Source organism: Vanacampus margaritifer, chromosome 19 (genome assembly GCF_051991255.1).
Source record: "Vanacampus margaritifer isolate UIUO_Vmar chromosome 19, RoL_Vmar_1.0, whole genome shotgun sequence".
In the NCBI taxonomy this organism is placed as follows: Eukaryota; Metazoa; Chordata; class Actinopteri; order Syngnathiformes; family Syngnathidae; genus Vanacampus; species Vanacampus margaritifer.
This window is the reverse complement of record NC_135450.1, coordinates 6,105,579-6,227,503: the sequence shown is the minus strand read 5'-3', so window position 1 is coordinate 6,227,503 and position 121,925 is coordinate 6,105,579. Positions and strand designations below refer to the sequence as shown.

The following is a 121,925-nucleotide window of genomic DNA, read 5'->3' as shown; positions in this document are numbered from 1 at the left end:
ATGCAGATTTTGTGCATTAATGTAGTATATACTATAGATAAGATGCAAAGTAATTTGTTTTTCGAAGAAGCAGTTAAAAAAAAAGAAATGCAGACTTTGACCAAGGTCAGAAGTGGGTAGAGCAGCCACAAATTGTAATCAAGTAAGAGTACTGTTACTTTAGCATAATATGACTCAAGTAAAAGTAAAAAGAACTCCTGCAAATAATTATTTCAGCAAGAGTAAAAAAAAACTACTTTTTATGAGTAAACAGTGAGTATATTATTAAATAATGCATGAACTTTACAACAAAAGACAAAAAAATTATTATTATTTTTTTGAATTATTTTTTTTGTGTGCACAAGAGAATTTGCCTATCCCATGAATATATATATACAGTATATATATACATATATATTCTCTAGATGTATATGAATATCTATATCTATCTATCTATCTATCTATCTATCTATCTATCTATCTATCTATCTATCTATCTATCTATCTATCTATCTATCTATCTATCTATCTATCTATCTATCTATCTATCTAAAATAACATATGCTGCAACAAATTCAACCACGATAAATTATCTTAAATTAACTGTTGTTAAATAACACAATAGACAGATTACTATTTATATAATGGGCACTATTTTCATGCCCATTGGGTTGAGTTTTTTGTGCCATTGTGCGATGGAACGCAGCCGACTGGCGACCAATCGAAGCGGCTCCCCTCGTTCCCATTAAAATCAGGGAGGTGGAAGATCACATTGGATGATGTATTTCACCAAGCGTTAACCGATTGGTTGGTGTCTATTTCATTACTCAAAAGCAACTTGAGTTTGGTCAACTTACATCTTTATCTCCAGTGCTGCGCATACATTGCAGATTATTTATTTATTTATTTTTATTTTTGTTTCTCTTCAATGCGCACAACTAGGGGTTAAACCAATTAGCCGATGATTTGACTTAACAACGCTGGTTCATTGTTAAAACTTGAAATCAACTAATTGCTAATTACATGTTGTTAACATTTCATTTTCCAATTCATAGTGGCTTTCCGATTAGCCCATCAGTTGCCGTACCCTGACTATAATTGTGACTCTGCGGTGTCTGGTTGAAAAGGTGACAAAGTTGGAATACATGTGCCAACATGTGTTCATATTTAGATTTTTAAGTATGGAACTTTCAGTAACTTCAACATATTAGCTAAGGGACAGGAAGTGCAACTGCCTCACGCTATTTCCACATGCTAGTCCCTAACACACTGGCCACTAGCCAGTTGCTAGTGGACGTCATAGCTAACAATATACTTCTGCGTCTTCTGGTGATGCATCAAACTTGTTTGTTTCTTTAAAACAGCATCACTCTAACGGGAATATCATGAAAAAAAAAAGAGTTAGGTCAAAGTAATAACAAATGCCATTAGTGGAGACTTTATAACATAATCCAGACGCACAGTCACCCAGCCTCCCTCATTTCCCGGCTGGCCATGATCCCCAGAGGGAAGGCTACATCCTAAGCTAACCTGGCCCACACTAGCCAAAGTTGTTACACCCACGGTGTGAAGATGTTACAAATCCTCGCATCCATAACATCAGCTCAAATACATTTAGTACAAGGCAGCGTCCGTTGAAGTTGAGTAGCAACTGAACATGGAACACGGTGCAAAGCAAGAGAAGAAGAAGACAGAGAAGCCATGCTAACCACTCTTAGAATCAAGAGAAGATAAGTGTCTAAGTGGTACACTTTATTGGTCTTGCTGGAAAATGAACAGGGGAGAGCAACTAGCTACAAATGCTAAATTAGTATGAATATGGATGATTAGCTAATCAGTAAGTACGCACACTGCGCCTGCCCATAAACTGGAAATGGCTAGACGCTAACACAGTAAGTCAGTTGTTGCTCTTTCCTAAAAATATAGTTGTGTTTTATATTAATTCATATTTACATTTTTTTATTATTTTAGATTTTTTTTTTAATAATCTTTGATTTCCTCAAGATTTACATTTGGCAATGTTTTGCTTCATTTATGTTCCTGTTAACACAAAAAATAAGCAGTTTTATGTTTAGCATTTTGTTTTCTTACTGTAACAAAGGCCTTAAAACAAACACCAAACTGTAATTTTTGGCATACTTTTACACCCCTAATGACTCCTCTACAACAGTACCTAAAACTGTATACACACACAAATGAAAACATATCCAATTAATTTGTAGGAATACAACTCAAAGAATCTTCAAATTCTGCCATTTTGGCGTGTCAATTTTTGCAAAAGTGGTGGACTACCGCTGACCTCCAGTAGCACAGCTACTTGGAAGCTGAGAGAAAAAAATCCCCCAAACTTTCCCTCAGCACAAATCTGTCCCCCTGCTGCCAGGATAATGGGCTTGTCAGGCTTCCTATGATTCGCACTCTGCTGCGGATCCACTGGAGCTGACTGACGGGCCCGGCCGCCGCCGTCGCCTGACTGGCCCGTGCGCAGTGGTGGCCATGTGTGCTCCGAAATTACTTTTCCAGGGTAGAACAGAGGGCAGTGTTACATAGACAAGGCATAGTGGAGAGATGGCGATGGAAAGTGGGGGAAGAGGTGGGGGGGTTCCTTGGGATGCTTTCGCCAGATGTGTACAGTAGCGGTTGGCCAGGCGCACATCTGCAAACGTTTGAACTTACTTAGGGGAATTCCTCTCTCACTGTTTCTCTTTGTTAGACTGGATCCTCAGCGCGGGACAATGAGCTGCTTGACTGCCTCCCTCTGCTCGTCCTTTCAAATTTTCCCCTTTGTGTCACGAGCTGTTTCCCCACACAGACAAACAGGCCGATCTAGTTAGCGGCTTGAGCGGCGACAGATTTTTGGGTTTGGAGAAAATCAAAGGGAAGATTAAAACGTCAGCTTGTTCATAACTACTCTGAACTAGTTACAAACATTACAAGTACATAATGATTAATTAATTCTCCAAACAACTTCTCTCTCCTGTTCAGAATTTCCCACTCTAAAGTTTTTGAAAAACAGTAACACGATTTAAAAGGTGCCAAGCGGGTTAAATTTAGCGAAACGACTAAAAATATCGATTGTTTTGTTTCTCCGTGGGGTGGGCAAAGACGAACAAAAGCAGGGGGTTTCCTCTCTTACAGGATGTTGGGAGATTTCCTCATTGCAGAATTCCAAGATTTGGGACAATGGGCCTCATTCACTAATCTGAGTTTGGGAAAGTTTTCTTAAATTTGTCTGAATTCCTCAAGTCCAAGTTGGAATTCTTACATCTTTCCTCATTAATTGTAAGCATCTCGGAGTTGTAAGGACAAGAAAATAAAATCACGACATTCAGTAACTCTTAGTAATAAAAAATAAAATAAAATAAAAATAAATATATATATATAAATTTGATCCATGCTTCCATTGTTGGAAGTGTGAGAAAAATGCAGTCCCAAAATTCTGAGGGTATGAGATGATCTCACACTCTATCTGTCACCATCACAGGCACCGTAGGCCCCATAAAGTAAAGACGAGGCGATTAATTTTTTAAAATCTTAATTAATCGCATGACTTCAATAGTTAACTCACAATTAAATCAAAAATTTTATATCTGTTCTAAATTTACAATAAAATATTTTTCCCTAAGTTTTCATACTCTTGTTAACATAATAGTGGGGAAAAAATGTTAAACTAATATAAATATGGCTGCATCTTTTAGTCATTGATACAATAATTTCATATTAAGTTATACAATTGAGTTAAAATTAAACAGATGTACTGTACTGTAAAAAATTAGTGTGATATTGACAATTGTTGAGGTAATTTTCTGCAACAAGATGGTATAATTGCATTTGTAACACATTGGTGACAGATCAGTGCTAATCTCGTCTTTTACATGAAGTAACTTGTGAAATTCTACACATTTTTAAAATTGTAAAGTACAATTTAAACCCCAGTCTCCACAAATATATGCATTATTATTAAATTTATACTGCTAAATTTTGACTTGGACATGTCTGCTGCGTTGCAACTGGAATTCTCCCAGTACAGGCTTTCCAAGTAAGGGGTGGTCATTAATCGTGCGTTAAAAAAATTAGTGGCGTTAAGAAAACTTTAAATTAACTCAAAATTAACACACTAATTTTGACACCCCTAGTAAAGACAGTTGAGACAGTCGCAAAACGTGACATTTCCTACGGAACACCCAAAAAACAGTTGGGTCAAAAATAACCCAAAATTGGGTCAACCCAACTTTTTTTTTAGGGTTTTAGCCCCCAAAGTTGGGTCAAATTAAATGAATAACCAACTAATCAAAGGTTGTTTTGGGTTGTTTTGTGAGTTATTCATTGGACCCAACTTTTTGGGTTCAATGAATAACCCAATTGAATTGGGTCAAAAATGAACCAACCCAACTTTTTGAGGTATTTAGCATCAAATGTTAGGTTAAATTAAATAAAGAAAAACACTATATATATGTAAACTAACTACAAACTTTTTTTTAAAATAAAGTAAAAATGTATGAAAGTTTTTTTCTTGATATTTTCTTCTGTCTTTAATTCTCATATGTGTTAGTTAAAAATGTCACACACAAAAAAAGTGGTGCTAAACATGAAAAACTTTTTTTTTTATCTGCAAAAAAGTTATTTAAATATATATATTTTTATTTGGCTTGGGTCAAATAAATCTATTTGATTTATATTAAATTGAAAATTATGCTTTCAACCTAATCATGAATATAACGACAAAAAATAAAAAATTAAGCTGTAACAAATTACAGCAGGAGTATTTTGTGATATTTGTGATATTTTTGTGACCAACAGACAACAATAAGATTTTTTTGGCCCAAGGGTGGGATATGACTTATTTCCTATTTCCTTGTTCGCACCTCTTGCTTTTCATGTGAGAGGTGGTCGGCTATTTCAGGAGGAAAGTACCCAAAGTGTCTGGACCACAATGTGCATTACCATACCTGCCCCGCACCCAGGCACATGATTGTGAAGGGGATGTTTCTCCACAGTTCTCCTGTGACCGGCAGTTACATAAGTCCATCTGAAAAAGGAAACAGGCCTCCACCCTGCGAGTCACAAAATGAGCTGACCAGCCATGCTTCGTCAAACGGAGAATTGCAAAAAAATAATTTTCACCTGCAAAATCAGTCGGATTGTATATTTTCTGTTAAGTCAGCCTGATGGGCTTTCCTTTGTGGAAGCCTTTCTTCATGTTCTCTCCAGCCTTGCGTGGGTTTTCTGCTGGTTATGCGACTTCCTCCCACGTTCAAAAACATGCACGCTAGGTTCATTAAAGGCAATTGTTCATAAGTGTGAATGTTTGTCATGTGCCCTGCGATTGGCTGGCTGTACCTCGCTTCTTGCCAAAAGTCAGCTGGAATAGCCTCTAGCTCATGACCATGATGAGAATAAATGATACGGACAATTGATTGATTGATCAATTTTTGCTATTATAACAAATTCCAACCTGATATAATGAATTTTGACAATTTGAACGTTATAATCAAATTGCTTTATTTTGTTCAACAATACACTTACATAGGAGCGTTTTACAAAAACATACATTTTGCTAGAATACCTTTTTAATGTAGGTTCTCATAGTCAACATTTTCACTACCATTGTTGCAGCCACCTGCAACATGCAAAGTGGCAGCTGAAAGCAATAACTGCTCGGGAAATTCCACAACACAATGCATTTTTTTTTTATGTCTTCACCTTCCAAAATAGGCTTTTGTGAACTATTTTTTTTATTCTCAAATGAGTAGTAGAACTAGTAGTAAACTAGTTGTAACCATAATAGAAGGTAAGTAAAGCACAAGTGACATGGCAGTCCTGAGGGATGCAGTTAAAAATAAAAAAAATGACTCATTTTCAAAACACCATTGTTGCAAACACTAAAAGCCTAAACTACACACTTCTTGTTTATTGCAGGGTATTCTGAAATTGATCCCTCTTTATATTTTTTTTTTGCAACAAATTCAGAGTAACCACCAAATTCAGAGGTGGCAAATCCAGGTCCAGAAAGTAAAAACCCTGCCACAGTTTGGCTTTAGCCCCTGATGGTAGACGAGCACCATGGGACCTAGGTAAGGAGCTAGCTAGCTAGCACCTGAAAGTAAAAACCCTGCCACAATTTGGCTTTAGCCCCTGATGCTAGCTAGCAATCTAGCTAGCATCAGCTCCCATGGTGCTCGTTTACCTGCTAGTGAGCGAGCTAGCTAGCTAGCACCTGAAGGTAAAAACCCTGCCACAATTTGGCTTTAGCCCCTGATGCAAGCTAGCTAGCTAGCTCCCTAGCAGGTAAACAAGCACCATGGGTGCTAAACGAGCACAGTGGGAGCGAGCTAGGGAACTAGCTAGCTAGCACCTGGGGCTAAAGTCAAACTGTGGCAGGGTTTTTACTTTCTGGACCTGGATTTGCCACCGCTGGCGATTAAGCAAATAATCAACACTTAAGACGGGTCAATTTCATGTAAAGAGAACAAACACAAATGAGGCCTGATAAATAACAAAGATTTGGGGGAGAAAAAAATAATAACTAGCTAACCAGTGTTAGATATTATTAACATTTAAATTCTTTATTTCATATATTAACCATTGTTATACATTATTAACATTTTAATTCTTTATATTAACCATGTCGAAATGTTTTGTAGATGTGAGGTAGTGTTGAACTCAGTATAATTTGACCTTAAGCTGGAACATATTGTTTGGTCTAAAAAAATTCCTTCTCAGTGTTCTGTGCGAAAACACATTTAGTCCTTGAGAACAGAATCTGCTTCGAACACACACACACCCCTGACTCTGTTTGCGCCATCGCTCACGGAAAAGTACCCAGAGAGTATGTTTTGTCTACAAATGAAAGAGAGGCGGTCTGTTTAACTATAAGAAGCCATCTTCCCCGCGGAAGAGACACATTCGGCACTCTGAAATTCCACCTGTTACGTGATGTTTGGAGTCTGTCACGATGTCCAGAGATCTCTGTTTTTTAAATAAATCATCTTGCAAAGGTGTTTTTTCTTACATCAAAAATCTGTCTTCATATTTTTGGAACACACAAAAGAGGACAAATAAATTTAACCTCTTCACCAGCTAGCACCTAAAGCCAAACCATGGCAGGGTTTTTACTTTCTGGACTTGGATTTGCCACCTCTTCACAGGCCAGATTGGACCCCCAATGGGGCCCCACGGGCCGTATGTTTGACACCACTGTTTTAAACTGTAGCACCCACAAAGGATGCAAAGACTGGGGGGGGGGGGTGATACAGGAGACCAGGCAGTGTTGGAAATCCCCTTTCCTCAGCAGGTCTACCACATGTTGGGCCCCATGGAGGCTCACATCAAAGGGACTGCTGCTGTCCGTATATATTCCCTTCTTGGGTCTTTCTTTATGGCTCACTTTCCTTTTGTCTACCACTCCTCCAACCCCTCTTGCTATTTTTATTCAGGTATGTGCCTCATATGCCACAATGGAGGTGTGGTGGATTTTTGCTTTGGGTTGTGAGCCAGAATCAGAGTTTTGAGCTTCAATAACGCAGCAGCTTGAGTGACTAAAGAGAGAGAAAGAAAAAAACATTCTCCCTTTTGTGTTCTAAATTTCTATGTAATTTCTATTTAATATTTAAGTTTGACCTGCTGTGTAGGGCAGATGCCCCAAGTTGTGGGGCATAGTGAGCCTTTTTTGGTGTTTGGCTTTGAGATACAAATGATGGTCGCTCATGAATTCTGCCTAGCAACTCGGGGCACCAAAAAAGGTTGACTTGACCAAGAAAAAGGAAGCAAAACATTTTTGTTAATCTACGTTGTTCTGAAAAAGGAAGAACAAAAAACATCAACGGTGTCGTTGCGCCTTCTAGATGTTTAAGGAATAACCGCTTAGACTATTTCTTTTAACGTGTTAATATAATTTGAAAGTAAGCAAACACAGCTCGCTAGCTAGATAGCTAGATAGATAGATTGAGGCCTGATGTACTGTATATGACATCATATACATATACATTTACAAAATATGCAGTTTTGGAAACACTACACTCAAAAGAGCTACTGTATGGAAATTATTCTTCAAGGAACTATGTTGTGCAAATAGTGAGTGCTGTATTACAGGCAATAATAAACAATGTAAGTTCTGGTAAGGTGGGTGTCGGCATGTAATTATAACATTTGCTACTGGAATCCCACAAAAATGGCAGGTATGCTTACAGCAGCTGACGACTGGAGGACGCCATATATGCAAGCAAATACGCCCTTATATGCAAATACGTGCTTGGCGCTATTGGTAATGGGAACACAGGCAAGCAGGTTACCTGAGGTAAGTGGAGGTGTTCACTATTAGGAAGCAAAAGTTGCATTGATAATATATGGGCCAAATACATAGGCCATTTTCAAATTTGATCAATAACAGAAATTTCATACCTCATGGAATTTGCTATTGAAAATTAATTATTTTGGGCTTATATGAGTATGTGAATTATTGACAGTTATTCAAAAAGTAACAACTGTTTGTAATATTTTTCAAACTTTTAATGGCAAAATAACGACTAAATATGCCTCACTGCCTCAGTTGCTACACAATAATCCATATTCCACTGTCTATATTTGATCTCAATTTATTGTGTGTTGGACAATTGTGTCCTCTAGCGGACATATTGAGAACTGCATGTGACATTAGTGTACACGAAAGTCAGTTTAACGGAACAAAAATATCTATTGCAAAGTGGTAGCGTGATGACTAAGCATCGATGTTGCATGACTTTGCGTGTGCAGATTGTCAGTGGGTGGTACACTGGTACTGTCTGTCTGTCAGTGATGGCATTTGAGATGCCTGCCAAATGCGGCCTTGCTGCATTATGGGTCGATTTAACACACTCAGAGTACTGTGCAGATGGGCTGTCACTTCATGGCACCACCACAACGACCCGCGGCAAAAGGAAATTGCTTTCACACAGATGATTTTGCAATTATTGAATTATCCGTCCAGCCACTTTCTATAATGCTAATTCCTGTTCAGGATTTCAGGCATCTGGAGAAGATCCTAGTTGATATCGGACATAAGATAGACAACCTTTCACACGGTCACTTAGTGGAATGATGGAACCTGAATCTATAATGCTTCAGGCAGCAGCAGACAACACAAAAACGTATGCAAGTCAAACTCCAAGCATGAGATTGTTTTTATTATTAACAATTTATTCCTGTGTTCTGAAAATAATATGAAATGGCCAAATAAGATACCTTAGCAGTAAAACAAAGACCAGGCCAATAAAACCTGGACTTTTAATGTTTTGTTTTTTAAAAAACATTTAAAATGTTATGCAAATAACTTTGATTTTATAAATAACAAATTCAGAGACATTTTGCAATTCGGTCATTGTATTTTCAGCTGTAAATACATGTACTTTTTTTTGTTTTTTATTACAAAAAAGTAACTAAAATGTTCATCACAGGTCATCACACAAACCTTGTGTAACAATTTGAACCCAGCCACTATTCAAGTAAGCAAAAGTAATAGAACACTTCACCAAATTGTTGCATTCTTCTTCCGAAATGCGTTTCCAGGTCTTTGCTGCAGCCTCTTTCAGTTCTTGTTGATGGGGGTTTATTTATCCCTTCAGTTTCTTAAAGTAGGAGTCACGCTTAAACATGCCCTGACAATATGTTATATGTGACCTCACTAGTCTAAACATGACATTCTGATTAATATTACATTTGTGGAATATGAGTTATGAAGAAAAATCCAGCCATTTTGCTACTTGCTGTCGACTGAAGATGAGATCAATGTTGTTCAGGTGTCAGGTAACAACCAATCCCAGCACAGCTTCAAAAAGCAGGTGAGACCTGAGTAACATTGATGTCATCTTCAGTTGACAGCAAGTGGCAAAATGGCCGCCCCCCTGAAATGGATAAAAACAGCTGGCTTTTGTTGCTAACTCATATTCCACTAACACAATATTAACCAGAATACCCTATTTAGACTAGTGGGGCTGTATAGAACATATTGTCCAAAAAAAAAAAAGGGGTTGACTTCCCTTTTAAGGAGGTAAAATGCATGCTCTATTGGGTTATGGTCTGGTGATTGGCCAGTATAAGTCCCTTTTTTATTGCCAGACCAAATGGTTTTGTAGACTTCAGAATTCATTCTGTTGCTACCATCACGAGTTGCATTGTGGACTAGTGAGCGTTCAAGTAGCATCTATGCAGCAATCAATCTAAAAAATAATTAAAAATAATACACATCAATCTAAAAGCAACACCTGAGCAACTAGAAACACATATCAGCCATCAGCCAGATGTTTTAATACTTTTGCTTACTTGAAAAATGGGTGGGTTTGAACAAAAGGTGTTCTGTCCTGAGTTGTTTAACACGTTTATATGTAAATACCATGAAATAAAAAATGAAATCCTAAACATGTGTCTCACGGTCATCTTTTGGTCTGAAAACAAAATGTCTTCAGCATATTTAAAAAAAAAAAAAAAAGTCTGGTCCGTTACAGGCACATGGGGAGGAACATTTGACATTTGCTGCTAACTGATTATTGTTGCGTCACAATCAGGACCTTGTTGAGCACCCACAAATGGATTTGTGATTGCATATTGTTTATTGGCCTTGAGGACAAGAAATGCACAAATATCAATTTGTGTGTCACTGATGTGCCCAAAAATGTTGCCATAACTCATTATTTCCCTATCCTGGGTTCGATCGAAGTCTCAGGGGTTCAGCGGAGGTCAGTAGTCGACTTGTGACTGTGATGGTACATCGTGTGATTTCATTATCGTAATCCCTACATACTAAATATGCCGAGCAAAAAAAAGAAAATGGTCGGACGAATATGTGCAATATGAATTCACATGTATAACAGACGTATGGTGTTCCACAGGGTTCAATTCCAGGGCTTCTGCTGTTTTCATTGTTAATCATAAAAACATTTTAGGCAATCATAGCCAGAAGACCGACGTCTCCAGAAAAGGCACAAGAATAAGAATTAGATAAATAAGAAGTTGAGAAAGTGAAAAATGTTAGTCCTTGTTGAATACAGCATTTAAACATTAAATCACTAAAACTTTACAAATACACGTATCAATCACTGCCATTGACGGCTATAGACATCAAAAATTCATTTGAACTATTTCTATTAGTTTCACATTTTTTTCCACATTTGTTAACAAGAGTATGAAAATCTAGAAAAAAAATGTATTGTACATTTAGAACAGATATAAAATTTGTGATTAATCTTGAGTTAACTAGTTAAGTTATGTGATTAATTACAATTAAAAATTTGAATCGCCAAAAGTGGAAAAATATGTGAAACTAATAGAAATAGTTTAAATGAATTTTTGACATCTATAGCCATCAATGACAGTGAATGAGTTAAGTAAGAATAAAAAAAATGGGAGAAAACATCTCACATTCAGTTGTTATAAAAAGAAAAGAAAATGACTTGTTTTCCTTTGGCCCACTTGTGCATGTCATACATAACGCTCATGTTTAGCAATGAAAGTGTCAATTTCAAGTGGATATTTGTAGGGATGGTTAGGTTGCTGTGACAATAGCAGGGACTACCACCGTGTCTGAAGGTGGCAGACTTTCATTTCGGATCTTGTAATTCACGTCAGGCGCTGCGGCAGGAAGTTCTATCTTGGTGACCGGATCGCCTCCCTCCGGAAAATGCGACTGGTCAAAGGAACGTTCGGCCTCTTCCGACAGTCGGTTTTCCTCCTTCTCCTCCTCCTTCTGAGGAGACGAGAGAACATGAAAGCTATTAAAAGTGCTGGGACAAAGGAATGCCCTTGCCAAACTGACCTCTTTCTTCATTTTGTAGTATTCATCAATGGCGTACTGATATTTGGCTGATGTTATGCCAAAGAGGGAGGCCATCCTCTCTCCCAGGTAATCGCATGCTGGAAGACAGCAGTGAGGGAATTAGAACCCACTAGCAAGACACATTATTTCCCCTATCAAATTGTACATTGTAATTGCTACACTCAATTTTCAAAGGGACAACAAAAATACTCACTGCTGGCAATATGACTTCCATATTAACTCATTCACTGCCATTGACGGCTATAGACGTAAAAAATTCATTTGAACTATTTATATTAGTTTCACATATTTTTCCACTTTTGGCGGTTCAAATTTTTAATTGTAATTAATCACATAACTTAACTAGTTAACTCAAGATTAATCACAAATTTTATATCTGTTCTAAATGTACAATACATTTTTTCTAGGTTTTCATACTCTTGTTAACAAATGAGTTTTTTTCCACTTTTGTTAACAAGAGTATGAAAACCTTTTTTTTTTTTAATTGTACATTAGAACAGATACAATTTGTAATTAATTGTGAGTTAACTATTGAAGTCATGCGATTAATTACAATTAAAACATTTAATCGTCTGACACCTCTAATTTTTAATAATCGATGATTTTTTTTTAAATTAATCACATGACTTAACTAGTTAACTCAAGATTAATCACAAATTTTACATGTTCTAAATGTACAATACATTTTTTTTTTTAGGTTTTCATACACTTGTTAACAAAAGTGAAAAAAAAAAACCTAATAGAAATACTTCAAATGAATTTTTTGACGTCTATAGCCGTCAATGGCAGCGAATGAGTTAAACAACAAAAGCAAACAAGGATCACGGGAAACAAACCTGATATGGTTGATGTTGCAGCTTTCCACATGTGAAACCAGAAATACGGACCCCAAGTCATCTTTGACTGCAGTACAAATGACATACAGTATGTAAATGTAAAATAAATTCCTTGTGAATGTGTCATCACAACATTATGGTCGGCAAATTGCTTCCAAAACACAGGGAACTTATTATTAAAAGGCATCAGTCATAAGAAGGTTACATAATAATTTCCAAGGAATAAAGTATAAGTAAGGTAAGTGAGTTTTGTCATTTTTTTTCAGCAAAACTGATGTCACTGAAAAGATGATCATCGTCGTGTTTAGTGGAGACAATATGGCACACAAGTGACAATACCAAGAAGTGGACGACATGAAAAAACAACAACAGCAAAACAACCACGGAGAGAATGAGGCAAGTCTACAGCAACATTTCCCGTATTTTTCATACAAAATGTCTACAACTCTATATGTCTGTTTTCTGAGTTTGGTCATGTGACACTCGCAAGCTGACCTGTGATTGGTCGTTACCTGAGCAACTGTGATGGATTTTGCTGCTTAATTCATATTCCACAAACGCAATATTAATCACAATACCGTGTTTAGAGTAGTGGGGGCGCATTGAAGATACTCTTAAGAACATTTTAAACTAGACTTTCCCGTTAAAAGTTCATAGTAAAGTGGAAAATGTTGTGAAATGATCCACCTTTGTCTGATTTTTATTTTAAGCAACAATATGGAAGAAATATTAATAAAATTGGGATTTTTTAATAGGTTTTAGGTGAACTAATGAATACACGCACGCACACACGAACATACTCACCCACATACAAAAAAAAAAAAGAGAGCAATGATGATGACATGTCAAATCGGTAAAATTACCGAATGAACAATACTGAGCTCTCCAGAGAAAAAAGGGAGAAAAGAAGAAAAAAAATAAATATTAATAACATTTTTAAGGGGTCATTCACACAACAATTTAGGGCTGTGCAATTATTACAATTTCTATTAATGCACTCCACAATTACAAAATCAGCATAATTGTAAAAAAAAGATGAATACTAATTTTGAGTTGTTTAAATGTATACATTTGCACCTTTTTGTTGAATTTACATAACTCATTTAATAAAATGTGTTTCATCCAAAAGGAACTTGCACAATTATAGTGTTTCAAAGAATTTTGTCGTAATCATTTTTACGTTTAAACATTTTCTTGTTTTGTACCAAAAAGAGAGAGAGAAAAAAAGATCGTCTTAATCGTGATTTCAATTATTACCAAAAATAATCGTGATTAATATTTTCTTCATAATGGAGCAGCGCTAACACCAATGTGTCATTTCATTGTTTACGTGACATCACCTTTAAGGGCCTGTTATGGTTGCATGTCAACAATGAAAATGGCTGTTTGTGTTTATAAGCAGCCTCGCTCAGCCTCACCGCATCAACCGAGGGTGACAGCAGGTCCTTCCTCTCGGGCTCCTTGTCTTCGTCTTCCTCTTCCTCCTCCTCCTCATCGGTACTGTACTCCTCCATCGTCTCCCCACTGGAGAAATGGATGATCCTTCGAGGGGTCTTCTCCCTGCGGTGCTCTCTCTCCGTGTCGGCCAGTTCCACGTGTTCAAAATCCCTGGTCGACTTTGGGCTCTGATTCTGAGAAGACAACGTAAACACTTTATGACGCGCGCGCGCACACAAAAAAAAAAGGACAGCTAATCGCCGGTGTCACGTGATTGCAAACGCAGTAGATTGACAACCACGGGAAATATGGAAGGAAGGACATTGTTGACAGACCCATTGCACGTCCACACTCTGACCCACGGACACGTTGACCTTCGTTAAATACAACGGAACATCGCCCATTTTGGCGGTGTTGTTGTCGGGTGAGAATGCTTGGGACATCTCTCCTCCGCTCCGCCGACTGGACCGGAAGTGCCGCACACGACGTACAGTACGTAACATCCACTTGCACTTGCACTTGCACTTGCTTACTTGACAATGAGGTTGTACCTGGAGTCTAGTAATCAGCACGTAGTATGCAGTATGTACTGGTGCACAATATAAAGTATTTAACATAGATGACTCATCTATAATACAACACAGCAGCGTCAATGTTAATACAGATTGAAAGCTATTAATGTGTACTTTATGATGGCTCTCAATTGAGGTATGACGTCACATAACGAATGAAAATAGTCTATGACCTTGTGCTCTTAGTTTATTGGCTGCCAGACATGTCCATCTCTTCAAAGCAGTGTTTCGTTTCGTTTAGTTCGGCCAAATATTTCATTAAAAAAAAAAAGTTTTACTGTATACACAACACACACATTGTATTATTATGCTGTATTGTAAATATAAAAAAATAAATCAAATAATATAACAAATTGAAGTATGATATGAAATTAAAGTATATGTTTCGTATAATAATACGATTATTAATAATAATACTAATTTTAAAAATGTCCATACAACCCATAGCTAAGCCTAAAAATGGTTATTTGTATTTTTTTTTGTACCGATATCTGTATTGGTACTTGCCTCTTGTTGCCGTTTTATGATCAGGAACTAGCAACTAGCTATTAGAAAAAATAGAAAATTGACATTAATTTCATGCAAATTTTAAGAAAAATGTAATATTTGGATATATAGGTCTTTCTTTAAAATCATTTGCCTTTTTTTTTTTAAATTTCTGTATCAAAATACTGGTAGCAATTTGAAAAAAATAAGTGATATTGAACATCCCTCATTTTTATTCTTTGAGTTTATTATGTATCAAACACACTCATTTTGATATTTCTTATATTTAATTTATTGTATTTGTTACATCAAAATTGTATAATAAAACCTTGCACTAAAAATAAGATAATTTAAAAGAATAAAAAAAAGGAAAACAGTAAAGATATTTGCAGCATCATGCAATCTGTACCCCAATAGCTCGTAATACTAATATTTGTTTATTTGGACGACAGTCATGGAAAGCTATATGGCACCCCTTTTTTTTTTTTAACAAAAAATGTATGTTTATTATTGTTATTATTGTTTTATCAATAAAGTATTCACATTGCCACCAAATGTTCAACTATAATTTACATTGAAGTCCCTGTTGTGTACATTTCACCAACACAAGATGTCAGTACAGTTCCATCCAATGCTGAATGCACCCCTTCTCATTGCCTGCATGGGCACAGTGAGTGATCAGGATCTCCATTGTGATGTTAACTATTCAACAACACAAGTGGAAAGGAAAGCCATATGCTTAGACAGTTTAAAAATCAATCAACCAATTCACTCTGGAGGGCAAAATACTATCAGACATGCAGCCTCATTATATAGAATTTATGCATAAAAATTGTAAGTCAGCCCCCGGAGCTCTGCCCGAGGTATACTTTTGATGTTTTTAATAGCATGTTTTTGTGGGAAATACATCCAGTGCATGTTGTGCAAGCTTCAAAATGCTCTCTATTGCAGTAGTTGTTAATTGTATTCATGCAGAATTTATGGCCTCATTTATTCCCCTAGTTTGCACGAATTTAGTTGAATCCGAAATGGGTTCTCGTTTGTCAATCGTCCATGAGTTGTTTTCCATTAACAACTGACAACGGTATTTAAGGAGGCCATTAAGCAAAGCAGTCATAATTGCTTTTGTCAGCTACTTATTTGACAAAACTGCATTGATCTTGAATTGTCAAAAATAACAGCGGTCCTTTAGAAATCTAAATGCTTTGCGTCTTCGGAATCAGTTGGTAGCAATAAATGTTTTCAGTTTGTAGCTTGTATTAAATGCATGTCCACAGACACTATTTGTAAACACAAAGCACTTGTCCCTAAAGAGCACTTTGGAAGAGCAAGGAAATAGAAGTAGTTAGAATTTGGCAGTTATTGATCACTTGCCCGCCCTATAAAAATACGGTCCCAGAAGTACATGGAAGGTTTAAGAGAATTACAGCTGCCAAAACAATAAGTAAGTCAAGTTTATTACAAGCTTTGTAGGTGATCGTATTTTTTGATTGGATTCTAACATTAAAATCTGCTTACCAGGTTTTACTTGAATTACTGAGAGAATTACTTCCATCAGGTCAACCCGGGGGAGCTATTGGATTGTGACGATCAATTTTGATTGGGTCTTTCTGGTTTATTGATGGAGGGCCAAAAGGAAGAGGATTGACCTTCCGGGCCGGCAAATGTGTAGGTAGTTTGTTCTAAAAACAGAGGTGGCAAAGCCAGGTCCAGAAAGTAAAAACCCTGCCACAGTTTGGCTTTAACCCCTGGTGCTAGCTAGCTAGCTAGCTAGCTAGCAGGTAAACGAGCACCATGGGAGCTAGCTGGGGAGCTAGCTAGCTAGCACCTGAAAGTAAAAACCCTGCCACAATTTGGCTGTAGCTCCTGATGCTAGCTAGCTAGCTAGCTCCCTAGCATAGTAAACGAGCACCATGGGAGCTAGCTGGCTAGCTAGCACCTTGGGCTATAGCCAAACTGTGGCAGGGTTTTTACTTTCTGGACCTGGATTTGCCATCGCTGTCTAAAAACACCAACAGAGAGCGAAAGCAAGCATGTTTCAATAATAAGACAAGCTAGTAAGTAAGAATAATTGTGAAATCAGTTGTTTTATAATGACTGAAAGGATGAGAGTATTCAAGTGTCAAATACAAGACCGGCAAATTGCAGAAATTATGTGTACATGGGCGATTACATGTGTTTCCATTATCCTTGCTTCATGCCTTTAAGAACATGTTCCAGGATTTAAATAATGCAGCCACTCTTTGGTATATGCCCCCCTTCCAGCATTCTCCCTTTTTCTCCCTGCAGTCAATGTGAATCATTCCTTTTACTGGCCCATTGCTTCCAGATTGTTATAGGTCTATGGCTCCACTCATACATTTCACTGAGGCTATAGAAGAGTTCTCACTTCTCTGCAAAATCTGCAAAACACAAGAACAGAAAAGTAAGGGTGCCTGACGGGCTGAGTCAACAAATACATCTTAAATACATTTATTTACTCAACTTCAGAGTGTAGCGGTTGTATATTAGGGGTAAGGTATTTATTAACACAGAGGCTTTTATTTGTACAAATTTGTGGGCTCTTTCTGTTGGCCAACAAAGCAGAGCCTAAAGGCTGGCAACAAACCTTCTAGTATTTTCCACAGTTAAAGTTCCAAGTGAACTAAATGACGATAAAAAGTGCATGTATCAACCATGGAAAGACTAGTCCAGTGTCATCCCAGTCCTGCTGTATATTCAATAAGTGTCAGATTTCTGCGCAGGAGTCTGAATACATATACATGTCAAAATGTTGTTTTTAATGTGCAAAATAAGGCGTATATGAATTTAACACACATGCATACAACATATATATACAGTGGTTCCTTGAGACTTTAATTCGTTCCATGACCATGTAACTTGAATAACTTGCATATAAAGTCATCGTTCCCCATTGAAATGAATGGAAATGCCATCAATCTGTGACAAAAGTATTTATAAAACCATACTATAATGATAAGAATTTAATATTTTTTGTCTCTCTGCATCAGATGAATAATAATTGAATGGCTCCTCATCCTTACATGAGCATACTTACATGGACGTCTGTACAGTATAGATGTCCGCTCCCTACAGAAGATAAAGAATACATGACTGTGAATTGTTGTTGACGATGAAATGCACTCTAGTTGGATGCGTCATCCGTGCAGCAATAATACAAAAACACTGTAATAGCATTGAAGGGATAATTGACTCATTTAGCCATTTTCAGCAGTAACAAGTTAACATTTTACCTATAATTAATTTGATAACTTAATTATTTTTCATGGTCAATGTATAGGTACTCAGAGCTCAGGTAACGACCAATCACGGCTCACCTGTTTTCTGGGCTTGTTCATGTGACGTTCGCAGACTGAGCCATGATTGGTCATTACCTGAGCCCTGAGTCCACGTGATGTAATTTTCAGTTGACAGCGAGTGACAAAATGTGTTTTTAAAGGTATTAATTGTACATGAAAAATAATGGAGTTATCATATTAATTGTAGACAAAATATTAACATCTTACTGCTAAAAATGGTTAAATGAGTCAAGAATCCCTTTTAATCACACTCATCACACAACCAAATAAACATTAAAAAAAGATGTAATAATGATTAGACGGTTTAAAAAAGGCCACTGCTTTGGGAAAAAAAGCTGCTCCCGTACCTGCTAGTCCTTGCTTTGAGATACTTCACTGAGACCAGTAGTTGAAAAAGTGAGATGGCAGGGTGAGAACAACTTGTGATATTTAAATTAATTAGTTAATGTTATAGTGGACATCTAAATTTGCATTTTCCATTATGTTAGCATTAGCACTAAGTTGGCTGAATAACTAAAAAGCAAAGCTGTGTGTTTGTTTTACGTACACAATGTTTATGTTTAGTTTGACGGTAAACATCAACTGGCAATAAAAAGCTTAAAGTCTCTTTTTCAGAGGATTGTTCATTTTTTTGGTATTATTATTATTATTATTATTTTTTATTTTTTTTCCTGTATTATTATTATTAAGTGTAGCTTATTGTGAAAATTACTGCCACCATAAAGAGCTCATAATTGAAGTTTCTGCTCGTAAGTCAAAGCAAAAAAAATTGGTTAAATGGAAAACTCACAAGTCAGGCCACATTTTATGTGCCCAGTTTTTTTTCTCTTCTTATTCTCTTCTGTGCTTGGACACAAGACTATTTGTCATCTTTTTGTTAAATTCTCTGACGTAATCCGAATGTCTGGGTTGTTGTGCTTTCTATTCTTTCTTTAGCTCAAAACATGTCACACTCAATGAGTTTGTGAGTGCTGATGTTACTTGTCAGGGTTGATCTCCTCTTAACTACTGGAACATTATTCATGACAATTCAAACTCATCAAAGACTGAAATGAGGGTCGCCTTTGGACATTGAAAATGAACATTGCAATGACTGTGTCCCGAAATGGAAAATTCTCATTAACTGCGACACATTTTTCAGTCTTTTCGAACGCTAAAGGTGTTCTCATTTCTTTAGTTTTTTTTGTGATATGCAGAAGGAGCCTTAATTGGCAGATTGCACAAGTTAAAGGTTATCTTGTCATCTAATTATTTTGAAGTTAGCTCAATGTGTTGGTCACAAATACCTCCCCAGGGTCACTTTTACATTTTCCGGCTGATTAATTAGAAAAGCGCAAAGTAATCAAAAGCTGCATGTTGTTAAAGACTAAAAGGGTGCACATAAAATTAGCATACATCACCAAATTGTAGTTTATATAGTCTTTTCGGAATCACACGTGAAAAGAATGCAAAACAGCTACGTGCTATTGTGTTTTCATGGAATGTAGCTTCATTTGAAAATGTAATTCACCCCCCAAAATCCGGAATGAACTTAGCCCTGGAATGCCCACGCTATTGCTAATTCCTTCTCAAATGCAGAACATAGTTATAGAAACATATGACCTTGTGTCATGGAGGAATTCTAATTTGCAATACTGTGTAGAATTTTCCATATGAGTAAAAACATGACGTTATTGTTGTATGAATAAAAAAAAAAATCATTTTGCTTTATCTCATAATCTAAAAAAAATACAATGCTTCATTGTCAAAGGCCAGCATTAAAGATGGATGGCAGACAACATTGGCTCCGAGCCATTGCTGTCACTCCCGCAGGTGGTCACCTCGTTGCCGCTACATACAGTAAACTCTTGCACACTGACAGCATAGCCGACACGACTCGCACAACAAGATGCAAACACAACCTTCGCACTCTCATGCCACATGTCCTATTTCGCACCCTGTCATGCAGCTGTCAAGACATGGATGTATAACATGCTATTTTGGAGCTCGATAACTCAACTCCGGCAGTAATGCTCATTAACAACGGCAACAGAATATTCCACCATGCCAGCAATAAAGATGTAGGAATGTGTTGATTTTAATCTAGCTTGCAGTAATAAGATAAAGTTGAGTGCACAACGTTGCGGTGACGGTGAGAGGGTGTCATTGGAAGAGTTGTGACGGTGTAACATAAATCAGACAATTCGTTTTTTAAATATATTTTTCAATAAATACTAGATGCATGCTGTTCGATCCCTGTAAAACCGGTGTCAGAGTTTGGTCCGGATTGCTGTCAGTAAGTCCGATTGATTTCCAATTAGGGTTGGACTCAGTCATGGCTGCCCTTTGTTAGCGATTCTGAGCATACACTGTCAAGGGTTGCATTGCTGTAATGTGTTTCCCATATTACAAATCTGATCGTAAAATTAATTCTACCAAGATCTTGCAAATGTTGGTTTTGAAGAATGGCCATTTTGATAGATCGATTGATATGCGATTTAATTTAGTCTTATTTCTATTGATCTCACTACTCACATCGCACCATTGTTGAAAATATTCAGGTGATCAATTATTTTATTTTATTTTGATAAGGATCCAATTCCAGCACTGTGAAAGCTGAACCATGCAAAGGGAAAAATTGTTTTGCTCTAACAATCCTCAAACACTTTGTCATTGATAAACTCAACTGTAGTATTTTTTTTTTTAAAACTCAGAGTTAAACATTTAGGCAATATTAACATTTCTAGTGTTAATAAAAGCAACTCATGTTGAGCGTTAAAACATAGACGAGATTTTACACTAGACACTTAAGTGTAAAATCATTACTGACCAGTGTTGGCTAATATTACCATCGGAGTTGTTTTAACTCCATGTGAGTGTGAAAAAAACACACACTTTCAAGTGTTGTTTTAACTATATTTAGTCCAGACCAATAAAGGCACATTTGAAGTGTTAAATTTAACACTGTAGGTGTTGAATTAACAGCCGATTTTGCTGTGTATTAATGACAAGTTCTACATCCAGAAGACACGATCTTGGCCATTCATTGACATTTACATTCCGACTACAACCAAAGTCCAAATTTGGAATCCGAATGAGCCATGCTCAGAGCTTTCATAAGAGAAGGAATCTGGTTTGAGCTGGTGCCATAAGATGATTGCTTGTCATTAAGTCACTGGTGGTCATACATTGAAACATGAATGTTCTGGCAGTTGCTGAATCTTAAGTGGTGGATACAGAGGACAATCTTGGACTGGGCTACTGTCTAGAAAAAGAGTCTCTGCCCAATGGTTAAACCTTTCAGGAGAAAGAAATTATTTTCACAAAGTACAATAGAGCAGCAGGATAAGAACAATTTAGCTTAAATTGTTGCAATGTAGCACAGGGGGAATAAAGTGGCATCATCTTAGCAGGGAAAACAATTTCAAACATGAATTCACAAGCTATTTAGGTATCAGCTTTGAAAACTTACTTTTAGCCTTCCGGATGATTTTGCGAGCAAGCAGTCAGGGCAGAATGGGAAACGGAAAATGGCATTGAATTACATAGTCTTGTATGAAGTAGCCTACCTATAAGCAATACTTGGGTAAAAATATGTAAACAGAAAATTCTGATAGAGCTTTAAGTCACATTGTAGACCACAGTATTTTGTTATTTCTGACCGTTTCAAATGGCTCTTGGTGCATTATTGAGTCTCACAAATGTGAATAAACCCCTCACATAAAAAATAAATAAAAATCTTTACCTTTCCATAGGGCTACACTGAAATTGCTAAACCTCAAATGAGTACACCCCAAATAAAAATGTCAAAATTTCAGGGGCCCCTTTCACCCAGATTTGATCTGGGCTGGTTGTCAGTTTGTCCGTCCCCTCATAAGCCATAAATAATGACAGGTCAACATATTTCTTTATATTTATTTTTTTTGCATATAATTACAAGTAAAACATTCCCATTTTTGGATTATTTGATTGCAAATAAATAAATACATTCTTAACAAAAATGAGTGCAAAATGTTTGCACCCAATCGTAACAGCCAAAGGAACACATTTCAGAATATCACTTAAGTGGTTGTAAGTGTGCCGCCCAGTGGACAAAATGATCAACAACAGTTAATTGTAGAGATAAAAAAGGCCAGATGGACCCCCATGACGGCACCTGGGCTCTATGTTTGACACCCCTGCGCTAACACACTCATTCTTGTCACTGGATGTTCAATATGGAACGTCATGGCAAAAAAGTAGGAGGATCTGAAAAAAATTATTGTTTTACATAAAGCTGCATTTACAATTTAAATTCTAATATTTGCTCAACTTCTTCCAGAAGAAACACATCAAACTATGCCTTTTTGGAAATTTGAAACAATATTGACTGTTCCAGTAACATGATCCAGAAGGGATTTGTATGTTACATTTACAGTCTATGTAATGAAGTGTATGACAAAGACTTGTTCTGACGGGTTGTTCTTAATAGTTTCTTAGCTGTAACACTTGTTGAAAAAAACAAAACAAAGTAATTAAAGTGCAACATCAGTTACACAGATTTTGGATATACTCAGAATACATGAGTGGCGCACTGATTGCTCAAAGACAAAGTAAAGGGAATAAGGCAATGTAATTAAACCAAAATGAGACATTTGTAATCAAACTGATGTGAGAGCCAAACATCTGCGGAATGCCGAGCCTGACAAACAAACACATCACTTCAGCAGGGCCTTTTTATCCTGTTTGTGATTGGTGATGTGTCTGACAAATGGAGTGCTGTCAACAGATGTATTGAGGTGTTAAAGCTTTTTACGATGATTCTTCATGATGATAGTAGGACAAACACTGCGGAGCTCAAAGTGAGCTTGACATTTAGCAAATAAATGCCTCAGACTTGATCAAGGCAACAAACATCTGAAGCGAAATCAAGCCTTGTTTAAAATGCTCTTTTCATTCTTTCTTTTCTTAGTTTTTATTCTGCATTAGGATTTTGTGTTGATCCATTTCTGTCAGTCATAATATTCACCTTGTAAGGAATAACTCAAAACACTCATAACTTCCATAGCTGCGTAATAATCTCCATGACAAAGTGATACTGATGTGTTGTTAATGTTTCTCAGCTAGTTTTCATTGGTTGTTGTTTGGCTACTTACTTTTCAGAGTATGTTATTTTTTTTGTATTTAATTCAGTGGTCTTCAACCTTACAGATAGCTGGACTAGACTCGCTCGACTTGGCATTTAGCTGACTCCCAAGTCAACTCTATATTCATAGAATTTTCTTTCGATGGAACCCAGGGGCAGCAGATACAATGAAAACACCAGAGGCCCCAGAATTGAACCCTGTGGAACACCATACGTTCTGCTATACACGTGAATTCATATTGCACACATTCGTCCCACCACTTTCCTTTTTTGCTCGACATAGTTAGTATGAAAGGATTACAATACTAAAGAAATCACACGACGTACCATCACAACAGGCACAAGTCGACTACTGAGCGCACCAAATTGCCTGCAGCGTAGATACGCCAAGTAATGTAGCGTGGCCAAACAGGGCGTATAACGAAATCTTTGAGTCAGGTGTGTGTCTTGACCTCTGCCGAACCCTTGAGACTGACTCACTGAACCCCTGGGATTAAATCGAGCCCAGGTTAAGAACCACTGATTAAATTCATAACATATGTCTTCCTTACCTGATGAAGGGTATTTGAAAGTTCAGTTGCTTCCAAGTACACTTCACTAACACCGGATTGCAACAAAATAAAAATCAGATGTTAATTAAAACGGCATCTTTTCATCTACATGCTGTGATTTAAAGTGTGGTTAAATGTTAAGTAGGTGTATCAAACAGTAGTGCATTCTAACTTTTGTATTCAGTCAAACATCAATTTGCTCCCACGCCGCTTCGTTGTCCTTCGCCACCGTAGGAGTGTTGTCTTTTTTACTGAATATGTTTTCATAGTTGCTATAACTTGCCATTTTTCCTCTGTTGCCATGGTGATTTGACATATTGAGGCTCCATTGATGATGTATTTTTGTTGTGGTCGTGTTTATGCCTAGCTTAACGTGAACATACTATAAATTAATTGAACTAATTAATTCAGCTGGTCTGGAAACAAATATTCAAAGTTTTGCATTTTAGAGGAAGTCCACTCAGATTTCAGGTTTAAGCCCGTATCCCACTGAACATTTGTCACGCTAGCGAATGTTGATTTCACGTCAGAGTTCGTTCAAGGTTGCAGCATTTCCTAAATGTTCTCTAAACAGTCTTAATTGTTCTCTAGCAGTCTTAATGTTTTTTCTTGTCGCAAGGAAATGTTGAACATGTGACCAGAAAAACACATTAAGAGTGTTTAGAGAACCATTAAGGCTGTTTAGAGAATGTTTAGGTACATTTAGGAACATTGCGACCTTGAATAAACCCTGACGTGAAATCAACATTTACTAACGTCGCGAACTTTTGCCCCTCAGTGGGATACGGGCTTTAGGTAGACTAAAGCTCATATCTCACTGAGGCACAAGTATTTGCGTTCTTAGTGGATGTTTTTTCCCGCCAGGGTTCCTAAAAGGTTGCAAACTGTTTTTCTTGTTGCAGTTTTTCTTATCGTAAATTTCTTTATGATAAGAACAGCTGTGTGCCACGAGCAAAAACTCATTGGGAACATATTTGCAACATTTTGCATCCACCTTCCATGCGCAAACACATGACAACTTTTGCTGCTCAGTGAGATATGGATTTTTCTGGAATAACAGCAATAACGTCATCCATATGTAAAACGAAACTTTCATTCCCGTTTTAATAGCACCTTATGTAAAGCAAACCCAGGGTAGCAGTTGTTCTGTTTTCGTTTTATAACCAAGCAGGCAACGCGATTGAAAATATATATTTTTTTCACAGTCTTTGTCTTTTTCGCTAAGGTCTCTAACATGCCTGCATTATTTCACATTCACTTCGGCATACTGTTGATGAAAACCCTTTCTGATTTAGCTCCTTCATAAGAATAACAAGCTCTTACATATCAGCAATGGGGACTTGTTTATCCACTGGTTTGCAACCCTTCCTTTGACCGTCTCCACCTCCAACTTTGAAACATCAATATTAGGAGACAAGCTTGTTAGATAAAGACACACGATTCATGTCACATATATTTAACAGTACATCACACATGCAATCAATACATTCAGACACACCTTGAATAGGGTAAATGGTAGAAAATATTTAGATGGATCCATCCATCCATTTTTTAACCGCGTTTCCTCACAAGGGTCACTGGAGCCTATCCCAGCTGGCTTCGGGCAGTAGGCGGGGTACACCCTGAACTGGTTGCCAGCCAATCGCAGGGCACAAAGAGACGAACAACCATACTCACAATCACACCTAAGGACAATTTGGAGTGCTCAATTAACCTGCCATGCATGTCTTTGGAATGTGGGAGGAAACCGGAGTACCCGGAGAAAACCCACGCAGGCACGGGGAGAACATGCAAACTCCACCCAGGAAGGCCAAAGCCCGGACTCGATCTCACTTCCTCTGCTCTGGGAGGCAGACATGCTAACCAGTCAGCCACCGTGCCGTATTTAGATGGATATTAATGATAATTCAAACATGAACAAAAAAATCATGACATATACAGAACTTTTCAACTGACACTTTGGGTGCAATTTGGGCTATAATGTATGGCTGTTGTATTCATAGATTTAGCAATTTACAGCATATCCTATTAACCTTTCAATTGTAGTGAAAAAAAAGTGAAAAAGCTAAAAGCACAGCTGTATAACAAACAAAACGAAAAAACAAATGCAGAAGGTGAACTCTGGTACCTTCTAATTCTAAAACAACATCCTCTGGAGCTGTGGTAGACGTTGACATCTCTACTGGACTTAAACCAAACAACACAGGGTTATGGTCAGGATACAAACAAAGACCACACAGGTCAAGGGCCCCAAATAGGGGTCAAAGAACAATTTCTGCCACTAGCAAACCACAGCCGTGCTGTTAGTTGTCATCTTTTTTTTTTTTATATCCTGCTCTTGTGATTGATGGATAGTGGATATTTATGTTTGTAACGCCCGTGTCAGCCTGTGGTCGTCTCTCTGCGTACGTGTTCCAAAACGAACGTGTGGGCACGTTGTGTTACTCTGGAGGCAGGATGCTGTTCCCACATCCTTCTCTGCCTATAATTAGCCGTCCCGATAAAACAGCAGTTTGCTGGCGCTGGCAGAATCAAACCGTGATGAGCAGGCAGCTCTCGGCAGACGCCAGGTGGCCGTCCTTGAGATGAGAGCCGGGCTATAAGCAGCACACATCTGGAGGGCATCTAATGAGTAAGGTGATCGCGATACTCTGTGATGCTAATTGTGCTTTCAAAAATCACAAGAAGTACACCAGCTAATGGTTTGATGTACTGACTTTTTGATGTTCAAGGGGATTTAGATGAGAGTTATTTTGCTCTTTAAGCGTCACACCATTTGAAGGTACTTTTGCTACGACTTGGTTTTTAATTATGGAGAAAAGAGCTGGTTAATTTATCACATTTTTGGCATACATGCTTGATTTTTTGTGGGTCTGCCGGTAGTTCTCAACCTGGGGATTTTCGTCATGTAAGGAGACAAAAGTGACTAGTCTAGACTGTGGAGTCTAATACTGCAGTATCTGGATTGTAACAAGCCGCAACAACTGGGCTAGCTAACGTTAGCATCTATGCGGAAATGACATCAGTTTGAGATGAACTTTGGACAGCCTTACGTAGAGTATCGGCTGGTTAAAGAGCTGGTTAATTTATCACATTTTTGCCGTACATGCTTGATTTTTTTGTGGGTCTGCCGTAGTTCTCAACCTGGGGATTTTCGTCATGTAAGGAGACAAAAGTGACTAGTCTAGACCTTGGAGTCTAATACTGCAGTATCTGGATTGTAACAAGCCGTAACAACTGGGCTAGCTTACGTTAGCATCTACGCGGAAATGACATCAGTTTGAGATGAACTTTGGACAGCCTTACGTAGAGTATCGGCTGGTTAAAGAGCTGGTTAATTTATCACATTTTTGCCGTACATGCTTGATTTTTTGTGGGTCTGCCGGTAGTTCTCAACCTGGGGATTTTCGTCATGTAAGGAGACAAAAGTGACTAGTCTAGACTGTGGAGTCTAATACTGCAGTATCTGGATTGTAACAAGCCGCAACAACTGGGATAGCTAACGTTAGCATCTATGCGGAAATGACATCAGTTTGAGATCAACTTTGGACAGTCTTGGCTTGCTTGTAACACTATAAATTCAGTACAATGTAAAAGTAAGTGAAAACACAGTTCATTGTGATGAAATAACAGTGTGTTTGATTATAAATATTTGTATAGAATCCTAGCTTTTTTTGTATGCAGTATTATGGCCTTGCTTGCATGAAGCAGTACTCGTGATTTTTTATTTTTTATAGATTTGTTTTTAACTTGTTTTTTAGTTCTATTATCAACAATAGTTTCTTAAAAAAAAATACAAACTCATTTTGCACTTGAATTTGTGCTAAAAGTACACTTTGGTAAAACGTTAGACATGCCTACATTTTCTAAAGGTAATAGTTTACCAATCCGTGGGACGGTTTAATAAAATTTATGTCATGGCAAGGACACACATGGTCAAACATGGTTTCACAGGGTTCTGCACTAAGAACTCTGTATTCTGTACTCTTTTCTTCTTTATTGTTGGAAAAACCATTGATCTAAAGAATCCGTTTTGTGTTCATCACCTTACCGCTCTCATACCTCTTATATTCTGTCCGCTCCAATAATTCTGCAGTCCCTCAATGACAGCGTATGACTCTGCTATTAGAACTTGCCAGCTTTTAGTTCTCACCTTTCTGAGTGCCACCTACCTCAGAGACCTGCAGAGGTGAGGACCATTTCGGTAAAAGCGGGTCACCTGAAAAAGAATCTGCACAGATTGTATCCCTTGATTACATTTTGTACGTGTATATAAATGTCAAGTTACCCATGAGCAAAGCTCCAGGGTCACCATGTTCTGGGATATGTTTTGCCGACATAGTGACAGTGGAGGATGTAACCCAGAAATACGAAACAAGGGACTTAAAGGAGACAAGTACCTTTGAAAAAAAAAGTTCCCAAGTCTTTTAATAAAAATGACGCCTGTGATATGCCGTTGTCAAAATACCCCAATGATGAAGAATTAACGACACATGATATTTCTTGTCTTGTTGAAATGAGCCTGTTTATGAGGCCCTTCTCAAAGTAAGTGACAGTATACCCCGCCCCATATACTTCCGGGCCAATGGCCAGTGTGACTGTCCAACACAATATGATTAGAATGGACTTGCCAAAGTAGAGCCCAAGGAGTGGGAAATAAAGAAAAACAACAAAAAACGAGTGCCTGTAAAAAGAATGAAAGCCTCAATGTAAGTGATAGATACTTTGTGTCCTCTTTAATTGTGACACTGCAATGTAACCAATAAATCTATCTGAAATGGAATCAAAGCTTTAGGGATAAAAATACAGCTCTTGATTTGGTACAGAGATTTTAAATATTTTCTGAAATATTTTAAACCTTCGAAAAATGTATTACTTCAGTGATAACTGCACTCTCACTGTGTACAGAAGCCTTCAGCTGAAATTTGACGTGCACAATTTTTGGGTTTGTGTAACGGAAGCTTTTGTGGAATCGCTCACTGTTAACTGTCATTAGAGAGGCTGAAATTCACTCAGACTTGGAAATCCTGTCAATTTTTTCAACTCACAGTGGAAAAGAAGTTATAATTGGCCGTCAGACGATTGTAATGGCCATCATGTCAGCTCTTCACAATAGGCGGATTCTCTTCCTCTTGTGTCCTCTTGACGATCCCTCACAAATACACTGTTGTGTCTCTTAACAAAGCAACGAATAAATACACATAAAGACATGAGCGAGAAGCTGAGATGTTGACAGACAAAGAAGAAGGATGAATCAGATAAAATGGGAGCTTTCCATCAATTTCTGTAGTTAAGGTTTAGGTCACGTCGGTACAGTGCAGTTTGGAATAATTAACCCTAATCCAACTTGGTTTTAGGTTATGCGTGAGTCAGTTTTTATTGATAGATTGACATCTGCCATTGACGGCTATCGACGTCCAAAGATCGATTTTTACTGGGCTGGCAGTGAATGAGTTACCATTTTCACGATTCCTGAAGGTCCCCCCGGAGGACCCGGGGATACCCCCAGGGGGCCGTACCGGACTCCCTCGTACCTGGGGGAGGCTCCATTGCCCCCCGGGTGAATTTTGAACATTTTCCCGGTTCCTGGAGGACTTCCAGGAAATGGCTCCAGGGGCCTAGGGCCTTTCCAACGGTGTATGGCTTGTGCTTTGGAGATAGAGGGCCGACAGTTTGCCAAATGTTATGCCAGAGGACGCAGTCTTTTTTCCCAGGAACGCTCCGCGAAGTCCGGGTATACTTTTTTGATTTTTACTTGGCTGGCATTGAATGAGAACTGTATATGTACTGTATATATTTATTTTTGTATTTATTTTCACATTAATTTCATAATAATTCATAAAATTTAGTTAAAAAGAAGTACTGTAAAAATCGAGTGTGTTATTGATTTGTGTTGAGGTCATTTTTCTGCCACTAGATGGCATAATTGTATTTATAAGACGTTGGTGAGAGCTCAGTTCATTTTCTTTTCATATTAAGAGCTCTCTAATCTTTAACACGAACTAACTTCTGCACACTTTTAAAATTGTAAACTATAACTTGGCCCCAGTCTCCACAAATATTTGTATTATTATTACATTTATTTCTGCTACATTTTTACATGGACACGTCTGCTGCATTGTGGCTGGAATTCCCCCAGTACAGGCTTTCCAAGTAAGGGGCGCATTAATCCTGCGCTAAAAATATTAGAGGTATTTTGACACCCCTAGTATATATATATTTTTTGCCCCCCAACCCCCCATTTCTATTTATGTTTTTGTATTTAATTTTTTTATGATATTTCTATATCCATTTTTCTTTTTACTTTTATCTTTTATTTTTTTATTTTGTCATTTTTGGGTTGTATCCGTTTTTATTTGCACTTTTATTATTATTATTTTTTCCATATCTATTCACGTTTAATGTTGAAAATCACATGCATATTTTTTGTAAGCTAATCAGTGTACCTAGTTTAGCAAGCTATTTGTCTGGGAAAGAGCAAAAGACTGCATTGAAGTTCATTAAAAGCTTGATTAGCACCCTCACAAGCCAAAAATCTTTCCTCGACTCATCTCATTACTTGATTCATCGACTTTGATAAGGGGCTAATTCGCAAATTGTTTCAGCTCAGAGTGACAGAAAATCATGAATCACCCAACAGGCGATACTGACAGTTTCTTAATGTAATGCTCAAAATGTCGGTGTCAAAGTGTACCAATTTAATATTTTTGATATTTGACAACCAGGTGTCATGTTAATGTTCCCTTATATATCACCTCACTTCATCTTTGAGGAATCCAAGGTACCTTAAAAAATTATGGCTAGTTAACCTAGTTTAGTCAACGTTGATATCGCTGACTAGTCTGGTACCTCATCGTCCATGTAGCACTTGCATCATTGCTAACATTCTTGTTTGAGTTATGTGCAATTCTTGTCCAAAAACATCTTTTCACAGAGATTGAATTTGTTTACTTTCTGACCAGGAAAATTTAATTTCAACTACTTGTATACAAATAGTTGGGTGTCTATTGCCGCCATTTTTTGTGTGCATTCAAGATGCCTTCACAACTTAACTCATTTGCTCCCAAAAACGTATAAATATGTTCTATTTTAAATGTTTTAAGTGTCCCAAAGATGTTTTTATGGTTTTTTTTTTTTATGCTAGAGCATACAGAAGGCTTTGGTGCAGCCTCTGAACTGCAGAGAATGGTTGAGGTAATGATAGTCATTGCAAAAAACGGTCAGCAGGTGGCAGCAGAGCAAAAGAGATCAACCAGGGCCATGTTGAAAAAAAGCTCATTAACCAACAGTTCTAAACAGATTTGGGAATAATAATGAAACTTAGCTATATTCTAATGCTAATTGCTGCAAAATGGAAACAGAAATATACTTATTTACCTGAAGAAAGAAGAGACTCTAATCTTTCTTTTGGTAGGTTCCATGTTTTTATAGCAATAGAACACAATATTCTGTGGGTCTTGCAAAATCAGTCGAAATCCAGTAAAACAGGAGTTAAGGGTGTTGCTTCAGTGAAAATGGCTGCAAGTGAATGACTTAAGAACGGGCCAACACCTCCCGCGCCATTCGGCACGTTAATATTTTTTCTTTTTCTATGTTTTATTATCATGAAATGTCAAAATCGAAATCACAATAAAATTTTTATTAATTGCCCAGCCCCACCCTGCAGTTCATTGAATGCATCTTATTTAACGGTCAGCGTCCATTTACAGTGTATTACTTATTAAAATTTTTTTAGATGAAACTCTCACTCTGACCTTCCAGTCATTTACGCTCTTCATCTGTCAAGTAAAGTCAAGCAATTATCATTTTAGTGACTTACCATCTACGTAAGATGCTGTCATGCCCCTCTTAATGTGTGTTCAATGATGATTAATTGAATGGCAAGCTAATAAAATTCCCTTCATCCTACGGAGGCTCATTCAGCACCCACCACTAATTTCTGCGAGGTGACAATGTGTGCGCAATGAGTGGCGAACAATCGAATTAAAGCAATAATCACAAATGTGCCGAGAAAAAATGTCCAATAGTCGACTATTTAGTTTAACCCCTGAATAACACTGTAAAAAGTTACTAGATTCGTAGCTCGTCATTTGCAAAACAGTATTCAGCATTAGAAGGGAAAATCCAAAAGTCGAAAGCACTGAGTAATTAATGATTGCTTTGCCATAACACCCTAGGATTGTCTTTTATCATCATGCTTTGCAAGAGGCGGAGTAAGTAGTAGTTCATTTGCATGAGACAAAACCGCTCCTAAAATGGAGTAATTTCAACCACGGTGGTACAAGAAGATGTTAGACATTCCGTTGTTCTTTGTGTGATTTGACTAAAGACCGTCCAAGACCTTTTATTAAAACATTTGGGTATTGTTTTTGAAAATGCATTTTATTTCCTTCAACAAATTTCCATTTAGATTTGTGTTTACCACGGAGGCACAAAAATAAATTAAACCTACTTATGACTTTAGCATTCCAGAACAAATAAATTGCGTTTTTCACATTTTTAGAACTAATCAAACGCGTTAGTTTAACCACACAAGTAATCAGACTACAGTTACTCATAACAGTCCCTAAACATTACAATATTTGCTTCTACTTGCAATTAACATTAGTAAATAAGAGAGAGTGGGAAAAAAAATCCGGTTGACGTCAAAACATTGGAAAGAAAATATTAAATATGTCATTTAAATAACAAATGTATGGACTGAAATTGTCAAAATGTAAACAAACCTAAGAATATAAAAGAAGGATACTTGAAAACATCAGACACATGTCGCATATATGGGCAAAAAAAAAAAACTGAATTGGGCTGCAGTGTGAACATAGCATAGATATTTTTCTTTTATTACACACTTTCACCCATCCATTTTGTTAGACCAGTTATCAATTATACTTCATCTATCACTATTATTTTTTTGCCAATTATAAACTCATCTTTCCCTTGTATGTAAATTAATTTGAGTATGTTGATAATTTTATTTATGATGTACAGCCTGGGATTATTTATTTACCGGACCAAATATCAGTTCCAACATTTATGTTTGGAAAAAAATGCATCTTGATACAAATATGAATCGGAGGCAGTGATCTCACACCATAGAGTAAAAATATTCAATATTATACCACATGCTATATAGTTAAAGGTCCTCATTACAAGTTGACTTTACCAGCTATGGTTGCAAATTTTTCATTTCCTTTTTAAAATCTCAAAATCATGATTAAATACATTAATCCCTGATTAAAAAAAAAAAAAGTAACTTAAACTTGAGTAACTCACTACTCCACACAGATGGTAATATTGTAAAGAAACGTATTACTTTCAAATGCAAGTAACTAGTAATATGAAATATGTTACATTTTGGAAGTAACTTGCCCAACACTGGTTGTCAGTATCTGATGAATGTAACAATTAAAGTAACTTGTTATCTAACATAGTTACTTTTTAAAGCAAGTAATCAGTAAAATAACTAATAAATGTGGCAACTTTGTAAACAGCTGAGTGTTTATGACTGGCATGTGCCAAACAAGTAAATGTGGACTGTGGCCAGAATAAGAATCAGGTCATTTGTTTTGTTCTTCCAGTGATTTATTCGACAATCTGCTTTGTGCACTTGTGTCTGTTTTCCACAAAACAGTGGAGCCATTCTTATAAAAAAAAGAAATGCAATGCTATGAGTCTTCACGTGCATCCAATAATCAGTCATATGTAATGTGGGGGCAAATTGCCAATTCTGCTTCAGTCGATAAACATTGTTTTTGGCATGGATTCTCTGCTGTTTCTTTTTCAACAAGCTTCCCACCTGGTAATTCTACCTTCATGAAATACTTTATGATAAGTCTCAAATGTTTGATTTACTATGACAAGTGGTGTGGAAATGAAAACCAGACAATCATTTTACTTCTGTAGTATGTCCTGAATCACAGTTTATGTCCTATGCTTGTCTCTTTATGTCTCAGTTGGTGATTCATAGTGTTCCATCTATTCTCTCTGTAAACATCTCGTTTGGTGCAAAAAAAAAAGCAGTAAAAACATACTGTATCATATTCATTTGCTGTGGAATAAAAAACGTATTTCCTCTCAGTGTGTGCTTAATTTTAAAGGTCTAAAAATCCATTCCGTATGTCAATGTCTCATTCAGTGGCATGAAAGCTGTGATTGAAGTTTCATTAGCCGAGTGAATAAGTCACACTTTCTTACCTGTCGATGTAGCACCATAATTACTTGAATAAATTCCATTTCGTTGACATGAGCCGCCAAAGGCTATTTAGAACAACTCAAAGTGAAACATTTGCAATGGCAAGAACAAATATGTCAGTGAATTACTTTAGGGTAATTTAATAATTAGTTTGACTTAGACTCAGTGACAAATCAAATCTATTTTTAGACATTATGCATCAGTGGAAAATACAGAATGAAAAATACTATTTAAAAAATAAATAAATATTTATTTGAAGTAGAATGAAGAATAAGATGTATTCATAATTTTTGACAAAAATGTTTGTCAACTCAAGATAATTGAAAAAGCTTTTTTGAAATAATGAAAATGTTAAATTTTGTGAATATTATAATATAATATAATAAGTCACTTCCTTTACTTTTTAATTTTTCTGGTGCATTTGTAGATTCCTAACAGCTTGCAGCTGGTATGACGTAAGTGGATGGTTTAAAAATTGTTCTAAAAGAAGATCCTGGAGGTTAAAGTAAGTTATTTTAAACTGGAGATGTCAAAGTGATTGTGTTTATTTTGAGTTAATTTAACGGCACTAATTTTTATTAATGTGTGCCACCAATGTTTTACAAATGCAATTATGCCATCTAGTGGCAGAAACATTACCTCAACACAAATCAATATCACTCTTTTTTTTGTTTTTGTTTTTTTACAGTACAGTACATCTTTTTAAATTTTAACTCAATTTTAGGAATTATTTTGAAATTACTGTATCAATGACTAAAAGAGGCAGCCATTTTTCTATGAGTTTATTCCCCCCCCCCCCCACTTATGTTAACAAGAGTATGTGAAATTTGGAGCAAAAAAATGTATTGTACAATAAGAACAGATAACATTTGTGATTAATTGTGAGTTAACTATTGAAGTCATGTGATTAATTACGATTATTATTATTTTTATCACCTGACACCCCTATTTTAAACCTGCAGCTGAATAACATGTGATTAAGGACCGCCCCCTACTTGGAAAGCCTGTACGAACGAGCTGTCACTAATGTCTTACAAATGCAACTATGCCATCTAGTGGCAGAAAAATTACCTCAACACAAATCAATATCACACTTGTTCAGTACAGCATTTCTTTTTTATTTGAACTCAGTTTTCCACTGCAAAAGTATGAAAACTTACGGGAAAAAGTATTTTATTGTACATTTAGAGCAGATAAAATTTGTGATGAATTAAAAACCAAAGAAACTAGTGCAAAATGGCTGAGAAAAGAATAGAAAGTTACTGTAGATAGTTCCAAAGTCGGGCTTGATGATAGTTTAAGTGACTAAAAACTAAAGCACATGACCACATTCTTTTTCATTTACTGTTTTGTTTTCCCCAATATATTCTTGCCATATGTTCCGTAGAGCGATTTTTAACAGCGAGTGTGAGTGTCTTTTATGTGTGGTTCCCAAGGGGTGTGACAAACTTGTAGCCCTCTGACCTTCACTTAGAATGAGGACTTTCCATCTCAGGACAACTTGCCCTTGGAAGCGCTTTGCTGTCACTTAAACAGCTAATGACTTCCATTCCCTCGGCGCAGGGAAATTACGGGGCCTAATACAGCAAAGTGGCCCGGCTTTTGGTGTTTTAGGGATAACAGATTGTTTCCAAAGTAGTGCAAGGGAGCACACTTATTGCGGGGATGCCTCATCAATCATCATTTAATGGCCCTTAAATGGGTGTGCGCCTCCCTCAGGGGGTTTAGATTAAACCGCCAAACATATAAGGGCAAGACTACTGTATGTTTCTCGCACAATTTGGGAAGACCAAGAAAGGAAAAAGAATTATTGGCCAAAACGACCATGTTCTATCTCAGGAATTCATGCCTTCAGGTAGACGTTAGAATGTACCCTAAAGGAAAACCAATTGGTATTCAAAGTCCTTTATTCCCTCTGCTATTAAGCTTCCAAACTCATTTTAAATGATTGTCATTCAATTTACTGAATTATTTTTTCGGCTGTTTTATTGTTCTTATTTTGTCTTGTTCTTATTACAGTGGAACCTCAGAGTTTGAACGTCTCGGAACTCGTACAAATCGGACTTCAACCAAAAAAATCGGAGTAAAAAAATGCCTCGGAGTTTGAACTCATTTTGGGAGTTCGAACCCCCAAGCAAAGCAAGCTAAGCCGAACGTACCTTGAAAACGGGTAGCCGAGTGAAGCCGAGTGAAGCCGAGCGAAGCCGAGCGAAGCCGAGCAATGCCGAGCAATGCCGAGCAATGCCGAGCAATGCCGAGCAATGCCGAGCAATGCCGAGCAATGCCGAGCAATGCCGAGCAATGCCGAGCAATGCCGAATGCTCACGTTGCGGTATTTGAGACGATGCACTGCTCATTTCCAGTCAGTTCGTGAATACTCCCGGAGGTGCTCCATACTCGCAAGTGCATTTGGATTTTTCCAAGACAATTTTCTTCGCTATGGGCTCAAAGAAAGATAACAGTGCCAGTGGCAGCAAAGAAAAACATACAGTGCTACAAACCACAGTGGAATTAGGAAGGAGATTATCGCGCCGTTGTCACTACCGTGACTACTTGTGTAAATACTGGCACGAGGACCCCCCTTAGCGGTTCAACAAAGCGCCTGACGTTAAACAACGCATGCAAGAACCGCTTAGTAGTCTAACAATATACCCAATGTAAAATACACAAACTCAGCAGTGAACTAAAGTAAGCATTAACATAGAATTTATCATCCATTGATGCCATCACACCACAACAAAAAATGTAAAGTATTTTTATTGTTTAAATACTGCACTGTACTGCAAATGTAAAAAACATAAAGAAAAATTAAAATAGGAATTTTGTGTTTTTGGAGCTTGGGAACGGATTAATTGCATTTACATTATTTCCTATGGGAAAAAATGTTTCGGAGGTTGAACAATTCGGACTTTGAACACTTCGGAAGAACGGATTATGTTCAAGGACTGATTGTTGATGGGTGTGCAGACTGGGAAGCTGCAAATAATTGCCCCACGTGGAATAAATAGTTGTCTGAATCTGAATCTAGTAGCAGTTTCTTAAGCAAGTCTGGGATTGTATTTAAATCAACCATAGCAATTTGATGGAATAGTGTTGATGATGTGCACACGTGTCATAATCTCCATAAAACGCAGTCAGGAATAACAAATTTGTCTCGTTTAGAGCAGGCACAGTTTGGTACTAGTGCTGTCACAATCTAATATTTATAGAATTGATTAATCTATTGATTATTTTTCCTGATTACTGTTTATTGACTAGTGATTGGTGTTTATTTCATACTTTGGATATCTATAGTGATTAAAAAAGGGGGAATGAGGTTATACTCTGTTATCGGTTCGGTCATTGTTTTCCAGAGCAAAAACAGATGATTGCAAAAGTCTTATTTTGATAAAAAAAAGAAAGAAAAGATAATCATTCCTCTTTTATGAAGGATGACTGAAATCAGTGAACAATTACTGCTGATATAAATCAGATGAGTTGGACAATTTTAAATTAAAAAATGGCTCCAAACGATTACTCAAATTTTTATTTCACTTAAAGCCATTTTCACTGAAGCAAGCCCTTTTGTTCCCAACTGGTTTACTGGATTTTGGTTCACAGAATATTGTGTTCAATTGCTATAAAAACATGGAACCTACCAAAAGAAAGATTAGAGTTTCTTCTTTCATCAGGAAAAAAAGTACATTTGTCTCTGTTTCCGTTTTGTAGCAATTAGCATTAGAATATAGCAAAGTTTAATCATTATTCACAAACCTGTTGAAAACACTTGCCCTAGTTGATTTCTTATACTCTGCTGCCACCTGCTGGCCGTTTTTTGTAATAACTACCATTGCTTTAAGCGACCTCTTCAGATCAGAGGCTGCATCAAAGCCTTCTGTATGCTGTAGCATAAAAAACAACAACATAAAAAACGTATTTATATTTACGTATTTATTTATTTTAACTCATTCAAACTCCAAAAACTTATTTATACGTTTTTGGGTTTGAATGAGTTAAAATAGTTGTCCATTAACTCATTCACTGCCATTGACGGTTATAGATGTAAAAAAATATTTTGTATTATTTCTATTAGTTTAACATTTTCCCCACTTTTATTAACAAGAGTATGAAATCCTAGAAAAAAATATTGTACATTTAGAACAGATATAACATTTGAGAGTTAACTATTGAAGTCATGCGATTAATTGCAATAAAAAATTTTAGAGAAAAAAAAAGAGAAAAGATTACAAAAAAATTAGGGCTGTCAGGCGATTACATTTTTTAATCGTAATTAATTGCATGACTTTACTAGTTAACTCACGATTAATCACAAATTTTATATCCGTTCTAAATGTACAATAAAAAAATTCTAGATTTTGATACTCTTGTTAACAAAAGTGGGAAAAAATGTCAAACTAATAGAAATAGCTAAAATGAATTTTTGACATCTATAACCGTCAATGGCAGCGAATGAGTTAATTTGATAATCAAATACTTGTCGATTAATCGACTAATTTTGACAGCTCTATTGCGTACAAGTGATACTGGCGATGAAATGACCCTCATTTAATTGTGAGTTCTTAACATTGTAAGATATATTGAAAAAACAAACAAACAAGGCCAAGACCTGGAAAAACAGTGACACCCACAAGCGGCCTTATCAAGGTGAGCGCAATGCACCTGTGCCGTCAGAGTTGACAAAGGCCAATGGAAGGCAGCTATCTTAGTAGATCACGCTCAACTTGTTCGAGTAAACACACAATTTTGCGCCTGCTATTTAGAATCTTAATGAATAGGGCTCTAACTGTTTACAAGCTAGCACTAAGTAGTCCACACCACTTGACTGACTCATAATAAATGTGACAGACCGCCAAGTTTGACTATTTTCCAATGCTTGCCCTTTTCCAAACAGTTTCTGTCAGCTATTCCCCAGACAGATTTTGAAACAATCTATTTTGTGATACAAACCATCTGTTGTGTCAGGTTTGCTAAATGCTCCACGGTATTACCAACCAGCTCCTGACATTGATGACCATGTGAGAGTGAGCCAAAACGTTGTGAGATGAAGACAAAAAAAAATAATGGAAAATTGATCTTCATATATAATGTTTACTCAGTAGCAGCATATACATTTGAAAACAATTCCTATCAGGTTATTTGTGTGTTAAAAAAAATAAATAAAAAAATAACAAGCTTTTTTTATTGGACAATAATCATCATTCTCAATTTGAATGAAAGTTATGTTGACCTTGCAATCATTTGGACCCACCTTTGAATGCTAAAAGGCTACGTCAGTAATGACCAATTTGTGTAATGACTGTGTAATTGCAGTTCCATTTTCTCTTTCACCTTCCAAAAGACCAATTTTCCGCCATTTATTGTATGTTTGTTTTGTATTTTACACTTCCACAGTTAAATGGTTCGAGCCCATTACCCACTTATCTTCATTTGAAAAAAATAAAGCCAGATTTATAAAATTTGGTTATATTCAACCTCCTCGATACAAAGCTGGAACGGTAATAATTTCCAGCAAAAGATTTATTTTTTAAGTGACAGCTTGATGTGTGCCTCTGAATACACAAGGAGCGATTAAAGATGGGAAAAAAGAATGCAACACATTTTTTCTCTCACTATTGTCATTCATGTGCTGCGTTTCATCACCCTCCTAAAGGCACCTTCTCCAACTTGTCAACTGAACTTTTTTGAGAGTAAAAAAAAAAGAAGAAAAATCTTTCTCCCCCTCCCCACTTCAATTTGTACTGCCACTGGCAATTTTATAGAGGAATGAGTTCTTTTATGAACCTAAAAAGCAATCATCTTTTCATTTGTTTTGAAATTCTCAGCAACCTCCAAAAGCTGTTCATGTGGGGTTTATATCCTAATGGGCTGTTCATGCAGACATTGTTATAGACATGTGCTGGCAGTTTTGTTATTGCATTTTAGTTTTGTCAAATTGATTAAATGACCTGGTATCAAGCACACGTTGTCGATTATTTACCGCAGTAATGATGAATGAGGTTAGTCAGGTTGGTGCATCAGGTCAGCACATTCAGGGCCACAGTGCGCAAGAAAATAAAAAGTCAAGTAATATGATGATGTAGTCTTTTATGATTCTAAAATTACTTAGAGTATACATTTGTTTTGCCTCAAGACATGATCCAATTACAGCTTATGTGGGTTGGGTATTCTCTACAACAGTGTTTTGCATTTATCCAATTAAGCCTTGGAAATATAATGTAGTGTTTTTACAGGTTATGACTATGTGGTCAATAGTTGTTATGACCTTGTGAGTCTTGAGTGTGTGTTGTCATGGCTACATGGTCTCGAGACCAACCACTATTTTTTTATTTTTTAATCGTAATTAATCACGACTTCATCAGTCTCATCCAATTTTATGTGTTCTAAATGTACAATATATATTTTTTCTCCCCCCAAGTTTTCATACTCTTGTTAACATAAGTGGAAAAAAATGTTAAACTCATAGAAAAATGGCTGCATCTTTTAGTCATTGATACAGTAAGTTCAAATAATTCCTAAAATTTAGTTAAAATTTAAAAAGATGTACTGTACTGTAAAAAACAAGTGTGATATTGATTTGTGTTGAGGTAATGTTTCTGCCACTAGATGGCGTAATTGCATTTGTAAGACATTGGTGACAGATCAGTGCATTTTTTCGTACAGGCTTTTTTTAAGGGGCGGTCATTAATCACACATTAATGAAATTAGTGTCGTTAAATTAACTAAAAAAAAACACACCAACTTTGACACCCCGAGTTTAAAATAACTTACTTTAACCTCTGGGCTGAGCTGCTAGGAACTACAAATAGATCAAATTAAAAACATGTACTGTACTGTAAAAATCAAGTGGGATATTGATTTGTGTTGAGCTAATGTTTCTGCCACTAGATGGCATAATTGCATTTGTAAGACATTGGTGACAGTTCAGTGCATTTTTTCGTATTTTTCATACTCAAAGTGGGTACAAATGACAAACTGATAGAAATATGGCTGTATCTTTTAGTCATTGACACATTAATTTCACAATAATTCATCAAATTGACTTCAAATGAAAAATATGTGCTGTAAAAAACGAGTGTGACATTGATTTGTGTTGGTCATTTTTCTGCCACTAGATGGCATAATTGCATTTGTAAGACATTGGTGACAGCTGAGTGCATTTTTCGTTTCATATTAACAGCTAACTAAATTTTAACATCAAGTAACTTAAAATACAACTTGACCCCAGTCTCCGAAAATATATGCATTATTATTAAATTTATTACTGCTAAATTTTGACGTGGACATGTCTGCTGCGTTGCGACTGGAATTCCCCAGCTTTCCAAATGTGGTCATTAATTGCACATCAAAAAATTAGTGGCGTTAAAGGAACTTTAAATTAACTTTGTCACGTTGGCTGTGGTTTTGGACCAAAGTGTGGGGAGGCAGAGCGAGGAGGCCGAGATGCAAGTCCAAAACAAAAGGGTTTTATTAATTAAACAAAACAAGGTGGTGCACAACATGTCGACAGGAAACAGCAAAAACAACAAAGACCTAAATCAAAGCAAACTCAAGTGGCATGACGAGGACCTAGCAAGACATGGGTGAAATGACAAAACTTGGAAACAACAACTGACCGACCCAGACTGGACAAACACAACAGACTAAATACACCAACACTAATGAGACACCTGGGGAACACAATAGGCTGAGGGCACCGATTGGTCAGACACACTGGGAAGGGAAGAAACACAGGTGGACGTGATCAGACATAACGAGACAAGGGGAGGAATCAGGAACACATGACAAACACCAACCACAGACAAAAATGACAAACACACCCATAATAAACAAAATTTAACCCCTAAAAACGAAACATAACAAACTCAAAATTAACACACTCATTTTGACACTCCTAAACAGTCTGTATTGACTGAAAGATTTTTTATTAGTGGTGTGTGATCCGATACCAAGTAAATACAGGGCTAGTATCGCCGATACCGATATCGATACATTTTGAAAAATTATGGTATGTAATTATTTTTTTAACTAAAGGTAGCTGTATCATTAAATTGCTTATTCACAGTCAATTTTCAACCTTCAAGTGTTTTTGTGTTGTTTCCTTATAAAACAAAGCACAAAATTAGGACAAAGTTTGTTGATTTATTGATGTTATGAGATGCTAAGTCACATGACGGCACACGATCGAAACACAGGAGGGGAGGAGGGAGAGTCTGACATGCCTGTTATCTGTTTGACCAAACTACAACATTGCATAAAAGATGCAAACTAAAACTAAACTACTAGATCAATATTAAACTTCCAGTATCGATCCAATATTGATACCGACTTGGTATCAATTATATTGATATTTGGATCGATCCGCCCGCCACTATTTTTTTATTGTCAAATATTGCCAATTTCTTTATGGGAGCTCAATGGAGGGCAAGTGCAATGGTGGCCCCTCATTACGCATTTGAAGAGCCCCTTCAGGTTAAAGTTGCCCACGCCTGCGGGTCACATGGAAAAGTAAACTACTAGTTTGATTAATTTGATTTCCCAGCCTCCTTCGCTTCCGGCTGTTTTACTGGATTTTGATTGATTTTGCAAGGCCCACAGAATATTGTGTTCTATTGCAATGAAAACATGGTCAAAGAAAAGATTCGAGTCTCTTCTTTCATCAGGACAAAAAAATTATAATTCTATCTGTTTCCGTTTTGTAGCAATTAGCATTATAATATAGCTAAGTTTCACCATTATTCACAAATCTGTTTAAAAGAATGGCAAAACCAGCTTTTTGCAACATGGCCCTTGTTGATCTCTCATACTCTGTTGTCACCCGCTGGCCATTTTTGTAATAACTACCATGGCATTAAGCGTTGTTATTTTTTTTCAGTTCAGAGGCTGCATCAAAGCTTGTTGCTCTAGCATAAAAAAACCCCAACAAAAAACACACGTATAAATACGTTTTTGGGACCATGCAATATTTGGGAGCAAATTGTGGGGAGCCAATGAGGTAACTGACCAGTGTTCATGTGTATAGATTTATTATAAAGTAAACACTTCTGAGTTCCGAATTATAGACTGATCTTTGTGCAATGAATTATTTATTTTCCTTCAGCCACCACCATATGCTTCAGGCTCTGTGCCGTTCCTATTTCGTAATTGAGATCAAAATGGGATGAGAAGCTAATGTGTCGAAGTCATTTGAACCGTCTGAGTTGGTCTCATTCTCCCCAAAAAAAGGAGAAAGGCCTCAACTGTTGGCAGAAAATTGTCCTTCTCTAATCTCTCCATTGCTGTGACTCCTAAACACTTCTGTTCCTTTATTTTTAACAGCATGAGGGAGGAAACGGGTTGAATGTAAACTGACTGTCGTGCTCGCTCTCTTATTTTCTTTTTCCCCACAACCCGCCTCGACAAATAATAGAATGCGCTGGCAATCTCACAGACAGACAAGGAGAGGAAAGTGGGCCACTGCCAACCCAAGGCTATGCAAATGCACCCGTAGCCAACTGAGTTTAGGAATCTAATAATCACACCGCTTTTCCATCCAATCTTTGACTCTCCCTTCCGCTCTTCATTTCTCATCCCATACTTCCATTTTCCTCCTAGTGCTGTTACTGGCACCGCCATCTGGTCCCGATACCCCAGAGATGGACTCGGCTCCGGTTTGCAATCAGGCGAGGGCTTAGAGTGGAAGCCTGGCACCATGGCAGCTGATTCCACAATAATATATGCCGCGCTGTTGCGGCTCATTTTGCTTCTGATGGGCACCGTGACCACTCAAGCATGTGCTGGCAATTAAGTGCTGTGTTAAGTAAAAACTGCAATTTGCAAGGCAAGCATGAAGGTGCACTTTAGTAGAACAAAGCGAACCGAGGCGGAGGAGTGATGAAAACGGTGTCTCGTGAAGAAATATTCGGTGAGAAAGATTGGATTTGATCTTAAATTGCAAATGAACTCATGTCAATGCAAATTTTGAAAGGTGTTATAAAGTGAATGCATGTGGGAATAATTCATTAATTCGTTCACTCGCAGCCATTTTCACTGAAGCAACCCCCTTCGCTCCCTGCTGTTTAACTGGATTTTTACTGATTTTGCAAAGCCCACAGAATATTGTGTTCTATTGCTATAAGAGCATGGAATGACCAAGAGAAAAATTTGAGTCTCTTCTTTTATCAGGAAAAAAGTATATTTGTAGCTGTTTCCATTTAGCAGTAATTAGCATTAGAATATAGCTAGGTTTCATCATTATTCACAAATCTATTGAAAACACTGGGGAAATTGGCTTTTTTGCATCATGGCCCTGGTTGATCTCTTATACTCTGCTGCCACCTGCTGCCCGCCCTAATCCTCTTGCGTATGGAATACATCATTTTGTCTCCCAAAGTAAAATCAAGGTCACAGGAGCTTCCAACAGCACAGCGCCTTTTGGTGTGTCCGTTTTTTTGGCATTGATCCAGAATGAGTCAGTGACATTATGGCCTTAAAGCCAACTCCACATCACTTCATTAGCTACCAGTCAAACTAACAGCCTTTGAGTAACTTTGTCAATGAAATGATCATTTGTCTGTCTTTCACATGAGTGGTGTTTTTAGTTACCCGATTCCGTTTAATATCATTGGCAAACTTAAACAAATTAGAAAGACCTCACAGTATGGTGCCCATACGAAGTGCATATTGAGTGCCAAGAATAACAAATTGCTTGTGATGACTCAAGCTGGTGATAAAAAAAATCAGGCTTCCAAATGTTAGTGGTATGGCTTCAAGATCCAAGATTCCAAAGCAAGAGCCTTAGAAAAATAAAAAGCATGAGCCAAAGTATGCATAAGCATACTGTATATTTAGAGCACTGTAATATTAGTGGTTATGAGACTTGGCAGACAAATGTGTTATCTGTATGCTCGCTGCGCATTGCAGCGCTGCATGATGAAACGTTCATTACTGGTAAATGTAACTTTGCAAGATAAGTGAAAATTTGTTTTACGTTGATGACTCCTTATCAATGTCAGCCCTGTGTTGAATTGCGACCTCTGCGACGACCCCACTCCCAAACAGTGTTTTCCGCTAGCAATCAATGTCTATCTCTCCTAACACGCTTTAAAACGGTGCCTCCACAAGGGGGTGCTAATTCTCTGTATAAACGCCACTGTTCATTAAGTCATGACTATATGCCAGGAGTCTGCAACCTGCGGCTCTGGAGCCACATGTGGCTCTTTAGTCCCTCTCCTGTGGCTCCCTGTGAATTTAAAAAAATAAATGAATGAATGAATGAAAGAATGAATAAATAAATAAATAAATAAATAAATACATTTATATATTCTTTGAATATTTATTTTCATCATGTAGAAGAATTTTTATTTATTTTTTCTTAAACATGTCCAAAAAGTCACCATAAAATGCCCAAAAAGGAAGAGGAAAAGCAGAAAATTACAAAATATCTTTAGAATTGCATTAAAAAAAGTCAGAAATTTTTTTTTTTATAAAAAGGCAAAAAAGAAAATGTACAAGAAATTTATTAAAGTGTAATTAAAGTGTCCAAAAACAAAATAAATCCCAAAAATTATCATAAAATGTCTGCTAAATTGCCAAAAATGTCAGAAAATTGGTAGCAAAAAAGGCAGAAACAAATATAAAAAAAAATAGCCATAAAATGTTTGAAAGAGGAAGAAGGGAGGCATAAAATCCCATATGTTGAAAAATGTCAGAAATTTGACAGAAAGACAGAAATGTCTGAAAAAAATATATGAAAAAACTAAGTATGAAAAATGTTATAAATAAATGAAAATATTCAAATAGTATTTTTTTTTTTAAACGGAAGACGAAAGGTAGAAGAAAATGCCAGAAATCACTGCTCATGATGCACAATATTTCAAAGAAAGTGGTAAAATTTTCAAACCGCCCATTAGCAGAATAAACATTTGCTTGGAAACTTGGAAAATGTTTATTTAATTCACGATTAATTTTTTAGATTTCATCGTATTAAATCTGCAATCTAACTTTGGCTGTGGCATTTATTTTCCTTCCATCGTCTGTAATTAAAGTGTCCAAAAACAAAAGAAGTCCTGAAAATTATCATAAAATTGCCAAAAATGTCTGAAAATTGGTAGCAAAAAGGCAGACTTTTTTTCTTCTTAAAAAAATAGCCATTAAATGTCCGAAAGAAGAAGAAGGGAGGCATAAAATTACCATATGTCCCTAAAATTGCCAAAATTGTCAGAAATTTGACAGAAAGGCAGAAATGTCTAAATGTATGAAAAATGAAGTCTGAAAAAACTAATTTAAATACAAAAATGGAAGACAAAAAGTAGAAGAAAATGATTTGGATGCTGCATATTACTGGCTGAAATATTATAGACTAACACGAAACACACTATTTCGTTCATCACAACGTTCAAATGGTTTGTGGTTCTGGCAAGATTTTTTTGTCATTTATTTGGCCTAAAATGGCTCTCTTGACAGTAAAGGTTGCTGACCCCTGCTCTATGCCATACAAAACCATTTCAGGTAGCAAATCTCCTTTGCAATGTGGCCCTGTGGGGCCGCACACATCGCCCATGCCAGAAACCGTCACTGCTCATGAGGCACATTACTTCAAAGAAAGTGGTTGAGTTTTCATTATAAGAATAAACATTTGCAACTTGCAAAAGGTTTATTTAATTTTTTTTATTTAATCATATTAAAGCTACGATCTAACTTTGGCCGTGGCATTTATTTTCCTTCCCATCGTCTGTTCCATCTGATTCAATAAAGCTACAGAGTGTGAGAAACAGCGTGCACACTCTGGCTACGGGGCTCATTTTCAGTGGTTCTTTTTACTGGCCTTTATACCACACAGATACAAATGTGTGGACTTTGCTCTTGAAAAGTTTGCAACTTTAGAATTCACCCGCAAGGTTAGCTAATGTAATATCTTAATCACCAATGCGGCATTTTATATTCCACAGACCATGGCTACAATATGAATTATTAATAAATGTGACACTAATCGTCAGTATAAAAACTGGTGCCTTATTTACATGTACCCGAAAAGAATTTGGCTCATAATTTAGAATTAAGTCAGTTATTATCCACTTATGTCGATTTTGGAGCTTCTGAATGATCCAAAGGCTGACTTGACAGTCACAAGAAGGTGCCATGCATGCTATGTCACCTATGACAAAACTCAATTCAACTCCGTGATAAATGGAGAGTTTCTGGGAATGCTGTCCAGAGTTTCAAATTTAAAATTACGCACGATGGGCACAAACTGCTCATCCAACTGCCACACACTCTGGATGTGTTAAGTCATCTAAAACATGGCTTTAAATACAGTGGTGTAAAGTTTCATCTGAACTTCTGGCTTTTATTTTGTGTTAATGTATGCTGTTGTCATGTCTTCTGGTGAAGAGGCCCATTTCTCAAGTGTCATATGTTAATTGTAACTTATAAATGAGTTCATATTTGCTAAAAGATAAGTTAGTTTAGTAGTGTATTTCATAGTGTAAAGTGTTAAAACTGGTGTGGAAAAATCGTCAGGGTGAGACATACTCCTTTAGTTGAGCGTTTTGATTTTTTAGTACTGCAAGAGCATCTGTCGTCAATAGTGGATCTTTGACCTAATTCTTGTTTGTAGGACGCTATCTTTTTAGTTTGTCGTCTACAACTCATACAAACACGTTTAATGTGCTCCAGACACTTGAGTCTTGGAAGACATTGGTCTTTGTGAGTATTCATAAGGTTATATAGACTTATTAAGGCTATGTTTGTACTTTAATTTGAACGCAGGTGTATGTAAATTTGTTTGTCTCATCAAGCTAACTTTTTAGCTTGCATTGTTAGCTGGTTACGTGTATGTTGCATTAGTCTAATGTAGTAACATACTGTATATTTTTTCTTCTTTCGGTTTCAGTTACATTAATTTATCTATGTTTACATTCATATTCATATTCAAAACTTCATAAAGAAGAAAAGTACATCTTGTGTGCGAAGTTTTTCCTTCAAAGTTGGCTGGCTGTCTAAGCAGCATAAAGTCACGTGTCGTGAGGACAGCACAGCTCTACTATCACTAACTACTAGAAGACTGTTTTAATTATGCTAAAGCCAAAGAAGGTCTAATATGTCCATAGCCAGTCTTATTCACGCCAACACTGGGAATGACTTAGGCTTGACTCCACGGTCTTATCTGCTTTTAACCGATATAAGGGTGCAAATAGATAGGAAAAGCAAGGTCTTAGTAAGTGAAAGGTCATAGCGATAAAACCACTACCTAGTGGTTCTCCACCACTTTTACACCTGTTGCCAAAAGAATGTGCAATCTGTTACAGTGCACACAATTTAGCAGATGCTATTGGAGATCTTAATTAAAGATCGCAATCTTAGTAGATCAAGCGCAAGACATCCACCAACAGTGCACGCCAACAATTTTTGTTGTTAGCTTGTTTGTACACTTTGGACACACTTTTTTTTTGTAGAGATAGACCGATATGTTTTTTTTTCAGGGCAGATACTGAGGCCAATTATTGGTAGGAGGCCGATAACCGATATTTGGAGCCGATAGAAATTTTTTTCTATTCTTTGTTGTAATGTCTTAAAGCATGTTTATTGAATACGTTTTCAGACTTTTCAAAACGTAGATTTTTTCCCCCAATGTTAGACAATTGACATTTTTTAAATTTCTAACAAAATGTTCTCTTGGTTATCAGTTAACTCTTTTACTTCTTTACTAATCTTTAACTCTTTTACTGCCAAAGACGTTAAATGACGTTCTGCAAAAACCTACGGAGGAGCGCCAAAGACGTTAAAAGACGTCCTCTCATTTTTTTTTTTTTTTTTTTTGAAACGGGTGCTGGGAAGGCTTGCGGAGCTCTCCTGAAAGTTTTAAGCAGGTTTTTTGAGCCTAATGACTATTTTTGGCCCCTAGAGGGCAGCGATGACTCTCTTTTGACAAGATCGGGTGGGCGTCAGTAGAGGCGGAGCTAGAGCGTTGAGCAGGAGATCAGAATGGAAAACAAAGGAAAAATGGCGGCCGGTCGCGAGGAGCTAACGCCAGAGCCGTTTTTTTCAAAGACCAAAAGCATCGCTAAAAAAGCACATTGTTGATGACGATGATCATCATCGATGATGAAGATGATGGTGACTCCATGGTTGGAAAGCATTGACGCGGCAGTAGAAGACGTTAGATGGAGCTAGATGGAGGAGGGAACGGGCAATGGCGAGCGTTTGCAAGCAGCTCTACACTTACAAGACGAAAGGCATCGACCAACGCTAAAATAGTACATTGATGACGACGGTGATCATCCTCGATGATGATGAAGGTGAATCCGAGCTTGACGGCGAAATTGGAACCGCTGACGCGGCGGCTATGACGGTGTCGTAACGCGGAGCGCAACCGAGCACGCACAGGCGGATCGGACGACGGAGAGTGCCCTGAGTCCAATGCATATTCATCGGAGGAAGTGTGTACAGTCTGCTACTTGCTTTTTATTCCCCGGAAAAAAAGGCCGTCAAGAAAGTGTAACGTTTGCACGCAAAACGGACCAATGTGAAAGTGAAAGTAAACTGTTGTGCGAGTCCTGGCGTCTCCTTGCACGCAGGAGAGCGTTACAAAAGGAAAAACTGTATTTGAAACATCCACATAATTGTAAGTAGTACCACAGTTGCACACATTTGTAAATAGTTTGCGAAATTGTTTTGTCAAATTGTTACACTGTTGAATGGAAATAAACGTATTTTGCAATCAAAAAACACTTTTTCATTGTTGGTGAAAGCGTTTTACAGAAGTAAAGCACTATTTAGGTGTTTGTGGCATCATTTATGGACAAAAAGAAGTGTACAATTCACTAGAGTGCATGAAATAACATCGTTTCACAAAAAGCTCTTTTTCTCCGTTTTTTGTTTCAAAAGAGAGAATTTCGGTGAAAGTAGCCATTTTCTATTGTTGATTACTGAAGAACGGAATAAGGTAAAAACAAACTTTTTTTTCTGATGAAAGCTGAGAGTCCAATCTTTCATTTGGTAGTATGTGTGTTTCCATAGTCCAAACACAACATTTTCTGTGGACCTTGAAAGATCACTCAAAATGCTTAAATCGGCTGGCACTGGCGACAACCCGTTTTTGAAAACGTCTGGCAGTCAAAGAGTTAAAGTTAAATGGTAACTTAAACAAGTAAATACCAAAGCTCTCTATTGTTTTCTACAGTAAATATAAATTTTAAAAATACCTGAAATCTTAAAATTTCAGATGGATGATGAAAGTTGATGAAAAGGTTCAGATGGTTCCCAGGGTCAACAGCATCTCTCATAAAGTTAACTGAAAATTTTAATAAATAGTTCCCTGGGATTAAAATGGTTTTAGATTTACCTTATATCGGCTGTCAGATTTTTTAAAAAGGCCGATACCGATATTTGTCAAAATGCCCAATATCAGCGCCGATATTCGGTCTATCCCTACTTTTTTCTATTATGTTGTAGTTTGGATGAAGATTTCAGACTGGTTTGTGATGGATCACAGATCAGTAATATCTGACCAAAGTAAAGCTTCATTTTCATTAAAAAAAACAACAACTTTACTTTTAACAGCGAAATATGTCTTGTAGCTCAAGAGTAATTACATTTCTATTATTAATACAGTCTTGATAGCGTATGCAAAATGAGTTTGACATCTGCCTCCCCCATATGGATTTAAAAATAAAAAGACAAAGTCATTTAATAGACTTGCCTTTGACATCCAATTAGACTTCCATGTGTGGGACAGAATTATTTAATGTCTACATTCACAGCCTCTATGTCTTACATGTGGAGCCAATTTTGTGATGTATTCATCCCATCCAAATAAGGACAAAATGGTCCTCTCTTTCCACACTTTGATGTTGCTAAAATTGCAAGAAGATGGGAGCCAAACAACCTTGACGAGTCCGCTGTTGCTTTTAGTCCCATTACTGGCAATGTGATAAAATGGATTTCCACAAATAGTGGACATATTTGTGAAATATGAGGCAAACTTTAACAATACCCATGGTTATAGAAATTGGCATGCATGCGGCCCATACACTCTTTTATACAAGGCAGGACATTCAATGGAGGGATAATTTGATCAAATGTGATAAAATATTTAACCTTATGCTCCGGCATGGAAATGTAATTGGATTTTGGGCCTATTTTGTGAGTCCAGCCAGTCAATGAAATGCACAGCGAACGGGCTTTATGATGATGCCAATATCTGATCGCACCCCGCAAGCTAAATCCATATTGTTTGATATGTGACATGCAACTTCAATATGTTGCTAATTATTATTTCATGTATGTGCAGGATGGCAGGTTGATTCCAGAGCCTCTGAGGAGAGAAAGAGAGGGAGAGAGTGTCCATGCTGGTAGGACTTTCGTGTGCATGTATCTAAGTTATGGTGACCAAATTTTCAAAACTGAAAACTGAGACGCTACAATTTTGCTGAAAATTAAATATGCAATAAATTATCTTTTTATAACAAATTGAATTGCTAGTCAATCTACAGTAATTTCACTCGCCCGTCGGCACAAATGTCATCGCAGCAGCCTATAAAACTATATATTGAGTCAAGACAATACGGATAAAAATAAGCTAAAAATAGGTACAAGCATCTTTGCTATGGAGCTTGATGCTTTCTCCTCCAAATAAATAAATAGATAAAGGAAAGAAACACATCTGTCATAAGCGTTCACAATGCAGTAGCCTACATCATGGTGAAGTTGGCCTTTTCCCTGTCCGTCATCCATTGTTTTGATTTGATGATCGCCGTCACGTCGCTGCTATGAATATGCAAATCCCTTAATGAGGAGATTTGCATTGCCTAATATGGGGGGAAATAGGCAGATTTAGTGTGGGCAACGGCATTGCACACACCGGTTGGGATCGTGTGGCATTTATAAAGGGAAATTGTGTGCAGATGCTACACATGGTTTTATAAATCTAAATTTTTTGTTTCTGCGCAGGTTTTCACGCACAGTTTTATAAATCAGGCCCCTGGTGTTTACCTCACAGTCCCACATCGGAAACGCTCATGAACTACATTTCCCATGATTCTTAGTCACAGAGGTAGGAAGTCATTCTAGTTCCAGTATGATGCAAGTAAATAGGAAGGGATTTAACAGTTAAATTCATTTTTAATTAGTTTATCCATAAAGCACTATGGCAAGTGTGTGATTGACATACACATGGCCCAAACCAGTGGCCTGCTGACTGGAAGGGGGTGGTGGTGTAAAAGTTTGACAAAGCAATGGGGCTGGCGAAATCAGCCGCAATAGGGTTGATCTCAAATTACGTCACGTTTTCCTCATTAATATGCATGATAGGACACACGCGTACACATCATTTTGGCGTGAAATTTCAACATGGTTCAATCGACAAACACACTTTGGAACTGCTTAAACGGTGGTTGACATGCAGAGAGCTCAAAGTGGGCGGAAAGAAAGCAGTTTTTGTCGAAAGGTAAGATTTATTGTATGATCGTTGCTGCCACTCCGGTGCGGTCTCGATGACTGCTAATATCATGTTGCTCGCTAATTTTCACGAAAACGAAACACATTAAAGTCACGATTTCCATTTGAAGATTTTAAGCCTACCTTTGGGCTGTTACTTCTGTCTAGTTACTTTTGTTAAAAGTAAAGCTCACATCTTAGTGACAAAACTCTGGATATTTTTCATGTATTTACACCATGATGTATAGTAGCTAGCATGTTGTAGCAGGCAGCTAGCAAGGCTAACGCTGAGAAAGCAGACGATAAACATACCTGCAATCAATTGGTTCTGGATTTTCAGCTGCTGGCCCATTTCCACCGACGAAATGTAGAAAGCACATACAGGTGTCTTCTGTGACATTTTTCGTGTAAATCACTGCCGTTTAATTGTACATGCTTGAACCTAGCGGAGACATTCCTCTGGAAACTCTATTCGCCAGTCACATAACGGTAGACACCAAAGCAGCAGAGGTTTCTTATAACCATAATACGTCTGTTAAGTATATTCATGGTGAAATAGCAAGTCAGTACACAAGTTTTGCCTCGTACGTATACACTCCCTCAGTCGCCTGCCTGCGTTTGTTGTCCGAAAATCAACTGGCCACGCCAATGCGCTGTTCTAAAAATAGTAGTTTGGGGGTAATTGTAAACTGCCCTATTCAGAACACGAAAGCTCAAAAATGGAGATAATCCCGTCTCAAACCCCGAAACGCCAGGTCACATTATTTTAGTAAAGTTCGGATGTACAGTATCCTCCTGACTTGTGGCTTGAGGGCAACATCACTTGGCACAAAGTTTTCTGCCAGATTTTTTCCGAAAGTGGTTAAAATCCCAAAGGCGCTAACACTATTGAACATAACCTGTATATATAAGCATAGCTTGTTATCAGGCAGGTTGAAAAATGCATGATGCATGTAATGTCTTCTATATCCTGGAAGGAACAGTAATAAAGTTTATTCCCTACACTCCAATGTAAAAATAAATGCAACACAAAACTCCTCCAATATTGGCTGCAGCAAAGTAATACAGAACGCTTGAGGGTTTTCCTTTACAGCTCCGCTATCATAATGTAAGCAGTACGTGACATCATCAGTGAAAGAAACATGCTAAATATGACACATTTAGCTTCAGTTATTTTCAGGCCGGTGGTGAGCAACATTGAAGGACCACAGACTTTAAAATATAACAGAGAGACATTTATTTAGAAAATGTGGAAAAGTGCAGACCAACAAGTCTTAACAGTTATTATCTTACCACAGGCTTTGTTATCATAAATACAATATTTTCTCTTGTAATATTGCTTTATTTTTATGAGCTCAGGTTGTTTTTTCATAAAAAACAAAATCTCATAAAAAGAAAAATCTTGCAAGTGAACTTTATTTTTTTGTGGTCCTACAGTTTTACTGCTTTATACGGGGTCATACTAGGTCGTATGCTTTCAAATGTTTACATTATATTTCAATTGCAAGATTCTCAAATATGACGTGCAGACCGAAAATAATGAATTGCTTTTATATTCCAACTGTCCAAATATTCCCTTTATGGCATCAGGGCCTACTATATACTGCTTGATGCTATGTTTTATTATTCATGTTGTCTGGGTATCTGATTCGCCAGCTCACAATCTTCCATGCATCCTGTGTAGGTCATCACTCTGAATTGGATGTGTTTTCCATGGATTTATTTTGGAAAAATCAGTATTGCACTGGGGATTTACGGAAAGACGTGTATGTTTGAAGCCATCAAGCCGATCTGAACAGATGTTTGAAAGCTGAGAAGGAATATGCTGACAAGAAGGCTATAGACGTGGCAATGCGACATGCTGATCGAGTGAAAGGATCTCACTTAAGGGAATGAAACTGTTGTTGATCAAATGCATGTGTGCGGCGTGCGCTCACAATTTCATTTACGTTTGGTTTATAGAGCTGCGATTTCATTTGCATGATAGAGGCACAAAGTGATATGCTGATGATAGCACAGGTGAGGGCTTAGTAAACTTTTTGTGGTTTGCCGTTAAAGTGGAAGAAAGCAAATAATTCAGTACATGGTGTATAGGTAGGCTTTGTGTGTGTACTTTTCTCTCACCACACACGATATAAAGCTGTCTCACACGTATACAGTACATTACGTACAACAAAATCATTTGGTATTTATATAGTGGCAAGCAACACCGCCGAGTTCCCACATCAGTGAAGTCACAAACTTTCAATTATTACGCTTGCACAAAGTTGCTAAAGGTTACCAAATGCAATGCAATGCAAGGCAATTAGCACATTTGATGATGTTTGTCATTGTGTCTTATAAGCATTCAGTCTTGTGTAAAATGTCAGGTGTCAGCCCTGCACACCTGGCTGCCTCGATTCTCTAATCACTCATGGAATGGATTTGAATACATTACTGTTGTAATCACAGATCCAGTTTCACAAATTATATAAAGAGAAGTTGGCAGAGCATGTTTGGTGAAGGAAAGACACTTCTTCTGTCTATCACAGAAATTTATGGATGAATCTGGCTGAGAAAAAATCATTACGAATTTCTCTGTGTGTGTGTGTGTGTGTGTGTGTCCGGCGATAATTTTCTTTTAATTGTAATTAATCGCATGACTTCAATAGTTAAATCGCGATTAATCACAAATTTTATATCTATTCTAAATGTACAACGAAATGTACAATAAAATATTTTTTCCTAAATTTTCACGCTCTTGTTAACATAAAAGTGGAAAAACTTGTTAATAGAAATATGGCTGCATCTTTTAGTCATTGGTACAGTAGTTTTATAATTCTGAAAAATTTGTTAAAATTAAAAACATGTACTGTACTGTAAAAAACGAGTGTAATATTGATTTGTGTGTAGGTTGGCACTAGTTGGCATAATTGGATTTGTAAGATGTTGGTGACAGCTCAGTGCATTTTTCTTTTCATAATCAGAGCTAGGGCTGTGCAATTAATCAAAATTCAATTACAATTTCAATTATTACACTCTAAAATTCCAAAATCGGCATAATCATAAAAAAACCCAAAATATTATTAATACTAATTTTGGGTTGTTTAAACGAATTGTGGACTCGGTGACAAATTCATCTCTTTGCAGCAGTGAGCGGAGAATATTGTTCCTCAGATGAGTCTGGAGATACGAAGTATATTCCATCTAACACTGTTGCAGTCCTTATGCAGATTTTGCATATAGGCCTCATCGACATTTGCTGCCAAATTGTAGCAGTTGCATTTTTATTTTTATTTTTTCAGGGGACCGCTCAACCGAGCTGTGCCGACTGGTCATTTTGACTCGCTCCGTCTGAGCGGTCATGTGACTTTCACATGACTAACAGCTTACTATTAATTTTAAACGGTTGTAATAATATTAATTGTGATAGTATTACTCGTTATCAAAAAATTATGTTTAATATCATAATTGGTCATTATAAGATGCCGTTTTTTTTTTTAAAGACGGTATTGAAAGTGACACTGTTGCCTTTTTTGGACACCCCGAGATACCGTATTACCACCCAACCCTAATATATAAATTGTTCCCCAAAAATAACAAAAAATATATATATTATAGTTAAACCACTGGAAACAAAAGTGAGTACACCCTTAAGTAAAAATGCTCAAAGTGTCAATATTTTGTGTGGTCACTAGTATTTTTCAGCACTGCCTTAACTCTCTTGGGCAAGGAGTTCACCAGAGGTTGCCACGGGAATCTTCATCCTTGTCCCTCCCAATAATGGGATTTAATTCATTTTCAGTAGAATTCCATTTTTTTTTTCAATCAATATAGGCACCATAAACTTTAGTGTGCCTCTGATTGTGTGTAATATTGACTCTCTGTAAAGCTCTTGGTTCGGATCTCTCCATTGCTCAGTGGTCAGTGAGTTTTGCATTCTTTTTTATTGTCTTTATGGTGACATTTCTATTGAATGGAAGCAGGTTGGTATGCCTTTCAGTTATGGAGGCAGAGTAGACATCATACATAATCATTTACCGCGTATTTGTGCACAGTCAGGAGCAGCACTCTCTGAAAGAGTATGTCGAAATGACAAATGAAGCCTTTACAGAACAAGAAAAGCTTGCTCTGTCACCATGTGCGGATTCTAAAGGGCTGGGTGTTCCTTGGAGGGGGCAGCCTGTACATCAGAGAGACGCTCATCACTGTCCCATCTCTCCCCGCACCCCTCTGCTCCACACAGTCGAGCTTTCCCATTCTGTGTGGCCATCCATCTGCACCACTGATCAGAAGCTTTCAAACCACGGCTTTGATAAGCAGGTGTGGTTTCTTTAAAAGGATTTTTTTTGGTGTGTAATGTGTGAGATGGGGACATGGAGGTTGAAGGCAGAACATGACGTGTTTGTGTATGTGCACATCAGGGAATATTGAGGCTACCTTTGACTTTCCCTCGAGTGCTTTGGGTGCAGTCTGTCTACCGGAGCTCAAGCGTGTTTGTAGTCAACCAGCTGTATCTAGTAAGGTCACGTTTTGAGACTGACTAGAATTGACAGATATTCGGGCCTCTCTGAATTGACAATGAGTCTTAAGAGATAAACTTCAATAAAAATGAGATTTAAATGTCTTGAGGCATTTACGAATGGTGTGATGAATTCACATGAAGTTAGTGGGCTCAAAGAAAAGGGAATGGAATATTGTGTCCTCTTGGTATATATATATTTTTTAGAGCTGTTAGCCAGCTAACATAAGCATAACATAAATAGAAAATAGTACTAGCACTAGTGGTACATTGAGTAATTCAAACCCAAAGACGTGTAAATACGTTTTTAATACTTTGTCCTTCACTCCCAAAAACATATTTATACGTTTTTATGATGTTATTTTTATGCAAGAGCATACAGAAGGCTTTGATGCAGCTTCTGTCATGAAGAGGCAGCTTACAGCAATGGTAGTTATTGCAAAAAATGGCCAGCGGGTGGCAGCAGAGTATAAGAGATCAGCCAGGGCCATGTTGCAACAAGTTCTTTTTGAAAGTGTTTTCACCAGGAATGTGAATATTGATGAAACTTAGCTATATTCTAATGCTAATTTTCTGCAAAATAGAAACAGATACAAATATACTTTTTTTTCCTGATAAAGGAAGAGACTCTAATTTTTAATATGGTAGGTTCCATGTTTTTATAGCAATAGAACACAACATTCTGTGGGCCTTGCAAAATCAGTCAAAATCCAATAAAACAGCCGAGAGTGAAGGGGGTTGCTTCAATGAAAATAGCTGGGAGTGAATGAGTTGATGTTGTTTATGGCTTTAGCATTAAGTAAAGTTAAAGAAGTGTCTAAAGAAGTGTCTAGTGAGTCGTATGGCTAGAAAAAAAGTGACATTAAGAAAAATGAAAGAGAAAATGAGCCACAGCCTCGCCCGTGTTGTGTAAAAAAAGCCAATAAATGGTTATTGAAAGAAACATTAAAAAGCTGAAACTGATAAATCGCAAGAAACATCTCCTGATGTTCAACCAATAACTCCCCTGCTCCTTGCTTCTTACACCCAGTAAGCAATCCATTCGCACAGAATAGGAAAATAGTTGATTTACTGTTATAAATTACTTTAATCTTTCTTTTTTAACATCAGTGTTCCCCTCCAGTATAATGGTTGAACATTCGTGCCCTCACCATCATTCATAAGATTTAGTAACAAGACGAACAACACTGGATGTTCTCAATTCTAAACAACTGTCACAGACATAAGCAACAATTCTACACTAGCATATACAAACGTTCATTCACGAAAAGATTAGGAAGCCCAGGCTGGAACTTTAAAAAAAGAAAAAGAAAAGAAAAAGAAAAAGAAAAAGAAAAAGAAAAAGAAAAAGAAAAAGAAAAAGAAAAAGAAAAAGAAAAAGAAAAAGAAAAAGAAAAAGAAAAGGTACATAGACCAAGAACCAAGTTTCAGATGGAGAGGGGTTGGTGATGTGTCAGAAAAGTTCCAGGACTGGCGCAAGGGTTTGAAATATAAGCTGCAAGCTGTACAATTGCAAATGAAGGATTTTGACAGTGTAGGATTTTAAATGAAGGCTGTATGTATGAAGCTAAATGAGGCTACATGAAGCCAGAACATCTTCCCAAATTAACTTGCACCAATGCTTCGTTAATTCTTAAACAGGCAAATGATGAACTTTATTCATAATCAAGTGACAGAACACATTTTAGTTTTTCATCTTTTTAATATATTTCCAGAACGCCATGATAGTTGTCTCTTCTCGTCACACTTGTTACCTTATCCTTTTGGGATTGGATTCACAGATGGTCGGAGCTGGTGCCAGCGTAGGCCTGGGTATGAGGTGGTGTACAAGTGAGAGACAAACCCCACACAGCTAACCTGGCACGTCGTCCAACCTCTTGGCAACACTCCGAGGGTAACAATTACTGAAGTACGGTGCTCTCGAGGACACACCACCTCCCCGAGCCCATTTAATTCAAACGAGTTTCTGTCAGCCACCGTTGTAACTAATCACACTCAAATGATGTGTTTTTGAGAAATTGAATACTGGCAGCAAATAGATGAGTGCACTTTAAAGGTACGTCTTAAATCATTCAAACATTTTTAATACTTTGTCCTGCACTCCCAAAAACGTATTTATACTTTTTTTAAAAATGTTTTTTTTTAATGTTTTTTTTTTAATGCTATGGCATACAGAAGGCTTTGATGCAGTTTCTGACCTGAAGAGGACGCTTAAAGCAATGATAGTTATTACAAAAAACGGCCAGCAGGGGGCAGTAGAGTATAAGAGACCAGCCATGGCCATGTTGCAACAAGCTCTTTTCGCCAGTGTTTTCAACAGGTTTGTGAATAATGATGAAACTTAGCTATATTCTAATGCTAATGAATTGCTGCAAAACGGAAACAGATATAAATCTATTTATTTTTCCTGATGAAAGAAGACACTCTAATCTTTCTTTTGGTAGGTTATGTTTTGATAGCAATAGAACACAATATTCTGTGGGCCTTGCAAAATCTGTCAAAATCCAGTAAATCAGCCGGGAGCAAAGGAGTTTGCTTCAGTGAAAATGGCTGGGTTGAATGAGTTAAAAGAAGATGCTAGATGGCATGCTGCATACACAGGAACTAAATATGTTCCCTAAATCTTATTCTTATCTTGCTAAGTTGCTTAGAGTTTAACTTGATTCCTTGGATCAGTTCCAGGTCTGACTGCTTTCTCAGCATAACTATCTTCAACTGTGTTTGGACCGTCTGATTTAGTCACAGTCAGATTAGCGTTCACACCTGACAACACAACACTCACCACTGGGAAAAATAAAGTTGTTTGATCAAAACAGACTGAAGGGTGTTAGTGTGAATACAGAAGTGCTCTCTCCAAAGTCTCACTCAAACCATCATCTGGACTTTTGGATGAAGAGCTGTCGAGAAGACAGAAGGGTCCGTTGAAAAACACGAGCTAAAAACGTCCATTTGGCGGACAGGCAAGGCTGACCGTAATGAGGCACGGAGGGGCTTTGTCAGAGCACAGACAAAAGACCCCACCGGAGTCCTTCAACACTCGCTGGGGAGAAGTGCCAGTTCTGTCCTCCCCCTCCAGGTTGGAAAGCCTGAGTGGCTCTGTTCTACTCTTAGCTACTGATCAATATGTCCTGTTCTCGTCAGCTTGTCACTCTGCCCCCGGGGGTACTGTGAAGAAGTGGTAGTGTTCCATAAAGCAGCTGCGGCCCCCACCGTCAGCCGCCACGTGCTGCCACCAAACGTCTGTGTTTTGGGAGATGTTATTGCCCATGAGGAGCTGTGACTCAGGACGTACAAATCAATGAGGGAATGTAACACAGAACAGAGTCTGGCTCTGTACTGAGAAGAAATCAGTGTCTTCATAAGGATCCAGCAGGTCATTCTTAACACTGCTGTTTGTTACACTACTGCAGTTTGACAGCAGTGAACATAAAGACAATGAATGTTCAAAAAAAAAATGGCAACAGAATTAGATTGCTATCCGTATATTATAATTTATACAGTTGAACGCCACAGCTCGACCACAATCTCTTCCAGGTGGCTATTAAGCATTGCTATTATTTCATGCAGTTTCCCCCAAAAATAAATAATTTAGTTTGGAATCATGACCATACCATTGAATAATTTGTTATATTTTGGAATATTTCCCCCAAAGTTCCCAGTCAGGGGTGTCCAAACAACATAGGTCTCAAACTACGGTCCTCGAGGGCCGTAGTCCTGCATGTTTTAGATTTTCCCCTCCTCCAGCATACCTGATTCAAATGATCAGGATTGCTCGGGGTGTTGGAGGAGGGGGACATCTACTGTATGTCATGCAGGACTGCAGCCCTCGAGGACTGGCTTTTGAGGCGTATGTTTTATATGATTTCCCTCCTCTAACACCTCTGATGCAAATGATCAGGATTATTAGCCTCAGGCAGAGCTATCTGATTATCTAATCATTTGAATTAGGTGGGTTGGAGGAGGGAAACATAACATGCAGGACTGTGGCCCTGGAGGACTAGAGTTGGAGACTTTAGTTTCAGATGTTTCCCTTCTCCAACACTTCTGATTTAAAATGATCAGGATTATCAGGCTCCGGCAGAGCTTGGTGATGATCTGATCATTTGAATCAAGTGTATTGGAGGAGGGAAACATCTAAAACATGCAGGATATAGGACATTGAGGACACCCTTGTTCCAAGTGATTGTCAGAGAGATGAGAAGAAACTTTTACAATAAATGTGTTGTTTTACTACACTTATTTGATTAATTTCACTCATTACGTTTAATAAAGATTAATTGAACTCTAAACTATTTGCATGAAGAAAGAACCATATCCAAATTTGTGTGCACTAAACAGCTTATTAGACATTTACTGTGGCCTAATGGAGTGTTGGACTGTCCACCAAGACACTTATTCCAACCTTTATGAACGAACTACTTTCGTCTACATACAGCAGCGCTTCTCAATTATTTTCTGTTACGCCCCCTCGGGAAGAAGAAAACATTTAGCACCCCTCCCAACTCCACAATAGTATAATTTGTCTATAAATTAGTTGTATGTAAGTACACCTCTACCTTATTAACATCAACGAAAACAAAAACATATACACCAACTTAGAACAAAGAATAATTTAAAAATGAATGAATGAATAAATAAATAAATAGATAAATAATGGGTGTGCCACTGCCACCTATTGTAGTGGATGTGCAATTACACTATATTCTTGAACAGAGAAAAAAAAATGTTCCCCAGGTTACATGCTCTCCCCCCGGCATCACACCACGCCCCCCCGCCCCCCCCCCCCACACACACACCTTGGGCTGACATGCAGGAATGTTCCACACACAGTCAGCAGTTAGACTACTATCCTTGGATCTTTTTATGTACATATTGCAAACATTGCATTCCATATGATAAAAGTAAATCTTCTATCAGACCTTTGGGATGCATTTTAATGCAAGTGTGAAGAGAAAATAATCAAACACCATCTGCATACACAACACCTGTGAAGCAAACCAGCGAGGCAAAAACGATTGCATTTTTTTTTTTTACATTCTCGGTCAGCTCTTTGCAATGTATTATCACATAAATCTATTCCAGCTACCTGCTGTAATTACCTTACAGTAAGTACAACACAAAGGTGTGATATTTCATTTTCACCTGTTTATCAGACAGTGTGACTTTGTCATTGGGGCTCAAAAACAGATGTCAGCATTATACTTTTTTTTTTTTTTTACTCCCCTACATACTGAGTCTGTTGTGTCGATACACTGTATGCTAATTAAAGCACCAAACTATACTTTTTACACCATTTATTTTTGTTTTGATATTGGACCTTCTAGTGTTTTAACCCTATAAAGCCAAACGTATCACATCAAATACAAGACATTTGAGCCCTCTATTTCATGAGTATATATTTTTTTCCATTAAAGGTAGAGTCCAAAGTTTTGACCTTTTCTGTTTGTAAACAAACAATTCAAAACAAACTCCTCCCATTGCTCAACCCATACTGGCTCAACGTTCACGCCCCCTGCCTCTGACCGCACTCAGCCCTGAAGTCACTCTGCATGTCAACATCTCGTCTGCTTACAGTGACATGGACCCTGCTCTGTGATTGGCTGGAGGGGTAAACATTGCCTTTCCGCCCAGAAATGTCCTTCTTATGGCAAAACACAACAAAATGGCCAAATGCAGGCTGGGGGTGGTGGTGGTGGTTGAGGACAAAATCACCACCACATATTAAAAGAAGCCCAGAGGTGTTGATTGAGAAGGATTTCATGTGTATACATCCAGTGTGTATTTAGTGTTTATTTCTGAATGAAAACTTTGGACTCTACCTTTAAAACCCTGACGTATATGATATGACACATGCATTGGATGGATAATCCATTAGAGGGCAGTATACCCAGCTGATGGCTTTTCCAGCGACCTTGCAAGATCGGCCAAATTGAGAAAGGAGAGACACTTTTTTTTGCGAGTGCACACACCGCTTGCCCGATCGTGTGTTCCCATTCACTTGAATGAGAGCTCGAGCCGAGCTCGAGCCGCAGCGGAGCCCAATCGCTCCCCCGGCCCATGGTAATGGCTCCCGCCTCGGGGTTGACGTGTTTGGTGGCTTTGGGCGCCGGACGAGCCGTTGACTCGGAGAGGTGGCCAGTTTAATGAATGAGGCTGAGCTCTCCATTCAGAATGAATGAGCAATGGATGTGGGAGTAAGTAAATGAACTCCCACATCCATTGCTCATATGTTTCAGAATCAGTGTATTTAAATGGGCACATAACACGCTGCCATAGACATACTGTTATTACTTTATATTTAGGGGCTTCAAAAAGAAAATAGATCTGGATTTTTTTTTTGTTTGGCTTGTAACTTTAGAGAGTCACTAGCCACGTTGACTGGACATCAAAAAAGTTATTTTAGAGCCCTGAATATTATGTTTGATATGTCAGTTTATTATAATATTTTTTAGTTATAAATGTATGAATTTAAAGCATTGTGACCGGATGTATCAAATAAGACACAAATCAAAGTCATATGTGGAAGTTGATTTTCAAAAAATAAAATAAAAATTAACATTGTTTGTTCAAAAGCAACACTAAATACTCTATTTAAAAATAATCAAAATTTTCTCTCATATATTTCATGATTCAGGCTTAATAGGGTTAATATTTGTTTACAAAGCAAACAAATTTTTGAAGCTATCCCAACATTTTTAATAACTATGTGGAGGTCAATTAACGCATTCATTGCCATTGACGCCTATAGATATAAAAAAAAAAACATTTATTCTATTATTCTATTCTATTCATTCTATTAGTATTTTTTTTTTCCAACTTTTGTTAAGAGTATGAAAACCTAGAAATGTATTTATCACACATTTAGAACAGAAATAAAATTTGTTATTAATCGTGAGTTAACAAGTGAAGTCATGAGATTTATTACGATTATAAAATGTAATCACCTGACACCTTAATTTTTAATAATCTTTTCTTTTTTTCTTTTTTTGAAAAAGAAAAGATTATTAAAAATTAGGAGCGTCAGTCAAAATTTGTCACGTGACTTCGCTAGTTAACTCATGATTTGATATCTGTTCTAAATATACAGTAATTTTTTTCCTAGGTTTTCATACTCTTGTTAACAAAAGTGGAAACAATTTTTAAACTAATAGAAATAGTTCAAATGATTTATTGATGTCTATGGCCGTCAATGGCAGTGAATGAGTTAAACTGAGTCACAGATTGAGATTTGTCAGACAAAAACTGATAACTTCAATGCGGTCATACAGTTCTCACAAACCCAACAATCTGTCTTTTTAGTTACCACTTTAAACTAATGAAACATTTAACGACATCTATTTTGTATACATCACATCATGGCTTTTTTTCGAAGGCACTTCTTTTTCCTTCCAAGAAGATAAAAATAATACTTTGTGCAAAAAACCCTCAGGGTTATATACGTCAAGTGTGACACTGTATAAATTTAACATAGAACAAGCTGCATTCTATTACGGGTATTTTTGCAACTTCATTTTCAAATCTGACAGGCAGTTTTGCTTCATTTAAAGCGCTAAACTGTAAACTGAGGTACAAGTCGAGGGAACATAAAAAGGGAATTTGGTAGGATGCTGCGTTATAAATAATCCTGTGCCCTCCCACAGCTGCATTCAGATGGTGAGAAGAAACACGGGAAGAAGACGGAAGACCTGAAATAGCCTCCTGAAATAGCCCCGAGCATCCTGGGAGAGCAGCCTGCCTCAGCCTGTAGTTAATTCCCACCCCTTATCCTTAAATGTGTGTGTGGTCATGTGTACGTGAAAATAGATGTTTGTGTGTTTGTGGGTGTTTACTCTCACTTTCTCCTCCCTTCTCATTTGATATAAATAAAGGCCACCCAGTTAAATTGACATGTCAAAGGGAAAATCAGAGTGAAGCAGGAATTTATGAGTAAACATTTCATTTATGCGCCTTCTCATGTTTATTCATTTATGATCAGGCTATAGTAATGCAAAGTAATGTTTCCGTTTGGTTGCTTGTACTATTCATTAGCTTGTGTATTGCCTGAGGTGTAGCTGCCTGCTTATAATGGTTGAATAGCTGTTTTGGCAGTAACGTTATTGAAAGAAGCATGGATTTTCATTCCATATTCATGACTGTAACAAGAGAGAAAAAGATCCACGACGCCACGTCTTTGTGTGGCTTTTCGATGAGAAGAATTCTGGGAGAAAGAGGGAACGGAGTTTAATGTGTGTGCGCGTGTCTCAATGCATTCCTATTTATTCCGGAGGCAAATTGCTTTAGTGACAGCACTGTTCCTAGATGCGGCCATCACTCAGGATGGCCAAGGTCTCAGGTGTGAGATGTTTCCATACATCAAGGCATCACTGATCAATATTGATTGATCTGTGCAACCTCCGTGAATATTTGCAGCCATCCCTTCCGCTCATGTGATTCTATTTACGTAATTAATATGGAAGACGTGCCGTCAGCTATAACGACTTAACCTTGCACAGAACTCTAATAAATTACAAGCAAGGAAGTTGAGACGAATGGAGTTGGTGGTTAATGCAAGTTATTCTCCAAGCAGTACAGACGAGGAAGAATTTCTGCTCACGGTGGTTTGGATCGCGCATGTCCAGCATGTGATGTAACACGACACCATCTGGCTGAACAAGTACTCTGATATCAATCTGTGGGATTTCATGTGTGAAGGAATGCAATGAAATCTCTTTTGGGATTTTTCTTGAAACTTTTCATTTCCTAAGTTCAAAAACATGAAAACAACAAGAACCAACAGAGGGAGACCGGAGGCGGGCCGCCCAATTTTCTTAGATGAAAATAAAGAAAAACAAGGCAGAGGGAGGCAAAACACAAGGCTAAATTCTTCCATGGCTAAAGCTTTGACTGCGCATTTCCAGAAACTCTAGTCACAGTACACCTTGTGGAAACTGATTCGGCAGTATGTGACAAATGATAGTATCCAGCAGAGTAAATGAAGAAAAGACTTGAATGACATGGTAGGAGGTGTAAATAATAGAGACAGGTGGAGGAAATGCAGGAAAAAAAGTGCAGGCTGAAATTTTCAGACTATCCAAGAATAGCAAAAGAGAGATTATAACTGCACTGACAGTGAACCCACTGGGTATGAGCATCGGAGTCCTGCTGGTAGATCACACAGACGAGATGATGCAGGAGAAATTGTGGGCCAGACTGATTAGACAATGAAAAAAGGTGAGACTGAGTAGTAGACATGACACAAGAGCATGGCCAATAAAATCAGGAGAAACCATAATTAATGCCAGAACAGGAACAGGTTGAACATGAACCAAAAAGCATCCATACATCCATTTTCTATAGCGCTCATTGCAGGTGTGCTGGAGTCTTTCCCAAATGATTTTGGGTGAGAGGCAGGGCTCACTTTAATTGCAGGGTCATTTCAGTTAAAGAGACACTAGTGTGTAATATTTACTATTTAGTGTCATCTAGTGGGGAACTAATCATTCATTCATTAAAGAAGAAAAAAAGGTGCAAAAAAAAATGTTCTAACATCAATGAACATAAAAAAAAATCATCGTAGGTTTAGTAATTGATAATTATATCACATAGGTCGTGTCACACCTTAACAGAAAGCTGACATGTTTCGCCACCATCTTTCTGCGACGGATACGCGAAGGAGAAACACTTCATGACTGTATGTTAGCCTTGCAGCTCATGTCGGACCCACTGAGTCCGGTGATTCGGATTCTCGCCGCTTGTCTCCCTCTGCTTTCCTCTGGCCGGCTTTTGCTAGCTTCTCCTGCTAGCCACTCTTGTTAGCCACTCCAGCAAGATCTTGCTAGCTACTCTTGCTTGCAGCTCCCGCTAGCTCATGCTTTGCGGGATGCTTGCTTGCTTGTTCACTTTAGTAGTAATTGGTGGTAGGCTTTCAAAGTGTGGTCTGTCTGCACCGTAGTGTACGTGCTTCAAAATTGTTGCACTTTATTAGTTCACCTCTAGATGGCACTAAATCCTTTACACTGTCTGTCCCTTTAATGAAATCTAATAAAATAAAACGATGAAATGAAATACATGCATTTTACGTTTACAAAACTAACAAAAACTATCATTTCAGCAAAAGTGTCCTTTCGCTTTTGGCAATTTATTGAATACACGAACCTCTGGGGTTGATTTTAAATGTATTTATTTTGTTATTACAGCACAACCATTAGCCGGAAGGCGGTTGAACAGTTGTCTACAGTTGTTTACTGTGTATTACCTAGAAGTGACATCATTTGGTGGCACCTAATAAAAAAAGCGCCACCTTGATGACGAGCCATGCTTGTGGCTGAATTGCTAATATTATTGTACTTTAGTTTATGAAATGAAAACTATTACTGAAAGTAATAAAAACAAAACAAAGCATTTTTTGAAAAACTAAAAATAATTAAAACTAACAAACCAGCACTGAAAAGTATAAAAAAAATAAAATAAATTGAAACAAAACAAAAACTACCGGTAACTATCATGAAAGAATATTAGAACCCACGGGAGCAAACATGCTAACTCCACAGATGATGGCCACATCCCCAGCATATATTTCCACAATTACCTCATTAATGGTACTGATGGAAGTCGACCACAAGCTGCCAAAACAACTAGTCAGTCTATTAGTCGGCATCTGTGGAAACATTAGCGCACATTTCCAATGAGGTATTTTTCAACCATATGTTGCACTACACTAATTTCTATAATACCAGTTATTAATCTCTTTACATGATACACATCCAGCAGTGTCAAGTTCATTTATTTGTGATGAATCATCTCACAAGAGTCTTGATTAGAACTGTAATCCTTTATAATGATAACGGTTGTAACGTTGTTGCTTTCCTGCAGGCAGGATGATAATAGGCTGTCTAACGCATCCGTGGTGGAATGATGCTAAATATAAATCTGCCTGACTTCATTTCAGCAACACCTGTTCAGCCGATTTCCAGCATCCATTCCATCAGTTTGCATTACAAACTCATTCCATGACCGTCTTCCCTGCCAAATAAATAAAGTAAACGGGGAAAGAGCTCAGATCCATTGATATATATATATATATATATATATATACATATATATATATATATTTTTTTTTTTTAATTATTACAATTATTATTGTTATTAGGCCCTTGCCTTGCAGAATGTTATCTTAATTGTAGCACTATAGCTGCATACATTTGTAGTACAACAAAGCCAAGTTTGGTCCACTGCTATAAAGGATTCATAGGGACAAAAAGACCGCATGCACCCGTTCCCCTCCACAGAGACATTAGCATTCATGAAGAGAAGAATTGGCTTATGTTATCTCTCGATGTGTTGAGGAAGGGAATTACATCAAATAAAGGCTTTTGCACGAATCAGCACACCACTACACTCAATTCACCATCTATACAGATTTGTCAAATCAAATGTTTGGAGCCATTTTTATCTCACGGACAAACAACTGTTCACTTCTCGTTTAGAATTATAGATACCGTATTTAATTTCATAGTTTAAGAAAAAGTATGAACAAATAAAAAGTCCTATTCTCTGAAAACATAGATAAGGAAAACTATCAATTGTTCCAACTGTTGTTTCCACTCTCACTAAGCACCACATGTTGTCACCTAGCAACATTGACAGCTGGCTGCAATCCGGGCAGAGATCGTAGAAATGGAGCCAGAGATTTTAATTGAATTGATGAAGCCCATCCAGCTCTGGCAGCGACACCACAGATTGGCTACTCATTGGAAGCAAAATAAAAACATTTTCAAACAATTATGATAGCACACTCACCCTCTTCTGAAACTTAAGTAATGAATTTTTGTACAGAACAAACAAACAATAGAAAAAAAAAAACTGTTTTATTTAGGGATGTTCCTTACCACTTTTTTCAGACCGATACCAGTATACTCAACTCTTGTCGTGGTATTGGAACATTATAATTATCTATTAGCGTTGGTTTTAGGTATTACACCACAAAAAAAACTAAATAAATACAAAAAAATTCTCCACATTCATGTGTGATTTCTTGTTTCATTAAAATTCTATAAATATATATATATGTATATATATATATATATATATATATATATATATATATATATATATATATATTAGATTCAAACAGATCATATTATAAAGAAGCAAATATCTGCACAATCATGGTCATTCATCACTAATACTGCACAGCATGGTAAGAGGCACAAGGGAAATCTAGAATTGATTACTTTGGGCATGTGTCTACCGCTACATAATCCAGTCACCTGCCTGTATTTTCAATCACAACAACCTCAGCCCAGTCAATCCATCTCTCAATTACAAAATATATTGTTTTTGGCTTGCTGTTTACCTGGTCGGAATCTGCATTTAGGTTCAATCTCCACTTAATTCAAATAATTATGATCAGTAGTTCCCGAAATCAACCATCATGAAATCATATATTTTCCACTTGAGCACAAGTTATGACACCCCATTTTTCAAACGGATGTTGATAGTGTGGGTGCGAGAATGGAAAATGTAGCAAAAACAGGACAGCCTACAACAAAACCCACTTGGCCACGCATCAACCATTTATCTTTCTGTATTTTACTTTATTTTCAATACACCCCTGTTTATTACAAACGTCCTTATTTGCATTTACACTTTGTGTTTTGTGATGTTGCTGCGAGTATTAATGATCAGCTTGTAGTCTTCAGCATGTCAAAAGTCATCAGTCGCAGCTCTCTTTATTTCTAGACTGAAATACAAACTTATTAAGTGAAAATATACAAGACTCAAAAGCAGAATGCTTCATACTTCTCAATTTCAGATACATTTTGTAACAAATGCCTGCAATCAAACCAAAGGTTCCTCATTGCAGGACATTCAAACCAAAGCCAGTGTGGTAATCAGAAATCATCTGGTTTGGAAGGAAAGACGAGCAGGGGAGCAAATGACACTTGAGGAAGTACCAGAATTTATTCTCCTATCATTTTCAGGCACGGCTCACCGGAGCCGGGTGCGCATTCATACAGCTGTTGCTACTTTGACAATCAGATAATTGGATGCGTGGCCACGTCGGCGCCAGAGCCCTTGACAGTGACAACGGCATTTATAACACAGAAGGGGGCGTGGACGATGCGTCGCAGATTTTAAACATTGCGTTATTAATTGCAGGAGGTGCGCGCACAGGCAGCGTTCCGCCTCTGATACCATGTCAGTCGCTGGCAAATTTGGGATTCAGCTTCAGTCCCCCATCTCGCATCAGTACATTACTCACAGGAAATCAACGGGAAAAAACATGAACAAAACCTGACTCCACAATTCTGTCTGAATTTTTATGTTAACAGAAACAAACAAACCAGAACAAAGAGATGAGAATATTACAGCAGTCCTAAAGGCTTTACACTGGCTCCCTATTAACTGTAGAAACGATTTTTAAAATTCTCCTACTGGTCTATAAATCACTGAATGGTTTATTTGCTGACTTTAAAAAGTTGAATTAACCCAGTAGGGTTCTGAGGTTTGTAATAGAGGCTGACATTTTCTCAGGAATTTGGGAGTACACTTTACCTTTAAAACAGGATTTACACATACTCACCCAAATACAAAATAAAAATTAATTAAAAAAATATATATATTGAAGAAAAAAAAAAAGAATGAGAGCGCAATGATGAAGACATGTCAAATCGGCAAAATTACCGAATGAACAATACTGAGCTCTCCAGAAAAAACAAGAAAAAACAAGAAGAAAAAACAAGATTGGGACGGGACAGGATAAAAACTTTACGGGAGTAGACGGGATTTCAATATCCATATGGTGAAAAAAACCTTGGACATAAACACACTTGCATTTGTATTTTTCTTTTCATACGCTCTTGTTTTTTAAAATGATGCAGTTGACCTCCATAATGGGAGCGGTACGGGAGTGGGAGTAATTCTGAATGGGAGCGAGATAAGACGGGAGTCGTTTTCACCGGGAGTGGGATGGGACAAGATTGTGTTTTTTATTTTATTTTATTTTTTTTACTTTTGTCCAGGACTGGGACGGGAGTGAAAATCCACTCTAGTTTGTAGACTTGGGTCAGTTCGTGGAGCCCAGAGTTCAAAGCAAACATGGTGAAGCAGCATCTGGCTGTTATGCTGCACACAAATGAAATATGCTGCCAACAGAAGTGATGCCAGCCCCAAATATAAATTATTTTAAATGCATTACTCACTTGAGAGCAACAACCAAAAAGTTGTATTTTTTAAAGTTAAGTTCAAGTTGTAACTCTGTCTTATTGTGGGCCAAAATAAAAACTGAAATGTTGAAGTAATACAGCATGAGAATATCGATTTCGGTCTTCCTTCTCGCTGTATGTTAATTTGCGCTTGTTGTGCAGAATAATGGTGGGATTTGCATTAGTAAGAAGATGTGACAATCAAAAATGCCCTAGAATAAGCAAATCAACATCTAGGCATTTGCCACGAATCAATGCAGCGCCCACTCAGCTCTTCATGAACTGATGAGCTCGTCGAGGTACAATATGAAGTTCCCCGTGTCCTGCAGCCACCGCGGCACACGCAAAACAACATTTGCATTTATGGATTTTCTCCGAGCGCTGCATTTTGTGTGTCATGCTCTTGCTTGCGGGGATTGGGATTCCTATTCATAGTCTTTATCCATTTCATCTGCAACAATGCAAGCCTTTGGATTAACCCAGCAAACAGTGAGAGGCAGGGAGCATGGGGCCTTTACATCAGTCACCTTAGGGCACTTTTTTTTTTTTTTTTACTTTATAAAGAGCAGCTACAGGGGTATGCTTCTCATGTACTGTATATATTTATGCAGTATAGACAATGCAATTAACAAGATTATCAATTCATAGCAGTATAGTCAGCAATAGTCATCACTGTAGTGGTACACGGGTACAACCTGACAGGAAGAATAACTGGTCAAGTACAGTTCATCCATCCATCTTCTTAACCGCTTAATCCTCACAAGGGTCGCAGGAGTGCTGGAGCCTATCCCGGCTGGCTTCGGGCAGTACAGCCTGAACTGGTTGCCAGCCAATCGCAGAAATACAGTTCAGTTGTACTTAACTTTTTAAATTCAGTACATTTTAATTTCTCATTATTTAAGAACAGTTCTTTTTATTTTTTCTATAATTAAACACAATGCAAATGTTCAAACCGCATGATGTCGCAGTGATGTAAGATAAACATAAATATACATTTTAGGAATAAAACCTCACTCTCGTTTTGATGAACACTTAAGGCATGTATACACCAATCCGTCGTCAGCAAATGTGACCGTCGGCACGTCACGCCGGTAAAATGATGGAAATACACACTGCAAAAAACAGACACCGACTATTAACTCATTCACTCCCAGCCATTTTCACTGAAGCAACCCCCTTCGCTTTTGGCTGTTTTACTGGATTTTGACAGATTTTGCAAGCCCACGGAGTGTGTTCTATTGCTATAATGAGATGGAACCTACCAAAAGAAAGATTAGAGTCTCTTCTTTCATCAGGAAAAAAAGTATATTTGTATCTGTTTCCGTTTTGCAGCAATTAGCATTTGAATATAGCTAAGTTTCATCATTATTTACAAATCTGTTTAAAACAGTGGGGAAAAACCTTTTTGCAACATGGCCCTGGATGACCTCTTATACTCGGCTGCCACCTGCTGGCCGTTTTTGTAATAACTACCATAGCTTTAAGCATTCTCTTCAGTTCAGAGGCTGCATCAAGTCCTTCTGTGAGCTCTAGCATAAACAAAGCAAACATAAAAAAACATATAAATACGTCTTTGGGAGCAAATGAGTTAAGTACCTACTGCGCATGCGTGTGAAGTAATACCATCGGTGTTGGTAGTCACTATTCCTCATTGTTTAAAAAAGCAACCGGATAGCTCTTTATGGAGGCGGCATTTAAGACGTAATTGTAAGTTGTTCATCCGCATTCATTACTTCCTGTTCTTCCTCCATGTCACATATCCGTGTTTAAAAGTATATTCAAGGATCTTCTTGAAAAGGAGAAGCCTGAAGTCCTTTTGTCACTTTTTAAAAAAATCACTCGCTCTCAGCCATTTTCAAAGCATTGCCGTGAGATCGGTGGAGCTACAACAATGAATGGCAGAATCCGAAACTCAGAGGCTACATGCTACAAACACTCGAATTGCGCATGCACAGCTAGGAACGAGCTCACACGACATCATTACGGCAGATTGATTTTTGGGATCAGGAACCATCGTTAACTCTTTGACTGCCAGACGTTTTCAGAAAAGGGATGCCGCCAGTGCCAGCCGATTTAAGCATTTTGACTGATCCTTCAAGGTCCACAGAAAATGTTGTGTTTGGACTATGGAAACACAAATGAAAGATTGAACTCTCATCTTTCATCAGAAAAAAAAGTTTGTTTCTACCTTATTCCGTCTTTCAGTAATCAACAATAGAAAATGGTTAGTTTCACCGAAATGCTCTGTTTTGAAACAAAAAAACGGAGAAAACAAGCTTTTTGTGAAACGATATTATTTCATGCACTCTAGTGAATTGTACACTTCTTTTTGTCCATGAATGATGCCACAAACACCTAAATAGTGCTTTACTTCTGTAAAACACTAACACCAACAATGAAAAAGTGTTTTTTCATAGCAAAATAGCTTCCAACTTCGGCGTCAACCTTGGAGCCACCATCATCATCGTCGTCGTCATCAATGTGCTCTTTAGCACTGGTCGATGCTTTTCGTCTTTGAAAAAAATGCTCAAGCGTGAGCTGCTTGCAACCGGTCGCCATTTTCGCTTCCCATCCCCAGCCATTGTCCCCTCTAGCTCCGCCTCACGTCTTCTACTGACGCCTACCCAATCTTGTCAAAAGAGAGTCATCGCTGCCATCTAGGGGCCAAAAATAGTCATTAGGCTAACTAGATCTGCTTGAAATTTTCACCACAGCTGGCCAAGGCTTTCCTCCACCCGTTTCCCCAAAAAAATAAAATAAATTGGAGAACGTCTTTTAACGTCCTTGGCGGCCCTCCGTAGGTTTTTACTAAACGTCATTTAACGTCCTTGGCAGTAAAAGAGTTAAGATGATCCACCCGGAAGATGCAGTGACAAAAGATTCTTGAATACACCTTTAAGTTTCCATTAGCTCCACTTTGTCGTCCGTCAGCAATGAATGTCCGTGCGGAAACATAAAATATTGGTTCCAGTATCTTCCGGGTGGTGCAAATATGTTTTTTAAAATTACTGAACAAAGTATTTTGTCGTAAATTTGGACCTTAGCGGGGAAAATTCAGGGTACGCCGAAATTCGAGCTACGTCACCAGCGTAGGAACGGAATTTGTTCGTAACTTGAGGACTCCCCGTATTTAGCTCCGATAAACGAATATAAACCTATATAGTAACTTAATGCTTAATAAATCAAAGTGGACATCACATTCGTATACTTATAACCGCACCGTCTTTATTCACGGTGTTTTGAGCCTGCCAACATAAAGTAGTCTAGACAAGATCAACTCATTCTTTGTTTTAGTAGATCAAGTGCCAACAGTGAATTTTATGTTTTGAGACAAATATAAAAAAATAAATAAAACATCCTATTTTACAGTTTGATGCAGATATGTAGGTGGACAAATTATTCACAAGCCTTTAATTTATGATGATTTCAATGTTGATTAGAAAACATATGCATAAACAGAAACCAGGAATCTCTTGCACTACCTTAAAGCAGCCATCCTGTTTGCCCTCCATTGCGCCTCATCATTCACTGCTGGCACTGCTTCCTTTCTCCTTGTCAGTCCTGCCCTCAGGCCGGCCACCTGAGATCCTTCGCTTCACCACCCTCAAGGCCACAGGTATCCGCTTGGGATATTCCACCTGGCTGTCCCATACAACCCCCAGGCTGTCCGCCTGAGGTCTCCTTGCTTTGTCCAGCGCCCGGGAAGCCCATTAAAGCTCCCTGATGCTATCCTGATCCCCAGCTATTTGTCCCTAAATCAACTTTTGAAAATATTTTTTTGCTCCTAGTAACATCCAAACAAGTAACCTTGACATCAGTAACACTAGCTAATGGATATTATAAATTACAATGTAATTAGGAAATATAGCTGAAAGTCAGGGACAGAGCTGGGCCTTAAACTTGTTACTTTAAAAATTGTATCCTACTACGGTTATTAGTTACCTGTTAAAAATGTAGTTAGTAATATAATCCAAGTACCAAAATAATAAAGTCCTGTAACTTGATTACTTTTAATTACTTTTTGATTACTTCAATAGCAAATATGATTTTTTTTTAATCAACCAAACAAACAAAAAATGCCTATTGGTACCACAAGATGGCAGCAAACCACTACTAAAATCTCTTCTAGACACTTCACACACAAAAAAACTTGAAGCTTCTCCTCAACTCAATGCAACATGCTTCCTTGGCACCAAGACTTCACAAGGTGGTGCCAAGGCAATACTTGTGTGTTAGACAGGGCTTTGGCCTGAGCACAGAAAGAAAATGAGTTTTTCTGAGAATAACAGAGGACAGTCATGGGGCATTATGATTTTCTAGGAATGTTGAATGAGTGATTTGAAAATGTAAACAATGGATGGGTATTTATAGATACAAAATGTTTTGATTTTGTTTGGTTTGTATTGGTAATTTCCTAATTTTCATGAGAAATTATTAACATGATCAGGGTTTTCACAATCATTAATTATTCAAAATAACTAGGGCTGTGACTAACCAATCATTTTAGAACTGATTATCTTATCGATTATTCCATCAATCAGTAATCACCCCAGAATTTTTTCTGTCATCCAATCTTTGTGGTCGAATTTTCCCCCCAGCCCCAATAATAACAAAAAGGCAGACTTAAACACTAAATCGGTTTAAGATGTGCTGTAGGATCGATGACCTGTTATAAATCAGAGATCCACAGTATGAATGGAGTTAGGTTCCTCATGCTACCGAACTTAATTCAACATTATATATAAATAAACAACTATCAAAATACATATAGCATACTGAATCTTGATGTGTTATTATTATTGTTATTAATAGTTATTGTAACTTTTATATTTTCTGAGAATTATGTTTTAAAAAAAAACATAAAAAAAGACATGTCGGGGCACAGAGAAACCATGTGAGGAAAAGCATTCAAGGTGCATAATACTCATTGTAATCTCAGTCTGGTGCATATAGTTTGTATTGCACACCAGACAGAAACAGTTCACCCCAATGTAGTCATGCAAAAACAGATGTCAATATGAAAGGGCACCCAGGAAGCTAATTCTTTAACAGTTCTCACAACATCTCCTGTGAACCATCGGCAAAGCTCAAGTACTAAGAGATGAGCTACTGCTGTCCATTATACATTTCAGGTGAGTCTCAGAAGGATGAGAAGAGCAAAGCATTGTTTTTCAAATTGATATCAGGTGCTGATTTCAATTTCTGCTTAGTTTGAAGTTGCAGGTGCGGTGAACATTATAAACGGTTACGGTCACAGATCACTGCTACAGGCGCGGTATTATTTCGCTTCGGAACTAAACACCGCTCGCATGATTATCTCAAAATGTAAGCGTTTGTGCTAAGGAGAGGCGACAAGTTGCATCTCAATGCAAATCATTCTCCGCCTGCCATTCAGCCGCAGCTGAGGTGACGCTCGGTTATATTGGCAAGTGAGACGGGGCAGGTCGATGAGGATTTTAACTGCATTTTAAAACGGGTAATGGTGGCCTTTATGTGTGTCATTGTCACTTACCCAAAAGTCACGGCTCTTAAGCGTCGCCATCCATCACCTGCCTGCCTGCCACATGCCTCCCTTTGCCAAACGGATCCACTTACGTTCTGTTTGTTTGTTTGCTCTCAAAGTCACTTTCATTTATGATTGAGCTGGACATTCCTTCATTTACAAGCAGTTTTCTTACATTTTTCTTTAAAAATTTGTTTCCTCAAAACACATTTGTGCTGAGTCATCAGCCCTTGATACAAGAACAGCCCGTATGGACGTTTATGACTACACCAGAACACTTCCCTTGATAAACTATGACACTAAAACATTAATTAAAAAAAGAAAACCCATGAGAGATAATATAAAATTTATGAGTGAATCACTGCCCTCTGTTTTGCTTAGGGCAGTTTTCACCATAAGGTTTTAATGATCAGAATGGTAAGTGTGATGGAAGTGTGCTGTTTAGCTTCAATAATTAAAAGACTCTGCATTAAGGCCTTCCAATCACAATCACACATGGCCCCCAAAACACACACACACACACACACACACACACACACACACACACACAGCTTTTAACTTGGCCATAGATCAGGTCCTTATTTATGTAAATGGAATCTCTCACGGAAACAACATCTCAGTCATTATAATTACCCAAAAGAAAGATGATCAATAATTCATCCATACTACTTTGCAAATAAGGATTGGATGAAAATATGATAAGCAATGACTCAAAAGCTAATTAATAGATTGCATTACAATAGGATACACTAAAAGACTAATTAATAATTTACCATTCGGTACATGTCTTTGATTTTTGCTGTCTCCATGGTGTACTCTTTCCCCATCTGGCCATCCATTTTCTTATTTTATTCAGGATCACAGTGCCGCCCTAACCCATCTGACTTGTCATGTTAATCACTGAATGTGCTAGGAGTAAAAAAAAAAAAAAAAAAAAGATCCCTTAAAAATCAGTTAGAACTACAGCTGTCAAAATTAACCGCTTAATCGACAAGTAATCGATTATCAAATTAATCGACAACTATTTTAGTAATCGAGTAATTATTTGGAGCCATTTTTATTTATTTAAAGTTGTCCAAATCCTCTGGTTTCAGCATATCAACAGTAATTGTTCACTGATTATCTTTGGTGTTTAATTAAAATAAGACATTTGCCAATATCTGTTTTTACTTTGGAAAACAATGAGCAAACCGGTAAAATAGTACAACATCAACCCCCCCCCCCCTTTTTTTTTTTTTTAAAAAAAATCACTGTACAAATACGAAGAACGAAATAAACGGCAATCACTGGTTAATACAGTTATCAGAGAAATAAATGCTTTTGTATTGCAAAATTAAAATTAATCCAATTTGTCGATTAATTGATTGATTCATCTGTATTAAATATTAATCTATTAAAATAGAATATTAATCTGTAAAAATATTTGATAGTGACAGCACTAGTTTGAACCACAAACAATACCCATGACCTTTGTTTACGACAATCATTAAATGGTGTATTTTATGCATACAAGCAGAGGTGGGCCTGTCAACGAATTTCGACGGTCCATCATTTGTCAACAGCCGGCACACTTATTCGTTATTGTCAATCCGTCGTTATTTCTAGCCAATCCAAACTGTAATCATCAATTTGTCATTGTTATTTCTTCGGCAATCACTAAATTCTAGCTGCATTTTAATACTGTCAGTAAATGTATTTTGTCAAATACATTTTTCAATAATCTATTGACAAGAACCGCCTACGTATGTTAAAATGAAAACAAAGAATCGGGAAGTACAAAATACTTTTTTGCTCATCCACCATGTATTTCAGAGTGGACTGTCTGCGTAGTTATAGACATATAATAACCGGCGTAGCGAGAAGTAAATCCAGCTGTGGCGATCTTAGGTCGCCACTTGCTAAGATCACTTAACTTGAATGGGGTTTTCACGTTATTTTATGTTTCTACAGTGAAAATGCCACAGTAGGCAGCGTACGGTTATACCAATAAATACGACGGGAGTCCGTCAGTTGGGACTGATTCACGATTATATCGACGGACGAAAAACTCGCTTCAAAGTTTCCCGTCAATCGTCAACAACATTCCTCTTGTCAAAGTTTCCTTCTTTCTTGCATGTGTTTAAATATAACATGGTGCAGGTGTTTTTTTTTTTATGTTCCTTACTTATATATTTTGGATATTTGATACATCTTATTTATTGACTCAAGATGTGAAAAAGTTTGATAGTCTTCTTTCCTTTGTGTGTTTCTGGTCGGTTCCCAAAGACCTGATGCAAGTTGGCACAAATGTTTTACAAAGGCAACGTCAGAAACAGAATTCCATTGTACGCCTTGCAGTGTCTGAATATTTTTTTTCCAGGCCCAATTATTTTGTTATAAGGAGACATTTTTTAATGAGTCTCTGGCAGGCTGGAAGAGACTACCACACATGCTGAGCAGCTGTGCAGCATTACAATCATCCAATGGTTCTGTTAAAAACTATTTTAGCATGTGAACGCTTCAATAAAGTTGACTTCTCAGTGTATCAGTGGGAACGGAATGAAGCCATTTGATCTTTGTGGCAGCTTTGTAGTGGAGGTGTTTAGTCGCCCCGAGCGATTGTGAGTAGTCGTCCAGAATATCTAACATACCGCAATCAGGAAAAAGTACTTGCTTAGTATAAGTGTACGGTCAGGATTTGTTATATTTATACAATTAACCATCTCAGGTGGAAGGGTTTGCAGGTCAAATACTTAAAGTCACACAAAGACTCAGATTTCAAAGCGCCATGACGATTGTGTTTTGGTTGCAAATATTCTTTCTTTCTTTCTTTCTGTCTTTCTTTCTTTTTTTTGTTTTTAGTTTTTTTCTCTGGCGAGCTCAGTATTGTTCATTCAGTAATTTTACCGATTTGACATGTCATCATTGCTCTCTCTTTTTTGTTGTTTAAAAATTTATTTATTTATTTATTTATTTATTTATTTATTTATTTTTTTATTTTTTTATTTTTATTTTTATTTTTTTTCCGTTTCATCCAGTTTATTTCCTCATCAGAAAACGCAACACATTAAAATTAAAAAGGAGTAAATAGGATAGATTATTTCTTAATACGTTGAAACTACCCCACTCTATGCTAGGGTGTAAATAACTCAAATCGATATAATTTATTTTTTATTTTTTTATTTATTTTTATTTTGTACGTGGGTGAGAATGTGTATGTGCATGTGCGTGTGTGCGTGCATTCATTAGTTCACCTAAAACCTATAAAAAAAATCCCATACCGTTCACCTAAACCGAACACTTCCAGCCAGAGTCGTGAGGCCGTCAGGAGACCCGAGGAAGGACCAAAGAAGGACCAAATAATTTTCTGATGTCGTAAGTCAGTATATTATGGCAAAAGGTCACAACAAGCACTTTCCTATGCATGTTTCGTCACCACTTTGTTTTAACATTTTAGTATTATAGTTTTTTGTTCTACATGCATATTTATAATAAAGATGTTAATGTTATATATGTTACATTGTTGGGGGGGGGGGAAATGCAAAGTTTATAGTATTTAACCTACAAGTATGTTCAAACATATTTACAAGTACATTTGAACATATTTACAAACACGTTTGAACGTGTATTTAAATACGCTTGAACTTTTAAGTACGTTTGAATGTATTTAAATACCCTATAAACGTATTTACAAATACGCTTGAACATATTTAAATACGCTTGGACATATTTAAAGGTATTTAAAGACCCTATTAACGTATACACAAGTACATTTGAACATATTTACAAATACGCTTGAATGTATTTAAGTATATTGGAATGTATTTAAATACCCCGTTAACGTATTTACTTGTAGATTTGAACATATTTACAAATACGCTTGAACGTATTTGTCTGTTAAAAATGTTTGTCGACTCCTTTGTTTTAGTGCGGACGTGGTTTGTGTTCGGTAGACATTTTTGAGTACTTTTGGAGTGTACTTTTGCTACCATGGGACCGAAAAAGACCCCACAAAAGGCTAGTGTTAAGCCTAAGAAGACATTGAAGAAAATTACGGTCGAGCAGAAGAAGGAGATCATCGACAAACACGAACGAGGTGCACGTTTGTCAGCATCAAGTGAAAGCATCAAGACCATGTTAGCAAAGTGGAGTGATGTGCAGGATTTTGTCGAACAGTACCATTCAGAAAAGACTGTGGCTATGAGAATCATCAACATGATGAATGATAATGTGATGCCTCAGTTTCGTAAGACCTTACAACTCAGAAAGCAACAGGTGTCAATTAAGAGGTTTTTAGTCAGCAACAAGGATAAAGAGTCTCCTAAGAAGCAAAGAAGAGAAGCCCCACCGGAGGACTCTCCTTCCTTACAGTAACTCCCTCCCTCCTTTCTCCTCCCACTCCATTCCATCAAGCCTTCAACTACTGTACCATCACAAAGGCAAGCTGCAAGTTTTGCAAATAAAAACACTTTATTATACAGTACAGTGTATTTCTTTAATTACAATACAATAGCACATTTATTATACATAAAATAAGGTATATTTTGTGTAGTTTTAAGGCTTTTTTAGTAGAAAATTGTGTTTTATGAGGACCTGGGAACGGATTATTCTCATTTCAATGGTTTCCTATGGGAAATACTTGTTTGGAAGACGAACTTTTCGGCTCACATACTCTCTGTGGGAACCAATTAAGTTCGTGAGCCAAGGTACCACTGTATTGGGCATAAAAAGCTGGAGGAGTGTAAATGCACCCGTTCATTTATCTCTGGGAAAATAAAGCTCTCGCTCAGCTGCAAAGAAACAACGTCAACGTTCTTCACTTAATTCCAAGTATTGGATTTATTTTTTTTTGCACTGGGACTCAAAAAGGCTGCTTTAAACAAGCACAAACAAAGAAAAGCTCTGCACTTCCAAAATGACCCATTGCTGGATATTAGCGACGAGGCAAAGAGTGTTTGCGCAACTGTTTGAGAGTCTTTGTTCAGTGGAGATAAAGAGTGTGAAACAAAAGGCATCACATTCGAATGGCATAGCAACTTTCATCCATCACACTGGAGGAATGGATTTAAATTGTGTTATGCGTTTTGATCCGCGCAACACAGCAACACTCATTTGGACATTGTGTGATTTCAGGCATAGTATGCCTGTGCTTAGAAGAACTCAAAGGTAGAGGATATCTACAAGAATTTGTGTGCGCACACGCTGTATACTTATTCTGAGGCACTCTCATTTACATATAAAGCATCAAGCCCACAGGGAGTAAGTGGACTTTAACAGTGAGCGCTGCCATTTCATGCTGCGGTGGATACTTGAGAGCTGCGACTTCTCAATCGTGGCATTGAAATCCATATACAAATGACCAACAGCCATCCGTGTTCTTCGAGTAAGAGCACATTCATCCCGAGAGAGTATAAAAAAAAACACAAAGTCGCGTTATGAATAATCGGCGTTTTAACCCTGGAGAGCCCACGTGGTCAAATTTGGCCCCTATAAATTCTGCTACTCAAATAACAAAGACCTTTTTTTTTTCTTTTTTTTTTTACAAATTTAACTTCAAAAGTCCAGAGTGCCACTTCTGACCCCTGCATGGGGCCATCTAGTGGATGAATATTGCACTTGCATGAGCCAGAGTGGTGGTGACAAGATGGATAAAATGCAACAAATAAAACAAAAAAATTACATTGTTCAAAGTAGCTGTATATTTGATTGATTATTTTCTTAAATTCTAAATAGTTTACTGACAGTTTTTGTTATTCAGATTTTTCGAAATGATACCCCTAAATCCCAAAGCGTCAAATTTCGCCCTAATCCTAAATTAGGGAATAAATTGAAAAAAATATTGAAAAAAACATATTTTGGTGTTCAGTGAACTTATAGCAGTCATTTAATGTATAATTCATAATTTTCCAAAGAAGAAAAGGGTTCTTGGGTTCTCCAGGGTTAAAGACATATGCCAAAATTTGTCCTCTGTTTCTTAAAGTGAAGAGAAACGTCTACATTTTATTTTACACACATTCCACCAATTTATTTAAAGAGCAGCTCCCACCTTCCTAACAAGTAATGTCAAATTGTTACCCAGAAAATGAAGACACTTTTGCATTTTCATAGAATGATGATATAATCCATCAATGTCAACTTAACCTGAATTGCAAATTATTTACAAATCCAGAATGAACCGTTTTTTTCCCTATACAGGCAGCAGGGCGGGAGATTTATAGCGATGTCATTATTCTAAACATAATCTTAGTTTTGCTTGTGTTATTTATTGGTGATTTATAGTCATCCCATTTACTTGTAAAACCAGACAGAGCAGTATGCTAACATCCACGGGACAACTGATATGAATATATAGTTGAGAAGGTTTAAGCCGTGCGCAGATGTCATTTGACTTTGCAGCTGCAGTTTTGTCAACACTACTCAGCATAGAAAGATACTGATTACATGGAAACATTTACATCATTGCAGCAAACCATGAAGAAGCCATTAGCTTCTCGTGACATTTTTTCCCCCCAAACTTCAATTATTAAGCTATACCACTACTATTGTCATTATTACGATAATCATGACCATGAGGGCCTACAAGTGAAGTTGCACTGATTGGCATCGTGCTTTGTTTTCCAACTCTTAGAACTGAGTAAGGGGCCCTTAAATCGTCTTGAGTGAAGGGATGCAGTGTAAACTTGGAGAAATGTTTATAAAAGTATCTCAGGGAGAATACTTAGTATAGCAAGGACAAATAAATAAAAAAAATAAAATAAAATAAAAATAAAAAAATTAAACAAAATAATACAAAATTTAAATAAATAAATAAATAAATTAAAAAATTGAATAAAAAAAAAATAAATAAAAAAAAATAATAATAAAATACAGTTCTGTACAATTCTGCCTTGACTTGCCATCATGTTATCGTAATTCTGGCAAACAAAATACCAACTTCTTGTTGAGGAAGTGCAGTAACTTGCAAAGAGGTGGAGTGGAACCAAATTGCATACTGCAATGGAGTCAGGAGTAAAAATAAATAAATAAATAAATAAATAAATAAACAATAAATAAATAAATAAATAAATAAATTCAATTAAATAAAAAAATAAAATATATATTTTTTTTAAAAATGACTAAAATACAGTTCTGTACAATTCTGCCTTGACTTGCCATCATGTCATCGTAATTCTGGCAAACAAAATACCAACTTCTTGGTGAGGAAGTGCAGTAACTTGCAAGGTGGAGTGGAACCAAATTGCATACCGCAATGGAGTCAGGACTCAGTAGGCTGCTCGATAATAGTCAGGTTTCCATCCAATTGTTTTGATTTTTTTTAGGTGAATTTACTGAAAATGCGCAAAGCGTTCATGCGACTTATGCCCGTTTCCATCTGTTCTTCTTTTGCGAATATTGAGAGGAGACTCCGCCACTGTAGGCGGCGCTATACATCATAGAGATGTGTGATTCATCAGTAATTTAAGAGAAGAAGAAGAAGACCAGGTGGCGACTGCACCGTGCGATGATGTCGTATGAGTTTGCTTTTGTAGTTCTTGATAAACCGTAGCATTTCTTTGCTGTTTTCCATCTATAGCATTAATATTCGCTTTTTTAATTAATTCCAAAAAGATTTCTGTTTCGTCGTCCCCCCCAAACATACCTTACTTTATCGTCCAACATTGCTTTGGGACTACAAATGTACGTGTGATGTGTATCCGGTTATTCGCAAAACCTGCACGCTTCAAAATCCGTTCCCTGGAAGCGTAAAAAAAAACTTGTTTGCAAATTTTGGGCTCTTTTTCCAATTTTTAGCGTTCCCATTTTGTTTTATTTTCGCATTTCTTGAAAATCCGAACAAAAATGGGTGGATGGAAACCCAACTCATGTCTCCAGACTTTTCCACGGTTGCCCACAATGTTGGTCATGGGACAAGTACAGCATTCTACTTAAGGCCAAAGATCAATTTGAAGACCTGATAGAACCAAATGAGTACTGGAGATGGTCAAAAGGTTGTCATGTCTGCTGTTTTAGTGACCAGAGGCCACTTCGCCTTTGAGGCTTGAATAGTCAAGACATCAACCATCCTCTAGTTGTTCGAGAAACAGCATTCAACTGATTAAATGACCAGGAAGGACAAGGAAAATTGAGTTCAGAAATTGGAGTGGAGAAAATTTGCCATGACTACGGTTCACAACTTCCGTACTTCTGGTGGAAGTTGCTTCTTCTTTGTCTGCTTTACAATAATAATAATAATAATAATAATAATAATAATAATAATAATAATAATAATAATAATAATAATAATAATAATAATAATAATAATAATAATAATAAGTGACGGCAACTTGGTTTAGGTTTCCACAAAGTGCATTAATCCACCAGGATTGTACCTTTGGCTACAATGTGACGCGTGAGTCTGGTTAAGGTAAACCCTTGTAAGCTAAAACGAAGAACCTTGACGTAGTTAATAAGCGGACATTCCGTCTTCTTCCTGTGCTGTTGTTGCTCCGCTCACATTAAATTCCTAGCACATCCAATAATCAGAAGCTCTGTATTTACTTCATTTTGCCTACAGTATATATCTTCCCGTTACCTTGATGTTTTCTTTAAAGGCTTTAAAAAAAAACATACCTGACCTTCTGCAAACAATCATAACTTCTACAAGGCAAGCACTGGAAACTTTTAAGGCACGAAATGCAACCATCATTCCAGACACTTAACCATTTCAAGTAAAAAATAGAACAAGCAGCTTTTCCAACAGCAGAAGACAATGTTGGAACTCTACGACTGCAGATCTTTCACAGTCAGGACTTCTAATCAAAACACAGCACAGAAAATATATTTGTTTAAGACTTGAATGACATGCGCATAAATACAGACTGCAGCAATTTACACTTTCCATCACAGAATTATCGGATCTAATTGCTGCATTAGACACAAAATACTATTCATCCAACTAAATGGGGATTTCTGGTGCCATTAAGAGCTTTATTTTTCGACTTGAAGGGCAAGGACTGCTTGATGTCAGCTCCTTAAAAAAGTCAAAAAAGTCGAATGTCTGCAGTTTCCCAACATTTCCTTTTTACAGTAGCGTTTTGCATGTTGACAAATTCCTTTCGTTAGCGCTGCTGTGGTTCCAGCCAAGAACACACTTGTGATCTGATTTTGATTATGAAAATTCCACAGATCATCTGGGGTAGGTTAGCTTTCTGTAAAAAGGCGTCAAAATGAAACTTTGCCTTTTAGTTTTTATGCTCCACATATCTGGAAATAACTACTGGCAAGCTTGAGGTTTGTTGCAATGATTTCTGTACTTGTTCTCCTTCCAAGTGCCTTTCACTGAAACAGATTTGTGACAAATAATTCATATTTATCACTGCACCCTAAACTTCACTCCCCCTTTAAATGAATTCCATCTTATTTTCTCATTTCTATTTTATGCACCTCTATGAAATGTATTTCGTTGCTCCCTTTCCAAGTTTTATGTAAAGGGTTTTGCAAATTACGTTGTTGTTGGACGTTGTATAACAGGAAAATGTTGTCTTTCCTCAGTGGGTGTTTGGTTGCTCATTCATCATGCGTAACCATGTTTGTGAGAAGAATTTAGTAGGTAAATGAATATGCTTTGTTATTCAGTCGGTGATCTCTTCTGATACGTTGCTTTGGTGTGAACAATTGCTCAAATTAATAAAATATTTGATGAGCTGTATGCAATTTAAATTGTAACGAACAAATGAACATATCATTAGGAACATTAGATCAATTGAACTCAAGTATGAGCCAACACTAAAAGTAAAAATCTAAAAAAATATATATATATACCGTCACAGTTGAGAGAGCTGTCGATATAAAAAACTTAAAATGAAGGCAGACGATGTTGAACAAAGGAGTGGCTATAATACAATTTAATAATAAAGTATATATATTGTCATGACTGGGGTCTTGTTGTAATTTACAATAAAAAGAAGGGGTCAACGAATGAACAGAATGTACTGCTCCTGTCACTAACATCTAACATGAAACACTAATGCCACCTAGTGACATACCTCAACAGAAATTGGCTCAATGTATTATGACTCTCATTTGAACTTATATGTTACCTTCAAATAACTTTATGAATTACTATAAAACTACTGTATCAGTGAACTAAAAGATACAACCATATGTGTGCAGTATTAAGTGAACACATTTGTCCATTTTTATGTTAAGGAGATAAATAAATAAAAAATCTATATTTTGTTGAATATTTAGAACAGATATGAAATGTGCGATTAATTTGCAATTAACCCTGAGTTAACTCAGTGAGTTTACTATTAAAAATCTTAATCGACTCACAGTCCTAATATATATACATTTAAAACTTTGCGGAGATTCTAATGGTTACAGAAATGTTATGTTATTAAAAAGCAAAATACTATTATTCCTAATCCTAACAATGTTCCTGGCCTGCTTAAGCCTTCGTGTGTTTGTCCACAGCTCTTGGAATGTGTACAATAACATCTATCATTGTAAGCTGCATCTGTAAAAGTCAAATAATTCACCAGCCGTCATCTTCATAATAGCATCAGTTAAATGAAAATGACCTTGGATCTTGAAGCCATATTGAATCCAGTCTTGAGAGAGCTGTGCTTTTATTAAAGCTGGGCTTCGGGGAATCATGGTTGCCATTGACTAAGGGGAAGTCACTCACCCAGATTACCCTTTAGCCTTGGAAGAATACAGCCTGAACCTTTGAGTAGTTATTGCTTCCTGCCGCATACATCATACATCTATTCTATTGATTGGCCTTGCCTGTTCCAGAGCTCTAATTGTACAGCGAGCCTCGAATTTCAACAGCAGTAAAAGGTTACACACAAGAATAGAGATGCATTCACTAGATATTGATCAAAAGGAATCCACACCTCCAGCAAAATTAACGAGACAATGCATATGGATCAATACTGCTTTCCTCACACTCCCCTCCAACCCCTCTTCCTTCCGTGCCGCTTGTTTATAATCCAAATTGATAGTGAATGTTTGGATTTACAAAATCTCAAATACAAAACTGACACTATTTTTATTTTGGTATATCTGATGGTCTAGCAGAGCAGAAGAAAAACTGGTTTCATTTGGATCCGTTAGTACAGTTGGCTCACACCTGTGTTTGTTCCCCTGTGGGGGTGCTCTGATTCAACTGGGTGGCGTGAGCAAGGAAGTGCACACTTGGGAGCTGGTAATCAGCTCCTAGTCTTAGGCCCCGTCCTCAAACAAATCTCGCACACACAGAAGCATTTCAAGACTTGCGTGTGTCCAAAAGAAGACGCTGAGGACGTTTAACGGCTGTAATGTATACTCCAAGTCTGGAGTGGCGCTGTAGCGCAGCCACAGGGAGTTAACGGAAAGCGTAGAAAAATCAGCACTTTATTTTTCTAACTTTATTGCAATCTACAGAACAAACATGTCTTAGCATGTGTCAAAACAACATGAAAAAGACACAGGAAAAGTGACAAGGGCGGATGACCAGCTCAGTGGCCTAGTGGTACAGTGTCCGCCCTGAGACTGGGAGATTGTGGGTTCAATTCCCGCCCGGGTCATACCAAAGAGTATAAAAATGGGACCCATTGCCGCTCTGCTTGACACTCAGCAATAAGGGTTGGAATTGGGAGGTTAGATCACCATGATTCCCGAGCGCGGCTGCTGCTGCTGCTCACCGCTCCCTCAGGGGATGGGTCAAAAGCGGAGAACGAATTTAGCCCCACTTAGGTGGGTGTGACAATCAGTGGATCTTATCTTATCTTGTTGAACGTGGGATTAAAGAAGCAAAATATTTTGCTGCAAAAGCATAAGCAAGCTAACGAGGCTGCGCAAAACGACTACGACACGGCTATCCGCCATTGTTGTTGACAGACTGACGGTTCGCAAGCGAGAATTGGCGCATACGTTATCAATCTGCGACCATTACGTCATCACTGGATTAGTATCCTACATATGGTGTCTATACGGACTGAAAGAGGAATAAAAATATTTGTCCTCTTTGTGTGTTCCAAAACTTGAAGACAGATTTAATGTAAGAAAAAACACTTTTGCAAAAATGATTTTATCTAACAGAGATCTCTGGACACTCAAACAGCCTCTAATTCATCACTTAAACAGGTGGGATTCAGAGCGTCGAAATGTGTCTCTTCCGCGTGTACAATGGCTTCTTATAGTTAAAAGACCTCCTCTCTTTTATTTGTAGACAAAACATATCTCTGGGTACTTTTCCATGAGCGATGGCGAAAACAGAGTCAGGAGTGCGTGTTCGAAACAGATTCTGTTCTCAAGGACCAAATGTGTTTTCCCACAAAGCGCTGAGAAGGAACTTTTTAGACTAAATAGTATGTCCCAGCTTAAGGTCAGATTATTCCGAAATCAACACCATCTGCTCTGCACAGGACACAAAACATTTCGACAAGGTTAATATAAAGAATTAAAATGTTAATAATGTGTAACAATGGTTAATATATGAAATGAAGAATTAAAAATGTTATAATATCTATCAGGACGCATACGGGTCGCATTTTGAAATCTTTCCACTCTGGAGTCCGGTTTCAAAAGTGATCGGTTTCAAGCTCTGAAACCGCGCCATTGTGTGGACGAACAGCCTAAACTGTAAGAAACTTGTGAGGCAAGAAGGAGCCACCAGAGTGCTTACAGCGAGCGTCGTTGTCCATAGCAGCCGCCAATCGACGCGCAATGAGTGTGCACAAGTCAACAGACTGCTATCTTTGTGTAGGAGAGGAGGCGAAAAACGGCCTCGTCATCAACGGAACAAACAAACCCACAAGTGCTCACAGCAACACGTCCTTAGTGTCGTCATACACTAGCAGAAGTCATGAAAGACAATATCAAAGCCATCAAACAACATCAAGGTGGCTGGCGACTCACGAACGGAGCTGCATATGTTACGAGGCAATACAAGCTAGGAAAGGATACGAAATAACCGTACTACCACTAGCTAGTTGTATTCAAAACAAGTCAAAGCAACTGTAGGCAAGACGGCAACAGTTGCTGACATACACCATACATACGCACGAACTTGAAGCAAAATAAATAATAAAAATAAAATACAGAGAGCCGTCGCAGCCAAGGGGTGCGGGGAACCCCGCTGCCCCGATCCACAAGATCACAGGCCACCAGTGACAGCGACGAAGAACGGCGGTAAACGCTGTGAGTGACCGCGCGAGAAGGTCAAAGAGGCTGGGTTCCGGTTACGATCCGCTTTTATACATGAGGATCACGTCAGCCGGAACCCTGGACATGTCCTTTTATGAATTCTTTCTCGAGTGACGCATGCGCTTGGGGGATTTCCGTTCTGTTTCAGCACCGCCACCTGGTTGGTTGGGAGGGACAAAAATATATACTGTATATAAAACAATTTTTTTTTCTTTTCTTTTGTTCTTCTCATTTTCACATACTAAATGAGGAAAATTTAATGAATAAGTTCCAGAGATAAACTATCAGCATCATGTCATTTCTTCGATATAATAATTGTCAGTTTTTTAGGAAGAAATGTAGGGTTTTAGTATGTGTAATATTCTTTTATTTTCTATAACTGTCCAAATCAGGGGTCTGCAACTTGCGGCTCTGGAGCCACATGCAGCACTTTAGTCCCTTTCCTGTGGCTCCCTGTGGATATTCTTTGATATATATTTTTTTTAGATAAAATATTCTTTCAATTAATTATTGGTTTGAATTAAAAAATACTGATTAAATATTTAAAAATGTCAGAGTCCAAATTTCTAAGTTGTCAGACAAAGAGAGATGAATGGTAGATAAAAAAAAAGTTTTAACAAAATTGCCTTCAAATTTACAAAACGTGACAACCAGATGTCTAAAACGGAAAAAACATAAAATGTCCATGAAATTGCCAAAAATGTCAGTGAATTGAATAAAAAGAACATATTCAATCTGCAAATGTTTTGCGGCTTCACACACATTTTTGACTTATTCATTTGGCATAAAATGGCTATTTTTGACAGGAAAGGTTGCTGACCCTGTTTCTATATAGTCAAATACATTTTAATAAATGTTAAGCTCAAACATGATACCCTTAAATATGCATAAATATGATAGTGATAATGCATATAACAGCTAGCCACTTGGCAGCTTGCTAATGTTTGTATTTGGATTTAACACTATAGTCTATTCATCATCCTGTTTAAAAATTTGGTTTATATGATTATAAGATCTTTTTACAACGTTTATATAGGCTTTTGTTGTTAAAAAAAAGGCTTTGTGTATGTTTCTGCTCAGCTAAGTAGAAATTTTAAAATAACAAACAGCGGACACGTTATTGCTTGAAAATTGCAATTTTAACAAGTCACAAAGGCCGCATACACCCACACAAACAGTACAGTACTCAATCAAATCTAAATCAAATACATTTTCAAACCAATTGTCAAGGGTAATGTAAGATTATTGTTTTGGGGTCGTAGTTTGTGGTACATTTATGGTACAAAATACAAATGATGGCAACAAAAGCAGTTATTAGGGAATGCCAATTTCTCAGTTTTTTTTTTAGTTTTTTTTTTTGCGGTGGTTTTACTGTCCTGTCAAAACAACACTGTGAATATTGAATTAGCAATTTGGCATTAACTAAATAATTTAAGGCTATTAGGCTAATTAAAGTACTATATCTCAGAAGCTTAATTACGCTAGTTGTAACATTACCAGTATGCCAGCTCTAAATGACCAGTATGAAAAGTAAACAACAAGTAAACTATAATAAGTAAGTGCAGTCGGCTTCGATACAAATGTTGTTAGTATCAGTGCTGGATTCCTGTAGCTAACACATCTGAGGCACGGATTAAAACAATACGAATGAGATTGAGTCTAGGGGGATTATTAAGCAGATTCTTCGAAGCCACAGGGCAGAAAAGCACTCAAACACTTAATTAGTCACACTCGATGCATTGCCCTCCCATGGCGAGACCCAGTGCAGAGGTTTGGGGGTGTCAAGCATCCCGCTGCCCGTTTTTTCTCAGTGAGCTTAGCAACAGAACGGAACAGTTTCATCATTAGCTCCTCTGATGAATCATGCGCACCAACCATCCACACATATTGTCGCTGACCATGTTACTCGCTAGCTCAACCATTTTCATCACCCCCAAGAGTGCAGGGTTCTCTTAATTGAAAGGTTGGAGAAGGTGAACTTTCACAGTTGGTAATTAAGGTTGTTAAGAGTGTAAAATGTTACCCATAAAATGCACTCCTCACTGGGTCAATTTGCTCCTGCACCTGAAGGGAGCACTCTGAATTAAACACAACTGATCAGAGTGATCATTAAGACATCTACGCTAGCATTTTAGCACTTTTACAGATCAAACCTACCAGGGAAAAAATGGTATGTTACAGTGATGTACCATTTGTGTTAGGGTGCGCTTTAAATGAGTGAAAGACATTTCAAAAACAGCAAAGCCAGATCATGACACCGCAATGTCAACCATTGCATGCAGGTCAACTGCACCGTAAAAAGAAATCCATCCATCTATTTTGTACTCATCCAGTGTTGGGTGGACGCTTCCTTATCTCAAGCCACTTTGTCCAGCTCTCTTGGGGCTTTCCAAAGATAAGTAGGGAGATGTAGTCCCTACATGGGTCCTCCAGACCTGGAAGCCATCCAAAAACATCCTGACCAGATGCTCTGGCTTCTCTTGGAGCCGAGATTGCCTCTTGGATGACTGAGCTTCTCACCCCCAACTTTAAGGGAGATCCAGCACATCCTGCAGAGGAAACTCATGTCAGCTGCTTGTATCCGTGACCATGTTCTTTCAGTCACAACCCTGTGATCAAAAGTGATGGTGTGAAAGTCGATTGACCGGTAAATTAAGAGCTTTGCCTTCCAGCTCAGCTCCTTCTTCACCATGACAGACCAATGCAGAGTACAAAAGGCCAGTCTTGGCGCAAACTAACCCTTGAAACAACTCCGACTTACTGCTGGCAATATGGACCAAATTTTGACACCGGTCGCACAGGGACCAAAAACCTCGTATCCATTTGTTTCAAGGCCAGTACAAACACCACACTGCTCATGCTGAAGATTTGACTTCACGAAAGATCCTCCTTTCCAAAATCTTTATAATCGATAGGTGACTTGAGTTAGATTGTTGTGTTGCTGTGTCTTCCAGGCTTGGCATCTTCCTATCTATCTGCATTCCGGTACACATATCTAGTTGGAACCATTCAAGACTGTTAAGTCACAAATTGTCTCATGAGTTGGGCAGTGCTGCCCTCCTGCGTGGTTGTGACCCAAAGAGTATAAAAAATAGAAACCATTTTGGGTAGAGTTTCTTCCTCATCTTGCAGAAAAGAGCTCCACGGCAACGTCTCGATCTTGCTGACATTCATTAAATAGTTCAAATGAGAATGCAGTCTTCTGGTAGTTACTATTAGCATAGCAAGCAGTAAAGGTAAAAAAAAAAAAAAGAACTGGGCAAAAGGTTCCCTATAACATTTTAATGGAGCTTACCGTGGCACGCCCCTCTCCGCCCACTAAATGCGACAAGCAGCAAACTTGGACATTTATCGATCAAGATAAGCGAAAGTGAATCAACAGCAATGGCAAAGTTGTCAGAGCTTCCTTGGTCAGGTATTTTCAGGACGCTGATATTTCTCTTCAAAGCAGAGGGGCTTTACATTTTTTAGTGAAGGGTATCTTCACTCCCTCACCATGCAATTTTGCCCCAAAACAAAGTAAATGCACATCGCTGCCTGCTGCTACGTAAGTCAGAAAAAGACTGGTTGGTAAACCGGTGGGTAGTAGGTAATGTCTGGTCGGTGCTGGATTTCACTTTATTTTATTTTCTTTGATCCTTCCTCGGGTCTCCTGACAACCTCACAACTCTAGCTGGATTCTGAAGTATTCGGTTTAGGTGAACAGTATGGGATTTTTAATAGGTTTTAGGTGAACTAATAAAAAAAAGAGAAACAATAAACCGAAGTTTTTGGACATTGTTCCTGTCAAGCAGGGTAAGAATGAATTTATATTACCTCATAGTTTCAATGTTTTGTTGGCATTAATAGCAAATAGTCAACAAATGCGTGGAAGGTTAGCTACCCGGAGCCATCGTTAGCCTTTGGCTAAAAACAACAATGGAGTACATTACCTTAGTGCAGACGCAGTGGTTTCAGGTAATTTTGGAGAGATTCAACTGGTTGTGTGGTCTTCCACCAAATTTGATCCAGCGCAGACATTTTTCATAGTTGTTGAGGGTTTAGGGAGGGGAATAAACCGGACAGTGTCCAGCGGACACCTCCTTCCAGTCGATCGGGATAACGGTTACCTCTCTTACACAAGCCGTGACTACAGCAGGACACCGGTTAGTCGATTGGGATAACGGTTATCACTCTTACACAAGCCGTGACTAATGCACCACCGGGAGCTGGATTGCTTTTGTCATCCGCAGCAAAACGCACGTGCCGACACAGACATGACATCTTGCGTCTTGATTAGTTTACAAGGTTATGCGGGCGTGGTTTACGGTAAAGTCAATTGGTGCCATGACCAGGGCAAAAGTTCCCTCAAAACCTTTCCAGATTTCCACATCGTTTGGTCACCCAATTTAACAAGAGGGACCAACACCCAGTTAATCCAGATGCACTAGTGCACAGTTCCCAATTTCCATGTGAAATAGGAAAGCCCACCACACAGTCCTCAGACCCTGCTTCGTCCATTGGAAGGTATATTGGTGGATTTGAGGCCTTCGAAGCACTCTTTTAGACCAGCAGACTTTTGAACAGTATTGTATGCAGTCAATAGTTCTTCAAATATTATTCTTAATGGAATAGGGAAATCTCTGAATGTTCTGAGAGCCATTTTCACTGCCAATGTTGTATTGAGTAGATTAGTTCCAGCAGTGTCTATGAGCAGTGTGTGTCTTGGCTCCATGTTTCATCTCTTCTAGTATTTTACTGCCCCCCCGGGCACTTAATGGAAAGATGAAAAATGGTCACCAACAAGGCGGCTTTATAGATGGCGCTGACATTTGCGGTTACACCTATCAGGCACTTGTGAATATCAGTTTTCTATCCACTGTACTCTTCTCCCTCTTTCTCCTTGTCATCATCTCTAACCTTTGCCTTGATTTACACCATCTTTATTCTTTTGTCTAGCACGCTGACTGACAAGAGTAATTCTAAATTCTCCTTCTGGTTGCCATTATTTACCTCTAGCTCTGCATGCATTACAAGGTCTATCTGCACATAAAAGGACCAGCTCTATTAATTAGGAGCATGGTTCCGTTAAAAGGATCCATGGGGAGAAGTGGTGCTACCGTTTCTCTCAAACTGCCTACCCTGTCCTCCCACAGTGCTGGTGATTAATGATGCTAGCCATATCAGGGGGCCCTTATCAGACACGGACGCTCTCACCAAACAAAGCCAGGGTTGGAAACTCGCTGTTTAACTGATGAAGTGGGACCGATGGCGAGAAGAAGTCGAGAGCAACCATGCATCCTAATGAGCTTAGGTGTCGATTGTTAAGAGAACACATGGGAACATTAACTGTTCAACTCCATAGTTTGAGGCATCTGTGTCCTCATCATCATTTGTATATGACTGCTCAGCAGTTTGATGCCAGGCATGTCTTAACCAATAAGGAATACTCAATCAACTACCTCAACAAAAATACAGTGTTGTGTAATTTATAAATGCAGTACATTCACCGCCACACCTGTCCAATGGTAATGAGATAAGAATTTCCTCTATATAAAGTTTTTTTTTTTTTTCAAAAAAAAAAAATGTGGTAACTGCTTGCTTGATGCCAAGCGCCTTTGTGGTTCATGGAGCATGACCTCAAACTTTGCAATTAGACACAAGAAACTCTGTGTAGGGAGGGGAAAACATTTCTGCTGTGACTCAGTGAAAAGGCAAAATACGTTCTACTATCTGCATTTTTAGCACAAATATATCAAACTTCAAATCAAACTTTATTTATAAAACACCTTTCATATGTTAAAATGCAACTCAAGGTGTTCAACAATGAAAACATCCATAGTACAATAAAAAGATAACCCATCCCTCCCTCCAACATCCTCATGATCATACCCACAAACACACACACTCTCACACACACACAAACCACAACATAGCAGGACACAGAAAAACCCCGTGAGGAAAGGCACCCAGGAGGAGCTCATCCAGACTGAGAGGGATGACTACCAACCACCACAGGGAGCAATGTCATCCCAGAGACCCCCCGGCCCAGATTGGCCGCGGCTCGCCCCACACAAAGTGAAGCGCGCCACAGCCCCCCAGGGCCAAGGAGCCCCCGGACGACCGCCCACCCGCAGAAGAAGACCAGCCATCCCTCCCAGTGCGGATGCTCCCCATGAGGAAACACTGGAGCTAAAAACTTAGTAACAACCAAATAAAAACAGTTTAACGCTAAAAGAAAACAGAATAAAAGGCAAAAACAAAGTTAAAAGACAATCTAATTTAAAATAAAGAAATAAAGAAATAAATGGGGTAAAAAAAGCTATAGGCTTGAAATATTATTTTGGGGAAGACCAGAGAGCAGGGCATTACAGTAATTTAAGCAACAGGAAATAAAAGCAGGCATCAGCACCTTCGTGTTGGCCTGCGAGAGAAACCGGCGGACTCTGGCAAAATTCTTAAGATTTTTAAAAACGATCTTGGCTAAATATTTTATATGAGGAATAAAACTAAGCTCAGAGTAAAAAATGACGCCCAAGTTCTTCACACATTGTGAGGGTTTAAAATCTTGTATTTTCTCTCTCTGACCTTCAGGACCGATGACTAAAACTTCTGTTTTGTCGTGGTTGAGCTGCAGGAAATTTTCTGCCATCCATGACTTAATATCTGAAATACAATTTAAAAGGGTATCAATAGGTCCCATGTCATCAGGAGACACGGCGATGTATAGCTGTGTATTGTCAGCGTAACTGTGGAAGTTGACGCTGTGTATCCTGATGACTTCCCCAAGGTTGGAAACATGTACTTTTTCTTTAAAAAAAGAAAAAAGAAAAAAAAAAGTAAAGATTAAAAAGTAATGGGCCTAAAATTGGACCTTGGGGAACCCCACATTTAATTACATTACATACTTACAAAGAAATATAATGGTTCTTGAATGACCCTTCCCTAAACTTTTACGGAGATTTAGTCAAATCAGCAAATAATGTGAAGCAGGTTGGAACACCTGAAAACAATTTCCTCTTAAATCAAGAGTTATACACTGAGCAGCGACTGAAGCAGGTTTTCGTCCGTTGATCCGAGTCAGCACAGAGGGTCCTTCTCAGTCCGCGTATTTTTTCGAGGCTTCGCATGATAAAGCACTCGCCGAAAATGTGGGCATATGTCAACGATGGGCTAGCAGAGACAGAAGTGTCCACCTCTGCTGAATACATCATTTGTCAGAGAACCTATTGCGAAGAGTTTAAATAACCAGTTTAGAATGCTTCTATTCAAAGTGTAAAATCAGAAAGGAAATTGAATCCCAATTACAACTATAACAGCCTAATGGGCCGTGAGTAATATGCTGAGTTTGCCTTTTTTGCCTTCCGCATCAAGGTTACGTCCCGTAATGGGGCCCTTTAGAATTAGTGATTTTATCAGATGTGACGGAAGCGCTGAGATCAATAAAACAATCTCTGCGTCTAATCTGCTTGAATCCTCATCATGAGTTATGCGAGTTATCCCCCATGGTTATGAGATATCGCCGCTGATCCGCTCACTTTCAACTCAGGCGGCGATGTGCGCCGCATATTCTGCAAGTGAAGTTGCTGAAGCCTTCCGCGTGTGATACATCAGTTCTATCTGTCCCCAGCTGAGAGAAATGGAGAGCGGAGGAGAAAGATTGGATTTCGCCTCACTGACGATATGCCACTACAAAGGCGATATCTCTCCTCCGTGCTTCGATTGCTATCTCTTTTGGGACAGAGGCGGAATACTGTATGAGACACCTTGTGAATACGCTTGGCCTTATCATTATTCTGGCTCAAAGTAGGAACTCGCTAAAAGACATTTGCCAATTAAGAATTTAATTGATTTGAATCCGATTACCACAATCTTGACAGCAGCTTTTATTGTTTTGTTTTGTTTTATTGGAGAAACAATTGACAGCACTTGTGAGAAGTCAACTTAAGCATGATTGTAGTTAATAGTTGGTTGACCCACTCAGTGACGTTCCCAAATAAACACTAGAAAATAAGAGATTGTTTCAGATTACAGTGTTTCAAGTGTAAAATAGGTAGATAGCTGGATAGGTAGCTAGCTAGCTAGCTAACAGATAGATAGATAGATAGATAGATAGATAGATAGATAGATAGATAGATAGATAGATAGACAGACAGACAGACAGACAGATAGATAGATAGATAGATAGATAGATAGATAGATAGATAGATAGATAGATAGATAGATAACAATCAGCATCTTGCGTAATCTGAAGCACATGATGCTGATTTATTTAGTTGCTACACTTGGAGATAATTGCCTCCTAACTTTTAATTATAATCTGTAGTTCTGTTTTCATGGGGATGGAGGGATGTGATGAAATCTACAATTCCCACTTTATCATCTAAGCAACGTTGATTAGCATATTGGCAAACAAGAATGCAGAAGTGGCAGTGGTACCCTGAATTACATGTGCACCAATTTATGAATATTTTTGAGTTACAAGCCATTGCTTGGTCAATTTTTAGTTTGTTATGAGTTGTACTTCATCTATGTTGTTGCATTAGCAAAGTGGAACAACAAGCACAAGCTCATCAGTGCATTTTCAGACAGGCTCCTGACATCACCCATTAGGCCACACCCTTTAAAGCAGTTTATTGGTTAAGACATGCTTTTGCTCGCTTTACCTTAATCTTTTACAATATTTTATATTTTACAATTTTGTAAGAATTTTCTTTTTGTTTTTGAAGAGAACTGATCAACAACCAATCAATTCACATCAATTGTGGAGATTAATATGATATACAAGTGAAATAAGTTACAATTGGTTGCAAAATGAATTAAATTTGCAAGTCATGATACCACTGAATTTATTTGAATCAATGTTGGTCAGAATTGGAATGCAAGCTACAGTATTATTTTTTTTAACTTATCCATTGACCAATCACATATAGCAAGTTTCGAGGCTAGAGTGGAAAAGTAAAGCCTTGCTCATCATTCAGTCAGACCTTTCACCATCATAGCAGCCACGCTAGTGTCCTCAAAGGATGCTTTGCTGCATTCCAGGCTGCTGCGAAGTAAGAAAAATGTCCAACCTTGGCACTTTTAAGGGCCGACCACAAAGCTTCCCAGTTGGAAGTAAAGAAGAAAAAAACATGGCTGAGATTTGGCCCGTGTGTGCGAGGAGGTAGACCAACTTTGGACGAAGTTACAATGATTTTCTTTTCTTTTTAAGAAATTTCAGACTCTTCTATGCAAACGTGCCTTCTATATCCTCTCCAATGATGTTGATTGATTCAGTTAGTTTTGGACCTACCAAAAAGTGTGTCCATTTTTGCTTGGGGAAACACATTACAGTTGTAGCAGTGAGATTATAGCTCTTTTTTTTTTCTCTCTGGAGAGCTCAGTATTGTTCATTTGGTAATTTTACCGATTTGACATGTCATCATCATTGCTCTCCTTTTTTAAATTTTTATTTTTAATTTTTTTTGTATGTGGGTGAGTATGTGTATGTGCGTGCGTGCGTGCGAGTGTGTGTGTGTTCATTAGTTCACCTAAAACCTATTAAAAAAAATCCCATACCGTTCATCTAAACCGAACACTTCCAGCCAGAGTCGTGAGGTCGTCAGGAGACCCGAGGAAGGAGCAAAGAAAGGAAAGTGAAATCCAGCACCGACCACACACCACCCACCAGGCCACCAACCAGAGTCCTTCACCAACCCCAGAACTCATAAAGTGAGGACAACACCTGCTTTCTATTTTGATCCCGTGTTGACTTCAAGTGTTTACCAGTCCTGTAGTTGCCAATAGAAAATGCTGTTCGGCAATCAATGCGCAGCCGATAAAGAACAACAGAGATAAACAAAAGTCCATTACAGCCATGTCTAAACCTCTGACCACGACTGCGTCAAAACAAGCTCTGATAGTCTTGGCAGCATATGCAAGCTTCAATTCTGTGTTGGAGTGGTCCGCAAGACTCATTAACACACGCCTCTGTGGTTCATACTGCGTTTCCCCCAAAGGCATTCACAGCACCATTAACTCAGGCAGCAGTGAGATTTCAAAATGCAGAGGCAGACTGATGCCTTCCAAACCAAAGTGTGCTCCTTTCTTTAATTAGCATTTTCAAACATATTTCCTTCTGGCCTCACAGGACCAAAACTCTGCCGAATTAATTATTAACGTCCTTGCTGTCTTCCACTTTCATTTCCTCCCTCTTTTGAAAGCTGTGATCGTTCCCAAGTTTCTACCTCATTGGATTTGAATGCAGGTAGGATATTTAGTGACAGTTCTTGCCTCAGGTGGGCTTTAAAAGCAAACATTTGGTGCGCACAATGATTCATTTGGACCCAAATCAAGTAGGCGAGCTCCATTTATGTGCATAAATGCTTGAAAATAGGTTTTGAATACCAGGCACTACTTTAGAAATATTTATATGTTCTTTTCTTTGTTAGAAGACACATTTTTTTGTATTCATGGAAAATCTTCCGCGGTGTGGTCAAAAGTGTAATTACCTGCTGAAAACTGGATGAGTTCTTCCCAGAAACTCCCTCAGGTGGGCAACAGTTTTATATCTCTTTGTATCTGTCATAAAAAGAAGCTAAAGTGAGGCCACCGACTTGAAAGGGATTGGATTCGAGGCACAATATGGTTGAAGAGATAAAGTTGAAAGGAGGCGAAATGAACCTTTTTCCTCCTTTGGCCTTGGCTCGCCCCCGTGACAGAAGTGTGGGAATAACAAAGACTCACTATGACCGCCGCTTTCACATCAGCTCATGTCAAACACTGCACCTCTTGAATCCATTACCATGTACAGTACATGGGAGCAATGTGCTCATCTGTGCTCTGAAATTTTCTGTAAACTTTGCTGCACACAAAATGATGACACGACTATTTGAAGACATAATGGTATAATATAAATTGGTCATTTAAGGTGCAGTTTAAGAATTTGAATAATGAATGATTACAGCACAGCTTTTAAGGTCAACTCTACCAAGTAAGTAAGTGTAGGTAGAGCCTAAACCAAATACCAAAAACATTTCGACCAGAAAAAAACAACACATTTTCTAAGTCATCCTACATGAAAATATGAAACAACATTAACAATGGTATCCGATCTTTGTAAACAAGGTAAATAAGAGCTTGAATAAAATTAGTTTGTTGTAAATGATTCCTTTATAAACTGCCAGAAGCAAAATGCTTTTCATGCGGGAGTTAATATCATCCACAATGCAAACAGCCCTCGAGCTGATAAAATAGCAGGTCTCCGAGTGCAGGCAACATACAAGGAAGTTTAATTTTCTATACTCTAACCGCCATCGAGAGATCTAAAATGATGCATCTACAAAAAGTTTTTCAAAAAGGGCAAGTTTTGGAGAGTTAGACTTTTCTGCTTTACCTACGATAGAAGGATCAAATCATCAACCATCCATGTCATGTTGAGAGTCGTTATAAACAAAAATACAAGTAATAAATGAGAGCAGGGCTGGATGCAGATGGCCTCGAGAAAAAAACAAAAACGTGATGAAGAAACCAAGAACCCTTGTTAAACAAACAAACAAACTCAGCAACTCCAGCTAGAGCCATGCTCAAGTCTATATGACAAAATAAAGACCTATACGACAATATACGAGCGAAAAATACAGGACCATAACCATTGCATAGCAACTGACGTCATCATCATAAGGAAAAAATACAGGACCAAAGCTACTGCATAGCAACCTTTGTTAGTTGCTATGCAGTTGCTATGGTATTGTATTTCTCACTTTTATTTTGTCATATAGGCTTTTATTCTGTCATATTGAGCATAGTCCTAGCTAGAGTTGCTGAGTAATGCTTTAGTCAGTACGTCGAGTTTTCCTGGTCAAGGTTTTCTTTGTCAAGTTCTTCAAGGCCATCTGCATCCAGCCTTGCTCTCTGTGGTTACTTTGTATTTTTCTCTTTTGCATAAAGACCTGCTCTCCGTGGTTACTTTGTATTTTTGTGTTCGTCATGCAGCCCTGCTCTCCGTGGTTACTTTGTAGTTTTGTGTTCTGCATGCAGCCCTGCTCTCCGTGGTTACTTTGTATTTTTGTCTTCTGCATGCAGCCCTGCTCTCCATGGTTACATTGTATTTTTGTGTTTGTCATGCAGCCCTGCTCTCCGTGGTTACTTTGTATTTTTGTGTTCTGCATGCAACCCTGCTGTCAATCGTTACTTTGTATTTTTGTGTTCTGCATGCAGCCTTGCTGTCAATTGTTACTTTGTATTTTTGTGTTCTGCATGCAACCCTGCTGTCAATGGTTGCTTTTTATTTTTGTCTTCTGCATGCAGCCCTGACTTCTACTGTTACTTTGAATTTTTTTTATATAAAGACTTTCTGTTTTTCAACTTCCATCGACTGTCTGCTTTTTTTTAAAAAAAAAGAAATTCTGGAGAGCTCAGTATTGTTCATTCGATTTGACGTCATCATTGCTCTCCCTTTTTTATTTTTTATTTTATATATATATATATATATATGGGCAGCACGGTGGCTGACTGGTTAGCACGTCCGCCTCCCAGTGCAGAGGACGTGAGATCGAGTCCGGGCTTCGGCCTTCCTGGGTGGAGTTTGCATGTTCTCCCCGTGCTTGCGTGGGTTTTCACCGGGTACTCCGGTTTCCTCCCACATTCCAAAAACATGCATGGCAGGTTAATTGAACACTCCAAATTGTCCCTAGGTGTGAATGTGAGTGTGGTTGTTCGTCCCTGTGTGCCCTGCGATTGGCTGGCAACCAGTTCAGGGTGTACCCCGCCTACTGCCCGAAGCCAGCTGGGATAGGCTCCAGCACCCCCGCGACCCTAGTGAGGAAAAGCGGCCAAGAAAATGGATGGATGGATGGATATATATATATATATATATATATAATTTTTTTTTTGTATGTGGGTGAGGATGTGTATGTGCGTGTGTGTGTGCGTGCGTGCGTGCGTGCGTGCGAGTGTGTGTGTATTCATTAGTTCACCTAAAACCTATTAAAAAAATCCCATACTAATAATATAATATAATAATAAATTGCCAAATGCAGAAACATCAATGTAAGTTATCACGATGTAGTGGCTCTCGCTAACAGACAGAATTAAGTAACCAGAATTAGGTTAAATAATTCTATATACGTAGACCATGTTTCTATAAATTTTGATATTTAGTTTTTATTTGAGGCAGATATTTTTTCCATTAAAATGTGATTTATGAGGAGGTTAGACCATTGGTCGATATTCAGAGTTTGTTTATTTTTCCAGTTAACAAGAATTGTTTTTTTTTGCGATAGTAAGGGCTACAAGTGTAGATTGAAATTGTTTATGTGGTAAGTCAATTGTTGTTAGGTCACCTAGCAAACACAAGTTTGGAGATAAAGGTATCCTACAGTCCAAAATAGCGGAAAGTTTTTCTAAGACTTTAGTCCAGAAATACATAACCGGAGTACATAAGCATAAAGCATGAACATAAGTGTCTGTAGTGTTTTGTAAACATTGGAGACAAATGTCGGAGTCTGAGAGTCCCATTTTCTTCATCATATATTGAGTAATGTATGTTCTGTGAATAATTTTATATTGGATAAGTTGTAAATTTGTGTGTTTTGTCATTTTAAATGCGTTTTCACAAACTTGAATCCAAAAGTCAGATTCCGGTGCTATAGACAAGTCTGTCTCCCATTTCTAGATGGGTAAAGACATTTTATCAGTATATGAAAGTAACTAATATATTTTTGAAAGTTTTTTTGTTGTTGTCGGAGAAAGCTTGTTAATATCTTTAGCTAAAACAGGCAGTTGGAGCGTACCCCGAAGTGTTGGAATTTTTTTCTTTATCATATTTTTAACTTGTAGATAATGTAAAAAATTTCCGTTTTTAATTTTGTATTTTTGGAGCAAGGATGTATATGATATAAACATATAATCTGAGAAGAGATGGTGGAGATGTGTAATTCCTTTCTGCTCCCACACACCTAAATATAACAGTTGGTTGTTAAGTTGAAAGTCGGGGTTATGCCATAGGGGAGAAAGCCCACAGGGCTCCACTTGGGTCTGCTTTTGGGTCTAAATTCCACTCTCCCTTGTCAACCCTTCGATGATTCAAAAATAGACCAACTTTATCTGCTTCCACCAATAAAATACACACAATTAGAAATTTCCATACTATTGGACAGACCATGTAAAAATTCATAGTGCAGGGTGAAAAAAATGTGTCAACTCTTAGGCTGTTTACTTCTCCAAGGGCTAATTGGAGTCAGCCAACCTAGAATCCAATTAATCTAACAAGATTGCAGGTGTTGGTTAAAGCCTGACCTAGCTGAAAAGGGTCATAAAATTATCTCTAAAAGACTTGGACTTCATGACCAGTCCGCGATACAGTATGACGAATTGACTATAAGTGGAGAGAGTTCAGACCTGCATTGCTACTCTAGACGTTATTGCTGCCACAGGATGCTCACCCTGTTATGAAATTCAAAGGTTAACATAATTTTTCCACCTGTCGCTGTGTTCAGTGAATCCATTAAAAAACATACTTTATATTTGTTTGTGTGGAATTAATTTGAGAAAATTGCTTTTCTATTGTTGTGACATATCTTGTGATACATGGGGTTCCATTCAAGGACTTTTATTTTCAAGTTAAGGATTCAGTTTGATTAAGTGGTATTGTGAATTCGGTTCACTATGGTATGGCTGAATTTGAGAATGAATGATGCAATTAATTTGTTGAATTATCTTAACTGTAGGCTACTGTAAATGTGGCATTTTCTTCCAAAATGTCTCCAATAAAATACTATTTGATATGTAACTTGATATATTTTAAAGTAGAACTATTCACTTGAATTTGATGGACTTTTATCATTTAAATAAAAAACTTAAAAATATATTTTTTTTTTATAAAAAATGTTTTTATTGTAGAACAGCGTTGCCTCCATAAAACATGAGTATTGTTAAAGCTCCAATCTGTCTTCTTGCACCAACCCTATAAGTTTAGGACGCCGTCTTGCCTCTGATCTATTTTTATGTATTTCAGCTACAGTACCTTGTTGTACACAAAGAAAATAGAAGTAATGATTTATTTACTGGACAAACACATTAATAAACAGTGCCTTAAAAGGAAAATTATGCAAACTGACCCAACTGCAACCACTTTCTGAAGCAAGAAACAAATGATCACACAGAGAGAAATAAAGGCAGTGTTGAATCATCAAAGATGTATTTTTTTTTTTTATAATCAAATATTTTATTATCCTTTTCTCATTCTTGGAATATTACCATCAGTCAACCTGAAACAAATCTAATTTTATGTGTCTATTAAACCTAACAACATAATTATGCCGAACGCACATGCTGAATTGCTTTAAGTGATCACATTTAAAACTCTTTGATATGCTAATAATGTATCTCATTAAAACTCACTTCTGATGTCCTCTGCACATCCTAGATGGTTTATTTTACATTTGTGTTTAAAGCCTCCCTCATTTCAGATTATATTATATGATATAATACATTAGTATGAGCAGCAAGTTTCACATTTAATTTAAATATAACAGTTTTGCTATTTACATAAAATATGACAATAAGCTTAAAATTATGTATGAGTAAGATTCATTCATTTATTAATTGTGTTAAATAATGTTAAATTAGATATGAATATTAATTCAAAAATATATTTTATGAAAACAAGTTTTCATATCAGCTGTGTCTTATGGTGAGGTATTTGCATATGTATTTCATTTGCAGAGTCTTGGAGTCATTCCAGCGGGGAGCGGACTCTTATTTCTTCTAGACTTAAAGCTCAGTAAAGCTTCGTCATTCAAATCATCCTCTAGGAAGAAAAGTGTTGAGTCACAAGAAAGTGGCAGATTAAATGCTTTCCAATTTTGTACTTACCCAAAAATCGATCTGAACTGAAATATTATTTAACAATGGTTGTGAATAATGTGCTTCTCAGCTAAAAAAATAAAAATAAAAATAAAAATGATGCTTGTGTTGCACATATAATCCATTGTTTGGTCTTTTTCACAGGTGTTCCGGTTGCCATGCGAGCATTTTTGACATTTGTCTTGGATTGTCCTAGCCATCTGTGAATTTGATTAGATTATCTCTTGGAATTCACATGCAGCATCCAGGGTAGGGAGATTGTTTACCTTCGCGCCTTAGATGCTTTCGGCCCACATTTTTTGGGGTCTTTGTTTATGCCTCTAGTTTGGCACGTAATAGCTAAACACGGTCATTCTTTCAGTTCACCAAACCCATAGTAATGGCAGTGGTGTGCTAGTGACCTCGAAAATGTAATACAATACATTGCTCTCTACTGTCAATCGTGCACTTGTAGAACTGGTCGTATGGTGAAGTACGACAAGACACCACTGATAAACTGCAAATGATAATCTTATAGACCCTACTTTCCCTTTAGGCTCTAAAAAAACAATATTTCACTTACAGCACATACAAAATATCATATAATAATAACAATGATAATAATAATAATAATAATAATAATAATAATAATAATAATAATAATAATAATAATAATAATAATACATGTTCTTAAATGACTCTCTAGTGGCCTCAACTGATGCAATTATTCACGAGAAGCTATTGGTTTATTTAGCTAGTTCACAGCTAGCTAACCTAATTCTCATTCACTGATATTTTAAAGGCACACGCACAATTCAGCGTCACATATACTACAGTGTAAAACGTGGGACCTCAATTGGACAAAAAAGTATATCCCCACAAGCACATATTTTGGTATTATGCTAAATATGTATGTATGAATAAAATAAATATTTACTAAAATTGTGGATTTTGTCTACTGCTGGGGATGGCCAAAAAGACAATAAAAACAAAAAACTCAACTGTAAAGTGAAAGAAACTTGTGAATTACTGTATAGTAATGTAGTAACAAATTCCATTACTTACTGTACATGCATTGTACCTATACTTTTTTTTTTCAGTCATTTCAGAGTTAGAAAAGTTCATTTCTAATGATCAAGTGCTAAAAAGCATCATTCAAGTATATAACTGATTCATTGCCATTGACGACTATAGACGTCAAAGAGCCATTTTAACTGTGCTGGCAGTGAATGAGTTAATATACCGGGATTTGAATGTGTATGAATACCTGAGTGGCAAGTTCTAGAGTTTACAGACACCAAGTGTGACATTCTGACACCTAATTTGACGTTTTGGAAAGTGTTTGATGCAATGAGCACACCAAACAGCTGAAGGTGTAACATAACAAGGATTCTTCCTCGCAATGGCACACAGATATGCTCCATTGGTGGCTACTTGTTTTTATTTAATGTAGTTGCTGCTTCAGCGTGGGTACAAATCATGCAAAAAATCTAAATATGATCAAATCCACCTTCATACATTGAACTAGTCTTTGATGGCGAGTTCAATTAGACACGGGAGCAGAAAGTAATCGATTATTTCCTGAGTTGATGAAGGTGTAGCTTCGATGTGCAGTGAAAATGGACTTTGCCTGCTGATCTGTTATATCACCATTTCTCTGATTTACTTTGAAAGATGTGAGCGTAATCTGCTCGTGGAGCCTTGCTGCTCTGTCGGGCAAGGTGTTCTCTTTGATGCCGGTACTTTTGACTCACAGGCATTTTTGCTCCGCATAGAATGTGTCATATTGCCAACCATCTGCGTCATCAGCATTTGGTTTCCAAGTCTCCAGAAAGGAATACAATGAAGCTCAAAATCTTTATGCCATACGGGAAAATGAGGTGAAAATAATATAATTGCTTATTCTGCTCATCCTGCTGACCACATGTGGCTTTAAAGGGACAAAAAGTGTGCTTGACAGGTTGGTTTGGCTATAGAGGTCAGCGGTCCGGGAAATTTGGTCTTTTTCTGCCAAATCAGTTTTTTGGACATGATTGCGATGCCGCACTGGCCTGCTGTTCTGTGCATGTCAAACTAGGAAAAGCCTTGAGAGTAGACCTTGTACAGAAGACTGGAGCAAATATGTCTCACAGCTGGACTGGGGACGCCTCTAACACTTCAGTGGGCCCGGGAGAGGTGACCGAAGACAGAAGAGTCTGTCCATCCCTATTTAGACTGTGGTCCTTGCAACTAAGAATCGGAAAAGCCAAAGAAAAGAGATTCGGTTAGAACAGGGGTCTGCATGTGGCTCTTTAGTCCCTCTCCAGTGGCTCCCTATGGATCGCTCTCGCTAAAAAAAGTAGAAATTAATACTTTTTTTAAAATATATTTTTTAATGAATCAAATATTAAAAAATCCAAATTTGTAAGTTGTCAAAAAAAGAGACAAAAGGCAAATGAAAAAGGTTTTAAAATTTACCCCCAAAAAATAATAAAAATGTCCAAAAAGTGACCATAAAATGTCTAAAAAGGAAGAGGAAAAGCAGAAAATTACCATATAATGCATGTGAAATTGCCCAAAAACGTCAGAGAATTAAATGATAATAAAAAAAGGCAGAAAAGAAAATGTTCAAAAAGTAACTATAAAATGTCCAAAAACAAATGAAAACATCCTGAAATTTACCCTAAATGTCCACAAAAAGTCAGAAAATTATTTTAAGGAAAGGCAGGAAAGAAAATGTTTAAAAAGTAACCATAAAATGTCCAAAAACTAAAAAAGAAATACCCCAAATTACCATAAAATGTCCACAAAATTGCCCAAAAAAGAAGAGAGGCAGAATGACCATATATATGCATAAAATTGCCAAAAGTCAATTCTTTTTTATTTATTTTTTTAAATACCAACAAAAACCCAAACACAGAAGACAAAAGGGTAGAAGAAAATGTTTCTCAAAGTGTTGGATGCTGCACATTTGTGTTATGGTGCAGCTCTAATTAGCTCTCACTACATTACACTAACCAACAATAACACACTTTTGTTAATCACAATGTTCAAATGTTTTGCGGCTCCAGACAGATTATTAGTTATTTAAAAAAAAAAAAAAAAGACCACCTATCATATTCTGACTAGAGAACCACTATAGTGTGCCACACCTCAGTCATTATTGTTTCATTGCAGGCTATTAGCCAAAAATCAAGACTCCATGTACTTACTCATACTTTCATGAAATGAAATTAAACAATAATCATCAATGAATTAATGAATGCTTGTAAAAGATTGATGGAACACAGTGTCTAATATTGTGATTAAAAGAGGTGGAAAATCAATTCATGTTTAAAAAAGACGTATGCTTTACTTGTCTATCATGTTTTATTTTCAGCCCTGTTGTTTATGTGACTTTGCCGGCACAACAAATTATGTTGGATGTAGCAATCCAAGGAGGGAAAATAAAATACGCTTTGTCACAGTGCTCGGTGTCGGATATGTGCCTGATACCAGCTTTTGCATCTAAATATGATGCTACACAATACAAAATAAATACAGGTCTGACAGAAAAAGTGACTCATCGCTGAGCTGTTGAGAGCATCTAGGCTGCATGAATATGTGACTAAGACAAAACCATATGTAATGACCTTGACAAAGCAGATGGACTTGTGCTCACCTCTTTTTATTTGTACGCATTTATCTATCTATCTATCTATCTATCTATCTATCTATCTATCTATCTATCTATCTATCTATCTATCTATCTATCTATCTATCTATCTATCTATCTATCTATCTATCTATCTATCTATCTATCTATCTATCTATCTATCCATCCATCCGTCCATCCATAAGTTAACTCAATGCCCTTTACATGAGTCAAAATTTAAAAGCACTTTAAAAAGAAAGAGCGAAAGACATTTAAAAAGAAAGTACAGAAACAAAAGACATCTTACTACAGTTGGTATTTAGAAGGTATTTAATTAGTTTAGACGATGAGATGGACCTCAACACATCTCATTGTACTATTTCCAAGGCTTCATAAATAAGACTTGTATTTAATGGTTTGATCCAAATGCTTGTGGACGGTAACAAATCTATTCAATATAGTCGGAACAGCTTTGACCTTTCCAAAAATTCTAAATTCAACAGACACTCTCTGGCCACATGTTGGCCTTTTATTCTGAGTGAAGTTGAGCCAAGAAACTTCTTAAAGTAACATATATATATTTATATATATATATATATATATATATATATATATATTAGGGGTGTTAGAAAAAATCAATTTGGCAATATATCGCGATATTACAGCGCGCAATTATAGAATCGATTCAATATGTGGCCAAATAGATTTTTAAACATCAATTTTTTTTTATGGGAATATTCAAAAAAACTTCCTACTTAGGGTTAGGATTTACACATTAAGCATAGAAGAATGTTATATTAATGGAACATTAAGCCCTAATATTTTATTTCAGTGCTGTTCAAACATGAAACAGGCTGCAACCTGAATTTTCAGATACATAAATAAATTTTCATAAAAATCTTACAGTGTACATGTACAAGTTTGCTGATTATTACAATTTCAACAACCTTTAACCTATATACAACATTCCTTTTCTGTACAAAAACATACAAATAAAATAAAAAATAAAGTCTATTTCAACAACTCCAATGTATTTCGAGACCCAACCCAAAGCACAAAAACAGCTGTAGCTTTGATTAATCTCTGAACTGCATTAAATCATCTACAAAGTATCACTGGCCAAATTTAGTTCACCAATAAACTCAAACATTTCCAATCCTTGCTTACTTCCTTTCAGTAGTGGTGTTCCACAGGGTTCCGCCCATGGCCTCTTTTGTTTTGTTTATCCTCACTTTCTTTGCCTTGACCATATTGTAAATAAATTCAACACCAACTTTTATAGCTGATGTCCATCCTATCTGCCCATGAAAGCAAATATCACCCTCAACCTGAAACAATCAAGCAGTTCCTCCCTAACTATTGATAGCTTCTACATTCGGCCAGGTAAAACATCGGGGTCAGTCACGACAATGGCTCATTACCGTTTTAAGCAAACATCAAACTGAAAATCCATATTGTTGATTTTATGCCAGTCTATTATTATGTTTGTGTTCTTGAGAGCTGACGATTGATGTCAAGACGACTGAAAACCAAACTATAACGTCACAAGAAAAATACTGTAATTGCAGTGTTAGCAATGTATTTTGTCATTTGTTTATTTTGTGTTTGACTGGGAGACTTTGATATTAGACCTAAGTAGGTCCAAGTAAAATATTTTTTGGTGAAAAGCAGCTAGCTGGCTAGATAGAATTGATGAATCTGTGAATATGTGCCTTAGGACTGCTGATAAAATTCCGAGCGATCCTTTCTATTAGCACCGTCATCCATGACATAATCATAAAACTGCTCTGTGCTTCATGTGAAGCGCAATATGCACTCTACTTAATTAAATCAATTGCAAGGCTGACCACTTGGATGCTTGCTTTTCAGCCTTTTTATTACAGGCTTCAGTAAATTAATTGGGTGAATCCCTCATTCCCCTCAGTTGGCTTCAGTGACTGTCAAAGGGAGATTGAAAAAAAAAAGAAGAAAATCCTACGATCGTATTAAAAATCCATGTCTGATGCAGATAACAAGCTTTTCATCAAACATCTTGCTCTTTGATTTGTTTCATGAAAATAACTTTTCTAAACCTTTTGTCATAACAGTCAAACATTTGGGATTTGGGTTTAAAGGGGAAGTCACCTCCCCCCTTTAAAAAAAAAAAAAAATAATATTTTCTATGTAGCCGCTCTAGTCTAAATATGGTATTCTAGTTAATATTGCGTTTGTGGAATATGAGTTAAGCAGTCAAATCCAGTCGTTTTTATCCATCTCAAGGGGCGGCCATTTTGCCACTTGCTGTCGACTGAAGATGACATCACAGTAGCTCAGGTCTCATGTAACAACCAATCACAGTGCAGCTTCAGAAAACAGGTGAGGTGAGGTCGTTGCCTGAGCCTTGAGCAACTGCGATGTCCTCTTCAGCCAACATCAAGTGGCAAAATGGCCGCGCCCTGAGATGGATAAAAACGGCTGGATTTTGCTTCATAACTCATATTCCATGTCAGGTTCAGTCAACCTAGAACATTTAATAAACAATAGACAAGGAAGACAAGATACTTTTTGCTCACGAGGAGAATGGACAGAGATGTGCACAGTTACAATCTCCTACCCGCTCTGAAGCACCCTCTGCCGAATCCTCTCTTTTTATTGGGTAGTCCCTAGTTACATATCCTATTGCTGCTCTAAAGGGTTTGGGGAATCAGCAGCAACGTGACAATCATCCCGGATATAAGTCATAGCGCAGACAATAATGCAGATGTTTTTCTTCAGCGCTGAAAGTTTCAGTCAAAGCATATTATTGTCAATAAATGTTTAAGGTTGACTTCCACTTCAAGACACTCTTTTTAACATCAATTCAGGTCTTTGCGGACCTGCTACAAGACAAAAACTAAGGCAGGAAATACTTTTGAATCTTTTATACATGTTAACCCCTTTGGTTTCCGGCAGTCAAGACTATCTGACAAGGGCACCTTGAGAGTGGGGGTAGAAGTGGGAAAATAGAAAGCAGCCATCTTCCTGTTTGAGTAATAGTTGTTTTTCTTCATAAACAAACCGCAGAGTTAGAGGTGACTGGCTGGTCGCTGCCCCTTGAAAATGTATTGTACAATCAGTGAAGCTTGGTGTTCAGAGATCAACCTGCAATATTTCAGGCCAGCTTATACAGGCAGGGACACCATATCAAGCCTCAGATCAGAGGGTTCAATAATGGCTTCACCTTAGCCTCTCAGAGAGAAATAGCAGAGATGGAAAGAAAATCTTGGCCTTTAAACTATGAGGACACGCGTGGCCTGGAAGAATTCTTATTGAAAGACCACGGAAATAGCGGGCAAGAACTATCAATGCCGTGATGGCCTTTGTATAGTTCCTTATTGTTGAATTCATATCTCACTTATTTCTGACATTTTAAGATCTGCACAAACACAAGGCTACTGCATTTGTAAAGTCATTTCTTTTAAATCTCTCCCTAGGCTTGCTTCAAAAGACAAAAATGGAAAAGCTGACAAGTAGCGACAGGATATATATTAATAATGACAAGATACTCCTGCTACTCTAATCCTCGTACCTCCAGTGTTCTTATCCCCCTAATCAAACAGCATAGGTCACCAGAAATCGTTTATGAATATTTCAAATGTATCGACAGTCTTTAAAAGGATATATTTAGGCATGACATAGCTGTCTGCCTGTACCTCTTGAATTGAATCTGATCCATATTTAACACAATTTAATGATAGTGCTCAGGCATACGCTTGACACCTGAAGTCTTTATTTTTTTATTTTTTAGATTTTGTGGAGGATTAGGGCCAGTGGGGAGAGAGAAAAAAACGTTTGGCAGGATTCTGACTATTCTGAGAATAAAGTCAGAATTCTGAGAATAAAGTCAGATTTCTGACTTTAAAGTGAGAATTCTCACTTTAAAGTGAGACTTAAAGACTTTCGATGCATCACTTTAAAGTCAAAATTCTGACTTTATTCTCAGAATTCTGACTTTAAAGTGAGAATAATAGTAGCACTAATAAAGTCAGAATTCTGACTTTATTCTCAGAATAGTCAGAATTCTGAGAATAAAGTCAGAATTTTCACTTTAAAGTCAGAATTCTGAGATTAAAGTCTGTAAAGTCAGAATTCTGAGATTAAAGTCAGCGGCGGCGTTCGTGTTTGGTTGCTGCAGCCCAAGGCTTATTAGCGAGTAGGCTACACTCTAGTTGGTGTCTTTTTTTGAGTTGCCTCTAAGTTGCGATGGCGCAGTGCTGCCACCTATCGGTTTGGCAGATTAAGATATGACAGGCTCCTTGTAAGCAGCCGGTGGTGCAGGCGCTGCACGGCAATATAAGGTATCCAAAAGTATCAATACTCACTTAATGAATCGATACTACGGATCAGGACAGACAGTATCGCGATGTATTGCCAAACGATATTTTGTCCCAGCCCTAGTATCCACCACGTTTATGTCGTCAAAACACACAATATTCAGTTAGTCTTGAAAGATGAGTGAAAATGCTGACTAAAGCAGGTTAACGTCCCACGTACAGACGTTCTTTCTCAGTGCGTGTACTTTTTTTTTAAGGCTTTGTGCCGTGAAGCACTCGCCGAAAAGTGGGCATCCGTCAATGACGGGCCGATGTTATGATGTAAGTCACACTTGATTGTAAAGTTGTACTAATCATCACCAGTGACGTGTGCACGGCTCGTCTAACAAGCTACTTAGAAGGAGCATGTGTTTTGCATTTTGTATTTAATACATTGTATTAAAGTAATTTAATCAGAATGCTGTGCTCATGACTGAACACATGATCCGTTTTCACCAATATGATATAATGTCGACAGTCGGCCGTCGGCGTAATATATATATATATATATATATATATATGACCTTACAACCCTGTATTTGGTGAATCACCTTAGTTTGCATATTTCTAGTACTTTTCACAGGCTGTTTTAATACATATCGGATTGCACATGCTTTTATTTTAAACTGCAGGCTCAGCCATGTAAATGATTACTACGTGTACTGAATGATTAATGGTGCCCAAACAGTCCAGTGTTGAAAGCTGACTATTTGAACAAATGGACAATCCGGTCTGTACTATACATGGAAACATTTAGTGCACCACAAGATCAATCAAAGCAAGATGCAAGATTCTGTAGTAATGTCAGGTATGCATTACTAACAGTCAACAGATTCATCATTAGGACAAAAAGAGCAACCAAATCTTATAGAAAGAGCTTCAGACCTCCCAGCGTTCTGTTGAATGGAAGATGACTTAAACATGTTTAGCAAATAATTCAGCATGTATATGGACTAGACCTTGGCTGGACTGGCGCAAATTATCGGCCCTGGCATTTTAATTTAGGCCGTTGGCCAAGCCTGATTCCTGACCACCCTTGGCTACCATGTAGCTCTACCACTGATTTTGTTTATTGGTTCAGTTTGCTCTCTATACTGTAAATGGATTAATGAGCTGCTCCTTCTAAATTGTGGGCCGGTCTGTTGGGGTAAAATGGAGGAAAATAATGATTGAATAATACCACATCTACAGAGGAACAAAACTGCCAAAATTAAAATAAATAAATAAAAAACAGATGTAAAAAATATAATTCAAAATTTAAATACCTGTACAAATAAATAAATATAATTGGAAATAAAAACAACAAAATATAAATATATCCCTGAATAAATTAAATAAAGGTAAAAATAATACAAAAAAAAACGAGATAAAAAAAAGATTAAAAAAAATAGATATACAGTATAAATAGAATGAAGTATCAATCAATCAATAAAAACGCTCTGCTCTCACATTTATTTATTTCATGCTGCGGACGCTCTGTCAGGGCGAAATGTTATTCAAATGAGGGGGCGATCTTTGTTGTCGAGCACCTCAAGTCGCAAGTCGTGGTGACAAGATAGTCGTCCATTGCTGGAGCGTTCCATGCAAGACGGCTACCCGCTCACTCGACCAATGAAAGGCAGTTTGCAATGGCAGAGCCCAAGACAGGCTTAGGAGCGCCCCCTCATTTGAATAACATTTCGACCTGACAGAGCATCTGCAGCATGAAATAAATTAATGTGAGAGAAGAGCGTTTTTATTTATTGGTTGATATTTAATTCTATTTAGATATTAATTTTTTAAAATTTATTTAGACATTTATTTTTAGAATATTTGTTTTTATTTTTGTATCTATTTTTACTTTTATTTATTTATCTAGGGATATACTAGTGTTATAGTGTTGTTTTTATTTCCATTTATATTTATTTTTTGTATTTAATTTTTGAATTATATTTTTGGATCAGTTTTTATTTTCACTTTAATTCATTTATATTAATTTATTCATCCATCCATCCATTTTCTTGGCCGCTTTTCCTCACAAGGGTCGCGGGGGTGCTGGAGCCTATCCCAGCTGACTTCGGGCAGTAGACGGGGTACACCCTGAACTGGTTGCCAGCCAATCGCAGGGCACACAGAGACAAACAACCACACTCACAATCACACCTAGGGACAATTTGGAGTGTTCAATTAACCTGCCATGCATGTCTTTGGAATGTGGGAGGAAACCGGAGTACCCGGTGAAAACCCACGCAAGCACGGGGAGAACATGCAAACTCCACCCAGGAAGGCCGAAGCCCGGACTCGATCTCACGTCCTCTGCAGTGGGAGGCGGACGTGCTAACCAGTCAGCCACCGTGCTGCCCTTAATTTATTCAATCATATATTTATTTTTAATTTTGGCAGTTTTGGTCCTCCATACACATCGGCCCCAAAAGTCACCGGCCCACTGAGCCCTGTGTGCCAGATGGCCAGTCCAGCCCTGGACTCGATGGAATTGAATGAGACGGGAGCTCTCTGAACTAAGAGGCTGTCTTACAAGACATTGCAAGATATAAAAGTGCACAGGCAGGCAAAGACGCATTGATGTACAACACAATCAATGTCCAGTCAACATACTACAACACTCATTGATGCAACGTGCTTCAATTTGTAGGCATTTAATTGCTTTTCCTTTCCTATCCATCTGCTGATGACGTACCTCCCTTGTGGATGTTTTTGTTTTATCGTTTACTTATGCCTGTGGAATTTCCCTCAGGATCAATTCATCTATTTATCTACTGTACTGTGTGTGAGTTAGAGATTAGAGATTGGTGGCTGTGTCGGATTTACAAATGCAAATAATTTGTGTTTTATAGGAAAACATGCTTCCTCTTGCTTTTATGTGATAGGATTTAACCCTATAAAGCCAAACATATCATATTAAATACAAAACATTTTGAGCCCTCTATTTCATGAGTATATTTTTTCCCCATTAAAACCCTGAGGTATATGATCTGACACATGCATTGCACAAATAATCCATCAGAGGGCAGTATCACCCAGCTGATGGCTTTTCCAGTGACCTTGCAAGATCACACCAATTGAGAAAGGAGAGACACTTAAACAGCTAGTCCTCGAGTTACGAAAATTCGACATGCCAAATATTATAAATACATTAAAAAAATTATAGTAAAAAAAACAATAATAATATTACAATATAATAATTATAATAATAACATTTATTTTTAAATGTAATTTACACACTTTATAGACACTATACTGCATATAATTTGTTTTGTTTTTCTTTTTAGAATGTTTTTATTTTATTTTATTTTTTAAATAATTTCATAAAATTTAACTTTAAATTTAATGTGATTCGACTTACAAACAACTTATTGGAACCCATTGTGTTCGTAAATTGACCTGTACTTATTAATTATGGAAAATGTTCTTTCTGATTTTTGGAAATACTATAATGTTTGATAAGTCTGTTTATTATTCTATTTTTGACTGTTATGAACATACGAATTGAAAGCATTGTGACCAGATGTATCAAATATGACAAATCTAGACATATGTGGAAGTTGATTTTCAAAAAAATTCCTTAACAGCGCATGTAATGAGACTTGCACTCTCTCACCTAGGATATTTTAACAGGATCCTGAGAGCATCATTATATCTCCACTTTTGTTAACAAGAGTATCAAAACCTAGATTTTTTAAATTGTATATTTAGAACAGATATAACATTTGTGATTAATTGTGAGTTATTTAGTGAAGTCATGCGATTAATTAAAAAAAATATATATATTTTTTTAATCCCTGTCGCCCCTAATTTTTTAATAATATATATATATTTGATTTATTCACTGCCATTGACGGCTATAAACGTCAAAAATCATTTAAACTATTTCTATTAGTTTAAAACATTTTCAACTTTCAGCTAGGTTTTGGCCCAACATTTTTCTCACCCAGAATTTGGTCAGATATAGGTTTAAAAAAAAAAACAATTAAAAAAAAAACTATTAAAAAAAAACTATTAAAAAAAAACACTGTTGAGAAGACTGAAAAGCTTACTAACTCTCTTTCCTATCACCCACCATACGTCTTACAGTCACATAATTTCTTTGACAGTTTGTCCATGTACAAATTGAACAGGACCGGTAACAATACCCCCCCGTCTTACCCCGTTGGTGACAGGAAAACTTGTTGATAGCGTTGTAGTTCTTTTAATGTGTAAACACATAAAACTATAAACACATAAAAAACATTGTTTGTAAAGGTATGCAGTGGCTGTTTGAACCCACTTTAAGCTTGTATATGGTCAGACATAGAGTAGTTTCAACTCAATTTATGTCCACCTTTGATTGATTCATGTCTTTCTACTTATGACTTTTTTCAGGTCACAATCCTCGGAGAAATCATATCGTTTTCTACACATTGCCGTGGAAGGCAGAGAGCAACAGGGAGCATGTGAGAGATGGAATGTGTTTGATGGTGCAAACAGTTGAAATTCAACTTATCTGTCTCGACTTATCCAGGCTAGTGGAAAAGAGCCAGGTGACTAAATGTGAGAGATCAAAGTTCTCGTCACGCATGTGCTGAGTGGAAGCCTGAGCGGGTAGTTACCAAGACTCAGGATTTGTGTCCATCAACATAAGCCTTCAGCTGCCTTTATACTTGGTAGTCTGTTTCTATAAACAGACATTTGTTTTGTCTATTATGTTATGATACACAATTTATTGCTGGATCTACGATGGCAGTCCTGGCCATTAGTGCAGCTTGTTTTGTGCAAGTACTAATCAAGACAATTCTGCTCTGCTCAAACTCCAAACTGCAGTTTTGGTCAAACTCCAAATTGTTCAGCCAGTTCGATGACAATACAATAATACCTGCCGTTTGCTTTATTTCAGTCCAACCCACGTTGGGTTATTATAGATAGAGTATGGTAATGGCTTTTAATGGAAATTGAAGCTCCCCCCTATTCGTCTTTCTCCCATTAGCTTTTGTTTTAGTTGAAAAGCACAGTAACCATTTTGGTCCAACCTGCTGTCCACATTATAGCAGATGGAAGAGATAAAGGAAGGGCCTTTTTTTTTTAGAGGTGGAGCCAAGAAGAAATGAGGACAATAAATGGTATACGATCTATGGCACGGATGGGCAATTGGCGGCCATGTGGCTCGACACCACACTGAGTGGTTAATTAAATTAATAAAAATAAAAAAATAAAAATAGTAACAAAAATAAAAAAGTTTTTAATTTTTATTGTTGAAGCCCCCAAAAAATAATCCCAAAACCACTGCTAAAAATTAAATATATATTATCATTATAGCTTTAAAATGTTTTTAATGAAAAAATGGGAGGTAAATGTTGGAAAATCCGGGCAAAAACAAACAGTCTCCCAAATATATATATATATATATATATATATATACATATATATATATATATATATATATATATATATATATATATTGCCCTGCGATTGGCTGGCAACCAGTTCAGGGTGTACCCCGTCTACTGCCCGAAGCCAGCTGGGATAGGCTCCAGCACCCCCGCGACCCTTGTAGGGACAAGCGGTTAAGAAAATGGATGGATGGATGGATATATATATACATAATATTGGAAAAAGAACAAAAATCAGCGAATATGGCTAATTTGCTAGTGCCAAACAGCAAATATGCGTTGACTATAGTTTTAAATTGTAATATTCACCACTAGATGGCAGATATGATTTAGGTGCGCTTACATTAGGCCTTATGCTGCATTCGAGTAAGGTGGGAAGTCGGACATATCCCACTTGGAACTTATCCCAGTTCTGAACTCAAACCATTCGTTGCGAATGTAAACAACAAAGTTGGCTGATTCTGATAAATTATAATAAATACAGATAAATACATTAATAAATATGTTTATAATAGTGTCAATTATGTTTGTCATTCACAGTCTTTGTCTCTACGGGGTTTGCCATTGTTGAGTAACATCAGATTTAAACCTGTTGGTGAAGTCAGGGTCCTTTTTTTTCTCACTCAGATTTCCGAGTTCAAAGTTCTAGTAGGAATTTGGAAAAGTCCTGACTTCCCACTTCCCTCGAATGCAGCATTATATTGCCCTCAACTACAACATGAGTAGGCCTAACATTTGGAATGATATGCATGACATAGTACCCCAATGATACAAAAAATTTGAGTGGGTTGATTTTCTTGACAAAATGCACGTTTGTTATTGTGGGAATGCTGAAGCATATTTGTTGTTATTGTAATTTTCTTATTTTCTACACTTTTTTGCTTTGTAACAACTCCCGCACAATACTTCCGATTAACACTGTTTAAATGACAACTTGCTTAAAAAATTCACGCCTCCTGGGGTATGCATCATCTGATTACACATTACTTACAGTGGTCACACAATTTAACGTTAAATATCAACTTTTTCCCATTCATTTTCAATGGGACAGATATTGTACTTTTTCTAAGTATCACTTTCCTCGCCCACTTCCATACATATAACTCATCATCATTACTAGGTGTCTGATACTGCTCGTGGCACAGTTGGTAAAGTGCATTGTCCAGTGTCCAGGAGGTCATCATTTCATAATTTATCCCTTAATTTAGTTCATAAACATTCCACATGCATTCAAATCTTAGCATTCAGCTATTAGCATTCAGCTTTCAGCATTCCCATGCAATTTCTTCAGAAATTGCACTTAGTCTAGTTGCACTTAATGTTGATTTGCTGTTCAGCAGTTTTGTGCCGTCCTTGAATTAAAAACAAGATTATATTTTTGACATATACGTGGATTTTGTCCATATTTAAAGTGGCATTTTTGTCATGCATCTGATTAGGAAGTGTTTGATCCTATGTGGCCCCGAATATATATATATATATATATATATATATATATATATATATATATATATATATAAAACACAAAAATGAAAAACAAGATTAAAATATAAAATAAATATTTTAATGAATGTGGAAAAAATAAATATAAAAATAAAAAAGATGTGGAAAAAATACAAAAATAAATATAATAAATACAATTAAATATCAATCAATCATAAAAACGATCTGCTCTCACATTTAGTAATTTCCTGTTGCAGACCCGAGTAGGACTGATGAAAAATTGTGGCAGCCTCCATTTAGGTTGCCCATCCCTGATCTGAAATGAAGGGTGTAAAAATAAAAACAACCCCTGAAAAAAGAGTGGAATGTAAACACGCATTCTTGAGCAATTCGGCTCATTCTCAAAGAGCATGTAAATGACACCCCCACCAAAAAAAAGCATACACATGAATTCAACTCTGCTAAGCTCAGGGAATTTGAGCCCTCTGTGTGAGAAGGAGGAATAGGCTAGAAAGAAAAACGAAAAAAAGAAAAAAAAAGAAAGAAAAAAAAACTCCCTATAGCCTGCCTGACTAAATGATGGTGTTGGGATTATTGGGGACCACCAGTTCAGTGAAGCAGAAAATGGGAATATGCTTGTGAGGGCACACCCGTTTACTTGAGCAGGCTCCCTGAGAGACAGATGAGGCAACCTCAGCAAAACATTCCTGCTGAATAAAAACTGCGCCTGAGCCGCAAAGGCACGCACTGGAGCTAATTACAATTCATCACCGCCATTTATGCATTGCAACACCTTACTGAATCCTGATTTATGACCTTTTTTCAATATGTTTAAGAGGAATGAATTGACAAAAATGAAAACTAATCACATGTACTGTATTATAAGGCAGTAATTATTTTCTTCACTTTGTCTTGGATCTGTGCCTGCTCTCGTCTCTGTTCTCTAACAGAACACCAATAATTATCTTTGGTTGATACAATAGAAACTATAATTAGCTTCCCTTAAACTGCCAAACATCTCACAAAGGAAGAATATAATAATTCACTCATTTTATTATCATTCTATTTCCCCCCTCAGGTTACCGTTTATATTCTTGTAAGTTTCATCCCAAGTTGGTTTAAAATGATTTAGAAGCGTGGAACTGTCAATGTGGAGTAAACATTCCTGACTGGCAAATATGTTTGAATATATTTGCAAATACGTATTTGCAAGTAGATCCGAATGTTACCTCCATAGCATTATGGGGGAAAATGCGAAAGTTTTTTTTAGATTTAGCCTACAAGTAAATTCAAATGTACTTACAAATACATTCTGACATACTTGCAAAT

At 37.4% G+C, this 121,925-nt stretch overlaps 1 protein-coding gene and 1 long non-coding RNA gene across 2 annotated transcripts; one reads left to right on the top strand and one right to left on the bottom strand.

Annotated features, from left to right (window-relative positions):
• Nucleotides 1-9,119: 9,119 nt before the first annotated feature.
• On the bottom strand, nucleotides 9,120-14,655 carry LOC144039624 (protein FAM177A1-like). The gene is made up of 5 exons (XM_077553173.1): nucleotides 14,394-14,655; nucleotides 14,040-14,252; nucleotides 12,622-12,688; nucleotides 11,765-11,862; nucleotides 9,120-11,695 (listed from the first exon to the last, which is right to left on the bottom strand). Exons 1-5 carry the CDS (start codon nucleotides 14,559-14,561, stop codon nucleotides 11,495-11,497), a joined length of 747 nt encoding a protein of 248 aa, XP_077409299.1. The 5' UTR covers nucleotides 14,562-14,655; the 3' UTR covers nucleotides 9,120-11,494.
• LOC144039625 (uncharacterized) lies at nucleotides 13,974-67,276 on the top strand. The gene is made up of 3 exons (XR_013289499.1): nucleotides 13,974-14,550; nucleotides 51,553-51,613; nucleotides 64,839-67,276. It is a non-coding gene; the product is annotated as an uncharacterized LOC144039625 (long non-coding RNA).
• Nucleotides 67,277-121,925: the final 54,649 nt, after the last annotated feature.

Bases quoted from the DNA above. Each gene is read 5' to 3' on its own strand.
- LOC144039624 (XM_077553173.1), bottom strand. From the start codon at position 14,561: ATGTTACGTACTGTACGTCGTGTGCGGCACTTCCGGTCCAGTCGGCGG. The intron at 14,253-14,393 runs GTCTGTCAACAA...TTGTCTTCTCAG, and splicing joins AGAGTGTGGACGTGCAATGG to AATCAGAGCCCAAAGTCGAC. The intron at 11,863-12,621 runs GTTTGTTTCCCG...GCTGTCTTCCAG, and splicing joins TGCAACATCAACCATATCAG to CATGCGATTACCTGGGAGAG.